General features: G+C 36.4%; 10 protein-coding genes across 13 annotated transcripts; 5 read left to right on the top strand and 5 right to left on the bottom strand.

The window, feature by feature from the left end:
* Positions 1-13,635: 13,635 nt before the first annotated feature.
* On the top strand, positions 13,636-69,243 carry LOC133841764 (uncharacterized). Its single transcript, XM_062274476.1, has 6 exons — positions 13,636-14,610; positions 53,845-54,200; positions 54,295-54,516; positions 58,839-59,101; positions 67,989-68,408; positions 68,487-69,243. The coding sequence occupies exons 1-6, from the start codon at positions 14,037-14,039 to the stop codon at positions 68,503-68,505; spliced, it is 1,854 nt and encodes a 617-aa protein (XP_062130460.1). The 5' UTR covers positions 13,636-14,036; the 3' UTR covers positions 68,506-69,243.
* LOC133843959 (protein hunchback) lies at positions 62,788-65,100 on the top strand. Of its 2 annotated transcripts, XM_062277738.1 has the most exons (3): positions 62,789-63,295; positions 63,350-64,229; positions 64,266-65,100. In XM_062277738.1, exons 2-3 carry the CDS (start codon positions 63,637-63,639, stop codon positions 64,543-64,545), a joined length of 873 nt encoding a protein of 290 aa, XP_062133722.1. In that variant the 5' UTR covers positions 62,789-63,295; positions 63,350-63,636; the 3' UTR covers positions 64,546-65,100. The 2 variants fall into 2 exon arrangements, with proteins under 2 accessions (XP_062133721.1, XP_062133722.1); XM_062277737.1 differs by having other exon boundaries at positions 62,788-63,295; positions 63,350-65,100.
* Positions 65,369-65,954, top strand: LOC133843960 (uncharacterized). Its single transcript, XM_062277739.1, has one exon. It carries the CDS (start codon positions 65,477-65,479, stop codon positions 65,816-65,818), a length of 342 nt encoding a protein of 113 aa, XP_062133723.1. The 5' UTR covers positions 65,369-65,476; the 3' UTR covers positions 65,819-65,954.
* Positions 69,244-70,003: 760 nt separating the features above from the next.
* On the bottom strand, positions 70,004-72,953 carry LOC133841763 (uncharacterized). Of its 2 annotated transcripts, none has more exons than XM_062274474.1 (7): positions 72,845-72,953; positions 72,363-72,787; positions 72,021-72,301; positions 71,627-71,963; positions 70,935-71,569; positions 70,322-70,877; positions 70,004-70,263 (listed from the first exon to the last, which is right to left on the bottom strand). In XM_062274474.1, the coding sequence occupies exons 1-7, from the start codon at positions 72,868-72,870 to the stop codon at positions 70,004-70,006; spliced, it is 2,520 nt and encodes an 839-aa protein (XP_062130458.1). In that variant the 5' UTR covers positions 72,871-72,953. The 2 variants fall into 2 exon arrangements, with proteins under 2 accessions (XP_062130458.1, XP_062130459.1); XM_062274475.1 differs by having other exon boundaries at positions 72,849-72,934.
* Positions 72,954-75,325: 2,372 nt separating this feature from the next.
* On the top strand, positions 75,326-76,462 carry LOC133843596 (uncharacterized). Of its 2 annotated transcripts, none has more exons than XM_062277219.1 (2): positions 75,326-76,296; positions 76,340-76,462. In XM_062277219.1, exon 1 carries the CDS (start codon positions 75,407-75,409, stop codon positions 76,190-76,192), a length of 786 nt encoding a protein of 261 aa, XP_062133203.1. In that variant the 5' UTR covers positions 75,326-75,406; the 3' UTR covers positions 76,193-76,296; positions 76,340-76,462. The 2 variants fall into 2 exon arrangements, with proteins under 2 accessions (XP_062133203.1, XP_062133202.1); XM_062277218.1 differs by having other exon boundaries at positions 76,354-76,462.
* Positions 76,463-84,171: 7,709 nt separating this feature from the next.
* On the top strand, positions 84,172-85,936 carry LOC133842570 (adenosine deaminase 2). The gene is made up of 3 exons (XM_062275724.1): positions 84,172-85,153; positions 85,208-85,651; positions 85,712-85,936. The coding sequence occupies exons 1-3, from the start codon at positions 84,245-84,247 to the stop codon at positions 85,886-85,888; spliced, it is 1,530 nt and encodes a 509-aa protein (XP_062131708.1). The 5' UTR covers positions 84,172-84,244; the 3' UTR covers positions 85,889-85,936.
* Positions 85,937-97,898: 11,962 nt separating this feature from the next.
* Positions 97,899-98,825, bottom strand: LOC133845359 (trypsin alpha-3-like). Its single transcript, XM_062279813.1, is given in 2 exon segments — positions 97,899-98,548; positions 98,551-98,825. Coding segments are annotated over 2 exon segments (771 nt in total). The 5' UTR covers positions 98,708-98,825; the 3' UTR covers positions 97,899-97,934.
* Positions 98,826-101,570: 2,745 nt separating this feature from the next.
* Positions 101,571-102,532, bottom strand: LOC133844198 (trypsin alpha-3-like). Its single transcript, XM_062278097.1, is given in 2 exon segments — positions 101,571-102,247; positions 102,250-102,532. Coding segments are annotated over 2 exon segments (780 nt in total). The 5' UTR covers positions 102,407-102,532; the 3' UTR covers positions 101,571-101,624.
* A 2,747-nt stretch (positions 102,533-105,279) lies between these two features.
* LOC133844197 (trypsin delta-like) lies at positions 105,280-106,158 on the bottom strand. The gene has a single exon (XM_062278096.1). The coding sequence runs from the start codon at positions 106,118-106,120 to the stop codon at positions 105,323-105,325; it is 798 nt and encodes a 265-aa protein (XP_062134080.1). The 5' UTR covers positions 106,121-106,158; the 3' UTR covers positions 105,280-105,322.
* A 3,281-nt stretch (positions 106,159-109,439) lies between these two features.
* Positions 109,440-110,320, bottom strand: LOC133845214 (trypsin delta-like). Its single transcript, XM_062279609.1, has one exon. It carries the CDS (start codon positions 110,247-110,249, stop codon positions 109,452-109,454), a length of 798 nt encoding a protein of 265 aa, XP_062135593.1. The 5' UTR covers positions 110,250-110,320; the 3' UTR covers positions 109,440-109,451.
* Between the last annotated feature and the right edge of the window lie 2,061 nt (positions 110,321-112,381).

Raw genomic sequence — 112,381 nt, forward strand, 5'->3', positions numbered from 1 at the left:
GTGGCGTTGACAACTTGACCCAATGTGTGTGACAACTGTCCCCCCTCGACAGCCCTCAGCCCACGAAAAGTTTCAGCACGCGAATGAGAAATGTGTAATAAAGCACAACAATTTTCAGCTTCAAATTGTACAAGCTGTCAAAATATTGAATTTCAAGGCGGTGGCTCGCTTTCAGGTCGAGGTGTCGCTTTCAATGCTCGGCTTTAAATCAGACCCAAGTAAACAACAAACAACAAACAACAACAAGCCAACACCCACCACAGGCTGCATTAATGAAATGCACATTTGTCAACAGCTGAGGAAGAACAACCAAATGAAAGGAAGTAATTAAACAAACCATGCCACTGAAATGTGTTTCATGACTCATGACTCATGACTCATGTGGCACGCAATATTAAGAATACGTACAATGTGCAAACATTGTGTGTTGTTGTGTTGACATACGAGTAAAGTGTTCAGTTGCAGGACACGAAACAGAAGTTTACACTTGTTGCATGTTGTAAGCGTCATAAGTGCATTTTTGGACACAATTAAATAAATAAAAGCCAAGTTTCAGTTCATAAGAATATCTTTGAATAAACGTAGCTCTTAAATTTAATGCAATGAATTTTGGATTTAAAAATGGAAAAAATACATAGATAACTATTGAAAAGGCCATGTATTCCATATAACGTTCATTTTTATTGTTCATGTGTTCATTTTCAATAAAATCAAAACAATCCTGTATTATTCTTAAAATTTAAAAAAATGCAAAAATATACCGAAGGCTATATTTGGTATAGACTATTGCAAATATGCCAGATTGCCGTATAACATTATTTACAATATTTTAAATTTCGCTTGGTTTACGGAGGCGGAAGTAAAACAAACTTGATTTGCGCGTAAAAATAACAAACGTTTTCGAAAATTAAATCTCTATCTCTGATCAAAAATATATGTATACTCCATGGAGTCGCAGATGGCTTCTTTTGCCTATTACATAATATATATAGTATTAGCTGGAGATACAAAGTTGCTAAGGATAGCCGGTATAAAAAAAAAAAAAAATGTCTTCATTTAAAATTACTCTTCTACGGAAGTACAATATTATCCAACTTAAATTTAGTTTCGATATGCAAACATCGTTTGATGTTCATAGTTTAGATAATTGAAATTTACAAAATATATTAATTTTAACTTTTAATAAATTAGTTTGAATGAGTTATTTTTTTAATAAAGTTGAGCAATATTTGGATATTTCTGAAATTTTTCCTGGACAATTTTCTTGTAAGTTAATCGATATTTATTTTCAATGAATGTATTATACAGCTTTAAAATTAAATATACTAGAAATTTCAACATATGGGTAATTCCATGACGGAATTCGTCCCATGTGAGCTAAGATTGATTTCAGGAACTTGTTTTACTGTTTTACGATAAAATATAAAAATTCGTTAATTTTTTGGTTTTGCGTACGAATTTGTTAATTTTTTCAATTATCAGAACAGAAAACAAAACAGAAAAAAAAAATTCAAAACCATTCTTAGCTCTAATTAAAGTACTTATCTAGAGCTATAAAAATAACCTTTTCTTATTTTTAAAATTATTCTAGTTTCCGTCATGGAATTACCGATATGTATACGATTTTTCTTTTGCCATATAACTTGGCATCAATATTCCAAATTTGTTAGTATAAAATTAAATTATTCAGTAATGTCTTAAGACTTAATTTGGGATGTGAGATTTAGTTTTCTTTTTTCTAGAGAAATGAAATTGATTACGTTACTTTAAAAATAATTAGAAATTTAAAAGAGCTGATGAAATAGTTTTCAGTTCTTAAGTTCATTACTCATCGTTGGGGTTTGCTAATGGACTTTCATTGATGGTACACTTTTAGCAGAGCCTTGACATTGCCGTCGCTTTTGGGTCGGCAATGTTCGCATAAGTGAACTCACTTCAGTCTCATTAGGATGGCAGTGATGCGATGTGGATGTGGATGAGACTGAGGCTGAGGCTGAGAAGATGAAGATGAAAATGAAATGGGTAGACGAACAGCACATGACACGAAACAAACTAACAGAAACTGCCACGCCCACACAAGAGACCAACCGCCCCAGAGCACTATTGGGCTGTCAAATGTTTTTATTTTTCTTCAGTTTTCCCTATTTTTTGTTTTGCTGGCGGCGCAAAAACTCAAAGTAAGTTTTCATACAAACACTCTAGTATGTGTGTGTGTGTGTGTGTGTAAGTGACATGTCTAGTATATATATATATATATGTGTGCGTGTGTGTGGCTGTAAATGTGTTTGTGCCCCCGAAAACTAGCGTGTCTAATGAGCAATTCAAAAGTTTGCATTTCATTTTCCTTTTGAGTTTGTCTTTGTCGCATTCATTTTTCCGCGCATTTTCCCCCAGTTGTGTTGTCATCTTTTAGAGCAACCCCCTCGAGTCACGCCCTCTCTCTCTCTCTCTCCATCCTCGTCAGTCCCCACTTCATAGACAGACGCCAAGTGACAGCTTGAGAGGTACATTTTCAACGGTTGTGCTACTTGGGATCATCTCGGTCAGAGCTAATAGGCCTCACAGACGCGAAAATAGTTTTTCCTCCCCACTTCGCGTTTTTTCCGTCTCTCTCTTCGTCTTCACCCCGCGCTCTCGCAGTCGTCTCGAGTGTCTAAGTGAGTGATTCACGTCAACTGAGGCATGATTCTATGCAGCTAAATGAGTTGTTGTTTTTATTTTCGTGAGTGGGCGCTAAGAGGCAAAGCTGGCTGAGGAATGAATAGACCAGAGGACGAGGCGGGAAAAGAGTCGATGGCACGCTCTTGGCCATGCTTGAAAAGTGCTAGGGGCACAGTGGTAACTCGCCAAGTTGACTGGCAGCAAAAGTAATGAAGCAGCTCCATGTCACTTGCCACTGAACAAGTTTGGGGTGATTGCTAATAAAAATTTGGACTACAACTTGTTTATTATTTTCATAATAATACTTATTTTATTTAAAGATTTAAGGTGTCAGCTAGTTAGTTTTATAAAAATATTTAGTTAAATTATATATTCAAAGATTTAAAGTGGTTGTCACCGAAAAAAGCTTAATCTTTATTAATTTTATTATTACACTAAAATTGTGTTGATTATTATTATATTTATCACAGAATTTAATTTATTTATATTCTGTTCACACCTTTAAATCTACGTCAAATAGTTTTCCACAAATTTAATAAAGCCAATTTTAGCACTTCGACTACGACTCTGATGAACGTATTTCCTTTTTTATATTAAATTGTTGAGTGGAATACTTTAACATACATTCAGTATTCATTTTCGTCTCACTCTCTTCGCTTAGTAAATATTTGTGCTTAATTTGTAGCCGGAGCGCTTATTAAATATTTGCAATTTTTTCAACGACTGAATTAACTACAACTACAACCTCGACAACGAAGTCAAGGATTAAGGACACATTGTTCTCATTTTTCCCTGTTCAAAATTAACAGCGGGAGTTCTCATCCTCTAGTGAAGTAAGTGTAATTTGTTATTCATAATTAACTAGAACAATATCATAATTAAAGTGTTATATTACATAATAATAATAATAATAATAATAATAATAATAATAATAATAATAATCATAATAATCATAATAATAATAATAATAATAATAATAATAATAATAATAATAATAATAATAATAATAATAATAATAATAATAATAATAATAATAATAATAATAATAATAATAATAATAATAATAATAATAATAATAATAATAATAATAATAATAATAATAATTACTCCGTTCATTTTTCTTTTATTTTATAAAATCATAATCTTGTCACCATCTGATTCGAAAATAATAAATCAAATAACTTCCAATCTTTCCAAGGTATTATTTATTCGTTCATATTTTCCGCTCGACAATATTATATATACAAGTATGTTGATGCATTTTATTTTTAGAGCGCGACTGCTGCAAGAGTTTTGTTGCCTTTCCTATGGATTGGGACATTGTGGGGCAACAACTGGCAGTGGAAATTTCTTGGAATTATGTAGGGCGACTAAATGGAGCGCAGAGAGTCCAAATTCTGGGGTCTTGGCAACCGACTCTACCTGGCTGGCAGTAGCAAATGTTTAATTCGCAGTTGTTTTGCCTGTCAGCGTGAATTTCTTAGCAATTTAATTGCTTGGCAGGCTAATTGCCCGGACTCCTCTTTGCCAATGAGTTGCGTGCGAAAAGCAGCTTAAAGTTAGACCAGTTTCAGATTTGTTAATACTGCAGTTCTCCTATTTTTGTTTTTGTTGATGGCTAATAATAAACATTCTATTTGCCATTTGCGCAACTGCCAGTGACAAGTGGGGCAACTCGGCGGCAATTGGAGGCGACTTTGGGACTGCGGCTGTCATTTCATTTATTGTTTTTGACTTTTTGCACTGAAATGATATTTTTGTGTGTGTGGCACTGTTAAGTGCTAAGCGCCTCATGTGCGTTCGCAGTCACGTTTGGGGCATCAGGAGCAGACGGTGCCACATTTGCCACAGCTTCAAAGTTCGCAGCACGCGCCAAATCATTTGGCCAAAAAACTATTTATTGAAAATTATGGCGTAATGTACAAGCTTCGTTCCTCTCTCGATTTCAGCTCTGTTCGTTGACATGGGTATTGCATTAGCTTTTGGTAGCTTTTCTTATCGCGTGTTATATAAAAACAGCTTTTCCTAAGCCAGTTACCGAGCTGAATGCTGTTGCGAAAATGTCAACTGAAATAATAAAAGAAAAATGCTTTCAATTGGGTGAAAGTTGTTGTCGCCATTTTCTTGCTGCCACAATGTAAACTTATTAGATGTGTCACACCTGTTTCAATTTGTTTATGTTTAAAAATACACACATGGATTTTTGGTTAAGCATTTTAATTGCTTTTAAGACCGACTCAAATGAGCCAATTAAGTACATTTTTATTTATAGAACTTCTTTGAAGGCGTAAGCATTAAGTTGGCTAATTGGATTTAAATGAAAATCATTAATTAAGGGTTTAAAGAAATTTCAATTTAAAAAACCTTATTCTTTAATTTGGTCTATTATACTTGTGAAAGAAAATGATGTGGAGAAATTTAGAATAAAATCTGTAGACAAGACTATGCTTAATATTTTAAAATTTCTTCCATAAGTCTCCCATAATTTCTACCACATTAGATTTATTCCATTTCAATATATTCATCAATTTAAGACTAGAATATGATGACCATAATTTTGAAACTTTTCCAAAACTTATTTGATACATTATCCCAAATATATTTTAATGTCTAAATGTTAAATTAGAATCTGCGTACAAGAATTGACGTCTTCTTTAAATTCTTTTTATTTATTGCAATGTAAGTAAATAAATAAAAATAACTGATATGTTAGAATACTTTCAAATTTCTGCTAGCATAATTTATCATGAATATTTATTTGATTTAAGTCATTCTTTAATTTACCTTACAATAAAAAATAAATGTTTATAAAATTCTTTGACTACAGACAAGAGTTATATTATTTAATTTCTTTAAATATAATGGGAATTGTTAGTCGATAATTAAATAAATTTAGCTTCCCTCATTACGACAATAATCCAGGCACTCGAAATGTTTTTGCAACAAACAAATCTGCGCCGCATTCCTTTACATAAATAATCAAAATGTATAAAGATTTATTTGATGAAACCGCTGTGTGTGCGCTGTGTGGCCAGAGTTCATTAAAAATACGTCAACACTTCTCCAATGTGTCTCTTACCCGCCTCGCTTAATGTGACTTAATCCAGTGCAATGTCAAAATTTGTCAGTTTTGAAAGGCTTAGCGCATAATTAATGTTATTTAAAGTTTTACCACACTACAGTTATTCATTTGGACACACACACAAACACATTAATGTGCTTACAAGCATACATATAAATATATATATAATACCAAAAACTTTCTAAATATGCTGTCAGTTCTATGCACTGAAAATGAATTTAAGATCGGGTATATTACGATTCAGAGTGAATATGTAACATAGTGTAAGAAGATGAGAGATTGAACTACATAGATAAAAATATTTGAGTTAAAAGTTCAAAAGTGCAGACTTATCTTTTTTCTACACATAAAATATATCTGGAACTCTTCTCTGAAGAATTTATTTTGAGATGGAAAGGTTCTCAAACTTAAGCTCTTTATTCAAGTTTTTATATCTCGATTTTTCCTTCATAGAGATGAAGTGCTTTCTTTTCATTGACAACTTATGCAACATGCGGCAAAAGGATGAAGGAAGAACAATAAATTGCATCTAAATGTTTAAATTATAAGATAGGTAAGCGTGATTTTAAGCAGAGTAATATAGACTTATCGTATTCCAAAACAAAAAAATCAATCTGGAAATCGTGTTTCAAGAATTTGTCTTAAGATTGTAAAGTCCTCACACATTCTTGTGTTTGGATCGGAATTTTTATCTCTGCGAAATGTTTTCCTTTCATTGACACAATTTTTATATACAGAGTATTTGGTAGTGGGGTTTGTATTTGCTTCTGTCCCTGCTGCTTTATGCTGTTTGTTGCTGGCTGTCAGAGATGCTCTTCTTTGTGTATCTTTATGGGTCGTGTGACTGTCTGTGTGTGTTCCGCTTTATGCCACGGCGATGGGGAAGCAGACGGCGAATAGAGACACATACAACATATCATACAACATAAATCTGTATGAATCTGTTCGTGTGTATATTCAAATTTTATGCTTTTTATTTTAATTTTAATGGGCAGTGACGTCACATCCGCTGACTGTGCCTTGATCTATTTTATTTGTGTTTCATTCCAATCAAAAGATAATTAATACAAAAATATTTATTTAGCCTCAGTCTGCGTCTGGCTGTCTGGTTGTCGGGTTGTCTGGCTGTATCATCTGTATGATTGATTTCATTAACTGTCCCGACGAAATCATTGAAAACCAATTAAAAATTCACCTTTTTTTTAACGGTTGGCCTACCTCAATTGTTTTTGCATTTGCTCGCGGGTTAACCACGAGTTGCATAATTTCAATTAGATTTGCAGCTCTCCCACTGGCAAGGGCAGAAAAAATGAAATTACAATGTGAATGTGAATTTGAATTTGAATGACTAAATGCATTTCAAATGATGTCTGATAATTACGGCGTGACTCTGATTTAACAATCAACCAATGTAATTTGTGCACTGCCAACATTATGACATTCATTTTGATTTCCGTTTTGATTTAATTAATTATGGCGTCCCTAATATGTTATTTAGTAAGTTTAATTGTTAGACTAGCTGATGCTCTATATGTATTAATATACTTGTATAATTAATAATCCTATATAATTATAGGAATAAATATGACTTTTTCGTAAGTTTGCGAACTTTTTCAATCCAAACAAATTTTTGGAACAAAATATCAATCTTAAAAATGTTTTAAAACAAGTTTTCTACAATCATTGCTTTTATCTAATAAAAAACATTTGTTAAAATCGATAAGTGAGACATAGAATGAAAAATATTGTGCATGATAGTTTAGTAAAAAACATAAAATAAGAATTTAAATTGCAATCTAAATTCTTGGAATTGAAACTGTAAGCTCATTCGGCTCCTTTATATAGTAAAGCGCCTACTAAAAAAATTAGGATTCATGAATTCGTTTTCGAGTTGAGAATGTTGTAATTATTATGGGATTAGGGGAACATCAATTGTGGAAGGTCTAACAAAGTATTAAAAAAAATTTAAACTGTTTCCGTCTATTCGCATTCCAATAATAAATTGCAAAAATTACAAGATTTTCTGTTTTTTCCATGTTATAATATTTTTATCAAACTTCTAAATTTCTCAATTAACTTATTAACGTTAAATTAATATTAGATGAGGTATTTCATGAATTTAATTCCAACATAGATTATGAAAATATATTAAACATTGCCTATCAACTATTAGCTAAAGCTCTAGATAGTCGGCAACATTACATTTCACAGGGGTAGAAAAACATATCTCTCTATCTGCATAAACAATATCAGTGTATATATACACACATACTAGTATATGTATAATCCACTCTGACAACAACAACAACAACATTCCTGGCTTACCGCACATGTTCATTCCCGTCGAAAACAACACCAGCAAGAACAGCAACAACAACAAATTGCAAGAGTAATAAACAAAGCCGCAAATGCGTTTGGAGGGCGAACAAATGACAACGCGAAGTGCGGCTAATGCAAGAGTAAAAGAGATGGATAGACTGCTGTGTGTGTGTGTGTGTGTTTTGTGTTGAGCGAAAGAGTGAAAGAGTGAAAAGGAGAAAGGGCCTAAAAGAGTTTTCGGTTTATTCTTTGTTGTTGTTTTCGCTTGTGCTGTTGGTTGCATTACGCCTACTACTAAAGCAGAAGTGGAGGAGACGAAGTGAGCGCACAGCGAATAGGTTTTAGAGATGGCCTCGACTTCGGCTTTGCAGGCGGCGCAGACTTGGTTGAGGGGCTGCTCTTAATTAAAACGGGGATCACGTAGCCCCCGGAAAAGCAGCGTGGAAAGTCATTCGCAAAATGCTGTCACTGTCACTTTGGCCATGCTCTTGGCCTGGCTTTTACTTAGCCAAAGCTAATTTGGCCACTTTTATTTGGCAGCAGTCAAAAAAAAAGCAGAAACAAATAAGAAAAACGAAAGCTAAGCAAGGCGAAGGCGAAGGGAAATGAAAGGAGAAGGAGAAAGGAGAGAGATGAAAAGTAAAAATGAAAAGTCAAGTGTCAAAGTGCATGGGAAATGCAATGCGCAACATTAATTGCATAAATTTCAACGTCGCTTTGATGTGAGTGCGCACAAATTAAAGAGACGAACCAAGAGAGAGAGAGAGAGAGAGAGTGGGCAAGTGGTGGAAAGGGAAGAGAAAGATAGTGGGGGAGGGAGTGAAATATGCAAACGTCATTAAATATAGTCTCTGGCACCTGCAAGGGGCAGTTGCAAGGTTCGGGCATTGTGGGCAGAAGGGGAAAGGGAAAGGGGGCAGTGACAGCTCTGCCATAATTTGATGCCTAACTGTGTCAGGCTTTGGCTTCTGGTCTGATGCTGCTGCTGCTGCTTCTGCTGCTGCTTCTGCTGCTCTGTTGCAAGTGCTTCATGCATAACGCATTTTTGCGCAGCTAAAAAAGTATGCTATGAAAATGTAACTCATACCTGTTGCCACGCCCACACAATGCACACACACACACACACGACTTGCCTATGGGGCAGCGCTTTAAATCAGTTGCCATTTCATTAAAATGCACGCGTTGCATCTCAACAAGCGCAAGCGAGATAGCCTACTGCTTACCTTTCTCTCTCTCTCGCGCTCTCTCTGTGTCTTTTCAACCTTTCCTACTTAATTTTGAACGCGCTTTTTGGCCTTAAATTTTGCGTTATGAAACACTTCATGCTCTTAATTCGGAAAGCAACCGATGCATATTTCATAGGGCTTTCCCTTTATAGTAGTTTCTTCGAGCTTACACATTAAATAGCTTCGTACTCTAAACTCTTTTCAGAGTGCACAGAATGTACAAAAAGAAAAGTTAATGTGTTAAATAATTAATAGTTTTTTTTTTAGTTTTTTTTTTTTTGCCTTTCTCACCGTTTGTCTATGCTGATTATATTTATTTATTTATTAAGTTAAATATTTTTGAAATTAATACTGCGAAGGAATTACATACACAGAAAAATACAAATCTTCAGTTATCCCTCTAATACCTAACAGAGCCTTAAAGGACTCATCATATAAGTTGTATTATCTAGATAACGAGAAGTGTCATAACACTAATGATTTAAAAGTTATTTTAGATAATACAATTTGTGTGATGAGTGCGTTAAGAAAACTCTGGGGCTTAGAGGGTTAAACATCTTTTCAGACTTTAACAAGATCTTGCAGCAATCTGTAAAAGATAAAATAAAAGTAGAAGAGAAGTATTATTTTGTTCTCGTTATATTTAGTATTCTTAATGTTCTTAGTTCGTGCTCTTATTTGACAATAATCTTATATAGTCGATACCACACAAGTGTCGCTTTAATACCGATTTTTGTACTCAAATCTTACAGACAATAATACAAATAATATTTATGATTACTGGAAATTTGGTTGCGATCAGATAAAAAAATGTCGAAGTTATTCAAGAATTTCATTTGCATGGGCAGAAAAGGTCTCATACATTTTTGGCCTCTATGTAATATTTTGAATGTAGTAAAACATCAATATACGGAATACATCCTTTGGTTTTTTAGTATTTTTGTGGTATATTTTGGAATTAATCCGACACTCTTTTGCTTCTATTCCGAATGGGTAGTGAATATCCCACAGTAGAGAATACTCGACTGTAGCTTTCTTAATTGTTAAATTTCTTTGATTTGTTATCGATACATCCTTATTTTAGGTGATGTGTAAACGCAATTATTTATGTCTTAACTTGGCTTAAGTGTTATATAGAGTATAAAACTTAACGGATGTAACGAAATGTTGGAACTCTACAAAGTAAAAATCTCAAGTTATAAACTTGCAATATTCGCATCGAAAATGTTGCAATTCTTTTCCTCTACAATTTTAAACTGTTACTACAGCAAATTCACAAATTAAGAAGTAATTATCGCAACATTATTGTTCATAATAATTTCGATGAGCTTGAAAACTTTAAACATATGATTGTGTAAATATTTCTAATATTCAGTGACCATCAAAGCTGTAGAAAGAGTTTAGGTTTTAAATATTTATAGCCACAGAAAGATAATCAACTCTAGAATATAAAAACAAAAAAAGAAAAACAAGTATAAATATAAAAAAGTGAATTAATTGAAATGCAATATCGAATTCAAGAATACACCTAAATCAAAGTGATGCAGCATGTCATTCTATTGTTGTGGTTGTTGCTGAGCTTTGGACAGAGTGAAGTGCAGTTTTTGCCTTGCTGACATAAATAACCATAAAATATTGCAAAACACTGTGGGAATGTATGTATGTAGGTATAACCAAAATGACGTCACAACAAAGCAAGTTAACTGTTTCTATTGCCGCTGTTTTGAGTGGATTTAGATATTTGCATTGCTACGAGGTAAAAAGCAAAAAAAGCAAAAAAAGAAACGAAACGAAACGAAATAAAGCTAGACAAATCAAGTAACAAGTAAAAAAAATACGAACAGTTAAAAACAAAGGAAATACCAAAAGCGCATGCATAGTTTTTATGCAAATATGTGAGAATCCCAGGTGGGAAATGCATACGTATGTCAGAGCAAGAATACTACATGCATATATACATATATAACATAGTATACTATTGCATGTGTAGGATACGAACTCAACTGGCTGTTGCATTTACCTGTGTACGTCTTTCAATATGTGGATGTGGAAGGCAGCAACAAAAAAGCAGCAACAAAAGTATGCATGCTGTTGCTTTGCTCTGTTTCTCAGCATAGCTGTTGTGTATGTGTGCGTGTGTGTGTGGGTGTGTGGGTAAATTTGTTGTTGTCTGTATGTGTGTTTGGCAAATGCCAACTTTATTAAGAATTTTGCAGTTTGCTGGCAAATGTCTCCTCTGCGCTTTGCTTAAGAGTCAATACATGAAACACACACGAAGCCAAAGCTCATTTGTGCTTTTGCTTTTGTTTTTGTATTTGTTTTTGTGTTTGATTTTGTATTTGCCTCAGACGCCCGCACTTCATCCTGAAATATGCACGAATATTTTTCTGATTTCATTTTTGCTCAATGAATCGCAATGCCGTGCGTATGAATGTCAGCTGCACAAGTGTATGTGTGTGTGTGTGTGTGTGACTCTGTCCAGGTGTAGCTGAGCGAGAGTGAGAGCGAATGTAAGAGAGAGAGCAACAGCATTCTGCCTATGAATATGCGCATACGCAGTGGCTGCGTATGAGAAATTTCCCTAAACGAGCATGCCTTACAGTGGTGGCCAATAAAAAGTTACACATGCTAGTAAAAGATTGTTAAACTGCAATCCATTGTAAAATTAATATAATTATGTTGTTCCATTTAGATAATGCTATTGCTACTAAAGTATTCCAAACTAAAATTATTGTTGGTAATTGAATCATTTGCCATTTAATAGACAAAGCACAGAATAAACATTAGTAAGATTAGCACATCATAAGCATAAATTAAATGTGGCCATAAAAAGGAAACTCTCTAACTAATGGACGGTATTTAAAGCACAATAAAATGGCCAAGGGCCACAAACTGAGGCGTCCCTTCGGTCCTTGGCCATGTTAAGTGCGCTTGCTGCCGGCCTGTCTAAGACAAATAGCAAATTGTCGTTTATAATTGACCACAAGTGTCAAGGGGGCAGAGATAGGAGAGGAAACATTATGTTGTTGTTGTTGTTGTTGTCTCCTTTGGTCGTCGTTCAACGTACATAAATGGACAATTATTATTAACTGCAATAAATTTCACGCACGCATAATTTACATACAAAAGCACGCGAGCGTACACGGGATTTGAATGGTAGAAGCAGAGAGCGGGGAAGTGTGGAAGGGGGGAGCGGAAACGGACTGCGTCACGTACAAATCGTTTAAGTGCAACACATAATTGTTGAAGGACCCCAGGAAACATTTTCGGCAGGGATAATTGTGCTCTCTACTCATATGTATGTATGTGTATGTAAGTGTGTGTCATGTGTCAATAGCAATTATGCTATATATGAGAGAGGGGGAGGAGGTGGCTACACTGAGGGAAAATACTTTCCATTGCGAGTCTAATATGCCTTAATCATTATTGTGGTTTCACACTTTTTCAAAGTGTAAATATGTAATAATATATGTAAGTTATTGCTATCTCGCTTTGGCGCACCGCTGGAATCCAATTCAGGTAATAGAATGTTTGTGACTGGGCTAAAAGTTTTCCTTTTCCTTGACAAGTTCGACCTAAGCTGCCACAAACAATTGGAAAGTAATTTCCACGCACAACTATAGACTATTTCTGTGCCTGTATCTGTGTATCTGTGTGAATGAATAACTCTAAATGTATGTGTGTGTGTATGTGTGTGTGTGTGTGTTGTAACGCCCACGCTCACAATCGATGTTGCGATGTCATTGCCGTTGTGTTTAGTTCGCTCTGCACTGTCCATTAGCGCGTTCTTTAATTGAATTGTAGTAATTAAAGTGCTTCAATTGATTTTAATCGGAAATTGTGCTCATTGTTAGCAGCTGCTGCTCTTATTGTTTCTTGTATAGTATTGCTGATGTTGCTCTTGTTCTTCCTTGTAAAGTACAAAGGCAGCGCAACTCTTGTGGCGTGTTAGGTGTGTTAATTGCAGAACAAGCGCTGCTTCATTAACGCTGCCATTCAAATGTCCAAAAAGGAAATGTGCAATAATCCGCCTAAGGCGTTGAGGTCAACAACAGCGCACACCAGATTAACAACAACTGTAACAACAACAGCAAGAATATAAACAGTAACAGTAACAGTAGTTAAACTCGGTTCAAAGCTCAACAGGCTGCTTTTTTCCTTCTGCCCAAATTGAAAGAATTTCCTCAAACACAGGGCACAAAAATGTACCAATTCAATGCGCTCTCGCTTGCTCTCTCGCTGGCTCTTCTTGTAAGTACTCTGCTCTCGCATTCTCGCTGCATAAAATGTTATGCTGCTGTTATTGCTCTGTTTCGGCGTTGTGCCTGCCGCAACATGCGCTCAACTTTCAGTAAGCAACGAACTTTGCACGCCGACGGTTTGTTTTAGCGCTCGCGTTTCCGTGTGCTCCTCTTTTTTAGACTCTCGCGCGTCGCCGCTTCCACGTGAATATTAAAGAAAGAAATAAAAGTAAAAAGGAACCCAAAAATAAGCACGCGCGCGTTTCTGTGCGTGTGTGTGCGGTTGTGACAGTGTGTATTGAGAGTGTGTGTGCGCGTGCATTTATTTTTAAGCAGCGGCAAATGTAAAGCGGCGGCATGTGTAAAACCGACTGCCAACAAAAAATAAATACAAAATAAGCAAAAGAGAATATCAAATCAAATCAAAATCTATAAATATCACAGGCCGGCAGCATACAACACAAACGACGAAAGTTGACAAAAAAAAGTAAGAGCAAAAGAATTAGTATGAAGAATAAATGTAAATCAAGAGAAATGAAAACGAAACTCAAATACGACCAGCTGCTCGCAGTTACGCTCTGCACGCTGCTAACTCTGGCAGTAGCCGCAGTCGACGCTCAGCCTGCCAGCTCCTATGGCGCCTCCTTCATATCAAATCCGGCTATCTATGCTTACACGGTGGATAATCAACAACAACAACAACAGCAGCAGCAACAACAACAAGAGCAGCAACAGTTAATCAATTTTGACACTGCCAATGTGAATGGCAATTCGAATGAGAATGCTAATGTGAATGTAAATGTGAATGGCAATTATCGCGCCGCCTCGAATCGCAATTACTACTACACCGATGTGAATGCAAATGCAAATGGAGATGCTGCAACGCCCATGCTCACCACGCCCCAAGCACCTGCTTCGGTTCCGGTTTCATCAGCTGCAACACAGCCAGCTCCCTTAACCGGCTGCACTCTCGATCGTCTCGCCGTCTATAAGGTCGTCTTGCACACCTATTGGACCCGAGAACTGTTCCCCAAACACTATCCAGATTGGCGACCCACCGCCCAATGGACCAAGACCTTAGGTGAGTGCCAGGAATGTGTGTGTTTGGTAAAATGTTTTAAGCTGCTTACTGAACTTATATTGAGGAAGGAGTAGAAGGAAAAACAGGAAAGCAAGAAAACAGGAATAAATTCGGTTTCATGCGAAATGCTGCTCAACCACATAATATAACACATACAGGAAACACAATGGCTTATTTATGTTGTACTAGTTATAAATACTGTATTTGGCTTTTATATTTCGAAAAGAATTTAAAGCATTGATGAAATATTCAAAGTTGCCTCAGCTTAATAGTGTAAATTAAAATTTTATAAATTTATATTTTATTTATAAAGATTTGTTTGATTTGTTTTCAACATTTTTTCAAAACACTTCCGTTTCAATTTGAAATCAAAATGAATCATTTAAGCAAAAAACAAATCTCTGCGGGATTATAAAAAAAAATTAATGCAAAATTAATTATTGTCCAAATAAATGTCTCATATTGATTTTGAGAACAATTTCATAGAATAAGTAAGAAAAGGGTACGTGAAAGCAGTAAAATTTGTTCAATTAAATTTATGTTCGTGTTCTTACTTAAATGTTGATTAAATCGTATAAATTGTGCCAGCTCAGCGAAGACAACAGCAACAGCAACAACAACTGGGGCAATAACAAAAACTTCAACAACAGACAAACAATAACAAAAAAGCTAAGCACTAATTTGTCACAATGCTCGCAACTTGGCAGACATATAAAAATAAATCGAAAAGCAATTTCGCATTTCGTTGTTGATGCTGTTGCTGTTGTTGTTCTCGTTGTTGTTGTTGTTGTTGTTATTGAGTTAAATAGAAATAGAGGCCAAGCCCAAATAGATGAGATACAGATATAAAACACAAAGATACAAGATACTATGGGAAGTGGGTTGTCGATGGCAGAGGGAATCCTTGGAATCCTTGGCCGCATTGGCATGTCGCTTGTCTTATCATGTTTTTGCAGATTTAGCTGTCAATTTATAACACACACATACACAAACACGAACTCAAACACACACATACTCGTAGACATATACACACGCAAGACAAGTAAATCTGACAGCCAAACAAGCGTTGCCTTTTGCCGTAGCATACTTTCAGGCGAACATAAAAAAGGATAAGGCCAGCGCCAAAGGAGCGCCTAAGAAATGCGATTTGTACGTGCTTATGCGCTATATGCTCGACTCAGCGCAAAAAATACAAGAAATTGGATAAAGTTGTTGCCCCGCTTTTATGTTGTTCTTGTTGTTATTGGTATTCGGTTTGTTGTTGCTTCTGCTGCTGATGCTCCTATTTCTGTTGTTGTTCAGCCCTACACAACTTTTGATGTTTTGATTCTTGCGCTGCTGCACTCGAGAGTTTTAGAAATCTGAAACCCAAACACTGCGCTTGTTTATTTATTATATTTTGGATTATTCAGTTACTCAGCCACTTTATAATCGCCGAATTGCTGTCGATACACAACCCGGAAGCTGCTTCTTTATTTCACAATTCCAATATTTGCTGTTATCTAAAGTGCACACTTATTAACTAAATTATTTCATGATATTCTCCAATGCAGTTGTGTCCCATACTTCACACTGTTTGTAGTTTGTAGTTTTTATTTTCCGCTTCATCCTCAATTTATATATTGTGTCGTCTTTGTTATTTATGGTACATGCTGTTGGAGCACATTGCGTATGCGTGATTTATGCACAACTCGTGCTAGTGTCATCCACAGATTTACAGTCCATGGCAAACAGCAGGCTATAACTATCGATAAAGTATACTCGAGTATATTCTATTTAATGAGAATCTTATTCGGAATATATATTAAATTTACTTTGGCAATAAATTTTACAGTTCAATTTGAAATTTAAGCACTTTGATTCGTTTGTCAACTATAGCACAATAATATTTTAAGTCGCAGTAAAGTAATTTCTTCACAGTGGTGTAACGACAAATAAAATTTTATTTCTTTTCATCTCACTTTTATTAAGTTGTTGTGCTTATGTTGATTTATTTCTTTTTAAGTTGCTTGTTTACAACAGACAACAACTCTTATTCGCCTTACAAATCTACTTCACACATAGGATTTTTTAAGATATTCAGAAATTTATTTACCAAAATTTGATCTATTTTTGTAACAAATAAAAAAAATTGTAAACTGATATTGCATTTTAATATTTTGTTGTGATAAACTCATTTCTGCAACCATTGTTTCATTTATTTATCAAGTTAAATCTAATTTTTCTTAAGGTATGTTGATTTATGTCTTTTAAAGTTGTTTTGTTTCCTATAGATAACAACTCGTTTTCTGACTTACAAAGCAAAATAAATTTGTAGGATACTGAAATACTTAAACAAGTATTATGGAAGAGAAATAATAACTTACGTTTTGATAATAAATAAAAAATAAAAATTTTAAACCATTTCATATACTTTCCACATATTTTTGGTGTGATAAACGCACTTATTTCTCCACTAAATTATGTGCCTATTCACTTAGTTATGTTTCATTTCACTCTATTAAGTTGTTGTGTTTATGTTGATTTAAATCTCTCCATATTACTTTTTTACAACAGACTACAATTCTTATTCGACTTAAAAATCTATTTCACAAACAAGAATTTTATTTGGATTGTCAAAAGTATATAGACAAATTTAGGTAATATGTTAAATAAAGTGGAGATTTTTAAACTTATATGATACTTTTGTACACTTTACCATGTTTTTGCTCAAATAAATTTACTTATTTCTGCGTTCATTACTTTATCTTTTAATCTCAGTTTTCTTAAGTTGTGCCTTTGTTGATTTATGACTTTTTGAATTTGTTTGTTTACAATAGATATCAGTTCTTACAAATAAAAATACATTTTTTAAATTTTCGAGAAAGAATAGATTATTAAGAAAGAAGAAATAATGTCATACATATTTTAGTTTTCTTGTTTCGTTTATTATTATTATTGTTTATTCATTATTTTCTATTGCTATTTATTAATTTATTACGTTGCATTTCACTTTTATTGAGTTGTTGTGATTATGTCGATTTATGTCTTTTTGTATTGCTTGTTTATAACAGATAACATCTTTAGTCTGACTCACAAGTCTTATGGAATTTCTCAATCTTTGAACATATTGAAATATAGAACACAATAAGAGAAGAAAAACATTCAATGATAAATAAAACAAAAAATCGTTGAATTACCCATACAGTTCTCCATAATTTTTTGCTGTGATAAATGCACTTGTTTCTGCATTGTACTGAGTGTTTATTTAGAACACTGCATTTCATAGAACATCAAATATTTAGAGAAATGAAGAGTTTTTGCCGTTGCAGTTGCAGTTGCAGTTGCCGTTGCCACCTCCGTTGAGTTGCTGTTGCTGTCGGCCCTAGAGCGGCATTTAGTTAAGCCAGAGGCAACTTAAGATAGTCCAACCGGAGCCGGCAGCTGGCATTAAAATGCAGACTACAAAAGCAAAAAGCGAGGCAAAAGAGGAAGCTTAGCGCATCACTTCGGGAGCAGTGGGGCTAAGGGGCAGGGTATAGCTTCCTGCCTGTCATATCCTGTTTATATATAAAGTTCAGTGCGCAGCTTCAGCATCCGTTACAATTCAACTGGCGAGCAATGAGCTGGCAACGGGAGCAAAAAAGTGTCCTGCCTCAAATTTGTTTTTGCACTGCAAAACTGCAAACTTCGGGGCGAAGACCGAAGGCTGAGAATATAGTAGGATTTGGCGTGGGTTATAAACATTATCTGGGTCTGGGGCGTGAGGATAGAAATTTATTATGAATGTTCAAAACAAGCAGCGACAGCAAATGCATTTCTTGTCTTTTGTGCCAAGTCAAAGGCAGCCCCCAGAGGAGAATCGTAGGAGCTCTCTTTCTCTCTGTTTCTCTGCTTCTCCATTTCTCAGTTTCTCAGTTTCTCCCCCAAATGCCCTCGTCCAGAGTTGTTAAATTTAATTTGTGGACATTGGCGCGGCTCTGGCGACTGTTGTCGCCATTTGGCCAACTTGCTGCTGCCGGTTTTTATCGCAAATTGAAAGCGAAATAAAGTTTTTGCTTTCCACCATGAACAACATGAACGACATGACCCGATGAGTGTGCAACTAGACACTGATCCCGATCCCCACGCAGAGCTGCGCCAATTGCATTTCCACTGACATATTTTCTCATACTCTGTACTGCTAATGAATGCCAATGGAGTCGATAAGCATTACAATGCAAATGGTGAGTATATTGCGATGCAGGTGATCGGATAAAGAGACCAAACATAAAGTAACAATTGAGGTGCGAAGTCACACAAAAATGTTTATAAGTTTTATTTATTTATCATCAGATTATTGCATGCATAATCTGATGCTAATTTTAGCAAGATCTCTTTCCCTAAATAAAGCTGTTCAGTTGTATCAAAATACAACAGATTTTCACTTAAGCTTTCTAAAATTTCAACACCAATATTCTTGGCGAAGCACGTTTTCATGATAATGTTTAGAATAGGCATATCAAAGCATATTTTCAAATAACAATTGGTGGACAAAAATAAAATGATAAAATATTATCTATTGAAAAACCGAAGTGGCTCTTAAGCAACGTTGTAATCTGTGTATTATTAGTTTTTCAACTATTATAAAGAACACATTCTTTGTTACTTGGCTCAAAAATAATTAATATTGGTTGTAGGTTAATATTTATTATTTTTAAGTAAAAAAAAAAAATAGCAAATTTTGGGTGAGCACTAAAGTATAACGAAATAAAAAATAGTTAGAAGTCTCCAAATTATAAATTTGAAAATTTTTGTGAAATTTCAAAATGAAGTCAATGATTTTGTGTTGTGAAATTCTACAATATTTATTATTACAATGTTATTTACCTTATTCTATTTCTACTTAGTTCTATTTATTATTTGTGGTGCTTGACATTCTCATATAGTGGACAGCATTAATTTGTTGTGAGCAACTTAGAATCTTATTTCTACTAGAAGTAAGTAAGAACATAACATATTGTAACAGGCTGATAGTGCTGAATTCATAATACATAGTGTGACAATGTTAGCGTTATTGTAACATTAACATAACTTTAGCATATGTAGAATTAAGTACTGTTAAGATAAATGTAAAAGGATGCTAACATAAGTGTATGTTGACGAGTTAAATATTAAAGGGGATATTTCTATGCAAATATCTACTTCTAACTTGATGATGGAATCTTCAATCTAGGGTATCTCTCCGTAGTCTAAGGCCTTTCAAAGGCGCACTCCCCCACTTTTCGGATGCTGTTGTGTTTTGGGGTTATTTGCTGTGTTTTTGTGCTGCATAGTTTTCAGCATGGGGCATTCAACACTTTTTGTTTAGCTCTTTTGCGCGCACAAGTTTTTGCGAAAATAAATTTTTGCCATTTTTATTGCTTGCCAAGCTTTTTGTTTCTCAATTCTCAAGTGCTTTGCCAGGATACAGGCTGGCATATCCTTGACTCTGTTGCAAAATGAAATGTTGCCGCTTGCAATTGCATTTCAAATTGACCAACCGTCCGCCTTCTTCTTCCCCCTTCGCTTGGCTTGTGCCGCAGTTTTGATTTGAAATCAATAAAAGTTTCTCGTGGTTTTGGGTTAGTTCTTCTTCCTCTCGTATTGTAAATTAATAGTTGGCGAATAAGTAAAAGCAAAAGCAAAAGCAGGGAATGGAAAACAACCGCAACTAAGTAAACACAAATATCAAGTGGCCATTGAATCGAACTTGGCCCATGTTCAATGTGTTTGTCGCACTCTCTCTGCTCCCCTCTACCCATCTTCATCCCCGTCCCTCTCTACTGCTGCAGCCAAGCGAACGTTAATTGCCTGCGTGCCAGGCAATTATACTATTTGACTTGGCCGCTGGGATGTGCGTGTGTTCTCTGTTGTACTTGTAGTTGGTGTTAAATGCTGAGCCTCTGGCATTTTCACGCCTCATGTTTTATTGTTTCAGCCACCACAGCACAGTTACAGCAACAACAACAGCAACAACAAGTACAAACAAGAACAGCCTCTTATTGTGCTTGCTGTGCAAATGAAATGCCAAATTTCTCATTGCTCTTGGCAAATGAATTATAAAAAGCTTTTTGCCAACACACAAATGTATGCTACATAAATATAACATGATCTCTGTGCCTAATGCTCCTCCCGTCTGTCTGTCTGTCTGTCTGTCTGTATGCGTACTATATATGGAGAATATATTATGCACCCCCAAAGGACATTCATACGCGCACACTCGATCCTTGGGCTGTCTGCTTGCCATGTCATTGCACCTTTTTTTCTTGCTCTTGGCTGTGACGCAGCCAAAACTTTTCCATTTTACATTCTTCTTGACAAACTTTAAGTGTTTGGCATTTTTTTCGCACGCTGCAAAAACTGACGCAGACAAAGACGAAATCATAAGCTTGTCTAGCAGCAATTCAAATGGAAAGTACAACAGAAAAAATGCGAGAATAATGTTGTTGAGAGTTCTAGACTAGGAAATGCTCTAGAACCACATCGGAAATAACCCGAAACTCATTATTGTAGTTTGTATTGTATTGTAAAGTAAGAGTGAGCTGTATTCAAATACAGAAATTTGAATGTTTCTTTTGAGTAAATAAATCTTGAACTCAAAAATTTAATTTTAAAATAAAGTTTGAGTTTGAGTTGTATCAAATGGAATTAAAATTTCCTTCAATCAATTGTTTCTTTTTAAATTTGTATTAAAAAAAAAAGATTTATACCTTTAAAATATTAAAGCAGGATAAAATTATATTCAATCAACAATTAGTAAACTGTAAACTTGGTACAATTTTTTTTGGGACCTATAATGAAGTCTTTTATATGGTTTATTTATAAGTTCTAAGAATTTCGTGCTCTATTGGCTCATTCTTATTCAGTATTCCTAAGAAACTCAATCTTTGTGATTGAAATTTAATCTTTAGGAATGTTTTGTATTGTGAAAATGCAAAGATGTTTTCAAGCAGAGGCAAGAATTTCTTGTGTATATAACATTAATAGAGTTCTCTTCATTAAATATGGAAACTGCAGACGGAACTTGCAAGGAAACGCAGGTTGTTGTAAATGATTAAAGATGCAAAGCTTAATATTAAAGTTGAGAACAGACAATAAGAAAAATGAATTTATTTCGTCATGCTGATTACGTTGACTATCTGCAGATTGTCTGCGACTATGTGTGTGTGTGTATGTGTGTCTATGCGTGTGTGTGTGTACATTACAAGCATCATTACAAATTCATAATGCTACCATACCAACTTTGTGCGTATTCACAGGAGTCTCTCGTAGCACACATCTTGGGGCAAGCGAGTCTCTGTTGCTGCAGTTGGAGTACATTAATAATAAATGTAAATTTTATTTTGTTTTTTTTTTTTTTATGGAAGCAGTCTTGGCTTTCAGCGAAAGGTATGGATAGTCAGGGTGGAGAAAGGGGAGGAGCAGAGGAGAGTTATTACATTTCCGGCCACTTGCAGCTACTTAGTTGACGCTAGCTCCTAAAGTGTTCTAATTAAAAGCAAGCCGTGGCTTTGATGTGTCTTGTCTCGCTGTTGGTGTTAGTGTTGGCTTACGAAAGTGCCACGCCCCGTATTCAAGTTGTGGCCAGGGAGGGAAAGTCTACAGTTTCCGCTGTAAAATGAGCCATGTTCGCATTTTTTACTTGTCGTCGTGGTAAATCACAGCGGACTGCCGGCTGGCAAACAAATTTGTTTTTTCTTGGCCTGTCTGTTTTTCTTTCTTTTCTATTTTGTGCGCATTTACTTGCATGAATACATTTTTGGGCTGCATGTCCTTTATGTCCTGTCTCGCTCCCGCTAGCTCCATCTCTTTCTATACATTTTGTGCTTTGTCAAATTCGTGTCATTATTCATTCATACATGATTAGGCAACAGAACACAAAACACAAAACAGACAGCAGACAACAGACAACAGCAAACAGCGCTCAGGTTTTGAATTACACGCTGCCTGCCAAGGACCCTCGGGGTTGCCAAGCCTCCCTCCTCCCCCCTCCATTGTCCCCACAAACACTCTGATGGATAGTCAAAGACAAGTCGCAGGGAAAGAGAAGCATATAGTTGAGACTGGGTGGGCGGTGCAGACAGGCGTGGCATTGCCAAATGGAAATTAATGAATGAAATTTGATATACTGTCAGTTGCTGATACAACACTGGCTGCGCCAGGGTTACCAGCCGCATCCAAAATTAATCTAATTTATGCCTGCGTGATGCACACATATTATTTTTGTATTCGTTGCTTTAAAGCACTTTCAAATTGCCATTTATTAAAACATTATTTCTGTACTCTAACATTACTCGAAGTATTAGCGATTGCCTTGAACATTTCGTGGAATATAATCTGTAAGAGGATTATTTATTCGTGGTGACTTAATGCAGCAATGAGAGTGGCATTTTTAATTAATTAAATTTTTATTCGCTGATTTAACAACGTATGCTTAAAGGTTTAAAAACAACCGCACAAATTGGCATAAATTAGCTGCGCTAATTACAAATAAATTGCGCAATTTGTTTCCGTAAGCTGCTTTCATCCAACACAACACAACACAACACAACAAAAAAATAAAAATAACAACAACAACAACAATCCTTGTAATGTGAGAACATTATCTACATACATGATTTAAATTTAATTAAATATTAAATTTGCATTCAATTGATGCGCTCATTGTGCATTAATGATTAGAGAATGTTCTCAATATTTGCAATTGCATTAATTGAATAACGGAATTTAAATGATATGAATTATAATCGAATGCTTTTCAAGTTCTTCATTCGAGTCTACACAGAAAAAAAGGATGCTAAAGTTAGTATTATTATTATTATCTTGAATTATGATTATATAATGTCAAAGTTTAACCAAGAATGTTTATACTTAAATCAAGATCACATTTCTACTAAAATTCTAGATTGCCAAATCTTAAATTTCATGATTATAATCTTGTTTCAACAATAGAAATAGAAATAGAATCACCAAAGTGAACCAAGAAGATAAAATCTTAAATCAAAATTAAACGTCCGAAAATATAGATTGTTTAAAATAAACTAAAAGTATCGATTTCTGTGCTTTTTCGTATACATATTTAGTTTTATTTCTAATGTGACACTTTTCCATTATTTTAAATACGAGTCCGATTAGAGTTTGAACCCATGACCAACGACTACATGACACAATGATTTACCATTTCTCCTTACTAAACTAAGTTAATATAACTAAGTTAGTATAATTTTAAAGGAAGGAAAATAAAACATTTAAAATTCGTCTTTAAAAAACAAGAATAAAATTATTGAATTTGAGAGTTTAAAAAATGTTTTTGTTATTTCAAAACGATTAATCTTGGGACAAGATTTCAATCTTGTGATAAGAATTTTTTTAATTGTAATATGCAAATTTAGTATAAAATCTAGGAGCACCTTAATTATCCATTTAAAGTCGCAGTTATTATTAATTCTTTAAAAAACATTCTCTTTGTAGTTATAGCTTAAAATATTACAGATATAATTTAAGAATATAAAGCTGAAACGTTAAATAAAACTATAAATATAAAAATTGTTTTGTTGTCATGTGACAATTAATATGCCAAAATAATTGTCGTATGATAAATTTTTTTTTTGCTTCCAATAAATCCATAATGTTTTTTACAGCGCTTTAAGTGCAGTTGGAAAAAATGCAACTAGTCACGGCAATGCCAGCTAAAATACCACGATACCACGTAGTTTTGATAAAAGTTATTTGCATTTACTTTACTGAGGAATGGCAAAAATGGTTAAGTGACATTCACTCTACACTTAACTATAAATTAAATAATGACTAAAATACCCCATTTGTGTAGAAAGTTTTTAAGAAGTTATTGGACAATTTTAATTGCAAAATTTATGGCATGCAACACAAAAAAAATGAAGTCATGGTTTTCCGCTTATGAGGACATTGTGATTCTATATACTATCAGCTGTCATATGCATTGTTCTATTTATATTGATTTTTATATATAGGTTATGCTGGTCTCTTGATTTATATGTGATATGCCAAATAAGTGCTAGCGCCTGAAATTAGGCAACACAATTCAAACAGATCCTAATTAAGTGTCGCACATAAATCATGAGATACAAAACGCTCATTAATAATGCATTTGCATACCGCAAAACAAATGTAACCCAATCCGAAAGGCGAAACCCTTTTTGTGGCAATTTATGACCCCAAAACTTGTGACCGCATGGCAGAGAAGAACTCAAAAAAGAAAAAAATGAAGGGAAAATGTGGAAAATCTTCGAGTCGGCTTTTTGAGTTATGCAGCAAAAATGTCTGGACCAAAAGTTGCATGGCTGCTAATGGCAGCCTAATTATGCTGACCACAAAGAAGAAAGCCCTTTCCCTTTTGCTTTCCCTTCTCTCTTGGTTTCCTTTGTCTCTGCTTGGCATATAAATTTACGCTCATTGCTTTAAGACGCGTACACCTTTTGGACTACATAAATCTTTGCCAGGTGGGTGCGTAATGTGTATGTATGTGTGTGTGTGTGTGTGCGTGGGTGTGTTCTTCTTCTTCTTCATCGTTGTCTTCCTGCTCACTTCCCCCAGTTGTCTCCGCTCGTGCTTCTCGTGCAACTCTCCATTAAGAGGCAGACAAGGCGCAGACAACATGCGTGTTGCCTTCGCCCGGGAACGCACAAAACTTTGTCTGTGTCTGTGTCTGTGTCTGCGTAATGTGCGCTGATTGTCTGTATGTGGTTGCGTGGTGTGTGTGGGTGTGAGTGTGTGTGTGTATACATTACTGTCGTTGCCAGGGTGGTGCTATGACTGCTGGCTGTCTGTGCAGTTTGTCTGTGCTCTCCAGCTTTGGTTTTGGTTTCGCTTTTACCCCGTGGCTGCTCTATGAAAAATGTCTACAAATTACAGCACAATTCCTGCTTATTTCGACCTTTAGCAAACGGAATACCTAAGTAAGGTATTACAACTTTTGTATCAAGTTTGTTCTCTGTTCCCAACTAATACGCTGCTAACTCATTTATCCAGTTCATTCTAACACAAGACATGTGCGGCTGCACAAACTTTTCTAAATATATTTATGTGCTGCTCTGAGTAAGAGAATCTTCGAATGAACTGTCTTCCGTATATATATGTTAACATATAAATTCGTTTTAAGTTCATTTTATATTATTTCAATGCACTTCATTTCAAATCAATTTAATTTATATAATTTGATTTTATTTTACTTTACTTTCCTATTTTTATAGTATTTATTATTTTTTTATGTTATCTTTTTTGTCACTATTTTATTTTACTTTATTTAATTTTTCTTTTTTATTTTTCTTTATTTTTTTCTTTTTTATTGTATATACATAATATGGATTTACTTTACTGTATATTATTTTATTTATTTTTTCCCTACATTTTATTTTTTTTACTTTGTTTTTTTACGTCATTTTATTTATGTAATTAAGTATTATTGAAGCTTCTTTTGCATTATGTTATTTTATTTTATTTTTTCATGTTATTTTACTATTTTAATAATTTAATTATATTTTATAATATTTTATTTTACATAAATTGTAATTAATTTTATTTCTGTTTTCATTTCATTATTACTTAGTTAGTTTAATTATTTAATTTTGTTTAATTGTTTTTTTTTTAATTGTTATTTTATTTTGATTTATTGATTGCTTATTTCATAATTTTTTATTACTCTAGTATACTTTATTTAATTACTGGAAAAGAGTATTTCCGTTCATATTTTGTTGTTTTATCGTTTTTTTATCAGTTGATTTTCTTTGCTCTTCTCCTTCTTCGCCTTTGTTTATGCCTGGACACGCGTGTTTCTTTTCTTATCAATCGGCTGGCGACGGTCTGCCACAATTTGGCGCAATAATTAAGGACTTTGGACAGAAAGCGGGTCATATTTATATTGGCAGGCAACTTGAACGGCTACGTGACACGTCCGAATAAATATTTTCCTTGTATTCTATATTCTCTTATGCTCAGCGATGTCTTGAGGCAGAATTTGAGTGACTGCGATGAAGCTATAAAACAAAAATTCATTTAATTAAGCAGTTTTATGTGGCAAGGCGAAAACGTAGACATGAAAATAAAACTTAACAAGCTGTGAGCAACCGGCAGACAGGGAAAATGAGAACGAGCAAGGCGACTGACTAGATTATTCAGCGAAGGGGAAATGCTAAAGTTTTGATAGTGAACAATTTCTGTGCATTTCACCCAAGGGAGTGGTAATATTTTTACGCCAGTTAATGGCGTAAGAATCGAATGGCATTCGAGACGCCACACGAAGCGAGCGTGCGGCAGAAGGAAGGCGGAAGGCGGAAGGCGGCAACATCAAAGTGCTGTGTGAAAATTATACAACTTTTCATTTTTATGACCAAGTTGTGGTTCAATTTTTATGGTCAATCAGGCGTATAATAAGATAAAGTCATTGCAATCACTGTGAATGATATGCTCTGGATAGATGGATTGATAAAACAGACAGATGGAGAGATCTACGAAAAGATTGACATCAAAACGATGAACTCTCGAATGCCAAATTAACCGCTGGCCATTAAATGGAACTTGCTCCCAGTGCAATGCATTTCAAATGAATCTGTTAACAACTTTGGGGTGTTTTTCTACAATCAATTGCAGGAAGGAAGGAAGTGAAATTGAGTCAAATCCTATTAGGTGTTTCTAACAAACAACAAACAACTGAAACTTCAAAGAAACTGACCAAATGACATACAATATTTGATAAATTAAATATTAGCGAAACTAGTTTTTAAAGTCAATTTTTCATGTAATGTCAACAATATCAAAATCTCTGTAGAAATATGTTATATTTAAATACTTCTTTAACTTATCTTGATTGTAAAATCACATTTTTACTTTCGACTGAAACATCTTCTGAAAACGTTGTTGAAAATGATTTTGGCTTTAACATCTGTCAAATCTCTGTAGTATTTAAATAATTCTTAAAATCTTGATTTTAAAATCACGTTTTCACTTTTGGGCTAAAATGTTGTTGAAAATGATTTTCTTTTTAACATGTGCTTAACTAATTTTCGGCTATTAACAAGGGATTCATTCGAGTCGCATTTTAAATGCGTCAAAACTTTGGGCCAATAAAAAAGAAAGAGCAAAGAAAAGTAGAAGCAGACAGAGAGGGAGAAAGAAGGAGAGAGCAATATTCACTAAAGCGTTAAAAAATATACTCGCAAGTAAAAATAAAAACTTGGCTAAGCGTAAATAAAGCAAATAAATTTAGCAACCACCGAAGAAGCAAGCAAAGTCAAGTTGACTAAGCTGCTGTCGTTGTTGTTGCTGCTGTTGCTGTTGCTTTTGGTGTTGTTGTTATTGGACAGACAAACTTGCGCTCAAGTTGGTTTTGAGACAGTTTAGAGTTTGCTTAGCAGCCAAACAAAAAGCATAGCATACAACAGGGCGTCTCTTAGGGGCGCATCGGTGGCGAGGCGTTGTTCTTGGTGTGAATAATGTTGCTGTTATTTATGCCTCAATGCGCCACGCCCTCTTTGCCCACATCAACCCCACCCAACCCTCACCCAAGTCAGGCAGCAGCAGCAGCAGCAGCTGAAGAAATTGCAATTTCCACGCCCAAGTTTCGGGCACTTTCACTTTATGGCACAAGCCCCCAACCAACAACAACAACCCTCAGCGATAGCTGCTGCTGCTGCTGTTTTTTATTAAAAGTTTCTTGGCCAACAACAATGGGCACATTTTTTAAAGTGTTTTTTATTGTCGCGTTAACCGACCGCAACGACTTTGGTCCCCGGCCCAGGGACGAGGACGAGGCAAAGGGAACCGCTGCTAACTTTCCCGCTGCGTAAGTGTAAATTATTGTTAAGGTCAGAAAGTTTTCGTTTTCTTTTTTCACTTTATTTTCGGTATCACAAGTTTCTTGGCTAGTTTTGCAGCTAAAAAAGTTGAAGCGCCGATCGTAAGTTGAGCATAGTTAATGCCCTTAACAAAGACGGCTGCCGCATAATTTTGAGCACATTTCACTTAATTAACGTGCAGCCAAAAGCGTTAATAAAAATGCCACATTAACTTACAATTAGCATGCATTGCTACGTGGCAATTTCCAAGTCCACTTTCCAGCGGGGTCAACTATGCACAACGACCCGATCCGACCCGACCTCCAAGCCAAGAGGACTAATAGACTGTCCAAGCTTGTGTTGCTTTAAATAGAAATTTATGTGCCGTATCCAAACACTTTCACTTTAGCTTACGACTTAAGCTCTCTCTCTCTCTCTCTCTCTCTCTCTCTCTCTCTCTATCTTTCTCTCTAAGAGCATCGTCGGCAATCCTTGCCTCCTCATCCCCTTTGGCCTGACTTCACTTGACATTTGAAATATGTCGTCGCTTTTTATGTCGGTCAGCCAGGGCCAGCAATTAAACGACGCTATCAACTCCTGCAAAAGAGATATAAAAATAAAATGCGTCGACAATTGAATGCACTTTCAATACTCAACAAATTTTATAGAGCTCGAGAGCAAAGAGCATCTATAAAAATGTGTCTAGTTGATTTTCGTTCGTTTGAAGTTGCATCGTGTTGTTAATGTAAATAATTGAGCACTTAATCAAATCTTTTGTCAGGGTATTAAAAAATGAAACTAGAGCAATTGCAGCAACTACTCTCATAAATTCAAGTTGACAACTGTCCTTTTGCTCCTCTCGAGCACAACTGTACTTTATGGCTGTGTGAGACTATTGCTGGCGTTGATGGCCCCACATGATTTGTAGCCGACAATTGTAGATTTCAGTCTTTTGGTTGGATTCTTGCCTCGCCTTGCCTTGCCTTGCCTTGCCTTTCCTTGAGGGTGAACTGCGAGTCAGCATCAATTTTTAAACTGCTACTCATAATATTTTCATGCAGACAATGCGCAAAAGGTTAACCTTTGCTCGCAACCGAAATAAGTGCGATTTCAGCAAATATTCATGCACAAATATCGCATCAGGATATGGGGCATTAATGGCATCAAAAATAAAATGCACAAAGAAATGAAAACTTTTTTCTCTTCGGTTCATGTCGGCATTTCTAATCGAAATAAAAGCAGCAATCGAGATGAGCAAGTCACTGCAAAGCAAACTTTTCGAAAGTGAAAATGTTAAAATCCTTTATTATTGACTACGGATACAAGAATTTTTGTGTAGTCTCTTTTAATTCTCATTATATACAGAGATAGAGAGAGAGAGAGAGAGAGAGAAAATGACTTTCTTAAAACAAATATTCAGTTTGAGAACAACAATTTTTAGATATTACAATTTTTTAATCAAGACTTTGATTTCATTCTATTATTGTTTTCAGTTTAAAAGATCTTGTATCTTCAATTAAAATTTTGGGGCTTGTTTCTTAAAACAATAATTTAAATGGGCTTAATCTTGATTTGAGATTAACGGTCTAAGTTTCAAGTTATAGTTTTTCTTCTTGAGTATATGAGTATATTCTACATTTTCAAGAATGATCCATTTAAAATTACTGTAGAAAATTGATTTTGAAGTCTTCCAAGTTATATTTGAATATCCAAAAATTTCATTTTGATTTTTGACTGCGTAAGCTTGCCTAAAATATTTATTTATTCATTATATTTGTTATTCAATTATGATGTGGAAATCTTTTTTACTAATCATCTCAGTTGTCACAGCTTTCGCTTGTAAAGTGTGAATATATTTCTCATCTCTAAAAGGCTTAAGAGCCTTCACATGCCCATACAAGTTGATTCGCCATATGCCATTTCGTTTTGTGGCCAACTTTGAGTACGCAACTTTTCTCAAGGGTTGTACAAAAGGCTCAAAAGGGTTGTGCTGATTGTTGTTATTATTATGCTGCTGTATGTGTTTGTTTATGTTAGTGTGTGTGTGTGTGTGTGTGTGTGTTTGTTGTGCTCCATTGAGGTATGTGCGATACGGCAAACAAACAAACAAACCAAAGGGTGAATGTAAGGATGAGGGTATAAAAAAAAGCAAATTGATTGTTGCATTGCTCAGTTTTTTCCTCTTCCCCCACTTTTTTTTGGGGCGAATGCGTTGCTTTACAATACGTTTGCAATTTGAGATCATAAAAAATTGATGTGCCCTTAACACAAAGTGAGTGCTGGGCACACTCTATGTGTCTGTGTGTGTGTGTGTGTTTTCGTATTTGTGTTTGCTTGCAAAGTGTAGTGATTGTCAGAGCTATGTGGGGTATAAATATCAGTGGCACCTTGCCACACGGTGGCAGCTGGAGCGGCAGAAGCATCAACATCAGCATCAGCATCGGCAGCAGCAACGTAGTTGAGCGTGAAACGTAGAATTTATTATGTTATCGCTTCAGCGATTTACTTTATCGATTTCACAATCAGGCAGTCGCACACACACCTACACACACCCCTCTCCTCTTCCTTTCACTCCTCTCACCCATGTCCTTTATATAAGAGCTTTTTGCCAGCGTTTGACGTTGCTTTTCCCCAGATAATTTGCAGTCATGTTGTTGTTCTTGTTGTTGTTGTGCGTGTGTATTTGTTTGTTTGCTTTGGCATTTTAACGTTGCCAGCTTTTTGGGGGGTACGATTTTGCTTTGTTGCCGCTGGCCTGCGGCAGCGTGGCAAATATTATTATTTGTTTAAAATTTAAGCCCAGCCGAAAAGTGAGTTGACTTTGATATGTTCCCTCAGCGCCTTGAGGTAGTCCAATTTCCATACAAAGGGGTAACGACTTATGCTTAATAATATACAACTAAATTGATGGCTTAGACAACAGAAGCACAATGAAATCTTAAACTTATTTGTCAATCTAAATCAAATCTAAGCACAAATATTTTTAAGCAATTCAATAAGCTTCTCTACAAAAAGAATGATTTTTTAACAGCATTTAAATTTTGATGTGCAATTTTGTATAGTTGAATATTTTAGTGGAGTGATTAAGCCGAAATATAATTTAATATATAAAATTAGTTTCATTCAACAAATATTCGATTTCCTCAATCAGTTAAAGAACAAAACAAATTTGAAGCACCTTGTGGCCGATGTTCATTTATGTTTTCCACTTATTTACAAAGGAAGTGTGGTACCGAGTAAACTTATACATTTTTTAAAACAATTCATTTTGTTACCATAGGCAACTTTTTATCGGCCCGCCCTCGAATTTCAGTTTACCATAAATATTATGACTTTATTGTTGATCACATATGTATTTACAGTTTACAAATTAGTACGATTTTTATACCCGCAAGGTATGAGAAATATACCCGTAGAAAGGTATGAGAACTTTGTGCCTGCTGAAATTACATGTAAATTGCTAAAACTGTCATCTCCAATCACGTTGTACATATATTCTTTACCAGCGTCAACAGCCGAGACGATAAAGCCATATTTTAAGTGTTATTGTATATCGATATACAAAACATTACTATCGGTATATTATATTATTTTTTGAGTCTATTAATTTGGTTTTTTATAGCCGCTACCCATAGGGTAGAAGGGTATTATAACTTTGTGCCGGCAGGAAATGTATGTAACAGGTAGAAGGAGGCATCTCCGACCCTATAAAGTATATATATTCTTGATCAGCGTCAACAGCCGAGACGATATAGCCATGTCCGTCTGTCCGTCCGTCCGTATGAAACACTGGATCTCAGAGACTATAAGAGATAGAGCTATAATTTTTTTTCGACAGCATTTGTTATGCCTGCACGCAGATCAAGTTTGTTTCAAATTTTTGCCACGCCCACTTCCGCCCCCGCAAATCAAAAAAATCGAATAACAAGCGTAATTTTAAAGCTAGAGTTACGAATTTTGGTATATACAATAACTACTATAGTAGTTATGATTCCTGAAAATTTTGTTGCGATCAGAAAAAAAATTGTGGAAGTTATTAAAGAAATACTTTTGTATGGGCAAAAGCGCCTACTTACTAGGGTTCTTAGTTGCTTTGGCCGACAAACTGGTATATTGTGCCGTCTATGGTATATTTTGAATGGTGTACTATATCGATATACCAAATATACCATTTGGTATATTTTTAGTATTTTTTTTGTATTTTCGGTATATTTTGAAAATGATACCGCAATATTTTGCCTTTACTAAAAATGGGTAGCGGGTATCTCACAGTCGAGCACACTCGACTGTAACTTTCTTACTTGTTTTTTTTAGAATAATACCGCAATGTTTTGCTTTTATTGGATAATGGATAGCAGGTATCTCACAGTCGAACACACTCGGATGTCGAGTTCTTACTTCTTATATATTATATATACTGAAAGAATAACTCATAAAGTTTAAATGATGAAGATGAATATAAGACACTAGATTCTTGAGAAATGCAAGAGTGATATTCTTATGCTTGGTGTTGTTAGTGTCATGTTATCAGCGAATGTGGCGGCTTATTGAAATATATATCATAATCTTTAAATATTATATTATGTGTTATTATATTATATTATTATTATTATTTTGAAATAATTTTAGAAACATTAAATATATAATTAAATTCAGCATAATTTTTATAATCTTTATTTAGTTTACCAACATAAACTATTAAATGATATCTATATGTTCGCATTTCTATATATTGAAAGAGTTGAAATCACAAAGAAAATTTTCAGAACGCTTCTTTATTGCGTTGCAAATTTCAATCATTATTTCTTGATTTTCTTTTGCTGTCATGTTATCAGCGAATCGTGAGGCTTATGCATTTTTAATGAGCGATTTAATGGGCAACGTCGGAAGTTTGCCTTTCGGCTTTGATGTAGGCAAAGAGTTGCCAGGCAATTTGCCAGCTAAGTGCCATGCTCTCAAATCCCCAAATAATACAATTTGAACGCACTCTTCTTATCCACAATTTCGCATCTAATTTTTCCTCTTCTTTTTTTTTTGCTTGCAGGTAAGCGAGAATATTTCACATTGATGCAAATTTGATGAAAAAAATTCAATCAACTTGGCGGCATGTTTATTTATAACAAACGCCGCTGGGCACATTGTAACATTAACTGGACGAGGACAAGGACGAGGACCAGGACTAGGAAGTCAGGCGTTGGAAGGTTTGGTAGCAACCCTCGTCCTGTCATTGAATTGATAATAATTGGATTAGCGCATCATTTTGAAAGGGTGAAGAGTTGTCAAGAGAGAGTTTTGGCCAGTTGTGGGGCTCGGTTGTGTTCGGAAGTTGGGGTTAATAGTGCCCCAAGGCATACGCCACGTTGCACACGCAGTGAAGCAGCCATGTGATACCCGACTGTGTGCGTGTGTGCGTGTGTGTGTGTGTGTGTGAGTCGTTGGCACCCCTCGCGTTGGTGCAGGAAAAATATTTCGCAAAATTCAACGTTTTGCCATATTTTTCAATATTTTTGCGTGGGGCAGCACGTTGCGCTTCAGCAATTTCACAATTTATATGGCCAGGCATTGCGACCTAAATGCTACACAATGTGTGTAAGTTGTATATGAGTGCGCCAGTGTGTGTGTGTGTGTGTGTGCCCCACTGTATTCATCACTTAATTTGCACGTGCCGGCAACTCGCTGCCATTGCGAAATTTATGACTTTGCGCTTATGTTGGCAACGATGTCGTCATGGACTGAGCCCTACAACGAGCACAAGCCCAACATACAACATACAACATATACACTCAAACTTGCAACACATAGAGCCACATGCGTATGTGTGTGTTGTCAAGTTTTAAAACCCCTTCGGCAGAATTGTGGAGCGTTTGGCGTTTGCCAGCTGTCAGCGCATAAATAGAATTATGTCAGCTAATTGAATTTGCTCTCGACTTGACATGGATTTATGCACTAATGCAGTTTCGGATGGGTAGTAATCAAATTTCTCTATTCCTCCTCCCTATATGCTGCACCCACTTCTAACATATATGAGGGAACTATGTTGTAAAAGCTGTTGCTAGTTATATAACATATTGATGCGTTGCCTTGCTACTGAATTGTTAAACGCGTTTCTCGACTTGAGTTAAACGTTAGGCAATCCATTCGCTTTAGATACAATTACATTCTTGTTCTGAAGAGTGTTGTGTAATCACTTTTCAATTTATTGAATAAGACCCCCCTATCCTGTTTGATCACCGAACTAAGTATTTCGATTAGTTTGTTTGGTTTTGTTCCCAACTTCGATTTCACTCTTTCGTTCGATTATTTTAAATCTTTTTAATGTACTAGTATATTGATATACCAAATATTGTCTTTGATAAATTTTAGTATATTCTTGAATATTTGTACTTTATGGTATATTGCAAACGTAAAATATTAATACTAAATATGTCATTTGGTATATTTTTTTAGTATTTTTCAGTATGCTGCTTTAGTATGTTTTAAAAACAATACTGCATAGTTATTGAAAAAAGTTGCCTCACAGTGGAGCACACTCGACTGTTGTTACTATTTGTAGCATAAATGTTTTTGTAATATGTAATTTGTAATTTATGAAATCCATTTTAATCGAATATTTGCCTGGACGATAATGTAAGACAACCAACAGTAAAAAAGAACAACTAACATATCAACTAACTAAAGTTCTAAAATGGACAAATGACAAAGAGAATGATGCTGAAACGGTTCAGTTCGCTCACCTTACCGAAAGTTCAATTCATTTCATTCGTTTGTGAATCACCGAACACAAGTTCTGATTGGATAAACAAGCAAAACTTAAAGAACCCAATGCTAAATGTAGAATTTAATCAAGACAACTTTAGAGTTGAGTTATTAATTGCCATATTTTATTTCAATTTATTATTCAGCATTTGATGATGTGGTTGTTCTCTCTCTCTCTAAAAGAATAAACAATTACGTGCACAAGCTGGCAACTGGTCTCTTCATCATTGTCAGCACTGACCAGACTTTTAAACTACCATTTGTCTTGTGCCTTGCTGGCTGTGGTTGCAGCTGCGTTCAGTTTTTACCATATAATGATCTTTCATCTACTTTTTTGATTGATTTTGTGGTTATGCCTGTAGATGAATAACAACTGTATCGATTTGAAAACGCCCCGAAAAATGAATTTCCAAACATTTTGCAAACAGAATGCCTACAACAAACCGTATTTGCGATGAACCACACTACAAAAGTAATGAAGATTTTTGGTTTGCATATTGCATGGAAAAGGGGGAGGAGAAGAGCTGAACAGACAGAGGAGTATTTTGTGTTTTGCTGGGGGAGTTTTGCAGGCATTTTGCGGGCTTACGTAAATCAAGCAAATGCTAAAGTTGGTTGCAATTCAATTTGAGCTTCCCCCCGAAAAAGCATGTTACGCAAATTGTACACAATTATATTTGTTATTCAACCTACTATATACAGTCTTTGCTTCCCCTTCCGTTCATCTCCTCCCACACACACACACACATACACCCACACACACACCCACACACAACGATAGCTGAAATGAGCATGAAATCTATCGAAACGTAACGAATTGTATCGAACGTGCCTAACTGTTAATGCGGTTATAATACGCCAGCGGATTATCATTGATTATGGATATGATTGTGTGTTTGTCTCTCTCTGCATGTGCGAGTGTGTGTGTGTGGGTTGGTGTGTGTATGCGGGTGGTGTGTGTCAGACACGCCCACGCAACAAAATAACGGTTTGTTGTGCGCGTCGAGCTAAACTGAATTCGAGCCAGTTCTCTGGCTATAAAAGTTTGTCCTCTGTCGAGTGGAGTATAGACATAATTTCAATTTTCATTTGGTATTAATGTCTGTACATGTTCGTTGTGGATGTGTTTGTGTGTGTGTGTGTGTTGGGCTCACAAATTGCCGCAGTGTTCGCCACTCTAATGTGGGGTTGCTGCCAGTTATATATGACTGCAAAATGCGGTATTGGCAAAATCCCAGGAGCGCGCTTTAGATGATAGCTGCAAATGGAAGGACAATGCTAGTTATAAGTATACTTTCAAATGGGAGCAGGGGAGAATCAACGTGATATAACAACCATCTCATCTATATAGTATACCATACATACAAATATAGATCTGTGTGCGTTGTTTTGTTTGCAATGCAAATTTATTGAAATGTTGCTTTTACGTTGCGAAATGGGAAAAGTTTTTACACAAATTTTACAAATATTACATTTCCCCAGAAAAAATAGATATCCATCAAAAAAGGGTTTCTCCTCTGTTTGTTTAAAGAAATAGATTTTAATTAAATGAAATTTACTTAAAAAATTGTGTAAATATATAACATGCATAAAAAATATATTTTATACATTTTTAGTGTGCAATATCCCAAAACTTTATATAATATAATCGGATAACAATTTGTTATAGAAAAACATTTATACAGGCTTCACAAAATGTTTTGGACACTCATTCATAAATTCAATTATGATTTAAAGTCCTAATTGAAGCACGTGATTGGATTTGAATATAATTGAAAATCAAATTTTTATATTTTCCTTGGCGTTCTCTGCTAATTTTCTCTCAGCGATAATTTTGTAAGCCTATAATTCGCACACAAATGGCTTTTAATTAAAAATAAATACAACTTCAATCAATGCCGCACTCAAATTAAGGCAGCAGCCAATTTACATTGCAAATCACACACACCCCGAGACTAGGGAAAAAATCCAAAATCTCAGACGACATCGTCGAGAAGAGGCCATTAAGTAAACCAATCAAATTCCAAACTTGTACCCAAACCCGCAAAAAAAAAAAACGGGGAATTTAATAATAACAGGCACTGTAGCTGGCCCATAAAATGTGGCGGGCAAATGCAAAATACAAACAGATTGTGCGCTGTTGTTTTCTTGTTTCTTTTTTCGGTATTTGTGTTTTTGTGTGTGTTTTGCGGTAAAGACGAAGCCGCAGCACAAATTCAAAATGAAGGTGGCCACTTCCGCCCAAGATGGCCGCCGACTGAGCCTGTTTGCTGTTGCGTGCTTAATTAAATGATCATCATTTGCGCGCAATCAACGCACAAATAAATTTTCTGGCTCGCTCTCTCACTCTCTCTCTCTCTGCATCCCTCGCATATCCCATTCCAATTCTCGTTGTCTATCCCTACCTCTTGTGCATCCCTCGTATTTTGTATTGCCTAACCTTAGGCGCTTTTGGGTAGTTTGTTTGTGTTTGGCCGGTTTCCGCTTGAAATTATACGAGAGCGTTTTCAATGCTCGCCACGAACGGCCTTTTGTTGTTGTCTTAATTAATTCCTAATTTCGCTGTAGACAACACTCGCTGGCTTTGACTCCTTTTCGCATCCAGACGCATCTTTAATTGAAAATTCTCTTCAAAGACCAAGTCCAAGACCAAGTCCGATTCGAAATGGTCGTAGTTGGAGATGTGGAAGTGGAGTGGAGACGGAGATGACGATGGAAGTATTCATGACCGTTCGCCTTGTTGCTTGGTTTTATTATGGCCCAGCCAGCTGTTGCCCATTTGACAGTCGCTTTTATTCATTTGCATATTGCTTTCGCACTTTGCTTTGTTATGGCTTTGTTTATGATTTCGTATTACGCTTCTTTATTGCCTCACTTCAATTGTTTGGCATAAATTTGATTACTTTTCGGCCCTCTAGCTGTCAATTAGCCAACCATTTCGACTCTCTTTCTTTTATGACCAAAGTGCGCGCGCGAAGCCCAAAATGAAATTCTAATGCAACCGTTGTGCAGAAGTCACTCAAATATTCAATTACATTTACGCATACGAGTGCACGCTAATTTCACATTTCACTTCACAGCTTAATTAGGCCGACGACCGTATTGCGTATACGCCGCATGGGCCAAACACTAATTTGTTATTTCAATCAAATATTTAACTATCATTTCCATAATAAATGCAACATACATTTTGACCGCTGCGTTACATTAATTTCAAATGCAGCAGCTTTCCCCCGTGCGCAAAACACAAACATTGGATCGAGTTTCGTCCCGTTCATATATCAATTTAATGGCATTTTATCCACAACATTTGTGGGTCATTCAATATGCCATAATTTAATTCAATTTTTCTCCATTTCATAATTGCATTTCAAGCAGCTGGCAAAAATGTGCAAATGTCATTAAGTCAACGGCCATCAGATTGCAATTATTCCGCACAGCTGAAGGGAGCAACAGAGGGAGAGAGAGACTGGGACTGTGACTGAAGAAAGAGCAAGGGCAAGAAGGAAAGAGAGAGGCAGCACATACTCATGCGCAAATACATTCTATCATATCATTTATGCATTGAGCAGAGCTTATTAAGTGCTGCTACTCAGTTTCTTGTTAAGTTTCTGTCTAAGCAATTAACCCACATTCGAGTTAATCTGTTTTGCATGCAGCAGCAGCAGGTGGAATTTATAATACAATTACGATATTTTGATAAATTGAAGATTCTGCCCTTGCATTTAATCACATTTGAGCAATCAAAAATCATGCTGCAGGACTTTTAAATATCAACTAAATTAACTAATATGCAGATGCCATTAGTCAGGTGCAAATTACTTATCTAAGAACGAAACATATTTGTCTTGATTTAGATTCAAGTAAACCGGATTATTTCCCAGGCTCAGATGTGCTTATCTTATTGCTCATCTTTGCTGAAAACTAATACTTAAGTGTCACTTTCATCTAAGGTATAGCATATACATAAATACAATATTTTTTGTTGTTTTATTTTAGTTTACATATTCGTTATGTTTTTTTCTTAAGCACTAGGCACACATAAAGTGGACCCTCGGGTGTGATAAGCACACACATAAACGAATTCACACCAGAACCAAAAAAATGGCAAACACCTCGCGTTGCTTAGCAAGAAATCCGAATAATTTTTTGTTGTTTTTGGTTTCACATTGAAACGAAATGGCTGCCAATAAAAATTAAAACAAAAACATAAATTTTAAGAGCTGCGAAAAAGAAAGAAAACCAAAATAAGCAGAACAATAAAAAAAATGTTTAAGCTAATTCATGGAGCTTTAGTTGACACGAGCGGGAGGCAAAAAATGAAATGGAATGAAATTTAGACAACAACAACAGCAAGATGTAAAAGAAGCAAGCAAAACAAGTCATAAAGATAAAGGAAATTTATGGTGTAGCATTGTGCGAATCCTTGGTCACAGAAAACAAAACCAAAAGCAGCAGCAGCCAAAGCAACTGAAATTAGGTTAACGATATTTCACTCTCGGCTGCAGCATCAACTCTCAACTCGGCTCTAAAAGCAGCAAGTGTAACTGGTAAATATGTTTTGCCAACAACACCACCAACAATGCCAACAACAACAACAATGAGTACATAAAGTTGAGACTATCTTTGTTTTTTGGTTTTGTTGTCACAGTTTAAAGTTGTTAAGGAGAGTCGAGATTGAACAAAGCATGGAAGGAGAATGGAAAGAGTAAGAGCATTGCAAATGTCGCCTTTTATCGCTAAACGACGCCTAAGTGAGGCTTCAATCGCATCGCCTCCTTTGCCCCCGCCACTCCCCCTGGGCACATTAGTCGGCAAACGACATCAATATCCTTTTTCTCTATGCCTGCTCCGCTCCATTTGCCTTTTGTTAATGTGCACAGCCTGGGCCCACACTTTGCTGCTTTCCATTTCATTTTAAAGCTTAAAAATTTCCATTTTGTGGTTGCTGTTCTTTCCACATATTAACATAAGCACCAAGCCACCAATAAATTCCTTAAAAATCTGTGAAATACCCTCGACTTGGGCCAAACAATATAAGGGAAAACTACAGTCGAGTCTACTCAACTCATTTTGACTGAAATCGAAAGTCTTTATGACAAACAGGCTACAGAGAATTCAATCGATAAAGTCACCCAAAAATATGAACGATAGTATATTAACATTAAAGCGGAATTACACTAACATTATACCAACATTGTACTAGCAAAATACCAACTAACATTAAACTAATGTTATACTATCATTATACCAATATGATAGCAACATTATTCTGACATACCGACATTGTAACATTACTAGAACTATACTAACCTTATAATGGCATAATACCAACATTATACTGTCCTTAAACCATCTATATACTAACATTAAATAAATTAATAATTGGCTCTTTTACTTAATTAATTAATTACTTAGCGACAGACTGTTAAGATATATCGTCTCAGAAGTTCCATTTGATCAAGAATATATAAAATTTTTGAAATTGGCACAAACTTGTAATACCTTTCTTTTCTATGGGTTGCGAGTATAAAACGAAATTAATTTAAATTAATTGCCACGGCATATTTGCTGTCGGTTGATGGTGGGTTGTGCTTGTTTCTTCTGCTGAATCTAGAATTTTCAATCTTTGTTATGCTTGCTTTGATTACATTTTTTTCTCTACTTCGTTCACTCTCCCTCTCTCTTCGATTATTTGTGTGTGGGTGCTCTTTTTTCTCAATAAATATTTGTGTGAGCACAATGCACAACAAAGTAGAAATGAAGCTGAAAAGTTGCTACTCACGATTGAAATCTCAATAAAAAACAACATGGTTTGACCCATTTTCAAACGTGGTATGATATTCTGAAGGTGCTAAAAGAAAAAGTCCGAGTCAACAAAGCTCTTCAATTTTAATTTAAGGCTTTGGTGGTCTAATCACCGAACGAACTGAAGCTGATTCATGTGGTGAAATTTTCAATGCTCGAATTTGATTAAGGTTAGATTACGGCAAGAGCAATAATTCGTAATTTTTATCTTAATAATTCGTATATTTTATTAAATACTATTTTAGTTTTTCATTATCGATATCAGTTATCTCTTTAAGTTTTAAAAGCAAGTTTATACACAATTCATAATTTTTTAATTTGAGTATGTGAAAAAATCAATTAAGTGTGTAAGCAATTTCGGAGAGGTGCCTGCTAATTAAATATTGTTTTAATTTTTGGGAATAAACTTTTCCTTTGATATTATTATTTTTTCATTCCATTTCATGAAGTGTGCAAAAACGATGCACGATGATAAAAACCAGTTCACAGATATAACTTACGGTACAGTTTTGTTGAAAACTTGACTGCAAAAAATAATATAAAATATGTTTCTTTTCCTTTCGCTACTTGTGGTTTTTTCTCCCCACCCCAACTCGATTTTTCGCCCATGTGGCCAAGTATTTTTTTACATTTTTTTTTTGTGATTGGAAAATGAATTTTTGCTTCTCTTTTGTAGGTCTGTGTGTAACTTGGGGTTGCCTCGAATTCCTTTCATATATTTTATTTTAATTTTTTGCTCGGCATTTTAGTTTTTGGTGCAACTTTTGTGCGGCGGCTGCTGTTGGTTGGGTCAAAGTTTGTTTTATTTTATTTTATTTTTTTTGGCTGCTTAAATTGCCAAATAGTTGCCATATTTCGATTGAGAGTGGAGTAAGGCTACTGCAACTATTTCTATTTGCAAGGCATTCATTTAAACAGCTGCTGAAATTGTTGTAGAAACTTGTGCTTGAGCTTTAGTGGCAGCTTGAATAGCACTCGCAATGCTGTATGGGTCAACGATGGATGTGTGGGAGAGGATGCTGGATGGTGGATGCTCGGATTCTGTATTCACCTGCAGTTTGCAGTTTGCAGTTCGAAATTCAAAGCGTCGTCTCGCATGTCTAACATTCTGTTTGCATTGCAATTCCTTTACGGTCTGCTGGGCAACAACATGCCGTGCCACTAGCTATGCAACAGCAACAGCAACGACGACAAAAACATCAAATCTACAGTTGTTGACGTGCTTACAATGTTGTACTCGTTGTCGTTTTGACTGCATAAATATTCGAAAAATGTAAATACTGCATAAAAATATTGCAGCAGCAACTTACAAAGATATACCTTCTACTATATACAGACATGCCCAAGAAGCAACTGCAAGCACTTGGAAATTTTGCTAGTGCATTTCATTTTCATTTCCATCGGCCACACTGCGTATGCGTTATATTCCACATAAATATAACGTATGTGCGGGGGTAGGAAGCTTGTTGCTCTAGCCAAGTTTCTCTCTATGTAAATTGACTGCAATTTTAATGCAATTTGTTTGAACCGAAAGGCGCTCAAATTAAAAACGATCCAATGGAACGAAATAAAATGTTATTTTATTAAATATGTTGTTGGCAAACAGAGCAAAAGCAAATACATTTTTGAGTATATAAACCAATACACATGTACGATATGCTGTGCGAATGTGTGTGTTGCTGTCTCGAGGGTGAAACGTGTAAACAAAAGTTTTTTTTAGACCTTAGTAAGATAAACGCCAAAGTGTGTGGATGCGAATGTGTGCGTGTGCATTGCACAGACGCTGACAGTTTACATGGCAGCAAAGTTTCAAGAGTTTAGCCAACAAAACTGCCAAAGGAATTACAAGTACACAACAGTGGGAAAAAGCCAAAAGCGCCGCGCGGTCGCCTGATTACAAAAACTTTACTTTCTCTCTCTCTCTCTTCTTCCTTTGCTTTGTCTCTGCATTTTAGCTCAGGTACGTCAACTTCTGCAACTTTGATTAAAAATTCCACTAATAAACAAACAACACGCAAGCAAACAAATAAACACAGAAATGCTATTTCCCCTTATGCTTCTTGCTTGTCTCTTACTCTTATTATTTTTTAATTTTTTTTGTGTGGCTTCACCTAGCGCTGACAATATGTAAGCCCACAAACACACATGTTATTTTTTAGAGATGATTGCGTGACTCGACAAAAATCTTATAGTATTTCATACATTTTGCTGCTAGGATTAATTCAGTTTCTGAGAATACAATCGTTATTATTTTAATTGCAAAGTGGATTGCTTTCTTTTGCTATGTAAATGTAATCCTTTTTTGCAAATGTATTGCGTATGCTTATAATAGCATTAAACAAACTATTTCCTTTTTAGAGTACCTTTAGTACTTTCTTTTTATATTTTTGAAAACTCCACTGCATGCCTTTTGCTTCTTCATCAGTTAATTACGAATTGTGAACTTTAACTAGCTTCATCACAATCAGCAGCTAACACAATAAATTATACCGAAATTTAAAGGCGCTTATGGACACTAAAAAGTCAGGGGTTTTTCTTTCACATATATATGTATATCCCCCAGTGCAATTCAAAACATTTTGTTCAATATTTTCTATTGCGGTAATCTGATTTTTACCAATTAATACACATGGTGCCTTTATATTATGATTGTAGGATATAAATCGTTTACCAAACTACTTTCTATCAAAAGCTTATTCAACTATATTTGATAATTTGCTTAAATAAAAATTGAGCTATAGTCGACTTTATAAAGATGACATTTATTTGCCGTTAGAGGTTTTTTCAAATATTTTTCCTCAAATTAATAATTTTATATCATTACATTGTTGAATTATTCACTAATTTATTCGTTTTACGTAGAAAATTAAACGTTGACTTGTAATTTAAACCTGTGCTAACTTGTCCGTGTTCAATCAATTAATGTAGGAATTAAATTTGCAGTTTCTCTCGATTAAATCGTGTCACGATGCACACGTTGTCATCGCTATGCGGTTACCTAAAGATGCTGCCCAAACTTTGCAACGCTCAATAAACATTGCGTTTAACAAAACTTTGTTTTTATATTGTGTTTTTTTCTTTTCTTTCTTCTTGTTAGTTGCCGTTTGCATTGCACTTGTATACGAATGCACATATATGCTAAGTATGTATGTATGTGTATGTGGGTGTATGTGTATTCCGCCATTTTGTTGTGTAAACTCGTTTCTGAGGGGATATTGCTGAAAGTTTGCTTTTGCTTTTGCTGCTGTTGCAACCATTTTGTAAATTTTATGTGTATTATATTTGCAAATTTGTGTTGTTTATTTATGCGCGAGAACGCAATGCACATCTACACACATACATACACACACACACACATATGCACATCAAATTTCGGCTTATTTGCTCGTGTGTGGTTGTGCATAATGTAGGAGCTTTTGTTGAACTTTGCAGTTTAATTGCAATTGCAAATGGAGTTTGGAGCCAACAATACACAAATTGTTTAATACCACACACGAGTTATTGGAACGGAAAGTGTAACAACATAACCATTTTATTAATTAAATAAATGCAAATTAAGGGGGCGAAACGCCTTCTGCCTGATCTTATATTGCATATTTTACAGCTTCAAAATGACCACTTGGCTTATTGATGGAATATTTATTGCCATCGCATTGATTACAAATAGATGAAGAGTCTACAGCAAGTAGCATCAATATCAAATAATATTTAATTCTTCGTTTAGCAATTATTGCTGTTGCGGTTGGCAAATTTTCAGTACTAATCAATTTCAAATTAGCTGCAATTCTAAAGGGGGAAAGAGAAATGTTTTGAATAAACTATGAAAAACATTTGAATACATTTATACTTATTAAATAACATTCTGCCTTCCCAACAATAATTGATTGCTACATGTGTTGTGCATAAGCTTTTTTATTGAGATGAGATTCTTTTCTTATTTTATGGCTTTTACTTATTTATAACTAAAGCAACAAATCCTGATCGCTGACATATTTTGTCATATATAGTAAAATTGTTTGTTCTATAATTCTTATAGATTGCAACTAAATTTTTAGGGATCATAAAGACTTCAAATATGATTGCATATACCACAAATCGAAATTAAAATTACTTTTGCTTTAGTTTTTTTGAATTTGCTGTGGCGGAGCTGCACTTCTTATAATGTCTTAAATCCATTGATTCAGACACACAGATAGACGCAGAGACGGATTGACGGAGTGACGAATTTTACTTTATCGTCTCGGATGTCAACTCTGATTAATGATATATTTAATTAATGTAGTCGGAGATGACTCTTTCTAGCTATTGCATACATTTCCTGCAGGCACACAGTCAATATAACATTCTTCCCTAAGGGTAGTGGGTATAGAAATGTTGATTTGAATACATACGCTAAGTTAAAGATGCTCTCTTAACATAAGTCTACTACTAAAATTCTTCAATAATTCACAACCGAAATAATCGAATTGCTACGCGAATTTACTTGCGTTGTCAAAGGAAACTTTGTACAAGTTCTTTCGAGTTTCTCTGCAATTTTATGTTATTTCTATATTCAAAGACATCAAAAACTACACCCAGAAAGTTGAAAGAACTTTCAAAAAAGTCTTGTGTGATGAAAGAGTGTGAGACATACTTTTATTTATTATAATATTACAAATGTCTTGCACATACTCTTGGTACTTGAATTGAGTTCACTATTTGAATTGCTGTCTGCAATTTTCTGCTGAAAGTAGGAAAAGCGTTTTCCATTGGCACTCGAAGTGCCCATTTCGATGCACTTAACAGCCAAACATTTTGCTGAGGAGCCAATACATCAATCGATACGTATCTCTGCGTACTTCGTTTCTTTTCGTTTCGTTTCATTTCGATTCGGGGTTTTCTTGTTTTTATTGTGCGTTTTATTTGTTTTACAATTTTCTTCAATTATTTTAATGCAACAAATATGTTGACGTATTCGCAGAGCACGTACGAGTAGCTCGCAAGAATTTGTGACTTTCAGGCCGAAGAACTTTTATGACTTTTACTTTTGCCACTTTACGACACACACACACACATATACACAGCCTGAAACTGTGTCACTGCTGAGTTGGTGGTTGTTGGTGTTGCACAATGGAGGAGACGTCGCTGACTTGCCACAAGAAATCAATCAAAATTGCCGCAACAAATACGAAGAGAGACAATGAAGAGCGAAGGCAATGGAAAGTAAAGTAAAAATAACAAAAGGCGCTCTGCACGCGATGCTCATCAATTTGTGTGTCGTTGAAGCATGTCCTTGTATAAGTACGCTTCATACGTGATGCATGTGTATGTGTATGTGTGTGTGTGTGTGTGTGTGTGTGTGTGTATGAGGGTGTGCCTGTGTGTAGTTGTGTGATGTCTGTCTGGCTTTTGTGTTTGCCTAGTGCAATGCAAACAAAGGACAATGCCTGACGTGCCCTATAACTGTGAGCTAGCTGTATTTTTGTAACTCTCTGAGCTGCAGTCAACTGTCATTGCACCAGTCGCAGTAGTCCTAGCTGTTCGTTATGCTCTCCTGCCCGTCCCTCCGTCCGTCCGTCCGCTTCCTTATCCCAAGCTTGTTGCTTGTGCCGACGTTGCCTTTGCAGCTAACACGACTGACACACTTTTCATGCTACAATAAGCCATTATAATGAATGTAACCAGAGAGTAAGCCAAAATACCAACACACACACATTTTCCTGGCATTACAAAAAAAAGTGGAAATTCCACAGCCATGTTGGCTGCCTAATACTCTTTATGACTGATGCATTCGTACTAGCGCCATTTCATCCATCAAATAAGCGACAACTGTCAACTACTTTTTGCACTGAAAACTAGTTGCGAGTCGTGAAAATCCATAGATGAATGATTGCTTCTGCGTTTGAGATGCAACAAAGAACTCAATTTGAAATATTCTTGGGAAGAGAGTTATATTTTTCCAATGCAATTGACGTTGATCAAATTGTGTTCTCCTCTGCTGTAGTTTTTAGAAAATTAAACAAAATAGTTTAATAATTTAAACTGAACAAAAACAAGAAAATTGTTTGTATTTTAGCTTGATTAAACAAACAAGTGCATTGGGCACGCGATAAACATCTTGACAATAGAGATTACTTAAGGAAAATCTGCTCAGTAGTTCAACATAGTATTATTGCTTACAACGTGGCTGTTGGGCGTAAGCAGATCAAATAATTGGCACAGACATTCACCTACAATGAGTCCCATCACATGTGGGACATAAGATAAATGGCAGATGACACAAGGACAAAACTAGGCGGTTAGATAGGCAGTTAGATGGATTGTTAGACTCTTGTATGGAGGGACGCACGGGACGGATGGGTGGACAAAAGGGGCTTAGCAACCCTCATTTGTCACGTGATTTTATAAACTGCAAATCTTAGGACAGGATTCAATGATGGTGTTGTTGCTGTTGCTGTTGCTGATGTTGCTCTTGCCTTGTTATGTTGCTGGTCAATTTCATTTGTAATCCCTTTGAGCCTCGCATACACATGCACGTACACGCACACGCACACATACACTTACACATACACGTCAATAGGTGGACAGAAGTGACAACTGTAATGCCAGCTTGTTTGTTTGTCTACATAATTGCCCTGGCTGATGGCTTTTTGGGTTTGTGTTCGACGGTGGGAGGAAAAGAGGGGAGAAGAGGATTAGACATCTCATTTGCCTAAATGCCGCATTGTTGGTCTTAGCCACAGTCCGAGCCTAAGCCAGACATGTAAACTTCGTGTGTAGGCTATTTGTTGGCTTCGCACACATTAATTATAAAAGATCCGGCCAAGCCGCAAAACTGCAGTTGGCCTTGCCAACTCTTGCATAAGTTTTTGGGCCATTAAAGTAATGGTTAGCACGATGTTTGAGTTGCCTACCAATTTGGGTGTAACACCGTAGAAAGTAGAAGATTGAACTGAATATCTTCACTGCCTGCATTTCATACAAAGGAAAACAAAAAGCAAACTAGGTTGCACGTCAGAAACGTCATCAACTTGACATTTTATCCGATTCAGTGCTGCAGTTGCTTCGTGTGCCTGCAATTTGTTGGCAGACGGCGAACTGCCGCAGCAAATATGGCTTCAAATTACTATTAACAACAGCGTCCGCGTCCACCCTCGCCTCGAGGGTGATCCTCCCCCTACAACTCGTCAACATTTGGGTTGCTTTATTGAGCGCATGAGAATTTCAGCAGACATTTTCATTTCATTTCTTTTCTTTTCTTTTTTTTTGCATCTGACATTTTGCATATGTGGCGTATGCGTAATGCGCACACAGGTCCTTTAAGCTCACACAGTGAACAGGGAACACACTCACAGAATACACGACTGACTGGATATCTAGCAGGCGAGAGAGCATCAGAGTATGTGACAATGTCGGAGATTTCCAAATGCAGCGCACGAGTTTTGCATTTCAAATGGCTGCAAGGATTTCTGATTGTATTCCTGATGCTGACTTTCTCACTCCCTCTCGTTCTTTGTTTCTTCTTCTTCGCTCCTTTCCTACTTTTGCCGTATTCTATCTTTTTCTATCAGTGCTTTAAAATGAAATCTGCTGCTTAAGTTGCTTTGTAGGCGTTTTCTCACTTTGAATTTGTAGTTGATGTAGATATATTACGCATACGCATCGTTACCCAAATAAGATTTGCAAACCGAAAATATTCATTAAGCGAATATTTTCTTATGAAATGTGTCTGTCATTTGCTGTTTTTTTTGTTAGACATTCACATTTAAATATATGTACGTATTTATATACTACATCACGCATACGCCAGGTGTGCAATACTTAATGTAATGTATTTATAGCGTGCGCTCAGATTTCCCCTGCTCTATCTTTCTCTTTCTCTCTCTCTATTGCGTTCCCTATTAGTGTGTTAACTGACAAGCCAATTAAATTTGACATACATAATTAAGTGATATTGCGGCGCCCAAAGCAGTTGAAATATTAAGTGGGCAGGTTGAATTGAATTTTTAATTAACATTGAATTGAATTTATTATTGCATTGTGTCTCCTTCCTCCTCTGTCCAGCCACGTGTCTACATGAAATCTAATAAGTTTTGCCATTTATTAATTGCCAACTGAGCCCTTTTAATATGTAATGAAATCAATGGCTGCTGTATTATCTCGAAATTGTTCATAATCTTATTAATTTGCTGGCAAAATAAGCAATTTGAAATTGCGAATTTAACTAATTATGTAACTCAAAACAAGTATGACAAAAATATATATAATGTATAATCTTGTTGCTATTTCCATTAAATAGCTTTATCAAACATTATTGAGAATTATGACATTATTAATTCATTTTAAATTCTTTTTCATTGTTATATTAACAAATAATAAAAAGCCTTCTTATGCTGACTGGCCAAATTAATGGTGTTGTTTTAAACACCTGATTTTATTTCTATAAATAATATTTTTACGACAAAATAAATATCAGATTTCATGGCCAAAGCAACTAATATAAAAATATATCTGCCCATAAGAAATTTGCGAGTGCTAATAAAATAAATGATTATAGTTTGTTATTGTATGTGCTGACAATGATGTATACAATCAGCTCATTTGGTAGATTTTGTTTGCATCTACATCATTTGCTTAACATGTGCCTCAATAATTGCTGAAATAGTTTCTTTGCTTTTTGTAACCTCTTTCTATCATATCTCTCTTACTCGGTTTAGTCAATGCGTGAGCTTTGTTCTTAATGCGGTGCTATTAAAAAACGAATTTATTGCCTATAATTAAAATTCGCATTGGCGAAAAATAAAGGAAAATTCCATAGGACTTTTTTTTGTACGGAAATCGCTGGAAATCGAGCGTGACAGGAGCGTAAAAATTGTATGTAATTTATTTTTGCGCGGTTTAAATGAAACTGCATGAAAATGTTGGGGGCCAAGTGTGTCAGCTGTGCGTCACAATTTCAGCGAACTGGCCGAAAGTGTGTCATATTGCCACGCGTTTATTAATACCTGACTTTCAGGCGTGCGAAAAAAGTCGCGGCCGAGAACAGATTTGTGTGCCAATCAAACGGAAATTCATTCACTGATGGGCCACACAGACGATGATTCATACTAGGGAAGTTCAAAGAAACATTTATTTGTCTATTTTCCGATTAACGAAGGCAATTAAGTTAAACGAGTGTATTATTCACGGCACTAAGTTTATTTATAAACAACCTAATCTTAATTTGTCAGTTCTCAGACTTTTGCTAATTTGTTGTGTTTCTTTTATTATATTTGATTTATTTTGAGGTAACTTTTGAAATAACCCTCGCGTAAACAGTTGGCAATTTGCCACAATGCATTTCCCGTTAACGATTCTCTTAATTCTTTTATTTTTGATTTTTTGTCAGTTTAGCAATTTTGTATTAATTTGTTGTTGCTATTACCGATTTTCAATTATGATATGGCCGTGGCTATGACTCGATTTGTGCAATGGCCTGCCCAGCAGCTTTCGCCGCACAACGCGACGTATGCGCAATGTAGTTTCATTTCGAGGCAAAGTGTAATTTATGGGCTATACGTGGAGCGCATTTATTACGTGGCCAGCGGTGCACGGAGCAGCAAACGTGGCAGGTTTTGGCTTTTAATGTGCATAATTAAGCATTAATTACACTCACGTCCTTTGGCCCCAGCCACTCTCACTCTCTTGCTCTCTTTGCCTCCGCCCGCCCCGCCCGCTCCGTTCGCTGTTCGCATTCTCAGCCGCTCTCTTTCATTGTTTGTTTTTACAACAGACATTTATCTCACTCCCAGACGGCAGAGATATGCCTCCTGCCAGTTGGCTCCCAGTGTGGTCGTTTAAGCGACGACCATTTGACCACCGCATCGGCAAACCATTTGCACAATTTAAGCATTTAATTGCAAATTTATTATGCTTATTTTGTGGCAACGCAATGGTCATTTCGTAATTGATTGACCTGAGCGCATTGCGCTGAAAGTGAATGTTGCCATATGCCCGCATAAGCAAATCGCCCAAACAGATGTGCATTTGTCATGGCATAATGACCTTCATTCATCTCACCAGGGGCTGCGTATAAGACACATTGATAAATTGCCTTGGATGATTGCAATTCAGCATAAGGCAAAATAATATTGAATCTCAGTAACTTAGCTTGTGCAATTAGATCTGATTTTGAAGAATTGCGAGGTCAGCTATAACTTGCTTCTATCTTGTGCTGAAACCAAGCTACTTTCTTTAACCTTCTTATACTCAAGAGTTTTTATTATATAAAAAACGAGAATTTTATTTGATTAATGCCAACGGACAACTATAACTCAAGTGACATATTGTTTAAGCAAAGTGAGCAATTTTACTGAGAAGCCACAAAAAAATAACTTTGGAAATGTAAAACATAATAGAAATAATATAAAAATCTTGGTAAGTTAGTTGTCCAATTAGTCTTGATTTTAAAACTAAAACTAGTTTCAGTTTTGGGCAGAATTCTACTTTCTTTCATATTTGCTTGTGTAAAAGTTAAACAATTTCACTTAAGTACCACTGAAACAAAGAATATAATAAAATGTTGCCTGGAATTTATTTCTATAATTTTTGTAAAAATATGTTAAGTAGTTTTCTGCTTTTGTTATGCATTTTTCTTGTGCTTGTCCTTGTCATAAGTTTATTATTTGCTCAGCTGATTTTGCTTATTTGTGAGCAACTTCTCAAGTACTTAGTATACTACAGCGGATTGACTGTTTGAACAGTGTTTGTGATTTAATATATAATTTTAAAGTAATTTGTAATGCATCACCAAATCTGCTCACGAAGTGACAATAAGACATCAATTCGTAGACATAGCAATCGCACTTGATTTGTTTAGTTTACTGTTCACTGGATTTGTAGATTATAGCTATTTCATATTTTTTTCACAGCCGCAATCTTTTTCTCAGTTTCATGTTTGCTCACTTCCTTTCTTTCTTTCTCTTGCTCACCCTGAAATAAAAAGTCATTTTCAAAGCCCATTGCCACAAGTAATTTAAAGCGTTTCGCTCCAATTCGCCTCTAGGCAGTGCGATGTCTTTTTTGGCTCAACGAAATCGTCACACGCCGCCGCAGTTGCTGCCTACAACATCTCCCATCTCGCATTTCCCATCCCCTCCTTCCGCTTGTGGACAGTGTACCACTTTCCACTCAGGCCACGCCTACCTTGGCACTGTCAGTGCAGCGCCTTTGAAGTTGTCCGCCTGCTGCTTTTTACTCTCTTTTTGTTTTCTTTCTCTCTGGCTCTCTGCGTTGTCGCTTCGCTTTTATTTGTCTTCAATTAACATTGCAACATGCCACTTGTGCCACTTTTCTGTGCTTTGTCTTTTTCTATTGGCTTTTTTTATTTTGAGATATTTTCTTTGCGTTGGTTTTTCATTTTCTATAGCTACCACACTGTGTCAGCTTATTTATTAGTTTTATTCTCGCTCTCTCTTTCTCTGTTGGACTGTCTCACTCTAACTTATTTTTAATTTACAAGTTTTTTATGCTTTGCTTTGACAACGCCCTGGCGACGACTAATGAAAGCCTCGACTACAAAGCAAATTTTTTCCTTTTCAACTTTGCGCTTTTATGCAACGCCGCTGGCTTCCCCTCCTCCCCTCAGGCCAAAATCAACAGAAACAGCAAAAGATAGTATGGGATGGAGGGGGATTGAGAGGGGGAGAGGAAAGCAAACTGTTACCAACCTGAGTCGAAACTATGTCAAATGCAATATTATTATTTATGCTTTGACTCTTTATTTTCCTTGGCTTATTTGCCTTGCACTTTGTGTAATTGACAAGTTTGTTGCATACTTTTGGGGCGCTTGCCAATTATCGAAAATGGCTTCGCTTGGCTGTAGCTAAAGTTGTATAATGCATTTGAGATTGCGATTAAGGAATGACTCAAATTTTGTATATTTGCGCACTCAATTAAATTAACTTCGAACGCTGCAAAAAAGCATGCTTTAAGTTTTTATGATTTAAATACTATGCACCTAAATAAATTAATTAAGATATTTTTAACAAAGTGTTTATATATTAAATCAAAGAAATTTGATTAAGAATTTGTACAATTTTTAAGATTTAGAAACAGTAAAATAAATATTTACAATTGAAGGTTACTTTAAAGTTTTCATTATATTATTTTTAAAAATATGAAAGTATTCATATATAACTATGTCACTGTTAATAAATAAAAAGATTTAAAATGAATTTAATTGAAGTAAACGAAGAAACACACTAAATTATTCTTCTGAATTGATATTTAAGATTAGATCAAATTAACTAAATGCTGATTATTGAAATTATTCAGTATTTTGCATTTAATCTAATTTATAAAAATTGTATTCTAATGTTCAGCCTTCAATTCGCCAAATAGATTAGAAACCTGCTGTCCTGCACAGTAAATAGTGCGTATACTTAATTTACCTAACATAATTAACTCTCAAATTTGATGTATCACACATGAAGTATATGCTGTTTTTTTACTCTTTTTTTATATATGTAAAACTCATATCATATATAATTTACTTCTATCTCAAATGGAATGTAATTATGCCTTCGGTTAAAGTAAATATGACTCACCGTTGTGGCAAATTCTTTGGGTATATGCTGCTGCTATTATCGTAAAACTATACTGATCATCTCATTGCGTATACTTAATCTAGCATTTAAGCCGAAATCAACGTTTAAGGCCCATCCAAAGCGGAGTGTTGACTGCAAATGCAAATGTTTGCACAATTTCGCGCATTGTTTTTTGCATATTTGCCGTAGCAGTAGCATTGCAATTGCGATTGCAATTGCGGCTGCTCAGTTGAAGGTGTTGTTGTAAAGCTCATTAAATGTTAATGACTCTCATTCTGTCCTCGTCTCACCCACAGGTCGCACACACAATGCCAACTATGCGCTCTACCACATCGGACAGCCAGCCACGGCGGGCGTCAAACAATTTGCAGAGACGGGCAAAACGGAGCAGCTGGACAGCAATGCTGGTGAGCAGCAGCAGCAGACGATGCAGGCGGCAGGCCAAGCGCACACACAGAAGCAGCAACCATCGCAAGGATTTGCCAGCGGAACGGAGCGGAGCGTATTCGATGAGTTCACCATGCCGGCAATTCAGTTGGGCGCAGGTCGAAGTGAGGCCAAAGTGTTTGTCGACAGTAATCACAGCTTGGTATCGCTAATGACGCGCATTGTCCCATCGCCGGATTGGTTTATAGGCGTCGACTCGTTTGAGGTAAGGCAACAGTAGTTGAACGAAAAAAAGGCAAACGCCGCAAACTGAAATCAATGACCATTTTCCTATTTGGCCTTTTTGTTGTGTGCTGCAGCTCTGCGTTGGCGGCTCATGGATTGATACGGTCACCGTTGAATTGGATCCACTTGATGCGGGCACCGACAACGGCTTCACCTTTACCGCACCCAATTGGCCAACGGCACCGCAGGGTGTCATCTATCGCATCACCTCACGCTATCCTGCCCATCCGGCTGGCAGTTTCTATTACCCGAAGAGCAAGCGTTTGCCTCCCATCGCCACATTTCAGTTCATCAAGGTAAGCTCTCTCTCTCTCTCTCTCTCTCTCTTTTCATTCTTTCGGCTCTTGAAAATATGCTTAAACAAGTTAATTAACTGCAAATTAGCAGTCAAAATGTTGCCCCTCCCCCTGCTACCATTTACAGCCCTAATGACTTTTCATGTGGCTCGCAACTCCGTAAAAAAAAATCAAAGTGCTAATGAGCCATTAGCATTACAATGGCGTCAAACATGTGTAACGCCAGTGCGTGTGAGGTTTGGTTTGCTGAATGTCTGTGTATGTGTGTGTGTAAGCTGGGGGTATATTCCCATATAAATCAGCTGCCACAAACCGCGCAGCTGCCATTGATGCAAAAAAAATGAAACGGATTTTAACAAAAAAGACAAAATGTGAAAAGAGAGGAAATAATGTTAATTATTGCGCATTAAAATTATATGCTTGGTGCAAACTCTGCGAATTAGCCAAGAGTCAGAAGATAAATGAAATAATTAAACTAAATGCACAATGCATGCGACACCAAAGAGATATATAGTAGAGAGGATGAGAGACAGAGAATGCAAATGAGCAGGGCTGGGCTGCATTAAAATATATAATAATTATGTGGAGTTCCATGGAATTTAGTAGCTCTCTAATTGAAACAAATTTGAAGTCGCCGAAATGTTTTAAAAATATTTAAACAAGAAATGGGTTAATTGAATCAAATGAAATATTTTCAGCTCGACGCTAGTTTAATAGATAATTTGCCACCAAACGGAGTATAAAATAGATGCATTTATTTTCAACTTAATAGTGCTTAAAATATTTAGTCTAGTGCAGAAATAAGTAAACAAAAATCGTATATTCATAATTGCTAAATCTAATTTAAATTGAAAACTTATTCAAATGTCAATAATTTCATTGTATCACTATATATACAAATTGTACAACGATAGTCTGCAATTTTCGTTATATTTTTAAACGTATTTTTTTTTCAAATTATTTGGATAGAATAAATTTGACAAAATATGTACATAAAAATGATAATAGTAAGCAGAATTCATGGTAGAATATTAAGTACGCAGAGTTTTGATTAATTTCATAAAAGATTGGCTGATACAACAAATAAATCAATTTTTGTTAGCTTTTTTAATGCATTTTTTTTCTTAATAACTTTCAATCTTTCTTTTGTTTTAAAAAATATCGTATTGATTTCCTTTCTTGCTGAATGTAGCTTTTGTAAAAAACATTATCTTTAATAGTAATCAGACGGTACTTTGATTTCAGATAAGTGTTCTTGAATTAGAATGTTATTTTATTAGTTAGAATAATTTATATTAATTTCAGACATGATTTCCGGGTATAAATACAGTAATTATTGTTAGATTTTTTAATTCAATTATCTTAGGTTTTGTAAAATATAACAATTATAAAAAAAAACTATTTTGGCAATCATGAAATTATTAGTGAGAAGAATTTATGGTAGATTGATTTCAGAGAAGACTGACATTAGAATACTAAATATGCCTTAAGTATGCAATAAATTATGGATAAGGCGCAGTTACATTATCTGGGCAACGTTATCTAGGTTTGCCATTACCATTAAAGGCACAAAGCCTTACTTGTCGACGTCATATTACGCTATCCATGGGTCTCAACCTTTATAAGCGCCAATCCATTAGCTGGCACAAATCGTGAACGTGAACGTGAAACATTTCAGCACAATGGTAATGCAAAATTTGCTAAGGACCTTACCAGAAAAGACCTCTACTCAATGGGAACAGGAGCGGCAAAAGTAGAAGCTGCCAATGAAACCGCCTCCACACACACAAAGGCATTGTAATTATATTGCTGGACGTACGATGTTCAGAAAGTGCGGCACTTACACTCACAATACAGGGGCCCCTCCCACTGTTCCCGTTATCCGTGTATTCCTAGCCATCCATTCCTTCACCCGCATCCCCAAAGCTTCTGCTAACCATTGCCGTAGCCGCTCATCAAAATTGCTTTTATGTGTGGCCGAGAGACGCACATAAAATTTACGCCCAACGCTTCTGGCAGATGTTTCAACTGCGTTTGCATAGTTTAGTTGCCGGTGGGCAGTTTTCTGGGGGCGGGGATGGTGGATAGAGGAATAGGCGTGGCACACCCATACACACACACACTCGGTACGTGTGGTCATTATTCTTTATTTGTTGGCCCAGCTCAGATGCTAGCCGAGCGCTTTAGTTCAGCTCGTCTTGTTCGTCTTCGCATTTTATTGGCTCCTGTTGTTATTGTTGCCATTGTTGTTATAGTAACGCCTTTTTGACACTACTAATTCTAGTTTTATTTCGTTTGGGAGCGAAAGCGGACATTGGGGAAGAAAGTCCTAAAAATGTCTACTCCTTTTAGTTCACTTTCCCGGAGCATAAACCATTTGTTAACAGCTTTGTTCACTTTTATTTTTAGCTGGGAAAAATTATATAAGCTGAAAAAAGATGTTGCCCTAGCTCATAATTTCTGTTTTAAAAACAGATAATAAATATCATTATTTTGTTTTTAATTTTTCGTTCATAAAATATGTAAATTCCCAACTATGAGATAATTTTAGCAGAAAATATCTGCTATTAAACTTTTTGGATTGAATGTTAATAATCGGTGCCGTGTTTCTTTAATATAATTTAAAAATATAAGAAAGTATATGTATATAGAATTCATATCGTATTTTATTGTGCAGTTTTAGTATTTTATTCATTATAAAAATGCAATATTTTTATACCCTATAAAGTATATATATTCTTGATCAGCATCAATAGCCAAGACAATATAACCATGTCTGTCCGCAAACAAGCGGTTTATAGCAAGAGCTGCGAATTTTGGTATATACAACAACAACTACAGTAATTGTGATTTCTGAAAATTTGGTTGCGATCAGATGAAAGTTATGGAAGTTATTAAAGAAATACTTTTGCATGGATAAAAACGCCTACTTACTCAGGGTCTTAGTTGCTTTGGCCGACAAACCGGTATATGTAAATACGCCGTTTGGTATATTTTTAGTATTTTTCTAACTGTTCTAACTGATAGTGTACCTCTTATTCGTTGTAACTAGTATGGTTAACTGCTTCGCCTTAGATTTGGCTACTTTTGTTTATGACCAACGAAATGGAAAGTTATTTACTTAGGAGAATGTTCGTCTGCTTTCTTTTATGGCCAAGACATGTGGAGCAGGCCAAGCCCTAAGTAGTTATGTAACTAAAAGAAGTCAGCCAACTTGACTAGCTATGTGTGCTGTGCTGTGCGATATGTATGGGTAATTATGTGTTGATTTGTTTGGGCATTAAATTCTTAAATTTGCTTTTAAGTGAAATGCCAGAAATTGTTGTGTGCCATTTGGCGCATGAAATCACGGATTGGTATGGAATTTTTGTGGGCACAGACGGGTCCAGGGCAGCTGTGAGTTTGGAGAGTTGAGAGTGAGGTTCTGGTTGTGGATCCGGGTTTCTGTAATCCACAAGGAATTTCACAGTATTTCTCTTGTTGTTATTCGAGGATTATGTGTACACGTAAGTGTGTGTGTGTGTGTGTGTGTGTGTGTGTGTGTGTGTGTGTGTGTGTGTGTGTGTGTGTGTGTGTGTGTGTGTGTGTGTGTGTGATTGAGAGAGTGTGCGTGTTTATTTCAATGCCACAAAAGCAACACGCGGCCGCTGTCGACGCATTTGCGAATGAAGCTTCCAAAGGTAGCCCTGCGATAAGCCTAAAACCCAAAGCCAGGCAAAAACAAGGCCAGCAACGCGGCAACGTGGCAATAACAATGTGAGGGGCGCTTGGCATAAGTATAGAAAATGACAGCAGCCCAAACAAATAAATTAAAATGCGCGACAGCGCGCCAACAAAAGTTTTTTCTCGCTCTGCTATTTTTCCGTTCCTAGTCGCTGTCACAGAAGGTCCTCTCTATCTCCCTCTCTTTCGGTTTTTGTGCTGCTATCTCACTCATCCATTCAATCCCCCCTTTAGCAGCATACCTGGACTATGCGAGTGAATGGTTGTGAAGCCCAGTGTCTGTGTCAATATTTGCCACAAATTGAAATTAGCAGCGCGTTAGGCGCACCTGTACTCACACTTATACTCACTCTCACACTTATACTCATTGCTTCTGCTCATGGTTATTCAGCAGCTGTGTGTGAATAGCCAGGAGCATTTGCTTTGCTTATGCCATGCACATAATCCGCGTAAATTAATATGCTGTACACACACATATTTGTGCAAGCACATAGTCACATGTGCCAGTGTGTGTGTGAGGATGTGTGAGTGTGTGTGTGTTAGTAGTGTCTCTAACATTTGCTCTGCCCAGTCTCTAACAATCTCCTTCCCATTTGCAGCTGAAGGAGTACGAGCTGAGCGAGGTATTCAACATTGCCGAGGATGATCGCAAATATGAAATGGTTCAGACCCAAACACACCTGGATGCCGAGCACAATCACGTCGAGATGAATAACGAGCTGTCCGCAAGCATTGAGCGAGAGCGACAGAGAGAGCGAGATGGCGACAGAGATGGACAGACACCGCAACAGCTGCAGCTGCAACAATACGATGAGGAGCGACAACGCATTCGCTCCCAGTTGCTGGCCAAAATGAATCCCATGTGAGTTGACAACATATTCCAGTCATACATTAAATATCGTCTTTGTATACTTAAGTTTATCGAACCAAAACGATTCCTAATATATGAATACACGGTTATGGAGGTCTGCAGCTGAAAGTTTTCATTAGGTTTTATGAATAATTACACATTGGTTTAGTGAAGCTAATAATAGATGCAATTAGCAGCATGAAGCATTAATCAATATTCATTCGATTGCCATTAATTACAGGCTACCAAAATAAACGTGTAAGAAATATACATATAAGTGTGCTCGAATGTCAGATACCCTTTTGAATAATAGAAACAAAATATCGTATTAGTGTATTTACAAAGTAATACAAAAATATCTTAAAATAAAATAGTGTATATCTATCTATATCTATCTAATGTATATCACCTTTGAATAAAGGGAAAACGGTGTGGAAAAGTATTGAAATATATTTCGTAAATATACTAATATACCATAGAATTGAAAATATCAGAGATTATACACCTAAAACAATTAAGTCTTGATGACTGAGCCTTTTTTGCTATACAATATTATCTTGAACTACTTCTAAGATATCTATCGCAAGGGAAATCATAAAGACAGTATTTATTATTCTGTGTTCATTTACTTCTTATATCCATGTGGTATAAGGATATAAACACGATTGACATGCAATTATAATTTTAGCTTGTAGCTGTCACTAGACTTAAATACACCATAGTTCATTACACACTCTCTTTCAGAACAACAATTAATCCAAAAATAAGTAAAATGATTTATTATCAAGGGAAACAAAGTGCAGGACGCACACCAAATGTGCTGCTCACCCTTATAACCTCTCTAAATTAATTCCATTTCCTGAATCAACTGCACATAGAAAGTAGAGCAGTGTTTGGCAATGTGTTGCAGCTGAGGCTCTCACTCAATGGCAGCAAGCAGGTAGATATCAATTTGCCATACTTAACATACGAGTAGAGCGTCAGGTGTTGCTGCTTAGATGAGAGAAGTTCTTTCAACACATTCGAAGCAGCTGGCTGAAAGAAAGCCAAAGTAAAAAGAAGAAAAAACGAGAAAAACATGCAAGCAGCAAGCACACATTGCAGCCCATTACCCCACTTTACGTAAAGGTGGATTGCAAGATGGCTGACTGAGTGGCAGAGATCGTGGCACGTAGCTGGCTAATGCTGCATCTTTAAAAAGCTCGCCCCAAAAATGCAAAGAGAGAGAGAGAAAGAGACTGAGCGAAAGAGAAAGAAGAAATAGAAAAGACTGCGAAGAAAGGAAATCCAACTCCAATGTCGGGCAATGTCCTCGACGTGCACAAGCGCAAACTACAACTAATCCAGTGCGAGGCTACAGCTACAACTACAGCATCAGCTCCAGCTACAATGCCGTCAACATTTCCGTGCCACGCCCATTTGCGTGCTACTTGGAGTGGATTTTTGGCACCATGGGCACTGGTAACCTGCATATTTAATGACAAACTCGGGGCGAGGGCGGCACACGTACGTGTTTGAGTGCCAAGAAGCGAAATCCAAAACCTATGTAAGAACTTAGCCAGGCAACTGGCTAAAGTGCCCCCTGCGCCTGCATGCGAGAGAGGCATAGCGGGAGTTTTATAAAAAAAAAAAAAAACAATTGGCAAGCTGACAAGAGCGCCAACAGCTAACCAAAACCAATGCCAACACTTGCTCGGACGGTGTAATTACTTGCAATCTTATCAATGCCCTCATGTTCTACCTATAAAAGCCAAAGCACCTGCCTCGCCAGCTCTGTCAGTGCAGTTACAGCACACTCAACCTACAGACAACACGCAGTATAGTATCGCAACATGTTTGCGAGGCCAGCAATAATATCATTTGATGCTCTCGTCTTCACATTTAACATGGCAAAGCATCAACTACTACGACAACAACAACAACTGATACAACAACAAAAACTTCTACGACAACAGCAACAACTTCTATGCCGACAACAACAACTACTTCTACGTCAACAACATCGACTGCAACGACAGCCATAAATATTGCAACGTTTTAGTCGATTAAGAGAATAATAATTGCATCTCAGTGCGTTGTATAAACCTATATGAAAAACAATTAAATGGTATATTAATATACTAGTGCACTCAAAATATACAAAATATATATAGAGTACAGAATATACCAGATTGTTAAGCAAAGCTAAGGCAGCTAATGCCCAACTGCAGCAATCCTTTTTTTTTTCTTTAAATAACTCGATTTTTATCTGACCGCAACCAAAAATCGTAAATATAATATAACGCTTGCTATTGGATCTTTCTCGATGTGTGGTGCTAGAAATAGACGTGGAAAATAACGATAATAAAATTGATCTGCGTGCAAAAATACCAATTACTGTCGGCCAAAAATTTGGCATATGTATCTTAAAGTCTCTGAGATCTACCATTTCATATTGTATCATATGTATACCATAAGCACTTTAATTGCATTTTCAAATTTAGTGTTCCACTAATTTTTTTCTTTTAATATATTATTCATAAAATGGTGGTCTCATACATTGAAAATATAGTTAAAATAAAGCAGATTTAAGGTAAACAGACGAAAATGAATTTTAAGGCCAATTATTTGTTTCAAGAAAATAAAATTCACGTTTGTATGCAGAGCCAAAAGCTACCGAAACCAATTGCAAAACCAGGTTAGACAGTGTAATTACTTGCAATCTTATCAATGCCTTAAATTTTTGGCTATAAAAATCAAAGCACCTCCTGGACAGCTCTATCAGTGCAGCCACAACAGACTCAAGCGACAGACATTACGCCGTATAGTACGAAACATGTTCGCGTTGCCCGCAATAATCACACTTACTGCCCTCAACTCAACATGCAACATGCCGCAGCAGCAACAGCAGCCAAGACAACAACTTCAACTGCAAAAGCAGCAACAAAATATAAAAAAACGTAAGCTTTGTGACTTTAAAGAATTGGATGGAATTTAGAATATTTATATCACTTGCAGAGCAAAAGAAAGTTAAGCGTCAACCGAAAACAAAAGAACTTTCGCCAAAACAATGAAAATTGCATACACATTCAAGATCAATTCAATTTCAATTATAATTATATTATTAATGGAATTATAATTATACCACAATGCACTTCAATATCAAAAAAAACCGCTCGGAGAAAGAATTGAACGGGAAGGAAATTCGCCTTTCACCTAGCTATGCTAATGGATAAATTTAATAATATGCAATATTGGATTTTAAAAGAGAATAAAAACTAGCGAGTCACAGTAATTGTTTTTCTTTAATTTACTATTCAAAGTGATAAAATTAAAATAGAATTTCGCGTTGCTTTAGTGTTTCTCTAATATATTTATTATGCTATACTACTTTCTTATTTAATAGCTGAACTCGGACAGTACTTTTGTGGCCCCTAAATTTGATCAAATAGATCATTTAAATAATGTTCTCAATTATAAATATGATATTCAAATGTAATTTATTGTTTAGTAATAGTTGATGTTGGTGATTAATAGTTGATGAGTTGTTGTTGGCATAGTTTTGGTATAATTAATATACCTTATGATATAAATCAAGAGCATCATCTAGTAAAGCACACTTGACTGAAGCTTTCTCTCTTATTTTACATACTTTGTACGTGTATGCGAAAGTAGCCTTTAACTAACAAATACTTCAAACATTTTTATTTAAATTAACTTAATTTGAATTTTTGGGACCAAACCAACATTCTTTGGAAATTATTTTTACATTATAATATAAATTTGTGACAAAATATATTTCAAACATATTTGAAATACACGACATTGTTTATTTACAAAAGGCTTTTTCTGGAAATCTCTTTTCGATTGTCGAGTTTTTGGGAAGTACTTCAATGTTATCTAAATGATTCATTTTGAACTATGTCAATAGCCCTAGTATTATTTTCGAAGCCATGACCACAGTCGAGTTTAAATTGTATCCGAGTAGGGGACATGTGTGATTAATTATCTATACTATCTTATCATTGGGTGGTCTAACATATGCTGATTATAAAAGAAAGTCGAATTCCTGACAATACCCACAGTAAAGTAAACTGTGTCTAGACAACAACACCTCGCAACAAAACGACAACATGTCGGTGCCTCCAGCAACTCTTGTAATTATTGGTGCGGCAGCAACCAATAACGAAAGACAAAGGCGAAGGGAAAGGCAAATGCAACAGAGCAGTAAGCAATAATTGAATTCGCATTATGCGTATACATAATTAATACAATTTGCAGAAGCGAAAGCCAAGCCACAATCCAAGACAAAAGAAGAAGAATGCAATCTAGGCAAACAATCACAACAAAAACAGTCACAATCGCCCGAAGACAAGTCAAATATTTGCAAAATCAGTTAGTTATGCGTTTATATCTAATCAGTGGAGATTTGTGGCATGAAAATATATTTACTATGACACAAGCATTGTCTATAAATTGAATGGGTCGAAACAAATACATTTTAGTTAAGTGTCGCAACTAAAACGCAGTTGAGGCCGCGAGAAGAAATAAACGAAATAAACGATAAAATGCAAAGGACGACAACAACGACAACCATTGAGGAAATTGGCTCAACTGATACGATAAATGTTGCAACGATAAGCGAAACGATAGGCATCACAACAATTGAGACAACTCCGACGCCGGCTGAGCGCCAACCTCATCATCATCTTCGTCATCATCGACATTCACAAAGGGAAGAGAACGAAACGACTTTAGTTATAACTGATGTTAGCGACGATGCTACTCTTATCATAGAGACTGACACAGAACAACCACAAGACAGGCATCAGCATCGTCATCATCATCATCATCATCGTCATAAGCATCACGCTAAAGAGAAGCAAACAGTATCACAACCACTAGATCCACTCGAGCCGCCGCCGCCACCGTTGCCCACATCGTCGCCACCCTATCTAACACCCACCGAGGAGCTAACGGAGGTTGTGTGGCAAACGGACTTAGATCTGCCGCCACAGGCGTCAGAAGCCATATTACCTGCCCCTCTCCCCACAATCAGTTCGCAGCCAGTTGATGAACCCACACTGCCTACGCCTCCGGTTTATCAGTGGCAACCTGCGATGCCGGCGACAGCAGCAACAACAGCAACATCAGCAGCCACCTTACCAACAACGACAACAGCAACAGCAGCATCCACTGTACCAACAACGACAACAGCAAAAACAACAGCACCTCAACCAATAGTGGTGTGCCAAACGGAGCTCATCATCGAAGAGCCTACTCAGATCGCATCGCCTCCACCTCCACCTCCAGCAGCAACAGTAGCAGCAGTAGCAGCAACTGAATTGGTCCTCGTTGGCACAGTTTCTGTCGAAGCCACTGACAAACCTAAAGAGCGAAAGAGCTACAGAGTCAGCACCGATTTGGCGGCGCCACCGCAAGAGCCAAGGAAACGTTGCTGTTGCATCATTGCCTAAGTGCTGCGAGGCATTGAAAATATTCCATTTAAGGCTTCATTTATAAATGCGTGCGACAGTCAAATGGAAAGAGCATATCTTAGCATTTTAAGCATAAACTTAAATGCAAATCAAGTTGAACAAATAATTCTGACCTGAAGCTGTAACTTTTACAAAAAATATATATACTCGTACCTATGAATATTAATTCTGAAGAAGATGTCTTTAGTTTTCATGCCACTTTTCAATTGTTACTCTGAATGCTAATGTAGTTAAATGTCTAAATGTAGAAGGATTTTGTTTAACTACTTTTAAATTTCTCACTTTTCCTTAATCATGTCAAATTTTCCCTTGAACATAGCAAATTTGGAATAGCAAAAAAAGTTATATAAGTCACAGTGCTTTAAAAATTAGTAGAAAACTTACCAGATAACATAAAAAAATAAATAAAATAGACAATCCTTGAAATGGCAAAAATTTCTTATTTTTCGCAGTGTGGCTTTTTTCATGCCATCAGAGCTATGGAGAAACGAAAAACAAAGCCTTAAATAGTAGAATTTAAATATAAAGAAGAGAAATATTAAACTGTAGTCAGGTTTCTAACTTGATACAGTTAGTATTGGAGGCATGCCTCAAAGAATTCGCTTGCTACTCGTAGCAAAACACACTCATCGTCTACCCATGACAAAGCTACCTTATCAGCATGTGAACTTAAGCTACCGCGTACAACGGACTTATCTTATCGCTAATGATCAGAGGGTGAGGGGAACTTCTGCTGGCTTCCAATGTTGCAAACAAAATCACCGTCGTCGCTGACAAGACGTAATTGATAATTAATTAGAGGCCGCCACTTGAGGGTAACTCCAAAGCGAATGACCACATCGATAAAACACTTGACGGCAGTCAGTCAACAGCCAGAAGCCGTTGAATATCACTCGAGAAGGAGCGTGCGATGCCTCCACCTCCAAGACATGGGGGCTACGGGCCCGGTCCTGTCATGCGAGGTCCACCTCCTGGACCTGGCTTTCGTCCCGGACCACCGGGACCCAACATCAATGTGGGTGTCAATATTGGAGGACCACGTCCCCCGCCCATTGGCGTGGGCATTGGCATAGCACCGCCGCCGGTCATCATTGGCGCACCGCCAGTCGTCATCGGCGCTGCCCCACCGCCAGTTATAGTGGAAACATTTCCACCTCCTCGTCCTCCAGTCATAGTCGAGACAATCGGACCGCCGCGACCGGTTGCAACTGTCTATACACAGCCGGAAGTCTGTTGTTGTGTCATTCAATAAAGACGGATGTCTTCTTGTGTCTGCGTGTGTGTGTGAATAAGACAATATATTCCATAAGATATATATTTGTATCTGAATCTTAAACATGTATCTACTTTTTGACTGTGAATAAATTTGTTAAGTTTTGTGAGCGCAATTTTTATTTTCCATTTTCAATTTGAATGGTATCATCAAAGGAAATATTTAAATTGCCGCTGATAATAATTTAAACATTTTGAGTGATTGGTTAAACTATGCTTACAACTATTAGAAAATAACTTGTGATACAAGAACTGATGGAAAGTTACAATCTACTGCACTTTACTACTCCGGCACACAAATTAATCAATGTCAAAAATTTAAATAAAAATGTTGACTCTGGACTGTGATTATAGTTGTATATTTTGGTCGTAATTTATTATCAACCAAAAACTATGTTTGAAATTCGATGCACGAAATTATGTGTTTCAAGAGTAGCATACAATTTACTAGGGATGAATTATGCTACATAATTTAATACTAATATCAATATCCCTTAACAACTAATATAGTGCTTTAAAAAGACCTAAATCAATATGGGAAAAAGGCCTTTAAGCAAGTTCGATATTGACTAAAATAAAGTAACTTGTATGCTGCATACTTCTGCACAAATTCAAATTGCGCATAAAATTACATTTACTGAATACATTTTGATGCGCTTTTCTAACGGTAATTGCCCCAAGCATGATGAACACAAATTGTTGCTAATAACTGCCACCAATATACACACACAAATACACATAGACAGCCGCACTCACACATGTGAGCACAGGACACATTTCTTTCTTGCTTCAGAAAAAAAACAACGAAATGTTTGTAATTTCAATTTAAGAATTTTCTTCATTATTTTCGTTAGGGAGTCGGCAGCCTTTTGCGTTTGCTGCTGGCAACGCTTTTCCACGCATTCGACGCTTTTGAGGCTTTCACGTCTGGCGACTCATTCGAGTCTTTAGTCTCGCTCCGCGTTTTCAATATTTTCGCCAATTTACTCGGCATTTTTCGGTCGCTGCCTTTGCCTCTTGATTTCGCTCCGTCGTCTCGTTCCATGTTTTTTCTCTTTTGCTTTCTTTTATTATTATTATTATTATTTGCGCGATTTTGCACGGTGTATGTGGGGAGGGGACATGGGTATGCAAATAAACGAAAAGTGCAGGAAACAAAACACGGAAGTCGGCCCGGAAGGAAGGAAGGAAAATGGCGGCGGCACAGCAAATGTTGCTTCTACCTCCGATTCTGGAGGTTTCTGAGGAGCACATCCAGCAAACACACATATACATACATACTGGATAACTGCAAAAGGCAAATTTAAATTGAAATTGTCTACAGCTGACGTGCTGAAATAAGAAACATGCTCTGTCGGAGAACACCTTTTGCTACAGCCAACGTGGCGTATGTGTAATCTTACTATACGTGTGTGTGTGCGAATTAAGGAAGGAAAATCGTGCTTGTTATGGAGCGATTTATATTGTGAGCTATTTAACAAAATCATAAAGCAATTCAATTGATTCAAAAAATAAATTATCTTCATGAAATATTGCATTTATGTAAAAAAAAATTATATCGAAATAAATTTCATATTAATACCGTACTACAATAACTATATATCAATAAAAGAAAACGTTTTTTCAGAAATAAGAAACATTTACATTTAGTCGAGGGGACTGTGAAACAGGCGCATTTATTTTCAATAAAAGCAACGAAGTGTGGTACTATTCATAAAATATACCTAATTAAATGAATAAAATGCTATATAAATATACTAAAAAAAAAACTGACATATACCAACTAATATATTTGGTGTATCGATATACAATTACATTAAAAATATACAGAAGTGCAAAATACATATAACCAATTGTCAACCGAATTAGTTATAATCCACTTCTTCTCGATGTGTTAGCAGGTATACAAAATAAGAAATATTTGTCCCTTTGTTTGCTCCCAAATTCGCTTTAAGTATGTCACAATTTAAGAAGCTGATTTCGCTAAAACTTACAACTTAGTAACTGTCAAACTCTGACGATGTTTTTAATTAGGTTTACTTTAAGCAGTTGTTATATTTAGAATTGTATAATTAATTAAATTCATTTCTCTGCTCAAAGTCTCAATATTTATACAGACAACAATATTTGTTTATTTTACTGTTCCACAGCTACAACAACAGCCAACAACCGCCACCAGCGGTGGTCAGCGTAGTGCCGAAGAATGATAAGCATGCGCTGATGCAGAGCATTGCCAACAGCTACAGGCGCACGGATGTGGGCAATGACAAGAACAACAACAACACCACCTACCCGGCCCAAGTTCCGGCAAAGGACATTGCTGCTGTTGCTGCTCCAACACGACGTCGGTCGGGGTCGAGGCTGGCGTCGAAGCGGCGTCGCGACTGTCGCGTGAGCCACTGGTCGGAGTGGACGGCCTGCAGCAAGAGCTGCGGCATTGGTGAGATGCATCGATATCGCAAAGTCATCAAACACGGCAAGAGGGGTGGGCGACCATGTCCGGCACTGCAGCAGTCCAAATGGTGCGGCACCGAGCGCAATTGTCATGGGCCTCAGAGCTATTTTAATTGGTAAGTTGCAATCATGCTCATGCCACGTATTCTCAGTAATTGTCAAATATGCATTTAATTTTCGGAAAATGTCTGCAGGTCCGATTCCGATACATGAACACGCTATGCTGGACCAAGCGATATATAAATATAATTTTAATTTAAGGCGTAAGAATTGCTTTTTGTGTGGAAAATGAAAAACAGTAGAAACGAGAGACGGAGAGAGGGAGAGGGATAGGGAGAACCCCCCACAGCGGAGAGAACCAGGCGGAGACCTCAGCAGCTGCAGATCGATTTTAATTTAAATTTAAATTTAGATTACGATACGAAATTGAAATTGAATTGAACAAAATTTTAAAATGCACGCAAATGCAGACAACCAAAAGTTTGAAACTAACTCAAATTGAAAGAAAAAGCAAAACTTAATAATCATGAAAATTGCATATGAAACCGAGGACTACTGACAATATTAAAAACAAAATGGATTTAAAAAACATATGCTGAACTGCTCCAAGTTCCACATTGGAAAGCATTCGAGGGAGTCAAATGTTTCGAATCGGTGTCAATCGTGGAATTTGAAGCAGCTCTGAAACACAATTTTGGCTAATGAAGAGAACATTTTAAGTTGTTCTTTTGAGTTGCTTAAGCTAATTTTAATGTATAAATCAAGCAGAAATTTCTGAGTACATGTGTCATATATAAAAGAAATGCGAAAAACCAAAAAAATTACTATTTAGTAGTCGTACAAATTTAAGATGCAAGCGAGTACGAGAGCGCTTTAATAAAATGCGCTACTAATTATTTATGGGAACTATCTAAACTATATACCCTATAAAATTAATTATTTCACAAATTTGGAGAAACGAATTCAAAGATGATGCCAACAGTAGAGTTTTATTTTGAAATCGAAATATTTTTTATTTTTGTTCTACATCGGAAGTTTTAATATTTTTTTTACAATAGCCATTTTTTTAAATTGCTCTCGTATGTATAAGTATATTAACTGAATCAAAGAAAAAAAAAAAAACAAGCGTGAAAATTTGCGTAACCAAACAAGGAAAACAACCAAAACCAAAAAGAAAACGTCGCACACACACTCGAAACTAGCGGTTGAAGAGTGTGTGGAGGGCAGCAATTAAGCTAACATTAGATGTAAACTAAGTTAATTATACTTAACAGATTGCAATAAAAGTAAAAGAACAACTATAACAATAACAGCAAGAGCAACAGTTAATTATATTTTACTTTCAAAAGTGTCTACAACAAGTTCAATTTGAGCTCGGGCAAAGTTTAGCAGACTAATAGTTTGATAGTCATATGACCACAAAGTAGAAAGTCGCTTTAGTTTGACAATTTCACGGTTTGACAAGCAAACAGTTTGAGAGTAGTTGACAGTTGTAGAGGCACTCGGCTTGAGCAGTCTTTGACATACCAAATGTAAAATAAAGAAAGCAAATCGCAAACAAATTAGTCATTAATACAATTATGATGTAATGAAATAAAGAACAACTGCAAGTGCATAAGACATTTTGTAAAATAAATCAACAGAAAAATAACAAACTAATAAAAATCAATGCATCGTAAACTGTAATCGCAACGAAATACTTCAATCACATTCAAATCCTCTTTCGATACTCCCGATATCTAATCCAAGTAGGCAAAATAAGCTTCAACAGCCCCGAGACGGTAATGCAGAGTCCGGCAAAGGCAAATGGAGCCATATAGCCACCAGTTTTGCTGACCAACAGCCCCCCAAAAGTGGTGCCAATAAATACACCCAGACCCATCGCCAATGCCGTGATGCCAAAAGCATTGGTCAGTTTCGAGAGGCCCAAGTAGCGCACATAGATTAGAGCTCTCAGTGTGGCAAAGACAGCTGAGAAGGGCATAATAAAAAAAGAGGTAATCACCAGGAGGTAGCAACCGCTGCTCACCTGGTGCTACGCCATATAGCAATCCGTAGGCAAACTGAAACCAGACCAAGTCGCTGCCATAGAAGGCGCTAACAAAGACCATGGCGCCGCCAAGCATCATGCCGCCTCCGCAGATATAATTCGTCCAGTTCCTCAATTTGTAGGCCACAAAACCGCAGACGATCCGCATCAGAAAGCTGGTGGCCCCAATTGCAGGTCCAATCCATTGGGCATACTTCAGCGGTATGGTGGTGCGTTCCTTAGAGTACACAAAAGGTATATTGAAGCCCATGGGATAGAGGAATGCGGAGGTTAGTAGCACACGAAACTCGAAGGTTCTCAAGAGATGCATGTCAAAGAGACGATTCATTGCCTTCATTGCCTTAGTGCGCACCCAACCTCTCTTTTTGTCCTTGCGTGGCTTCTTGTGTCGCTGCCCTTGTGTATGCGAGGTGGGAGTGGGTGCGGGAGAAGAACCGCCAGCTTGTGACGTTCCCTCCGAGTCGGGTAATACCACCGAATCATCGGTGCTGTCGTAGTCGTGGATGTTGTGCAAGCCATAGGCAATTCTTTGAAGCTACAAGCACCATTCACAAATTAAAGAACAGAAAACGAATATATTTTGTACACTCACATGAGCTTGCGAACCAACTAACTCCAGTTCCTTGCCCTCGAACTGCTCGACACTATGGGGCGTGGTGTAGTCGGCAGGACCTGTGTAGAAGAGATCCTCCCGTTGCATGGGATCGGCACGTACAACATAGTTGCGTTCGGAGCGCTCATCGTCCGATTGGGCATGTCGATGATGTTGGACTCTGACGGGCTTTTTCCTAAAGCATGGCAAGCAACGGCTTGCCCAACGGCGACAGCGTCCTTGCTGCTGGGGAGGTTCGTAGTTCTCAAGCACAGCGTGTGATCTCCTCGAGGAGACATCGTCAACCAGAAAATTGTGTACGTAGAAATTGCCATAATACTCATTCGAACTAGATGTCGTCAAGTGGTCATTATGCAGTACACCCACGGGAGTGGGAGCCACCTCCAGATAAGCTAGGGCCATGAACGTAATGAGCAGTATGAGAATGACTTGAAATCGGATCGTGTTCCGCCAGCCAAACTTCACCACAAGCAGACTATTGGCGATGGAGAATAGAAAAATGCCAGCGCCAGCTCCAGAGCACGAGAAGCCACTGGCGATGGGTCGATAGCGTTCAAAGTAATAGCCAATGATGAGCTGTGAGCTCACCCAGATCATGCTAAGTCCAGGACCACCTGTAGAAACTGAGACATTTGTAGTTCCGCTGCAATGTCATAAGATTTGTAGCCTACCAATGATGCTGTAGAATATGATCATCAGGGGCAGATTAGGACAAAAGCTGGCCAGTAGTATGGATGCGGCTGAAATGACGACGCCGAGCAAAGCCACCGGACGGAAGCCATAGCTATTGATGAGGGCACTGGAGAATGCGCCACCCATGAAATAGCAGCCAATTTGTATACTGCCCACGAGAATAACCTGAGCACTGCTCACATTGAACTCCTCGCTGATGTAGGGCAACAAAATACCAATGGAGAACACAATGCCATCGACTATGAGCTGGGCCAGAAAACTGAGGACCAACACCAGCCAACCGTAGCCACCATCTGGAGGTATTGACATATAAATCTGAAATTGAAGCGGAGTTAGAAGTCATCAAGAGTGATTCAACTTCTTCTCGCTTACAAATGCCATGCCCGATGCCAATTTGTAGCCTTGGGGGTGATTCGCTTGGGGATTATTGGGATCCGTTGTTTCGCTGTTGTACAGAAGCATGGATCCGCTGCTGCTTAAGTCGCCACTGCTGATTTCGGTGCGCAACACAGTTTGCGATGTATCCGACATTGGAAGATCCGATTCCAAGGAGTTGAGCATTCTTTCCGGTGAGTTTGTGTCCTTCGCGAATGTCACTTGCTTCTCTACCGAATCGTCTGAATCATATGGAGGAGCAGGCTGTATTCTGTGTCCTGCAAAAGCAAGTGTAATCGTATTTAACTTTATAACCCATGAACTCGACATGAAGCATACTTTTCTTGAACACTTTGACCACCTTTGTGGTGAGCGGTTCGTCCAGGTCATATGGATCCGAGTTGCTGGACTTCCAGCTGGATGGACGATTTTCGTTGCCAGACGCAGCTATGGAGTGCTCAGTTCCTGTGCGGTGCGAGACGGTTCCCACCTGTGCATCCCGCTTTATTGCTGTCGACTGTGCATCCAAAAGTATTATCGGCATTTGCTGTTGTAGCACTTCCTCTCCATTTGCCTGCTGTTCGTCGTCGTCGTTGTAGTCGTCACCGTCATCAATGCTCGCTGTTGTCAATGTGGAATCAAAGGTTAATCGTCGGCTCGCTGGCTGCCGTACGATGTCAACGGAGGATCTTTGGGGTACCAAGGTGGTGGTACTATCCTCGGTCGTTGTTCTGCGCTCCTCATCCCGAGGCGATGACATTCGACTACGTGTGCAGCTTGTGGTTAGCTGTTGGCTCTCACTTCTACCAAGACACACTTACCTACCCTGGCTAGGTTTTCGACTCATTTTTCGTTTTGGGTCATGCTGACATTTTTCTCAAATCTCTCTTTTTCCTCGCTCTCTATCTGTCTGTCACTCCATGTGGTTGCCGCACCCAATCCAAGTCTTAATGTCAATGGCAGCCCGTTAACTTTCAGCATGCGACAGTCATGAGTTAGTTCCACTTTCGGTGGCAGTTGCACTTGCAGTTGCCTGCTAGATATGAGAAATTCCAAGCTGCCGACCGCGACTTCGCCTTTGGCTGTCGCCCTAAAGCTGCTGCCGTGCAGCTGTTGTGGCAGACAGCCGTGACAACACCCCTTTCATCTCAACCAACACCCACACTCCCACCCACATTCTCTGAGCTCAGTAGCAAGTTGCTTTTACTGCAACTGTTACTTTTGCCATCTCCCATTTCCATTGCCAGTCCAGTTGTTGTTTATTTTGGCACTACGAAATTGCATCAGTGCAATTTCATTGATTGCAAGTAAATGAAATCATTCCTCAATCGCACCCGACGCCAACTGCAACTTCATCTGCAACTTGGACTCTGTCTTTGTTCCGATTTCAACATTACGTGAATTTTCCATTTCTACGTCCTCCGACTTTTTACATTCCCCACGACACAAAGGCGACTGGTAAGTGCAATTTGTGCATTATGCGAACTTTGAGTACCAAATGGCAATTACTTCATTTACAGCATTATTTAAATATTAAGATATTGTAATCTGTGTTGAAATGATAAAGGATTTTTGGTTAAGATAATTTGTAAATCAAAATTGAACACTTTAATAAATAAATTTAAATCACTTGAGCGCTATTTGTTGACTATTGTTTAAAAAGAAGAACGAAAGTAAAAGTAGGTATCAGTATTTTTTGTTAATATGATCTAAATGATTATTATTATTAATATTAAAATTATTATTATTATTATTATTATTATTATTATTATTATTATTATTATTATTATTATTATTATTATTATTATTATTATTATTATTATTATTATTATTATTATTATTATTATTATTATTATTATTATTATTATTATTATTATTATTATTATTATTATTATTATTCATAAAATTCATTCTTCTTATAATTGTTATGGATTTTGGAATCCCAAGAGGTATCTCAGCGTTAATTTGCTCAGTTTTTATGAGAAACTTCCCAGTTTATTATCGGATGTGATTTTGTAAGCAAAATTATAACAAAATATTTTGCAATTCCCATGTTTGTTTGTTTGAAAGGCCCGCAGTCAAAATTTTAGGCAATGTTGTTCCTCGTAACAACAATAAAACAGGAAACGCATATAAATATATTGGGAATCAGAAAAAAACTCTTGCGTTTTTTTGGTTTGCATGGCACGTGATGGTAAACGAAGTAAGGCCAACAGCAGAAAACTGTAAAAAATTTAAAATAACGTTGTTGGCAGCGCTCGAACAGTTAACGGGCTCGGCCAGTTTTCACTTTTACGCCGAATTTGTGCACAGCTTTTTAGGTTCAACCTTCGAAAAGTCCAGCAAGCTACCCGAAATATGCATGAGTGCAGGCCCATAAAATTGGGTCAATTGCTGTTAACAATTTGGCGGCACAATCTTTTGGCCGTTTCGATTTCAAGCAGCTGCCCAAACCGAAGGCCCCAATTGGCGAACCCAAAAAAAATGCAGTGACTGTAAAAGTAAAAATCATGTAAGACCGCTCTCATCGAAAAGGCCAGACTTCAAGATATCCTCTGACCATTTCAAAAAAGCCATTTAGTTATTGAAAATTTTGTTTAAATATTTCAAAACTATTAAAAAAACCTGACACTTAGTTTAAGAATAATATATTAATATCACAGATTCCCAAATAATGTTATTCCTTTTTGACAACTTTTGAATTGTAGAGGGAATAACAAACATCGTGATAGAAGGGAAAACAACTTTTTTTGTAAAACACAATTTTGGATAGAGTTGTTGGAAAAACTGAACATCGAAAAAAATCAGCATTGCACACAAGCTCTTGATCTCAGTTGCCCCTGAAGTGCCAGCTGAACATGAAAACGAAGGATGGTCAAATGCTCACACTAATTAATTATTGCATTTTGTTTGTTACATGACGAAACTTTTGCCTTTCAGATTTTTGCTTGCAAGCAGAGAATATGATTGCAAGCGAGGTTCCTGCACATTAAAGGTCAGCCCTTAAATAATATGTTCTTCCCAAAACATCAAATGAAATTCTTTTTAATTCAGATTTTGAGCAGTCACATTTAAAGATTTGCACTTGTGCATATACCAATGTAAAATATTTTGTTAAAGGACAGAATACGTTTTTTGTGGTTTTAATATGTAAAACTATGGAATAGGAAACACATAAGTTTATTTTCTTTCTAATATATTCTTATCTAGTTTCTATACAATATACGTATTATAGAATCGAATCTAACAGCTTGCTTGGGAAAAATTGTCAACATACTTTCCAATGAGTTTAATTCGTAGCGAGTCTACTTTTATCAGTCTACTTTTCGGTTTTGCGTAAAGGTGAAAATTTTTTTAAGTTTTGGAAGGCTTCAAAATTAATTATGGCAACGCGGGTGACAAAGCCTATGAAGTGCCCCAAATTACTATTGCAAGCGATTCAGTTGCAGAGGAAGTCAACGAATGGTAAACGATCGTCTTTTGTGCGTTACACAAGTGACTCAGGGAAATGCCGAAAAGCCAATACAGAGGAGAAAAAGAAATGCAGAATGCCATTGGTCATTCCACCGGCATATTTTAAGAAACCCGATCCATGCAAAACTGATGAAGAGCTAACAACAGAGCGTTCTTTAGGTGTTTATATGCGCTGCAATCCGCCTTATAAACCAGAATGCATGGGACCGTGTTTCAATGAACCTCGCCTAGATTCCACTCTCTACAAGCCCAGCAAGACTCTTGATAAGGAATACAAGAAATACTGGGTGGACTGCGTCATGGAAAAGGTTCCCAAACGTGTGTGTAATATATCTGCGCCTGAAATAGTTCGACGTCCTAGACGAAAGACAATCTGCAATACGCCTGCTCCTTCGAAAGGATGGAGCACAATGCACCCATTGCAATGCCGACCCTTGAAACCAGGACCGCCCATATCGGAGAGTCGCTGCATTCAAAATCCTCTCTGCGAGTGCCCCAAGGCAAGGAAAGTGTCAAAGTGCAAGATCAATCAAAAGAAAGATGCCAGCGCTAAGCGTCAGTTAACGCGTTATCCCAGTTTCTCTGAATGCCAAAACGTTGAACTGAACAAGGAACCAGTAACTGAGTGTCATAAGAAAATTAGTATTTGTGAAGTCTGGCGTATCTTCAAAGCGAGACATAGCCAAGGAGTCTGACGCTTTCTCCAGAGAATTTGATGTTTCCTAGTGTTTCTGTTTTGGAGATACGCTTATGACTAAACCTAAATTACATGAGCGATCTAAACTAAATTTTATAAAAAGTAAGCATGTAGAATTAAGATGTTAATGTAATGCTAATGTAAGATTAATTACTGCAGGTGACGTAATTAGTGGAAAGATGCTTGCTTCCGAATTATTTCAAGACATTAATTTGTGAACCAATTTTTCTTGGAAAGCGAATAAAATTTTCATTAAAATTCAATATAACTCATTCTATTTTTAACACTTATTTTGAACCTTTTAAATATTTAATTAAAAATCAAGGACTAGACTGATTTTATTTAAGGAAAGTGACCTAAACTTGTCAAGTTTACAATTTGAAATCAGACTAAAAAAAGAGATTTGCTATAAATATAACAAATATAATATAATATACATATATTATAATTAATAAAATTGTTGTTGTGAATTCTGCACTCTAAGATTGCACAACTACTTTCTGATTTTTTAAAATAGTTTGATTACTTTAATGTGTATTTTATTAAATATAGTACTCAGTAGGGATTGCAGATCTACTGTTTTGACAACGTGTCCGAATACCTCGACTTCATAGTTCACTATTACTCCAGTATTTGCAAAAAATATAATTATATGAGTTGTTACAGACTACATACATACTTAACACTAAATCTTTTCTTGGGCTGTCAGAGCAGTCAAATCTGGGGTAGAATGTTGAGCATTCTATGTACAGATTCTCAACATTCAACATTTCGGCAAAGGCGCTTCAAAATTATAATTGTTATTAATATGAATAAGTTTTTTAACAGCTTCCGGTATATTCCTCAAAATTGGTGCTCCAAAAACTTGAACCTTGGGTGCAGTTTTTTAATGCAATATAGCACTAATGTCTCCAGGTTTGTTCAATCAAAAGAATCATTCAAGGAGAGGCTACAACGGATTCGTCGTGCTCAGAGAAAAAAGACTTCCTGCTATTTGAGGGTACGACGATCCGAGTACAAATGCCTGGCCTATCAGGAAATAAAGCCCGATCCTTGCATACCGGAGCCGTGTCCATTACCACTTGATGCAAAAGCTTACGAGCCAAGTGATAAGGAAAATCGGAACTATCAAAAAACCTGGTGTGAGTTTAAGCCATCACCGCAAATAATGCCCAAAGTTCATAAGATATATCCGGTGCGCGAGCGACGTGATCCAAAAGTTTTTAGAGGTCAACTTTGCACGGCTTGTGAACCAGAAGATTGTGAACTACCAAAAAGTGATCGCGCCCCACCACCAAGACTTTTTCCGCCCAGAACAATGCCTTGGCCATGTTGTAAGCTCCGTTCGCCCAAGTGTCGAACGAGTCGAGCCGATGTCAGATGTCCTCGAGGACGAATGCCATTATGCTGTGTCAAGCGCAAGACACAGTATCTTAGCTTCTCAGAATGTAAGAAGTTTCCCCTACAGCCCCCCGTGACTGCTTGTGAGTGTGAAATGAAACCCAGCCTCTGTGAGGTCTGGAACTTTTGGAGAACCAAACGTTGACAGGGGATCATCTAAAATGTAAGCACTACTTGTACGTCTGAAGTGTTCGCTAATATCCTCTTACATATTTCAGACTTTTATTTTAGATAATTTTTCGTTTCTGACCTACATGTGAAAAAATCGATTATAATTACTGAACTTTCGGCTATGTTTTCAAATCGCAAAATTAACTATAAACGAAATTTTCAGAGCAATTTGTCAAATTTCTAGATATTATTCAAATACGTTTTATAATGAATTCATTAAATGAAAATTAATATTGTTCAAATTTATATATTAAGAATATTTCATACCAATAATTTGTATAACTAACCTACATAACTGCCGGAAATACTTATTATTATCGCCAATTATGGTAGCTTAAGCAAGCCTAGTCCATAACATCGTAAAAATTCCGACGGTTCGACTTGAATCAGAAAATATTTTTACTTTTTCCAGACTCCGTAATCATTATAAATATGTTTGAAAAATAAAACATAAAACCTCTGCTGCTGTGGAATCTCAATTGCTTTGATTCATATTGATATTATCGCAATGTTTCGCTATTATTTAAAATTAAAAGCGGATATCTCACAGACAATTTATAATTTACTTTCTTTTTACCTAAAGCTAATTAGCTTTATTAAAGTGTCATGTTGTATAATATTCGAGTTTCTAATGATTAGAGTCGTATCATTCAGAATTCAAAAGATGTGAAAGAAGAGCACTTCTCTTATTGCAGACACTTCAAAGGATCATCAGATTTCATTTTTGTGATTGTAACTCCATTTTTTTTTTCATAAATTTAAAATTGCTGCATCTTTAACGTAAAGTAAAGTGGAATTTGAAGTTGATGTTGAGTCTCGAGCTGAGGCGACTGGGCTGCTTAATTCCTAGTTGCCACTCAAATCGAATAGGATCCTCGTCGCCACCCGCACTCCCATCAGCAGCTGTGTACTTTGTTTTGTCCCTGGCTCTTCCAAGTAGAGCTGAAGTACTCTCCTGTGCCTGGTGGCGTTCCAAAAAGGGATTTGCATGCCGCTGAGATGTTTATCGTAAATTGTTGCCGTCATCGTTCTGCTCTTAGTCGTGTTGCTGCTTTAGTCCCTACATCTCTCTCTTTCTCTGTGACACTGCTATAGCTCTTGCTTCTCGTCTGGGCGCACAAATGTCAACAGCACAAAGCGCTGACGTTTACATTGAAAGTCACTTTGGGCGCCAGACTGCACGTCGGGGAGCCGAGGAGAGCGAGGACTTGGCTAATGAAAAGCGCCAACAAAAATGCACTGCATTTTTATATTTATTTAAATGCAAATGTTTATCCTGCAAACTGCACACACTTTCACAGGGCGCATTTAATTGTCAGTGCCATTGACATGGACACGCAGACGGAGACGGGATTGGAGGCGAAGCTAAAGTCCTTCTGCTTCCAGTCCTACCATATACATATGTATGTAGGTATATAGCTATTCTGTAAATTTGCCAAACATTTGTCCTTGTTGTTATTGTTGTTGTTTTTCTCGGTTGTTCAGTTGTTTGGCAAAAGTATGCCCCAGAGTGACATTTCGCACAAATGAAATGTATGGCTGAAAAGTTGTCTATTTTGGCCCAAACAAATAATTTTATTATAAAACTTTTTTCAACATGTTTGCTGTCTGTTCTCGCCCCCAGCGAAGCCAACTGGCTTGTTCTGGGTATTTCACATGAGCCACCTCTAAAAGCAAAATGAGGCTTTACGATCTACTAAAGGGTGGGCAGTAAACATATTCAAAAAAAATATACAGATATACGTATATTTGACAAAAAAAAAACATCTAGATATTTCCGACCCACAGGTATGTAAGCTAAAAGCTTTCATGCAATTTTACTTAAAACATTACCTTGCTTTATTTCAAATTTAAATTGATTAAACATGTTTTTGGTATTAATATTTTTAGTCCTTTCATGGTTCTCATTTGAAATGAGGCATTATTATTAATTTCTATAGTTTTTCACATTTTTTCTGTAAAAATTAATATAATTAAATTTAAAAATATTTCCTTATTATTCGTTTTTTACGCATATTTCTGAATTTCTCAGTTCAGATTTTGTAAGTAAGATTTTGAATTTTCTAGCTTTTCACACCTTAACTAATTCATTCACCTTTTCAATTGGAAATAGTACTTATTTTGATTATTTTAATTGCAGTCTTTTAAAGTAACATCAACTCAAGAAAGAGCAATTTTATGACGTTGTTGCTGTTACTTGCAGTTTTCGTTTCTGGTGCTGCGAAACTCGCTTAACGTTAAAGAGCCAATTCAGACTGCAGCTTCGTACATCGAGTATTCGGTGCAGAGTAAACGCATATAACCATTAACGTAAAACACCACTTTCCAATGCTTCCTTTCTACGATATGTTCCATTTTTCCATTCAGTTATTTTCTTTGGAACACACTTTTATGCTGGGTGCTGCGCTAAATGCCTGCCAGCTTTTCCGTAGTTGTTTTTAATATTATTTTATAATTTCTTTTTATTGACGCTATTCGTATATGGCTACTCAAATGGCAACCATATTGCTTTAAAACAAGCCCTACAAAGTGCTGTAAACATGCCCAGAGCACTAAAAAACAAAAATAAAAAATAATAATTATTTCTGAGAACAATGGCTAAAATGGTTCGTTCCCGCTGTGAACCATAAGCACGACTTCCATATGCAGTTGTTGGTGTATGGCAGTGTACACTAATCACTACCAATAACAGCAAAACAAAAACAACGGAAAGTAATATCAAAATATTATTCAGAACATTTTCCAGCATGATAACCATCAAGTGATCAACAATTAAACACGCTTTATGGAATGTCAATTGCAGTTTAAAGAATTCATAGCGTGACAGATAGATGATAATAAGGTAGGATTATATACTGGATTAATGAATTGAATTTTATTCATATAAACTAAATGTTACTAACTTCACCAATTTACTCATACAAAATGTCGATTTAATAATCTTCAAACAAGGTACCCACATTAAATATTGTCCTGTAAAATAACTCACATATAGGTACGGCCAATTTTAATATATTATACAAATAAATGAATAAATTATAAATATATACAATAAATATATATTTAACATGACGAAAAAGAAAATTCATAAATACATACAAACGCTTTTAAAAATTGTCAGTTAAGGCCGTTTGTCTATACATAATACATTAGGGACTATGAAGACGAACGTAATTTATAAAAGTTGTTCACTTTTGTGTTGCTCGCTGATCAAATTTTAAAAATAAATCCTGTCTAACAAAAACAGTTCGTAATATGTTGTTTGATATTTTGGGGCTAAGTGAATTGGAGACGCATAGAAGCAATGATATACTAAGCTTATAACATGTAGATATATTTTAGTAGAGCACTTTAGACGCGTCTTTCGGCATTTTTGAATAGCAACTTTTACAATAACTAAAACAACCAAACCATAAATTGCACAGCAGTCAAATTAAAAACATGACAAAGTGTGAGCACTTTTAATAAGATTTCAATGTCTATGCTGTCAAGTTGTGGGCCTTAAAGCATTTACTGTCGAAACTGGCTGAGATGTTTATTGACATTTATTTGAGATGGCCATGGAAAGAGGCCGAATTGGGAGCGATTCTATTGACATACTCGTAATTCAAATAGGCAACAAACGTGCCGCGCAATTCAAAGCGCAAAACGCGTCAAAATGTAAATTGGTTACAGCTGACAGGAGGAGGGAGAATCAAACGGAGATGGAGCAGGGGAAGCCGGCATGAGGTAGCTGTCTACGTGCTGACTGTAGACAAATCAATTTGACAAAACGCAAAAATTTGTAATCAAACACTGTGTTTGTGTGTGTTGGTGTATGTGTGTGACAATACTTCTGTGAAAGCAGAAGCAAAGCATTTGGTGGCTATTGTGCAAATGACAATGCGACAGAGTCAGACAAAGCGAAAGGCAGATAAAAATGCCAGCCGCAAGCTTAACAAGCTAACGAACACAGCCAGCTGGGGGTAGCTATTGTTTCAATTTAAGCTACAGTCATAAAGGCTTCGGGACAGGACGAAGACGGGGATGGGGTAAACTGCCGTGCGGTTGTGGCAACTGCACATACATATTGTGCTCTAAAGAGTTTAAACAGCTGTTGTCTGCAGCGCGTCTAACTGTCGCTCATTTTGGCCAAACTGACATCACGGGAAGTTGCGGAGCATTTCACAACATTTGTAGAATTCTCATGAATCTACCTTCACTTTAATTATGCCATTAAAATCGAGTTTACTTTTAAGAGCTCACGAAAGTATGCAACAGATACATGTATACCATAAATACGAATATAAATATACATACATCCTATGTATGTGCAGGAAAGTATACGAATCTATTGCATATACGGACATGAAAAAGTCAGCGTAAAAAGCATTAATAGAAATTCATATTGTATGCCAAATGTGAGGGAAAGTGAGCCGCCTACATAATAAACCCATTTCGTGCGGCTTTAAAATGCCATTTATGAAACATGTGCTAGCATTTATGCATATTAAATTAGTTAGCTTGCCCTCAAAAATAAACTGGCAAAAGGCATCCAAAGTGCCACAATAAACTGGCATAAACACACTCACACCCCCACCCACATGGTACAATGGTTAAACAAATTCCAAGTGCGAACCCTTTTTTATGGTTGCTTCGTCTCCGACCCAACATTATGTGCGCACAAATGGCAATGGGCGCCTCAATTTTGCAGCTGCTTTTGCTTTTGGTTTTGTAGGGCAACATTCAGCTTCATATTCACACGCATTAACACGCCAAATATAAGCAATAATGAACCCTAGGAATACGCTCACGTTTTTCCCGCTCTCATCATGCAAATATGAAATCCGTACACATAGATTTTCCATACATCATATAACATAATTTAACTGTCTCGTTTAGGAATTTATTGCTACATTTTCCGATTTCATTCACTGTCAATCAATGTCCATTTACCATTATTAACAATAAACGGAAAGTTGCATTGAAATAATGAGAAAAGAAAAATTATTTAAATACTACCTCAAATATATTTACGAAATATGTATTCTTTTTTGCAAGCAAATGCTTCTATTCCTTTGCCTCTATTGTCAGCTAAGGGTTGATGCTGACATCATAGCTAAAATTTAAACAAAGTACACAAAAAAAAATAATAAAATAGTTGGGTCTCTGCTTTGTGTGAGAGTTAAAAACGCATGTTGAAACTTTTCAAGTGTGAATTGCTTTTCATTTTTGCTGCAGACACAAAACGCGTTCCGCTTCGCGCCCCATTTTGTAGCCTACTTTTGTGCGCAGCAAATTGTAAGGCAGTTGGCAAGTACTATGTCTAAGTATATGTGTGTGTGCACGAATGTGTGTGAGTGTATGGTTCGCAGTTGTAACAAAAAGAAACATAAAATAAAATGGCAACGCCAGAAATGTTTTATAAAAATTTATATGAGCATAATTTGTAACAGACAAAAAAATGATATGTAACGATGCCACGAGCGAAAAAGGGCGAGAAGTGAAGGACGAAGGACGCACTGAAAGAGCAAGCAACCAGGGATTTTAGCATCGTAAAACAGAAAACATGTGCGAGAGCTAGAAATGGTTTGAAATGCAACATCAATTTGAAAATTATATAAAAGCATTTTCAAAGTATTAAAGGTACGTCCCACATTTAGCATGAATAAGTGAGAATAGCACAGTTTGGGATGGCTTCACAAATCTTTAAAACTTCAGCAAAATGTTAAGTAAATCAGTTTAAGACATGTTAATTATTTCAGACATTAAGAAGCCTAAGTTCTACTAACTTATTGTGTGGAATTGAGTTTAATGTCAGTTTAAGTTGAAGGTTAGAAAGTGACTTTCGAACACCTTCAACTCTTGCCTAAGTTGAATTATAGGCATGTCTGTCTCTGGCCCTAAGCTGTTTGCTCGCTTCTTGCAAGGGCCACAATTAAGATGCAAATTGTTTTTGCACGAAATCAAATTCTCTCTCTGCAAATTCTTGCCGTTGTAGTTGTTTTCGTATTTGTTTTTGTTTTTGCTATTTTATTGTTGTTACTTTTGTTGCTTGAATGTCGTGCAAGTTTTCAAGTTAAGTGCACTATGTATGCAATCGACACATGTGTGCAACAAAACTCGTTAACACTTGAAAAGTTTCATGGCCCTGGGCAATTGTAGCTGTTTCTGTTTGCAAAGGTTGCAGCTGTGGGGGGACTTAGCTACCATATATGTATGCTGAATAGAGACTCTCAATCTGTGATGAGATGATGATGGGGAAGAGCTCTGTGAGTAAGTAATGTAATGCTGCTAAAAACACTTACGCAAGTACTTGTTACCAAGGAGGTGTGAGCCAGACTAAGAGATCAGATTGAGATTAGCTTGCAATAACAGCAAACAAACTTAGAGAAAGTGATAACCATAAGCAACGTTTAATCTAGAAATGTAAAGTAGATCGCAAATCATTGAAAAATATTTTATATATTCCCAGAAAAAATTTCCGGTTTGTTTTAAAATGCTTCCTCAAATAGCCAAATTTTTTGGACCGACAAATCTACGAAATTGTTCTCCAGATTCTTACAGGAAACTTCGCGAAATAATCTGCAAATTTGAACAGGGCGCCATTCTCGGCAATGATATTCAGTTAACAGATAAGGAGATCAAAGTAAATGACACAATCATGTGCCTCAAGATGGACGAATACAACCGAGGAGTCGAGGATCCTAATCAGTTCGTGCCAGGCTATCATATTTTTAAGAGACTAAACGACATTGAGAAGTCGCCGCTGTTCCAGCTGCTTCGGAAAATGCCGAAAGGCGGTGCCCTAAAGACACATGACTTTTCGATGTGCAGCACCAATTTCCTTATCGATTTGACCTATCGGAAACATCTCTGGGCGTGCACTGTGAATGATGGATGTAAGATAGTTCAGTTTCGCTTTTCCAAGGACAAGCCCAAGAAAATGCTGCACGAGGGCGGCAAATGGGAAACTATGGACGAGATTCGAGATCGTCGAGGTGAGGAGAATGTGCGCAAGAAGTTGAAAATGCTCTTCAGTATGTATCCATTATCAAAAATACAGTCGAATGACAAGGCTTGGGACCACATGATGTCTATATTCGCATTGATCGACGGTATACTAAATTACTATCCCATTTGGGGTGAATACTATTACAACGCTCTCAAGGAGTTCAACGAGGATGGAGTGCAGTATGTTGAAGTTCGTTCACTGCTGAAACGTCTTTACTGTCTGGGAGGAGAAAGACTGCCAACTAAGGAAACCCTCCAGGTGTATAATGATGAGCTCAAGAACTTCAAGGCCGATAATCCAGACTTCATAGATTCGAAAATCATTTATTCGCCACTTCGGCACACAACACCCGACAAAATTAAGGGTCATGTAAAGGCATGCACCAAATTAAACGTGAGTTTCCATAATATTGAATGTAATATTAAACAATTGAAATCCTTCTTACAGAAAGAGTTCCCGAACTTATTAATCGGCTTCGATCTGGTCGGGCAGGAGACAATGAAATATCCCCTGAAGATATTCGTTAATGAGTTGCTGAAAATGCCACCGCACATTCAATTCTATTTCCATGCCGGTCAAACCAATTTGTATGGCTCTCCGCTGGACGAGAATCTGATAGACGCAGTTCTTCTTGGTACTCGACGCATTGGGCACGCCTATGCAATAACGAAGCATCCGCTTGTGATGCAATTGGTCAAGCGTTTTGGCATTGCCATTGAGGTTTGTCCCATTTGCAATCAGGTGCTGCAGCTGGGGGCTGATTATCGAAATCATCCAGCTGCCACGCTGATTGCCAATGACATTCCATTTGTGCTGTCCTCGGGTAATCCTTCTTTTTGGCGCACAAAACCTTTATCTCACGACTTCTACATGGCTTTCCTAGGCATTGCGGTGAGATAATATAATATATTAAATATATTTTCATAACATTCTCTACACTATCTATTACAGCCCAGGAATGCCGATTTAAAGTTTCTAAAGCGCACTGCCAAAAACTCAATTAGGCACAGCGCGCTATCTGATGAAGAGAAAGCAAACGCGATGCAAAAGTGGAAAACCAAGTGGGAAAAGTGGGTCGATTGGACTATAGAAAACACAGAGAAGATTCTTGAAAAGCCAAATGAATAAGAATATCAATAGTTATTAAAACGATAGAGACGTGGACACCGTAAAGAATATATTCAAATTTCCAAAAAAATTGTAGTAAAATTTTTATTTGCTACAAACTATGCTAATGGAAATGCCCAGCGTAATTGAAGAATAAAGTCCTCTATACTACCACAAATTATTTAAGTTTGCTGCCTTTTTGATAATCAGCAGACAAGCCAACAAGTTTTGCCGCAGCAATGAAACACTTCGACAGAGGGGAAGCATAGCTGCAGGCAAATGTAAATGTCGAAAAGACAACGAGACTCCCCCAACAGTTCCGGTTTAGGTTTGGGATCTGACCCCCGTTTGTGCCTGCCAGCACTAATTTCATTGACTTCCACACACTCGCATATACTATATGCTTATATGTATAAAGCTAGATACGCAGAAGTCAGTCAAAGTGGCACGCACACGCCAGAGGGCAACACGCACACAGTGCTTCAAGTTGCCACAGTCTTCATTCGATTGTGGCTGCTTTTACTGCAGAAGTCGTCTTTCAACTTGATTGCGATCAACTGAAGAAAATGAACTTTTTTTTGCGGGACATTGCTTATAATTAAAAACTTTATTATTTGTGAAACTTTTGCCCGCAGCTGTTGCACAATTGACACACGCGTAGCAAACTTCTGCTGCTCTTCTCAACTTGCCTCACACACACACACTCACACGTTCAGAAGAATTAGCAACAATTATCGAAAAAGTTTAGCTTGCATTTATCAGTTGGCATTTTTGTGCCAATCGAGAGTATTTTAGTTTGTTAGAAGAACACGTCATAGATTTCCTATGTCAGCTACTCGTGGTAAAAACTTAATAAATTGACAAGTAATACTACCGAACAGTTTACCGGCAAAAATTGATTTAGAGCAACAAAAAATTCTTTTGCTGCAGCATTTTAGGTTAATTTTAAAAATAAACCTCGGGAGTGTGTGGAAGCACAGTGGAATAAATCTGTTTTTAATTGCATCTTCTAACGGGAGGATAGATGGTTATTCTAATTTTGTGCCTGCAGGAAACGTATGTAAAAAGTAATCTCCAAATCTATAAATTATATATATTCTTGAGCAGGGTCAATAGCCGAGAAGATATAGCCATATCTGTCTGTCTGTTCATATGAAAATCTAGAGCTCAGAGACTATATCAAATAAGAGAGGTATAATATTTTTTTCGGTAGGTAGGTAGGTTTTTGTAACGCCCATTTTCAAATAAAAAATTACTAAGTATGTTACTCTTTGGAATATTTTGAACTTAATAGTATATCGATATACCAAATATACTATTCGGTATTTTTAGTATTATTTGCTATATTAATTTGGTATATAGCTAGAATATTGGAAATGAGTAGGGGGTATCTCACATTCGAGAACCCTTGACTGTAGGTTTCTTACTTATTAAAAATTCGAACAGCTGTTCAAAGTTTTGTCATTTAAAAGAAATGCTAAAATATACTAATGCATTAGTTTATTTTCTTTGCACTATGCAACACGTTATTCGTGTACATCAGTTGACTCGAGTAAACATTTGTTTAGTGTTACTTTAAAATGTTGTAAATGGGCAGTGCATTCAATTTACAGTCCTTATGCCCATTCAAAATTAGGTAAAATAAATGAAATGTATGTAAAAAGTTGAATTCAGATATAATTTTGCTAAAAATTTGATTATTTTATTATTTTTTCAAAAATCAGTTTGAAATTCTTAGTATTGCTAAATTATAAAAGTAATGGCCACATTGTATCTTAATGAGTCCGCTTCACTACGTCTCTTTTCCGTTCTTATTAATAATAGTTTTTATTGTGCACATTATTGACGTTACTATGTATCAGCGTGGTAATAAAATTGCGTGGAATTTGCATATTTGATAACTCTAAATATCATTTGAATAGCAATTTATATTCATGAATTTGTAAATCAAAAATCATGTTGCGAAAGACTCAAAATTGAAGCACTGAATACTTTAGCTGTCATTCCAGATGTTAGCATTGAAGTCAAAATTCATTGATCGATATATACTTCTATACTACTAACAAGTCTCAAGTATATATTACTAACTAATTTAAAAAAAGATTACCTATCATCTGCTATATTTATATTGATTTAAGTTGTGCCACTCATCTACTAAATAGTAGTGTGTTCTTGATCATTTGATATCTTACTCTTGACAGACGAAATTAAACCATCCTCATGTTCATACCCAATGCCAATGCAAAGCAAAACATCAATATCAAAAGGGAAAAGATAAAGCTGTAACTGAAGCTGAAGCGCAGTTAGTTTGCATGCAAATGACATATCCAAATGTGAATGAAAGGGATTGAAAGGGATTGAAAGGGAGAAAATCAACGCGACATGCAGCAGGACAAATAATGTGCATAAATTTATCAAATATGACAGAATGGGAAAGAGTTAAGCATACCCAAAGCATTGGTCAATATGTTGTGCTGAATATGGACGACTGAGCGAAAGCGTGGACAACACTGATTAACAAGATTGTATTGCCATTGCAAGGACTCAAAATTCACATCAAATTGGGTGCTTGCAAAATAAATTTATTAAAGAACTAATATCAAATACGAGATCTGAAAATTTTAATTTTTTCGACCTGTCTGAACTATTAACCATAGCCTACTACCTGAAACCTGAAGGCTTATTGGGAATAGTGATATAATTTCACACAACCGAAATTACGTTGATACTCAATAAAACAAAATTTTAAATTTCGTAAATTCTTGGAAGAATTGTTAGCATGATAATCCGAGGTTCAATTCTTCTGAGTAGCAGTCAAAAGCCGTTCCAAATATGATTTTCACCGAACACAAAATGTGTCTCGGATGTGGAACCTAAACGAGTACAGACAATTTCTATACTATACTATACTATACTATACTATAGCTACAAATATTATAGTTTTAAATTAGGAGTTTTAAGAAAATGTCATCAAACTCATTAATCCCAAATATTATTTACATTACATTACTTATTACCATAAAATTTCCAATAATGATTCCAATAATATCTTGACATATTAATTACATTTTACACGGAAACTGTGAATCTATTTATTGGATTTTAAATTTTAAAAATTTTTATAGGATCGATTTTATCCTTGCGACACAAAAACTCTATAAAACGCAGAATTGATGTTGCCAAAAGTTGACTAGTGTTGACTAGTGTTATTGATGATGATGATTAGATTGTTGAAGCTGAAGCAAAAGTCAGACTTTGTTAGGGGTTTGCTGAGTAGCCACATAATAACGTTCAGACATGAACACACACACACACACAAACACACTTATGGGCATGAGGGGGAATCGGCATTAGCATATGATACGCTCGATGCAGTGTGTGGGGAAGGGGAAGGGATAGGGAGGGGAGAGGAAGTCGCTTGGCTCATGCATTTTTCTGCTGTCTGGCAGTAACGTTGCAACGTTTCAAATGATCAAAGTCTCAAATATGCAGACAGACTGGAATTTTGTTGTGCCATTGTTGCAGACAAGCACCGGGTACCTGATGCTGCAACTCCTCCAGCTGCAGCTGCAGCTGCCACACTCTTCAAAACGTCGACGATGAAGTCTAGCATGTTGGTTGCTCTTATGCGTGTTGACTCTTAATGTGCTACTCAATCATATGAGGGCGTTTCAGTGTGTGTGTGTGTGTGTGGTTGTATGTGTGTGAATGGGTGTCAATTACTCAAACGATTTTGTTCAGATAAACAAAGTAGGGACGGAAATCAAGCGATGTTTGTACTTGAACACTCGTATTTCTTTGCATAAGATAGAGAATTTAAATCCTTAAATTTATCGATATCAATTCTAAATACTTAAGGTAATTATCACAGATTAATGCAATTATTTTTGTTGTGCTTCCCAAAATTTGCCACACTCTGCTAGCTCCCATATGTTATGTGTGCACACTCTTGTCCGAAATTGCATTGTCTGGGGCTCTACACTAATGAAATTATATTCACAATTTTCAATGCAATTCCCCTTTTGGCTAAACATGCCCAAAGCAAATTTACTGCCTTGCAGTGGGCTTAAAGTGCTTAACAATAGGTTGTGCCATCAAATTGCAATGTTGCCAAATTTGCTGAATAGTCAAGTTTAATTTCTAAACAAATTATATGTTGACAATTTGTTGGAAAGTAGGCAAATGCAAATTGTAGCCATGCAATTTGGGCATGCAAATACGAGAAGATAGATGAGCGAGCCAACCATGACTCTATACAAATTATATTGTAAATTTATCACAGAAGCTGTTGGAACTTGCACAGTGTAAAATAGAGGGAGAGGGGGAATGAGGGTTAACCAAAAATGAAAGGGAGATAGAGAGAGAGAGAGAGAGAGGTAGGCGGGTATACACAAAGTTAGACTAACGCTGCTGATTTGCCACTGGCATCAATTTCAATGGCATTTCCACTGCGCGTTTACAGTCATGCAACAACGACAACAACAGCAACAACAACGCTGAACAGGACGTGCCACATTGCAATGCCAGTTCCTGGTAAATCATATGCAAATGCATGCGTATGACATTTCAGTTCGAATTTTATTGTCCGCCCAGTTGCTAAATTATTTAGAGCCTGATTCCTGCTGCCATGACGAGTCATGCATTTTGAGTTCTTGTCACAAACAATCTCCCACCAGAGCCCACCCAGAGTCACACACAAACACACATTGGTTTGGTTTTAGTTGCTGTTTAGCACTTTAGTTGTTCAGCCTGCTTTTCGTCTTTCAATTTGACATAAAACCTTTTTGGGCACATTTTATGCAAAGTACTTGAGGGTGTATGCGTGCATAAGCATACAAGTATGTGTGTATTGTGTGAGTGTTTGTGTGTGTGTACATGTACGTGTATGTGTATACATACGTGAGCGCATTTCACGCCTTTTACCCCCGCACATCAACACAAAGAGGGGCAAATACGTATGTGTCTTATTTTGCCAGAGTTGTCAGGCTTCGTCGTTGCTGCAAAGGTTCAGCCCCAAAACAAATGAGCCAAATGTCCCCTTTTATGGGCCACGCAGGCAGGCGAGCGTAAAAACAAAAATTCATTAAATTTCAAATCCTTTTTTCTTGCGAATCATCAAATGTCGCAAAAGCTTTTATTAGATTGTACACATAAGTACGCATATGTATTGGTGCCTCTATATGTCAATATGTATGTATGTGTTGGGTGTCTTTGTGCTTGAAATAAGCCGCAACGCATTGTGGTGGCCTAACTCATTAAATCGGCCTCCAAATGCATTCATGAAACGATGACATTATCTGAGTGTTTTGGAATGAATGTAGCAACATTAATCGCGAAAGAGCTTTGCAATGGAATCACAATTAACTGATTTCCAAAAATGTATATATGTATGTAAAAAGAAATATCTTTAACTGAAAAGTATTTCTAAGTGAAGTTAGAATTTAATTTATGAACTTTATATCATATATGTTACACTCGAAGTATTTGACTCTTTTCGAGCTAGAAGGTAAGGTTAAAGAATTTGGTATACAAAATTTCAGTTCACCAAATGAAGTGTAAATTCATTTCGAATCGAACAGAAGCATTAACGGAAATGATTCTTGACTGAAGATAACTTTTAATCTGTGGCGAAATTTATCACTTTCAGATCATATATAGGGCTGATACACAAGTTCTGTACCCTAAAACGTTAAACACCAAATCTATCCTTAAACAAAATGTAATGATTATAATCCCACAAAAATCAAATTAAAATTTTTTCTGAAATTAATTGATATCTGAAAAACATTATATTATATTTATAAAGCATCGTAAGTGTAATTTGTATAATAAATTATACTTATTATTTTTCGTATGATTATCAGACAGTCTACTATCCACGCACACTCTAAAATTCTACTGAATGAACTCACTTCCACTTATTCTCATATGTAGGTATCTAAGTTACGAATGTGTGTTAGGGTATGTGAGTTCCTGTGTTTGTGGAAGTGGTAAAAGCCTCGTTAGTGAACTGATGTGGAAATTTTTAGATTGTAAAATGTGAGTAAATGGCCCAGAGACAACGCAACTCAACCCAACTCAGCAACCAGATAAGAAAATTTATGATCGCTTTTTGGGGCATTTTGATATTGCTTTTTTCACACTTTAAATAGATGTTGCAATGCTACTTAGTTGCTCAGTTGAATAATTTAAAAACAAATGAACAATTTGCATGTGATATGGCCTCGGAAATGTAATTAAAATGGGACAAACAATGGAAACAACTGTCAAAAGTCAGGCAGGCCTCTGACCATTGTCTGTGCCGCAAATTGACAGCTTGTGCTGGGTCATAGACTATAGACATGGACACACACAATAATTTACTATGTACGATGGACACACACGTAGAGATACAGAGAAAGAGAGTGAGAGAGAGAGAGAAGGAGAAAGATGTAAGGACTCAGACATATGCTAGACAGCCGCTCCAGTTGCTGCTACTGCTGCTGGGCGAGGAACTGTTCATTAACACAAACATAAGCTATCAGACAGTCAGACAGTTATGTCAGACAAGCAGAGATGGAGTCGGACAGGCAGTCAGTGAACTGAATGGTCACTGTTGAGGAAGTGTACTTCTGGGGTGCAGGTTGCAAGGCAACACAACAGTAGTACATCATCATGGCAACAAATACAACTTGGCATTGCAATGTTTGAGACCCATTCCGAAGGCCATTAAATCGCTTTCATTAATGAGAAGAGCCCTGTCGGTTGCACTTTGGCCATTGTCGAAGTTTGTGCAACAAATTAGAGGCAAGTTGGCTCTTACTTTGGTTCATATACAAGTATATACTACATTCTACATGCTCGTACTTACATATAAGAGGCACAACAAATATCCGGTACGGAAATTGCATCAAGACACGTGATCCTCATGCAGACAGACACCCAACCTTATGTACAGCGATGGCGGGACTATCACTATGCATAGACTTGTGTCTATGACTTCCGCTAGCCAGACAAATAAATCTTCATTTTGCTTGAACTTTCGGCTGCGGTTGCCGCAAGTTTCTGTGGCCCAAGCGCAAACTTTACTCAGACAAACGGCAAATTAACAGCTGCCGCTGTTGCTGTGGCTGAAGTTGTTATTGTCACTGCTGCTAGTGCTGTTAACGTTACTATATTGTTGTCTTTATACAGCATGGCCTATAAAACTTTGCATAATGCGTTTTAAAGATCTAAACTCAAAGGTTTATTTAAGCAAAGGCATTGTAAGTAATAGCGCTACCAATTCACTCATTGGCCTACTAAACGCCATCATACTAATATCGCATTTCGATTGCACCACACATTGAGTTGTTAGTAATATAAATAATTTTTCAAATATTCCAAATTTAAATATTCAATTATACTTATTTAGTAAATCTCTCTTATTCGTTCCTTTTTAATCGCTACAGACTGACGCTCGCTTATCGGCGAGCTGTCAATCTCTTCCTTTTGCATAGTGCTGCCAACTTAAACACACTGTCGATTGAGTGCTTTAACTATCGATACTATCGATACAATTTACGAACATTGAAAAATTAGTTTTTAACTTGGTTTTAGATATAACTTTTGTTTACTTTATATAAGGGATTAATTGATAATATATGTATAGTACACGATTTAGTTGGTTAAACTTAGTAAATACTGCTTTCTACTGATAACTATCTTCGGCGGCTGCTGCCGCTACTAAACAACTTCTGACGACTGCTAGTACCGATAGCTTAGCGCCTATCGACTTCCTATATCTAAATGTCTATCGACTAGATAATGGCTAGTCGTACACAATCATATACAATGTCTTTAAAGAAACTGGTATTTATAATTTTATAGTTACTACCAGATTAATTTACTTACAATGGAAACGTCTTAATTAAAATTATAAATGGTTAGAATGTTTTTGTCAAATACAGCTCCAGAGCCGTTAAACTAGGCTACTAAATTTCTACCTGCTAGACTTTTAACATACAATTAGTACAACATCGTATATGTTTCATATACTTTAATTGGCATGTAAGATCTTTAAGTTGTTCTGCTGCTACAGGCACTACTTTGGTTGCGCTGCGCTGTTATTACCACTTCTCGGGCTACTGTTGCGGTCATGAAGCGCAGGTGATTTACGGCAAGTGTAACAATGTCTGCATATTAATATGTTCCCAGGGCCAGAGCCAGAGACCGCCCTGCTAACTGCTTACATTCGGTAGTTATTCAATGCACGAAATTCACAAGCCAATCCTCCTCTGAAGCTGCCAGTTTAACAAATCTCAGATGCCAAACTATGGGCCAAACTTGAACGTATGTCGACGAGTTCAAGTCGCTTATTTATGCTCTTGCCCTCTGCCAAATGATATTCAACAATTGCAACTGTTTATGCTGTTTGTGTCCTTGTTGTTGTTTGTGTTTTTATTGTTGTCGGCCAATTTGCGACGCCTGACTGCATTTCGCATATTACATGGTATAAGGCAAATTATATTTCATATTTCACAGAGCTCAGTAGACTGTTTGCGTCTCAAGTGCTACTACAATGACGTTCATGTCAAAGCATACGCCCTGTTGGCCAGTTTGGATGACGTTCTCGTCTTATATTATGTGTATTTGTTGTCGTTGTTGTTGTTTATGCTGTCGTAAACGTGACCATGGCCTTTTAAATTGTTGCTGTAAAGTATGCTACAATTATTTTCATCAAGCGTGCACAACAAAATTACATAGAAGACACGTAATTACATACATATAAGAACTAAAGTTTTTTATGCACCAGACAAAAATTGGTGAGCTATTTTCCCGCTGCATTGAATTTACAGATAAACCACGAAGTACTTCTTTAGCATAAATAAAGCAGAATTTGAGGTATATTTTTATTTTATTAAATTATATAATATATTAAATATATTTTAACAATTTCATTTTTTCTAGCACAGTAATATTGACAAAGCAAATATTCTTTCAGATTTTTGTAATGCTTAATGTAATGCTTAAATTAATATTTATATACTTTACACATAATTAACGTTTTTCCTTTTCTATTAAATTTTTAAACAAATAGTCAAATTTTTTAATACATTATTACTTAAATTCTTCTCTGCAAAATTGTTAAAGAAATATTCCATCAGATTTTTAAAACATTTTTTCCAATTTTATTTAAATTTCAAATAATTTTTACATACTTCACACATAATTAACGTTTTTCCTTTTCTTTAAAATTGTTGAACAAATATTTTGTCAGATTTTAAAAATATTTGTATAATTTTTTTAATACTTATCATAATTTTTACGTACTTAAGCCGATTGATAACTATGGTCACAATTAATTTTTCTTACTTCCCAAAAATGAGTAGTTAAAATGTAGCCTGTAAAATTTGCCGCCTGCACGAGATTTTGCTGTTAAACAACAAGCAAAAGCAAAAGTGCACTTGAAATTGTTGATGGGACAACTAAGCCGAGCCTTATACGTGCTTGTGTGTCTCGCTCTCTGTCTCTCCTTCTGCCACTATGCGTACGTTGTTCTCGCCCTTTCTCTTTTTGTGTGAGTCTATGCATCTGTCTCTTTGTACGTTTGTGTGTGTGTGCTTAAACTTGTTGTCAAGTTTTCTTTTGTTTTGGATTTTACCAGACCCTCCCCTTTGGTCCCCTACCTCGTTTCCCTCCTTACGTCTGCATTCTGCATTCGTCGAAAAAGCATTTCAAAAATGTGCAAAACTTTTGGTTGCAACGTCGACATTGTCGTTCCCCTTGTTGTTCCATTTGCTGCTGTAGTTGTTGTTTTTGTTGTTTTTGTTGTTGATGTCGTTGGGGGCAGCCGCATGCATAAAGAGCGACAGTCCGCAGGACATTTTATATTTAATTTACAGTGCAACCGCAATCTACATTTTCCCTTCCCCTCCATTCCCATCCCTTTCCCGCTCTCCACATTCAATACACGAACGTGTATGCGAGTCTGTGATTTTATTTTGCATTTAATAGAGTGCCATCCGGATTTTGAAGGGGCAAGTCTGCTGCATGATTTCACCGCATTGATTTTAGACGAATTGTTGTTTTGGCTTTTCGCTTTATTTTTTAAATGTGGCTTTTATTTATTTGTTGGTCTTGTTGTTGTTGTTGTTGTTGGCTCTACTACTATTTCAATGCTAAATGCTTGTGTTTAGCCGCATAGCCAAAAATTAATTTCCAATGACTCTGTTGTTCACTTAATACGCTGTCCATTAAATAAACACGAACACTCTAATGCCCTATACAAACACACAAACGCACACTCATATATATACGTAGCTAAATATTGCATTAAATAAAATCGAAAATAGGCTTTGAGGGCGATCTGGCAAGTGGGGATTAGCGTGGACACGTTCCAATCTCGGCTGTGATATCAAAAGACCCAAACGAAAATGAAATGCCAAATAAATTCAACTCGAAAAGTGAATACACTCCTTAGTTATAATCATCATACAATTTTTCATTTGTAATAATTTTAATCGTTATAAAAAATAACATAAAATTTCGTGCTAAATTAATCTCATCTTAAATATTAAATTTTGTACAACTTAGCGAATATGCCCTCTTTAAAATGTTTTGCTTAAAACGACAAACAAAAGCAAAGCCAAAGTGCGCTTTTCAATTATTTTTTGCGTCCACTCGACAACTTTTTAAGTGTGGGCTTTCCTCTCCGCCCCACCACTCTCCACTCTACACCATCTTTCCTCATCAGGCCAGGCATGAGTTCAGTGTTTTCCAGAACAAAATGGTTCCTGTATGGATTCGGCAATTCAATGTGCAGTCGTCTACACTTTTATTGCTTTAATTGCCCAATGGAGTGCGACGAGGGCAACAGAATATACTCTGGAAATGTACACATGTTGCTAATGAAGTTCTCCAACTTTATTTCTCTCATGTCAGGTCATAATCTGTTAATCTGCGAGCCAAGCTGCTTACAGTATTCTCGTATGTACAAAACCATATTCCCATACTCCGAGCTAGGCCATCAAATATGTGCAAGCTCTGCTTTCGTCAATAGTAAGCTCCAGTACATTGCCCAGGTTACCAGACATAAACATACTCAATACTGTCTGAGAGCCACTTATCGAAACTTGGAAATACCGAAGAGAACGTGCAATCTTTATACGTTTCTCAACTGAGCAGCTATCACTTATAAAGACAGTTTCAGTTGCTAGCACTCCCTTCTTTTAGTTATTATATTATTTTGTGTAATGATTAACATGTAAATAAATAAATAAATATAAAGACAGATTCTCTTCAGTTCATGTTTCACTTTATCTTCACTGCATATTTTGGCAAAAAAAAGTAATGAAAACTGCACAACGTTTCCCAAATTTTTACTTCTCTTTTGTCGATCTTATACTATTACGAGTAGATACCCTGCAGAACTGGAGTTGAGAAGTGCAAAGCGGATCCGCGATCAATTATTTGGTGAGTTACTTAAAAAATAATATATGTATGTATTATATGTTTAATGTGTGAAATATTAAATAAACAGATAATAAAAGAACGTCAAGCAGTTAGCATAATGTAATGTAATGTATAGTTCTACAGTGGAAAGCGACAATGTGCCTAAAGAAGAGGAAGTGAAAATTATGACAGAAAATCTACCTTATGGAAATAATGACAGGGGAATGCGGCCCTAAAAAAAGAAGACAATTTCTTTGGTGTTATGATCGGTTACTTACCGACCCTTCAATGGGGTCCCATGTAAACACTTATTTTACCGGCCGTTCCATGGGTCTAATGTAAGTAGTTTCTTTAAAGAGCCTAATATGTTGCACTATTTCACTAGTTCGTGGGTAATCGAGGCGGTGGCGATTGACCCTATTCGCGGACATTTCATACAAAAACGGAAATTAAAAAACGCATGGCTAGACGCTACTTTGTAAGTAGTGGTGGTCTGCTGGTAAGTGCTTATTTCACCAGCAACGAACTAGCGCTCAGAACTGCAGGGTAACAATGTTTGTAAATTATAATTCAGTTAAAAGAAAAACTTTCTGAATTGAGAAGTATTTATTGCAAATTCATAGGTTCATTTTTTTCTTGGTATCCTTTACAGAAATTATATTTTATCCAAATTTTCACTCTGTTTGGCGTTCTCCTCGATCCAAGAGCGCAACTCAGGAACGGATGCATAAACGCCTGGTTTATTTGGACGAGCACATCCTGTGCCCCATGACACAATACCCAGCAGCTTATTCTCGAAGATCAGGGGGCCACCAGAGTCACCCTGGCAGGCATCCTTGCCACCGCCAGTGACGCCTGCACATAACATACGACTGGTCAGCATAATGGAATAGGCGGACTTGCAAGCGGAGTTCTCGATAATGTTTACTTCCACCTTTTGAAGGTCACTAGCTAAATTGCCATCTTCAGTAGTTGTTCCCCAACCAGTTACAAGGACAGGAGTAGCATTTTCAGGACGTTCCGTTGCCAATTCAATTGGCTGAGCATTCTCATTATACTCAATCTCTCCGTCTAGGAACAGAAGCGCTACATCGTAGTCATTATTTAGTTTCCTATAATTTTCATGAATGACAAATTTCCGTACAGCTAGCTCTTGGCCAGTAGGGAAGAAGATATTGTTGATGCCAACGTAGATCGTCAGATCGGAAGCATCAGCTAGAGTATTCACACAATGAGCTGCGCTCACAATGGTATTTCTGTTATAAATTGATTGCCTCGGTAACGCATGGAAATCTGATGAGGATACTCGCGAATGTTAGTTGTTTCGCCGCCAACAATTCTTCCGTCTGGCATCGGCACATCGCTGTGGAAGACGGTGCTTGCCAGCGATGAACCGATTATGAAAAGCGCTATCAAGATGCGAAACATTTTTACAAACTAACATGACATTGTTGGAGATCGGCCTTTTTATAATGGTTAATTTTTGATTAAAAGCGATAAGGAAAACGACATAAATCTATCGTAACCGCGTTAAGGTTAATGTCTGTCATATCTTATCCTTATCGACAGCTGACGATGAAAGGGGATCGCCCAATAAGCTTTAGTTGCAAAGCTTACTGATACGGAATTTTATTTTGGTTGTATTCAATTAATTTGAATTTAATAAGTTCACTATAATATCAATATTGTATTTTTTTTATTTATATGCACTAGATAATCTTTCTTTCCGTAGAATTTTCTTCTATTCTATATTTGCATAAATAATACACCGCAAAACTCGTGAAAAAGCACTTTTTTAAACAAAACTATCTAAAAAATATTTGTAAATACTTTTTAATATAATTTTCAGATGGAAGAGACAAAAAAGATCACTTATGCAGACAGATTCTCAATGGCATTCAGTTAATGTTTGATCTTCTCTTCACTGAATGAAAAAGTAATGAAAATGGAACTTAAGTTACAAAAAGTGCACTGTGGTTTGGTGGTTTAAAAGTGTATTCATCGACTCCAGGACTTTTAGACTTTTAAGTTATATTGACAGGGTTGACAGGGTTTTTGTTGCTTTGGTTGAGAATATAATTTATTTTGTACTCTTTGGTATATTTGTACCAGAACTGTACCAGAAAATTTCTTTTGTTATATTTTAAACATAATTCTGATCTGTCTTGCATATGTTTTTAAAGGGTAGCGGGTATCACAAATTAATGCATACTTGACTCTAGATTTCTTACTCATTTTTCATTAGCTTCAAGATCAAGAGCTAGGACAACTAAACTGGTCACAGGCCAATCTATCCCCCCATAATAATTGAAGGAACAATGTTTAAAGCTTATCATAAATTACAGATGCAATAAATAATTTTATAGAAGCGTTGACATTTTAATATTTTGTGTATTCCCCCAGAATCAGGTATCTTCGGGACTTGCTTAACCGACTGTAATACGAGTTGATAACAATACCCGATTATCACGAGCTATTTTTTAGTAAATTATGATACAATCAAAAGAAGAACTTTTTGGTTTCATGAGTATTTATTGCAAATTCATATGTTCAAAATTATACCCACAATGTGGAAGAGTATTATAATTTGTATGAAACAGGCAGAAGAAGCCATCTCTGAACCCGTAAAGTATATACATATATGTTATTTTTGATCAGCGTCAATAAACGAGACAATATAGCCATGTCCGTCTTTCTGTTCGTCTGTCTATCTGACTGTCCATCCGTCAGTTCGTATGAACACCTAGATCCAATATATTTTTTTGCTCTAGATTTTTGCCACGCTCACTTCCGCCCCGCAAATCGAAAAATTTAATATAAAGCAAAATTTAAAGCTAGATTTACGACAGTCTATTAAAGAAAAAAAATTTTATATGGGAAAATACAGCTGATGCGGCCATTAACTGCTCTGAAACATTTTATTCTCTATGGAATATTTGCTTTGTAACAGTATTACAAATAAAGCTTTTTGAATATTTCAAAATTTGTATAGTACATAAATTTAGTATATGTGAAGAAGAATATTGCACTGTTTTGCTTTTGCTGAAAATGGATAGCGGGTATCTCCCGATCGAGCATACTCGACTTCCTTATTTGTTTCTCTTTTCTGTTGAATGTTGAGAAAATTTGAAAAATTAATTTCCGCTGTAGGTATTAAGCTATTCAATAAATCACAGATGCAATAAATATTATTATAGAAGCATTGATATTTTTGTGTATTCCCCATAATCGAGTATCTCCCATGCTCGAGCTAGTCGAGCTTAATCAACAGTAATACGAGAAGATAACAATGTTTGGAAATTACCCGATTAGTACGTGCTATTTTGTAAATTATGATACAAATAAAAAGAACTTTCTAATTTGAGTGTTGTTTACCAATTAACATGCTCAATTTTTATACCCGCTACCCAAAGGAAGAAGGTAATATAGGCATATCTGTCTTTACGTATGATCCGAAAGATCTCAGTGACTATAAGAGCTATTAATTTTATTTTGTTATTTTTTTGCGCAGATTAATTTTGTTTTAGATTTTTGGGAAAAACGCCTACTTACTGGGGGTCTTAGTTGCTTTGGCCGATAATCTGGTATAATGTGCCGTCCATGGTGTAATTTGAATGTTGCACTGTATCGATATAACAATTATACCCTTTGGTAAATTTTTTAGTATTTTTGTAGCATTTTCGGTATGTTTTGAAAATAATACCGGAATAATTTGCTTTTATTCAAAATGGGTAGCGGGTATCTCACGGTCGAGCACACTCGACTGTAGCTTTCTTACTTGTTTACTCTATGGATTGTGTTTAATGTAACATAATATCGAATTGCTAAATAGTGCTTTTGGTTTGTTTTAGTATATTTTCAGTATATTAATTTGATATAATTTAAAAATAATACAGCTTTTATTTAAAATCGAGCACCTTGACTGTAGCTTTTTATATGTTTTTCTTAATCATCTTTAAAGACATTTATTGTTTCCCAAATTTGCACTCTCTTTAGCGGTCAATCATATAGTACCATACCATACCATATTACTATATAATATATTTTGAACAACAGTCTTTCAATTCCCCAAGTCAGAAAATGTAATTACCAGTGTAAGTTTCAAGCTGTTCAATAAATCACAGATGAAATAAACAATATCATATAAGTGTTGATACTTTAATACTTTGTGCCTTCCCCTAGAATTAGCTATAACACGGTCTTGCTTAGTGTACGGTGATACGAGTAGATAACAATATTTGGAAATTACCCGATTAACACGTGTTAAATTATGATACAATTAAAAGAAGAACTTTCAGATTTGACAAGTATTTATTACAAATGTTCCATTTTTTCTCAAAATTCTTTACAGGAATTCAATTTTACCCAAGTTTTCACTCTGCTTGGCGGTCTCCTCGATCCAAGAGCGCAACTCAGGAACGGATGCATAAACGCCTGGTTTATCTGGACGAGCACATCCTGTGCCCCATGACACAATACCCAGCAGCTTATTCTCGAAGATCAGGGGGCCACCAGAGTCACCCTGGCAGGCATCCTTGCCACCGCCAGTGACGCCTGCACATAACATACGACTGGTCAGCATAATGGAATAGGCGGACTTGCAAGCGGAGTTCTCGATAATGTTTACTTCCACCTTTTGAAGGTCACTAGCTAAATTGCCATCTTCAGTAGTTGTTCCCCAACCAGTTACAAGGACAGGAGTAGCATTTTCAGGACGTTCCGTTGCCAATTCAATTGGCTGAGCATTCTCATTATACTCAATCTCTCCGTCTAGGAACAGAAGCGCTACATCGTAGTCATTATTTAGTTTCCTATAATTTTCATGAATGACAAATTTCCGTACAGCTAGCTCTTGGCCAGTAGGGAAGAAGATATTGTTGATGCCAACGTAGATCGTCAGATCGGAAGCATCAGCTAGAGTATTCACACAATGAGCTGCGCTCACAATGGTATTTCTGTTATAAATTGATTGCCTCGGTAACGCATGGAAATCTGATGAGGATACTCGCGAATGTTAGTTGTTTCGCCGCCAACAATTCTTCCGTCTGGCATCGGCACATCGCTGTGGAAGACGGTGCTTGCCAGCGATGAACCGATTATGAAAAGCGCTATCAAGATGCGAAACATTTTTACAAACTAACATGACATTGTTGGAGATCGGCCTTTTTATAATGGTTAATTTTTGATTAAAAGCGATAAGGAAAACGACATAAATCTATCGTAACCGCGTTAAGGTTAATGTCTGTCATATCTTATCCTTATCGACAGCTGACGATGAAAGGGGATCGCCCAATAAGCTTTAGTTGCAAAGCTTACTGATACGGAATTTTATTTTGGTTGTATTCAATTAATTTGAATTTAATAAGTTCACTATAATATCAATATTGTATTTTTTTTATTTATATGCACTAGATAATCTTTCTTTCCGTAGAATTTTCTTCTATTCTATATTTGCATAAATAATACACCGCAAAACTCGTGAAAAAGCACTTTTTTAAACAAAACTATCTAAAAAATATTTGTAAATACTTTTTAATATAATTTTCAGATGGAAGAGACAAAAAAGATCACTTATGCAGACAGATTCTCAATGGCATTCAGTTAATGTTTGATCTTCTCTTCACTGAATGAAAAAGTAATGAAAATGGAACTTAAGTTACAAAAAGTGCACTGTGGTTTGGTGGTTTAAAAGTGTATTCATCGACTCCAGGACTTTTAGACTTTTAAGTTATATTGACAGGGTTGACAGGGTTTTTGTTGCTTTGGTTGAGAATATAATTTATTTTGTACTCTTTGGTATATTTGTACCAGAACTGTACCAGAAAATTTCTTTTGTTATATTTTAAACATAATTCTGATCTGTCTTGCATATGTTTTTAAAGGGTAGCGGGTATCACAAATTAATGCATACTTGACTCTAGATTTCTTACTCATTTTCATTAGCTTCAAGATCAAGAGCTAGGACAACTAAACTGGTCACAGGCCAATCTATCCCCCATAATAATTGAAGGAACAATGTTTAAAGCTTATCATAAATTACAGATGCAATAAATAATTTTATAGAAGCGTTGACATTTTAATATTTTGTGTATTCCCCCAGAATCAGGTATCTTCGGGACTTGCTTAACCGACTGTAATACGAGTTGATAACAATACCCGATTATCACGAGCTATTTTTAGTAAATTATGATACAATCAAAAGAAGAACTTTTTGGTTTCATGAGTATTTATTGCAAATTCATATGTTCAAAATTATACCCACAATGTGGAAGAGTATTATAATTTGTATGAAACAGGCAGAAGAAGCCATCTCTGAACCCGTAAAGTATATACATATATGTTATTTTTGATCAGCGTCAATAAACGAGACAATATAGCCATGTCCGTCTTTCTGTTCGTCTGTCTATCTGACTGTCCATCCGTCAGTTCGTATGAACACCTAGATCCAATATATTTTTTTTGCTCTAGATTTTTGCCACGCTCACTTCCGCCCCGCAAATCGAAAAATTTAATATAAAGCAAAATTTAAAGCTAGATTTACGACAGTCTATTAAAGAAAAAAATTTTATATGGGAAAATACAGCTGATGCGGCCATTAACTGCTCTGAAACATTTTATTCTCTATGGAATATTTGCTTTGTAACAGTATTACAAATAAAGCTTTTTGAATATTTCAAAATTTGTATAGTACATAAATTTAGTATATGTGAAGAAGAATATTGCACTGTTTTGCTTTTGCTGAAAATGGATAGCGGGTATCTCCCGATCGAGCATACTCGACTTCCTTATTTGTTTCTCTTTTCTGTTGAATGTTGAGAAAATTTGAAAAATTAATTTCCGCTGTAGGTATTAAGCTATTCAATAAATCACAGATGCAATAAATATTATTATAGAAGCATTGATATTTTTGTGTATTCCCCATAATCGAGTATCTCCCATGCTCGAGCTAGTCGAGCTTAATCAACAGTAATACGAGAAGATAACAATGTTTGGAAATTACCCGATTAGTACGTGCTATTTTGTAAATTATGATACAAATAAAAAAAGAACTTTCTAATTTGAGTGTTGTTTACCAATTAACATGCTCAATTTTTATACCCGCTACCCAAAGGAAGAAGGTAATATAGGCATATCTGTCTTTACGTATGATCCGAAAGATCTCAGTGACTATAAGAGCTATTAATTTTATTTTGTTATTTTTTTGCGCAGATTAATTTTGTTTTAGATTTTTGGGAAAAACGCCTACTTACTGGGGGTCTTAGTTGCTTTGGCCGATAATCTGGTATAATGTGCCGTCCATGGTGTAATTTGAATGTTGCACTGTATCGATATAACAATTATACCCTTTGGTAAATTTTTTAGTATTTTTGTAGCATTTTCGGTATGTTTTGAAAATAATACCGGAATAATTTGCTTTTATTCAAAATGGGTAGCGGGTATCTCACGGTCGAGCACACTCGACTGTAGCTTTCTTACTTGTTTACTCTATGGATTGTGTTTAATGTAACATAATATCGAATTGCTAAATAGTGCTTTTGGTTTGTTTTAGTATATTTTCAGTATATTAATTTGATATAATTTAAAAATAATACAGCTTTTATTTAAAATCGAGCACCTTGACTGTAGCTTTTTATATGTTTTTCTTAATCATCTTTAAAGACATTTATTGTTTCCCAAATTTGCACTCTCTTTAGCGGTCAATCATATAGTACCATACCATACCATATTACTATATAATATATTTTGAACAACAGTCTTTCAATTCCCCAAGTCAGAAAATGTAATTACCAGTGTAAGTTTCAAGCTGTTCAATAAATCACAGATGAAATAAACAATATCATATAAGTGTTGATACTTTAATACTTTGTGCCTTCCCCTAGAATTAGCTATAACACGGTCTTGCTTAGTGTACGGTGATACGAGTAGATAACAATATTTGGAAATTACCCGATTAACACGTGTTAAATTATGATACAATTAAAAGAAGAACTTTCAGATTTGACAAGTATTTATTACAAATGTTCCATTTTTTCTCAAAATTCTTTACAGGAATTCAATTTTACCCAAGTTTTCACTCTGCTTGGCGGTCTCCTCGATCCAAGAGCGCAACTCAGGAACGGATGCATAAACGCCTGGTTTATCTGGACGAGCACATCCTGTGCCCCATGACACAATACCCAGCAGCTTATTCTCGAAGATCAGGGGGCCACCAGAGTCACCCTGGCAGGCATCCTTGCCACCGCCAGTGACGCCTGCACATAACATACGACTGGTCAGCATAATGGAATAGGCGGACTTGCAAGCGGAGTTCTCGATAATGTTTACTTCCACCTTTTGAAGGTCACTAGCTAAATTGCCATCTTCAGTAGTTGTTCCCCAACCAGTTACAAGGACAGGAGTAGCGTTTTCAGGACGTTCCGTTGCCAATTCAATTGGCTGAGCATTCTCATTATACTCAATCTCTCCGTCTAGGAACAGAAGCGCTACATCGTAGTCATTATTTAGTTTCCTGTAATTTTCATGAATGACAAATTTCCGTACAGCTAGCTCTTGGCCAGTAGGGAAGAAGATATTGTTGATGCCAACGTAGATCGTCAGATCGGAAGCATCAGCTAGAGTATTAACACAATGAGCTGCGCTCACAATGGTATTCCTGTTATAGATTGATCCGCCACATCTGTGATTGCCTCGGTAACGCATGGAAATCTGATGAGGATACTCGCGAATGTTAGTTGTTTCGCCGCCTACAATACGTCCGTCTGGCATCGGCACATCGCTGTGGAAGACGGTGCTTGCCAGCGATGAACCGATTATGAAAAGCGCTATCAAGTTGCGAAACATTTTTACAAACTAACATGCCATTGCTGGAGATCGGGTCTTTTATAAGAGGTTAATGCTTGCTTAACAATGATAATGAGAATGCTATAAATCTATCTAAACCGCTTAATGTCTGCCTTATCTTATTCTTATCGATAGCTGACGATTAAAGGCAATCGCCCAAAAAGCTTTGGTTCCAAGCTTACTGATACGGAATTTTATTTAGGTGGTATACGATTTAGTATCATGTCATCGGAGTTGTAAATTTAACAGTTTGTTAAATTTGAATTTAATAAGTTCACTATATATTATATATAATATTATTCATATGCACCAGATATAATTTCTTTGCATAGAAGAGGAAAATTTACATAAAGTTGGACAGCGCTGAATTCGCATAGAAAGCACCTCTTTTATCCAAACTTTTTCTAATTTATATAAAATTTTCATCTGGAAGATAATAAATAAAAGTTTGATCGAATTCTATAAGATGCGCAACTAAGATCTCGCTGTTTGTCAGTAGATGGCTCTAGCAGTAAGAGTTGGTCGATTTTGACATATCCAAAACGTCACGAACCAAGCTTAGACATATGGTACACAAACTGCTGCGACACATAAGTAATTTCGTTTTCGCGTTATATACTTCTGGTTAAGTAAAAAATGTCTAATTTTGTGCAATCGTCATTTTCGGGAAGTTTTGATTTTCTTCTTCCATTTGAAAAAAACGGCAGCTCAAGCGCATCGAGAGCTCCAAAAAGTGTACGGAAATGCTGCTTCGAGTGATTTTGATGTTCACGGCCGTCCTAGCAAGGGAATGCCTAAAACCTTGCTTCAGAATTAGGAATTACCCGTCAACCCGTTTCCAAGCGTTTGCATGCGTCGGGAATGATTCAGTTACATTTATATCGAAAAAACAGCGAGAACTTAATTGCGCACCTAATAATAAAATTTAGTTTTCCTTAAAAATAAATTTATTTTCTAGTTTTAAGATAAAGGCTTGGTTGCGGTCAGATAAAAATTGTTTAAGTTATTTAAAAAAAGATTTTATATGGTAAAAAAATGGTTGTAGGATTTAAGTTGCTTTGGTTGAGAAATTGGTATATTTCATACCCTATGGTATATTTTGATTGTAGTAGGTAGGGTAGAAAGGAATTATAACTTTGTGCATCCCGGAAATCTGTTTAACACGCAGAACAGGGCATTTCCGACCCTATAAAGTATAAATATTCTTGATAATCGTCGACGGCCGAGAACTTATAGCCATGTCCGTCTGTTCGTCTGTATGAACACCTTGATGTCAGAGATTATAAGAGATAAAGATATAATGACTTTAGTCTTTATGACACCTGAAATTTTGTTATGATCATATATAGCCTTTGGTAAAATTGTTCGACCGTACCTGTCATTTTTGTATGGGAATCAAGTTTTTTTAAAAGATTTTTGCCACGCCCACTTCCGCCCCCGCAAATCGAAAAAATCGAATAGCAAACGTAGTTTTATAACTATATTCATGATATAGTCATAACAACAGTTACTATGATTCCTGAATTTGATGACGGTCAGTTGATACGGGTCCCAGAAGCACTGGTATATTTTATTCTCTATGGAATATTTTCAATGTAAATGTATTACGATCTACCAAGTAAAGCCTTTTGTATATTTCCGTATTTTTATAATATTTGGTATATGTTAAGAATAATACTGTCATATTGTTTTACTTTTGTTGAAAAAGGATAGCTGGTATCTCCCGATCGAGCACACTCCCTTGTAGCTTGCATAGTTGTTTCTCATTATCTTTTTTAAAGACATTCAACGTTTTCACTGTTTTCTTTAAAATTTTGACCAAGTCAGAAAATTTAATTACCGGTGTAAGTTTTAAGTTTTTAAGTTTCAATAAATCACAGATGCAATAAACACTATTATAGAAGCATTGATATTTTTGTGTATTCCCCAGAATAGGGAATCTCCCGGTCTTGCTTATTCAACGGTAATACGTGTAGATAAGAATGTTTAGAAATTACCCGATTAGCACGTGCTATTTAGTAAATTATGATACAAATAAAAGAAGAACTTTCTTATTTTACAAGTTTTAATTACAAATTCATATGCTCAATTTGTATACCCGGTATCCAAAGATGGAAGGCAATATAGCCACGTCGGTCTTTCCGCATGATCCGTAAGATCTCAGTTGTTACTCTTGTTATTTTTTTGCACAGATTAAGTTTGTTTTAGATTTTTACCACGCCCCCTTACCTCCGCGCAAATCAAAACAAGTAAGAAAACTACAGTCGAGTGAGGTCGACTGTGAGATACCTGCTACCCATTTTTAATAAAAGCAAAATATTACGGTATTATTCTCAAAAATACCAAAAATTCTACAAAGATACTAAAAATATATCAAATGTTATAGTACCACATTCAAAATATACCATAGACATCACAATAGACCAAATTGCTAGCCAAAGCAACTAAGACTCCTAGTAAGTAGGCGTTCTTGCCCATACAAAAGTATTTCTTTAATAACTTCGCAACTTATCTGATCGCAACCAAATTTTCAGGAGTCACAATTACCATAGTTATTATTGTATATACCGAAATTCGACTCTAGCTTTAAATTTACGCTTGTTATTCGAGTTTTTGTGATTTTTGGGTGCGGAAGTGGGCGTGGGAAAAATTTGAAACAAACTTGAGCTGCGTGCGAACATAACAAATGCTGTTGAAAAAAATTATAGCTCTATCTCTTATAGTCTTTGATATCCAGTGTTTCATACGGACAGACGGATCGATGGACAGTCAGACAGACGGACATGGCTAGATCGTCTCGGCTGTTGACGCTGATATAGGATCGCAGATGCCTCCGTCTACCTGTTACATACATTTCCTGCCGGCACAAAGTTATAATACCCTTCTACCCTACGGGTAACTGTTTTAATAATTCCTGAATTTGATAACGATCAGAAGTTATCGAATTGTAAAAGTTGCTCAAGAAAAACTGTTAAGTGGGAAAAACAGCTGCTGCAGTCGTGTCTTGATTGACACTCTGGCACATTTTTTACTCTGTGGATTGTGTTTAATGTAACAGAATATCTAATTGCTAAATAATGCTTTTGGTATACTTCAGCATTTTCTCAGTATATTAACACTATTGGTTTATTATATGACACTTTAATATGTTGTAAATTCCTCCAAATACGATCTATCCCGGTATTGCTTAGTCGACGTCGATACGAGTATCATAGATAACAATATTTATTAATTACACTATTAAGACGTGTTAAATTATGATACAATTAAAAGAAGAACTTTTAGATTTGACAAGTATTTATTGCAATGTTCCATTTTTTCTCAAAATTCTTTACAGGAATTCAATTTTACCCAAGTTTTCACTCTGCTTGGCGGTCTCCTCGATCCAAGAGCGCAACTCAGGAACGGATGCATAAACGCCTGGTTTATCTGGACGAGCACATCCTGTGCCCCATGACACAATACCCAACAGCTTATTTTCGAAGATCAGGGGGCCACCAGAGTCACCCTGGCAGGCATCCTTGCCACCGCCAGTGACGCCTGCACATAACATACGACTGGTCAGCATAATGGAATAGGCGGACTTGCATGCGGAGTTATCGATAATGTTTACTTCCACCTTTTGAAGGTCGCTAGCTAAATTGCCATCTTCAGTAGTTGTTCCCCAACCAGTTACAAGGACAGGAGTAGCGTTTTCAGGACGTTCCGTTGCCAATTCAATTGGCTGAGCATTCTCATTATACTCAATCTCTCCGTCTAGGAACAGAAGCGCTACATCGTAGTCATTATTTAGTTTCCTGTAATTTTGATGAATGACAAATTTCCGTACAGCTAGCTCCTGGCCAGTAGGGAAGAAGATATTGTTGATGCCAATGTAGATCGTCAGATCGGATGCATCAGCTAGAGTATTCACACAATGCGCTGCGCTCACAATGGTATTCCTGTTATAGATTGATCCGCCACATCTGTGATTGCCTCGGTAACGCATGGAAATCTGATGAGGATACTCGCGAATGTTAGTTGTTTCGCCGCCTACAATACGTCCGTCTGGCATCGGCACATCGCTGTGGAAGACGGTGCTTGCCAGCGATGAACCGATTATGAAAAGCGCTATCAAGATGCGAAACATTTTTTCAAACTAACATGAAATTGCTGTAGATCACCCTTTTTATAGAGGTTAATTCTTGATTAAAAGCGAAAACGCTATAAATCTATCGTAATCGCGTTAAGGTTAATGTCAGTCTTATCTTATCCTTATCGAACGCTGATGATTATAGGGGATCGCCCAAAAAGCTTTAATTGTAAAGCTTACTGATACGAAATTATATTTGGGCAGTATTCGATTAATGTCCATGTCAATGATAGATTTAAAATGTAATAATGATAATAATAATATCAATATAATATAATATAGCAGAGTGGTTATTTATTTATTTGCACCATATTGCTTTGCTTAGAAGAAGAAAATTTGCATAAAGTTGCACAGTGCAAAATTAACATAGAAACCACAATTTTTATTTTTATAAAATATTCTCAAATTCTCTTTAATTAAATTTTCAGCTGGAAGAGACAGAAGATAATGTGAATAGGGAATGCAAAGTGCAAAATTAATGCAAAACTGTGAGGGCTAGACGATATAACCATGTCCGTCTATGTTTTTGTCTGTCTTTCCGTTTGTATGAACATTTAGATCTCAAAAATTATAATACGCCTACTTACCACGGAACTTAGTTGCTTGGGTTGACAATCTGGTATATACCGAATATGGCCATTAGTATAATTTTAGTATTATTGCGGGATATATTTATTTGGTATAGTTTTAAATTAATACCGCACTGTTTTGCTTTTATTGAAAATGGGTAGCGGGTATCTCAGAGTTGTTCAATAATATTTAAAAGCTTAATTGCTTTCTTATGTTATTATTAGTTTTTCAACACTCGAAAAATGGTGTGCAATTGAATGAATAAAAATCAAATAAATTAAAGCATTATCCGCCTATAAAGCGATAACCAAAATCTCACCCATTGTAAGATAAGTTAGCCAAATGATTTTCTAAGTAAGAGCTACAAGCCAATTATCAATGGCGAGCACCTCAATTTATGATTTAGATTAGTGTTATTATTGTTGAACATATTTTTAATCGAATTCTTCATTGAGATTGATAAGTTAAACGTTAATTAATTAGTTGATTGCATTGCGATAACTGCTTGAAATACATACTTTCTCATATTTGAATGAATGTTTGATATTGATTGGTTGTGCAGCGAAACGAAGCGCGTTAATAATGTCCAGCGCAAACACAAGTAAACAAATACACAAATAATAAATACTACGAAAACAAAAACAAATGCAATTTGAGCCACATGTCAAGGCAAACAAACAAATGTCAAATGCCAAATGAATGACTCCGTTTATGTGTATATGTGCGCTTGTGTGTATGAGTGAGGTAGGTGTGTCGGGTGTTATTTCCGTTTAGCTATTTGTTATGTTTACGCCTCGTTTGTGCTGAAAAATAAACAAAAACCTATTGACGTCTATTGACGTCTAACAGTGTTGGGTGTGTAAGCTTGGAAATGTTTTAATTAAAGTTGCTTGGACGCATTTATCAGATGCAGACAGGACATGCCATAAGCCCCAGCTATGCACCTGCACCTAGGACAAATAACAAAAAATTAAAAAGCACACACAGAGCAGTTGAAACTGTAACTGGATTCAACTGCAGGTCTAGTTCTCAGGTGGAATAGGAGTTGGAGTCGTCCAACCCCTAGGAAAGGTGCAAGAGAACAATGAACAATGGGGAACTCGAATGGGGCATCAGCTCCAACTGGGAGCAAACATGTTTTACTGTTAATGGACTTTCAATATTTGCAGCAGGAAGTTATGGCAGCAGGATTTATGTCCCTATGGCTTTTTGCATCCATCGCCTTTGGCTCTGCTCTTTAATTATTGAGTGCCATTTGATTAAAAACACAAAACCAGTGCCAGCAAAAATTTGTCTGCACATAAAAGTGAAAAAGTCGCTAAGCACAACGTCGGTATGAAAATACACTTATTGATATATACAATATATTTCTGATAATAATTCAAATATTTTACAAAAATTATTATACATTTTTTTATGATTCGCAGACTTAAATTAAATATTTCTATCTATAAGATACTTTAAGGATTTTATTATCTAAATTTAAATCAAACAAAAGTAAATTCTTCTTGTAATGTCGAGAACTAAAAATAAATACATTTTAGTATATTTATTTTAAT

Source organism: Drosophila sulfurigaster, chromosome 3, assembly GCF_023558435.1.
Source record: "Drosophila sulfurigaster albostrigata strain 15112-1811.04 chromosome 3, ASM2355843v2, whole genome shotgun sequence".
NCBI lineage: Eukaryota > Metazoa > Arthropoda > Insecta > Diptera > Drosophilidae > Drosophila > Drosophila sulfurigaster.

Coding starts and splice junctions, on each gene's coding strand:
- LOC133843959 (XM_062277737.1), top strand. CDS start 63,637: ATGCAAAGGACGACAACAACGACAACCATTGAGGAAATTGGCTCAACT.
- LOC133842570 (XM_062275724.1), top strand. CDS start 84,245: ATGCTTCCTCAAATAGCCAAATTTTTTGGACCGACAAATCTACGAAAT. Junction 85,154..85,207: donor AGGCATGCACCAAATTAAAC/GTGAGTTTCCAT, acceptor TCCTTCTTACAG/AAAGAGTTCCCGAACTTATT. Junction 85,652..85,711: donor TGGCTTTCCTAGGCATTGCG/GTGAGATAATAT, acceptor TATCTATTACAG/CCCAGGAATGCCGATTTAAA.
- LOC133843596 (XM_062277219.1), top strand. CDS start 75,407: ATGGCAACGCGGGTGACAAAGCCTATGAAGTGCCCCAAATTACTATTG.
- LOC133844197 (XM_062278096.1), bottom strand. CDS start 106,120: ATGTTTCGCAACTTGATAGCGCTTTTCATAATCGGTTCATCGCTGGCA.
- LOC133843960 (XM_062277739.1), top strand. CDS start 65,477: ATGCCTCCACCTCCAAGACATGGGGGCTACGGGCCCGGTCCTGTCATG.
- LOC133841764 (XM_062274476.1), top strand. CDS start 14,037: ATGAAGAATAAATGTAAATCAAGAGAAATGAAAACGAAACTCAAATAC. Junction 54,517..58,838: donor CCACATTTCAGTTCATCAAG/GTAAGCTCTCTC, acceptor TCCCATTTGCAG/CTGAAGGAGTACGAGCTGAG. Junction 59,102..67,988: donor CTGGCCAAAATGAATCCCAT/GTGAGTTGACAA, acceptor ACTGTTCCACAG/CTACAACAACAGCCAACAAC.
- LOC133845214 (XM_062279609.1), bottom strand. CDS start 110,249: ATGTTTCGCATCTTGATAGCGCTTTTCATAATCGGTTCATCGCTGGCA.
- LOC133841763 (XM_062274474.1), bottom strand. CDS start 72,870: ATGAGTCGAAAACCTAGCCAGGGTAG. Junction 71,964..72,020: donor TGGCATCGGGCATGGCATTT/GTAAGCGAGAAG, acceptor CTTCAATTTCAG/ATTTATATGTCAATACCTCC. Junction 70,264..70,321: donor GCTATATGGCGTAGCACCAG/GTGAGCAGCGGT, acceptor TGCCCTTCTCAG/CTGTCTTTGCCACACTGAGA.